This window comes from Nyctereutes procyonoides, unplaced genomic scaffold (genome assembly GCF_905146905.1).
Source record: "Nyctereutes procyonoides isolate TBG_1078 unplaced genomic scaffold, NYPRO_anot_genome, whole genome shotgun sequence".
Lineage (NCBI taxonomy): Eukaryota > Metazoa > Chordata > Mammalia > Carnivora > Canidae > Nyctereutes > Nyctereutes procyonoides.
Genome location: NW_026575043.1, coordinates 47,053,450 through 47,176,383, shown reverse-complemented (window position 1 = coordinate 47,176,383; position 122,934 = coordinate 47,053,450). Strand labels below are relative to the sequence as shown.

The 122,934-nt window shown below is 42.5% G+C and overlaps 3 protein-coding genes across 3 annotated transcripts; 1 reads left to right on the top strand and 2 right to left on the bottom strand.

The window, feature by feature from the left end:
* Positions 1-13,203: 13,203 nt before the first annotated feature.
* LOC129508318 (translation initiation factor IF-2-like) lies at positions 13,204-93,654 on the bottom strand. The gene is made up of 8 exons (XM_055323274.1): positions 93,648-93,654; positions 93,124-93,550; positions 92,976-93,019; positions 69,402-69,515; positions 61,897-61,972; positions 58,888-59,043; positions 57,214-57,366; positions 13,204-14,978 (listed from the first exon to the last, which is right to left on the bottom strand). Exons 1-8 carry the CDS (start codon positions 93,652-93,654, stop codon positions 14,951-14,953), a joined length of 1,005 nt encoding a protein of 334 aa, XP_055179249.1. The 3' UTR covers positions 13,204-14,950.
* On the bottom strand, positions 44,609-45,110 carry LOC129507893 (60S ribosomal protein L21-like). The gene has a single exon (XM_055322673.1). The coding sequence runs from the start codon at positions 45,105-45,107 to the stop codon at positions 44,625-44,627; it is 483 nt and encodes a 160-aa protein (XP_055178648.1). The 5' UTR covers positions 45,108-45,110; the 3' UTR covers positions 44,609-44,624.
* An 858-nt stretch (positions 93,655-94,512) lies between the features above and the next one.
* LOC129508317 (proteoglycan 4-like) lies at positions 94,513-118,676 on the top strand. The gene is made up of 11 exons (XM_055323272.1): positions 94,513-94,519; positions 96,719-97,300; positions 98,746-98,874; positions 101,215-101,343; positions 103,684-103,812; positions 106,151-106,279; positions 108,619-108,747; positions 111,086-111,214; positions 113,552-113,680; positions 116,019-116,147; positions 118,486-118,676. The coding sequence occupies exons 1-11, from the start codon at positions 94,513-94,515 to the stop codon at positions 118,659-118,661; spliced, it is 1,797 nt and encodes a 598-aa protein (XP_055179247.1). The 3' UTR covers positions 118,662-118,676.
* The last annotated feature ends 4,258 nt before the right edge of the window (positions 118,677-122,934 follow it).

Sequence of the window (122,934 nt, the reverse complement as noted above, 5' to 3'; positions counted from 1 at the left end):
TTTTTTTTTAATAAATTAATTTTTATTGGTGTTCAATTTACCAACATACAGAATAACACCCAGTGCTCATCCCGTCAAGTGTACCCCTCAGTGCCCGTCACCCATTCACCCCCACCCCCCGCCCTCCTCCCCCTCCACCACCCCTAGTTCATTTCCCAGAGTTAGAAGTCTTTATGTTCTGTCTCCCTTTCTGATATTTCTCACACATTTCTTCTCCCTTCCCTTATATTCCCTTTCACTATTATTCATATTCCCCAAATGAATGAGAACATACACTGTCCTTCTCCGGTTACTGTGGCCAAGTTAAAAAAGGGTGTTGCCTGAGTTCTCCTCTGGGATTTTGATGGAATCTTGTCTCACATTTAGATCTTTCATCTATTTTGAGTTTATCTTTGCGTATGGTGCAAGAGAGTGGTCCAGTTTCATTCTTCTGCATGTGGATGTCCAATTTTCCCAGCACCATTTATTGAAGAGACTGTCTTTCTTCTAGTGGATCATCTTTCCTCCTTTATCGAATATTAGTTGACCATAAAGTTCAGGGTCCACTTCTGGGTTCTCTGTTCTGTTCCATTGATCTATATGTCTGTTTTTGTGCCAGTACCACACTGTCTTGATGAACACAGCTTTGTAGTACAACCTGAAATCTGGCATTGTGATGCCCCCAGATATGGTTTTCTTTTTTAAAATTCCCCTGGCTGGCTGTTTGGGGTCTTTTCTGATTCCACACAAATATTAAAATCATTTGTTCTAAGTCTCTGAAGAAAGTCCATGGTATTTTGATAGGGATTGCATTATACGTGTAAATTGCCCTGGGTAACATTGACATTTTCACAATATTAATTCTGCCAATCCATGAGCATGGAATATTTTTCCATCTCTTTGTGTCTTCCTCAATTTCTTTCAGAAGTGTTCTATAGTTTTTAGGGTATATTTTGAGAACCATTTGAATGGTAAATGGTTCTCCAACCTTTTATTTTCAGGTTGTAGGTGTCCTTCTGTCTAAAATGAGTCTCTTGTAGACAGCAAATAGATGGGTCCTGCTTTTTTATCCAGTCTGAAACCGTGCGCCTTTTGATGGGGTCATTAAGCCCATTCACGTTCAGAGTTACTATTGACAGATATGAGTTTAGTGTCATCATGATATCTATTTAGTCCTTGTTTTTGTGGATTGTTCCACTGAACTTCTACTTAAAGGGGAGTTTTAAGAGTCCCCCTTAAAATTTCTTGCAGAGCTGGTTTGGAGGTCACATATTCTTTCAGTTCCTGCCTGTCTTGGAAGCTCTTTATCTCTCCTTCCATTTTGAATGAGAGCCTTGCTGGATAGAGTATTCTTGGTTGCATGTTCTTCTCATTTAGGACCCTGAATATATCCTGCCAGCCCTTTCTGGCCTGCCACGTCTCTGTGGAGAGGTCTGCTGTTACCCTAATATTCCTCCCCATGAAAGTCAGGGACTTCTTGTCTCTTGCTGCTTTAAGGATCTTCTCTTTATCTTTGGAATTTGCAAGCTTCACTATTAAATGTCGAGGTGTTGAACGGTTTTTATTAATTTTAGGGGGGGATCTCTCTATTTCCTGGATCTGAATGCCTGTTTCCCTTCCCAGATTCGGAAAGTTTTCAGCTAGGATTTGTTCAAATACATATTCTGGCCCTCTGGCCCTTTCCGCGCCCTCGGGAACCCCAATTAAACGTAGGTTTTTCTTCCTTAGACTGTCATTTATTTGCCTTAATCTGTCTTCATGGTCCCTTAATTGATTGTCTCTTTTTTCCTCAGTTTCCCTCTTTGCCATTAACTTGTCTTCTATGTCACTCACTCGTTCTTCCACCTCGTTAACCCTCGTCGTTAGGACTTCTAGTTTGGATTGCATCTCATTCAATTGATTTTTAATTTCTGCCTGATTGGATCTAAATTCTGCAGTCATGAAGTCTCGAGAGTCCTTAATGCTTTTTTCTAGAGCCACCAGTAGCTGTAGAATAGTGCTTCTGAATTGGCTTTCTGACATTGAAGTGTAATCCAGATTTTGTAACTCTGTGGGAGAGAGGACTGTTTCTGATTCTTTCTTTTGAGGTGAGGTTTTCCTTCTAGTCATTTTGCTCAGTGCAGAGTGGCCAAAAACAAGTTGTATTGGAACACGGGGGAGTATCACTGGTCCGTCCAGCTGGTCTTCTGGGGGAGGGGCCTGCTGTGCTGATTCTCAGGTGTTAGCACTTGGGGGAGCTGCTCTGCCCCTGCCTGCTGCAGGGCTCAGCGGGGGTTGTTTACCCCGTGGGGCCCCAGGAGGATCAGCCGCAGTTGCTATGGCAGCTCTGGAAGCCTGGATTCAGCCTCCGCAGGAACTACGGGCTCGGGGCTCTCGGTTCTCCGTCCGCAGGGCCTGGAGGCTCCGGGGCGGGGCCGCTGATCCGCTCAGCTCCGGGCAGGAGCGTCCTTGCTGTCCTGGGCCCTCCCGGCCTCTGCCTGTCCCGGGGGAGGCCGGATCCTGGGCTGTGTCCCGGCGCCCTGTGCTCCGGGGCCTGCGCTGTTGGATTCGCGCTCCCGCCCCGCAGCCCCCTCCGCGGAGCCGCCGCCCGAGCCCCTCCGAGCTGCTCCGGTCGGTCCCCGCCGTGCGCCGTGCGCTGCAGCCCTTAGGGAGCTCGTTGCACTCTCCGGGGGCGCAGGTGTCTGTTAGTGTCCCAGGGAGCCCGAGGGCATCCCCGCCCTCCTGGGTCTTGCTCTAACTCCCTGCGAGCCCCTTTCCGCCCGGGAAGGTTGGTGCAGCTCCTGCTCCTCCGGGACGTGGCTCTCCTGTCCTGGGGACACTCGCCCCGGCCTCAGCCCGGCTCCTCGCGGGGCCCCTCCCCCTCGGAGGCCTTTTGTTCCTTTATTTCTTTTTCCCCGTCTTCCTACCTTGATAGAAGCGCGGACTCTTCTCACTGTAGCATTCCAGCTGGTCTCTCTTTACATCTCAGGCCGAATTCGTAGATTTTCAGGATGGTTTGAAGGTTATCTAGGTATTTTGGTGGGGACAGGCGATTTGGGGACCCTGCTCTTCCGCCAATTGCCCCTCCTCTTCTGGTTTGTCATTTCAAACCACAAATTCAATTATTGGTGTATGAAAACACATGGGTATGTTGAGTATAGTTCCATAGGATAACTTTTAAAAATTATATCAGAATATTGTGTGTGTCTTCAGTTACATGATTATCTTCTGTAGGAAGATCACAGGGCTTCAAATGAATGAGTGAAACACACTTGGCTAGCAATATTTTAAAATCATTTTTGTTTCAGTTAAAGTCACTGATGCTGACTATGAAAAAAAGAAGTATTACCTTTTGACTGTCCAGTTTCCCCTTCTCAGAAACTATGTACAATCAAGGCCATTTTGTATGTGTTTCCTTTGCTATCTTCCCATTTCCACTGGCTTTTCCTGGGAGTTTAAGTGGCTGTCATCCCCCAGCACTGTGCAACACCTCTCTAGAGGCTATGAATATCCTGGCTTTTCTCATACAACAAAAGGAAATCCTTTGAGGTCTAAAACATTAAGTTTTCCCAAAGTAACTAGAAAAAAAAGATAAGAGAGCCCTAACCAGAAGCAATTGGGTTTATGGAATACAGAACCCTAATTATCAGCTACTACAGACTGGCTAGGCTGTCCCCCCATATGTCATATCATACTTTCTCCCATCTCTTTTAAGGTAGGAGAAGTTCCACATGTAACTAGCTATCTTTGAAGAAAACAGATGATGTTTTATCCATGTGCAGGATAAAAGAAATCTTTCTTCTTTCTGGAGAGTCAGTGATATATTGTCAAAAGTCTCAGAGTTACTTTTTCCATTTTTTTACTTTTTACATTTTTACTTTTTACATTTACTCAGAAGGCTCTTTTATTTTTATGTAAACAAAACATCATCCTAAAATTCCAGAACTCAAAAAAACTTAGAAATCAGATTATTCCACTATCACATATTATAAATGATAAAATGAAGACCAGAAGGCTATACTTCTAGAAAATCTTGTTAGATGGAAACATTCCCCTTATCTGCCTTCATTACTAGCAAACCTTGTATTCTCTCTTTAAGATCTAGCTCAAATTTTATATCTGTGAGGTAGGACACTTTCATTGACTTATAGGCACTTATTATTACCCTGGCCTCTCCTATAACATTTGTTTCATATCCTTCTAATACGATCTATCATCTCTGGTACACCTCTCTGGCTGTGAAACCTTGAGCAAGTTTCATATCTTAATCTCAATTTTACTGCAATAAGCAACAGTCCCTCTCTCGGGGATACTGTAAGGATTAAAAGAAATAATCATTGTAAAGGATTTAGCACATTTCCTGGTACATCATGCATGCTCAACAAATCTTAGTGTTGTCGGGCTAATTTACGTATCCACATGTCCTTCCCTTTCACTAATTGGGGAGTTCCAAAATGAGCTCTTATTTGGTCAGTAGCCCAGTGATTGGCACTGGGTGGTGCACACTTTACCTTCAAGAAGTCTGCATTGAACATGTTAAAGAATGAATTTTTTTTTGTTTTGTTTTGCTTTTTTGTTTGTTTGTTTGTTTTTTTTTAAGAATGAATATTCTTACATGCCTGGTCCCTCGTAAAATCCTTTCTCCGTCATATACCCTTCAGAATAGGCACAATGCCATTTAATCCCTTAATCAAAATTATTTCCAAAAGTTTAAAATAAAACATAGAACAAGCCAGTGCTTTGGTTATGTGTGTCCTTAGCAAAGTCAGGATTTTCTGTTTTACTTGAGAAATTTCATACCAAGTATAATTAATGTGTCCGTCTATGATTTCTCAAGAAGAAAATGTAGTCCCACCCAAATATATTGGATTGTATCCTTAATTTATATTCAACCTTTTCCTGATGCTGTGGTTTGACCTGAAAGTATTGAAGTTATATCTCTATTTCATGCGTGGGCAAATGCTCTAGCCATAGTATTCAAAACAATTTTGCATGGCAAGCTTTTTCTAGAACATTTTACCTGTCATGCTTGAAATTTACATTAGAAGAATAATTGACTTCCTTACTTAATGATATCTTTAAGGAACTATGAAAATTCATGAATAAAATTCTATTTTAGAATAATTTGAAGTAAAGAATCTTACTTTAATGATTCAGTTAATAGATAAACGCATGCTTAAATATAATAAAACATGCTGTTATAATTATCAATTTTGAAAATAATCTATGATGTGAAAAAAATCCATATTCACAAGGATAAACATGTTTACTCTGTTATTGGAAAAGACTTACTGTAAAATTATGATGCCATAGGAAACCCATCTCTATCACAGACTTCTATCTGGGTAGTCATACAGATCCTATGAACGCAGGAACCCAATAGTATCAATAAGAGACACATTAGGGGGATCCCTGGGTGGCACAGCGGTTTAGCGCCTGCCTTTGGCCCAGGGCGCGATCCTGGAGACCCGGGATCGAGTCCCACGTCGGGCTCCCGGTGCATGGAGCCTGCTTGTGTCTCTGCCTGTGTCTCTGCCCCCCCCCCTCTGTGTGACTATCATAAATAAATAAAAATTTAAAAAAATAAAAAAAAGAGACGTTAGAACCTCTTCAGGTTAGAAACAAACCTCACAAAGATTTTTGTTTGAATTAGATATTAATTGATTATAAATGTTATCACTTATAATAGAGGAAATTCAACTTCTTGGCTTCAGAGACTTATCAAAATAAAAAGCCCCTCTTAGCTAAAATTTTTCATAGAATACTTTCAGGGATAGTCTACCTTAGGTAAATGCATTTTACAGATTTTACAGCAGGGGCAAAAAAGCTCATTTTAAAGATCTACACTCAAAAAAGAAAATTAGCATTACCCCTAAATTATAGATGTTCATAGCTTGTGATTTCTTCATTGATTCAGCTATTATGAAATGGCGTTTTCAAGTTGGCAGAAAGGGTAACGGGAAGGTGGATCTCATTTATGCTGCTTCAAAATATTTAGAGCATTTGTAATTTCTCTCCCCCCCTTTCTCTCTCTCTCACAGACACACACACACACACACACACAATTATCTCCTATAAGTATAAATATCCAGCACAATAGAAGTATCAACAGAATAATAATTACCGTATCTTTTAAAGTTGCTATATATTTTGGAATAATAATAGGTTTTCCTCAGTCTTCTCAGACTTTCACCATCCTCCATCCTGTTCCATTCATTTTACAATAGTGCAGATTATTGTCCGTTCCAGAGTACTTAGCAAGAATGTTAGGAAACCAGAAGAATTTCTAAGTCAAATTCTTAATGATAATATTGTGGTTTCTTTTGACACTTTACTTATGAGCTAAATGCTCGTGGTCTTACTCTAAGCACACAATGGAGACTTCTTGATTTAACTTAAAAATAGATTGACCTCTTTGATACAGCAAAAGAAATAAAGCACCTCTTACTCTTAAGTTTATTTTGAGATAACAAGGTATTCATAATGACATTATCTTTCTTTGTAGCCCACCAGATTGGAATAAGATGACGTAGTTGAAATGAATTCATATTCTGGAATGCATTCTATTAAATATAGTATATTTGAATTTTGTAATAATTATACATTGAAATAAACTCACTAATCAGTGAATGATTATAACAAGTAACAATACATTTCAAATAAGCATGTTTAGCTTATTTATTTGACTCTGGAATCAAAATTTCGAGACAGACTTCCTTGATTTATGATGGGGTTATATCCTGATTAACCCATCATAAATTAAAAATGTCATAAGTTGAAACGCACTTGTACACCTAACCTACTGACCACTATAGCTTAGTTTTAGCCCAACTTAAATGTGCCCAGACCACTTACGTTAGTCTATAGTCGGATAAAATCCTTTAATAATGTTGATTGTCTCATGTAATTTATTGAATACTGTACTGAAAGTGAAATAGATTGGCCATGCGACTTAAGAATGGTTGTCAGTGTATCACTTGTTTACTCTTGTGATGGCATTACGGACCAGGAGCTGTGGCTCACTGCTACTCCCTGGCATTGGGGGAGAGGACTGTGCTACATATTATCAGCCTGGGGAAAGATTCAAATTCAAAATTTGAAGTACGGTTTTTATTCAATGTGTATAGCGTTCACACGATTGCAAGTAGGGTATCATATGCATATAATGAATTCTGAGATAATTAGGGTTTTAATATTACCATATTCTTCTGTTGCAGACATAAATTATGGTTATTATGGGTAAAAAAAAAAGGAGATCTTTGAATGAGAAGCCATTTGATTAAATTCCAAGTTCTTCTGTATTTATTAATCATGGCTAATCTCATATGCTATTCTCAAGATTATAATTAGGGATATACTGGACAAAAATGGAGTGGGATGGTCTGAAGTAAATGCAAACAATTCTTATGGGCAAAATTTCAGATAGAATGTGTGAGAATACACGTCAGTTTATGATAGTGCAGATAGATATAAATGATGATATAATTATGCTATTAAATAAATGAGGCATCAGGGACGACATGCTACAAACACAACTGCAAGGCAATCAGCTGTCCCACCTTCACAAACAGATTTGAGGAATGACAGGAAATTTTTGATTGCCGATGTTTTCAACCTTGCCAAAAAAGGAAGATACAAATGTATAGAAACTTCCTTGCAAGTTAATGAGGAAAAATGGTCCATTTTCATTTCTCTTCTATCAGATTCTCTCGTTTTGAGATGTGGTTTTCTAGAGACGATGATGGTAATGACAGAAGTTTATAGTGCTCTTTCAATTTTCACTTATTCTAGTAAATTCCTCCTTCTATATTGTTCTTACTTGTGCTTATGTTCAACTGTGAAAGGTCATGTCAAGGTTAGAAATTCTTTGCTCAATAAAATAAACTTTTCCTATTTTTCCCCAATTGTTTCTTTTTTTTTCCCCCAATTGTTTCTTTAAGAATACCAGCCATTGCTACTCCTTTCCATTTATCACTGCCCTGATCACACTGTAGACTCATTTTATAATCCCAAATACTGTTGAAGTCTGTTGTATTAAAAATAGATTTAGTTTCAACCCGTAGAATGCAGAGGTCTCGATGGTTACCATATGTCTTTGCAGTGTCAATTCATACATATATTTACACATATCAACCTAGAACAATTAGCTACAATTGGGTTGCTAGATCATTGGCTTGAATGAATCCCTGGAATGTCTAGTATTTAATCTTTCTTCCCCACTTCTAATTTGGTTTCTATCTAAAGTAATAACTCCAAATCCATACCCTGAGTAGAAGAAAGTAAAACAATACATTCTCAATCCCAAATGCAATTATTGATTCTTTTTTAAAAAATATTTTATTTAGGGGATCCCTGGGTGGATCAGCAGTTTGGCACCTGCCTTTGGCCCAGGGCGCGATCCTGGAGTCCCGGGATCGAGTCCCACGTCGGGCTCTCTGCATGGAGCCTGCTTCTCCCTCGGCCTGTGTCCCTGCCTCTCTCTCTCTCTGTCTCTCATAAATGAATGAATGAATGAATAAATAAATAAATCTAAAAAATCTAAAAAATTTTAATTCATTCATTCATTTATTCATGAGAGACAGAGAGAGAGAGAGGCAGGGACACAGGCCGAGGGAGAAGCAGGCTCCATGCAGAGAGCCCGACGTGGGACTCGATCCCGGGACTCCAGGATCGCGCCCTGGGCCAAAGGCAGGTGCCAAACTGCTGATCCACCAGCAGTTTGGGTTTATGCCAACTACGTAATCCCAGGCCTAGTCCTGGGATTATGCCTTGAGCTGAGCCAGCCAAGCGTCCTGAGTTATTGATTCTTTTACTAGCACCTGTCTCCCAATTTCATCTTGACCAACTCAGTTGTGAATGTTTTTGCTCTATAATCAATTGCTCTAATCTAGGACTCATGCTTGTTGTCTCTTTTTCTCTCACCCTCTACATTCAATCAATTATTAAGTCCTTTTGATTCTGCCTCCAATAGATTGCAAATCCATGTCAGTGGTCCCATCCTGGTCTAGGACATCATATCTTTCTCTCTTGGAAATCTTCAAGTGTCTCCTCCTAAATGCTCTTTCCACTTCTAGTCTTACTTCCCATTAATTCATTCTCCATAAAGTACTTATATTAAAACATAAATGCAATTACCACACACTTTTGCTTAAAAGCATCCAGTGGCTTCCAATGGCATTTACAATGAAATCCAATACACTTGTTATGGACTACAAAGCTTACTTCATTTCAAGCCCCTCTCCTTTTTACGTACTATGCTCCTGCTACACTAACATTCTTTTATTTCTTTGGACATTCCAAGCTCCTCCTTAATTCAGAATCTAGAAGTCCCATTATACTGTCTTTCTATCTCCATTTCTTCATGTAGTGAACTCATCTCTCATGTAAAGTTATTAGATTATCAATTTCTGTGTTCATTATTCTACATTTGAGAATATTTTCCTTCATGACATTTATCAAAGGTGAGATTTATTTTGCACGTTTAATTCTTTTTTCCCCATTAAACTGTGAAATAAGATAAAAACTTTGTCAGCTCTGCCATTGTGAGATAAGTTCGACATTTTCTTAGCACAGAGTGAATTCTTCCTAAATTTGTTAATGGAAAGAAGGAAAGAGAGAGAAAAGAAAGAGTGGAGAGAGAGATGGTTGGAAAAGGAATGTGTTTGAGAAACAAATGTTTGATTTAGCAAAAGAAACCCAGTAATCTGTCTAGCTCATATACAACTGTTTTTCTAGATAGCAAAAATTTACAGGGTATCTGCTACTGCCAGATGTTGTGCCAGGAACTAGAAAATATTTCTGTTTTTCATAGGGGAACTCTAACGTTACTTTAAGAGTTCAGTGAAATAAATATACCACTGAATAGGTAAGCAGAAATAAAAGAAAAAATAGACTATTTCGTGTGTCCAATCATTTTATCCTGACGTTCATTCTTCATTTATGTACCAAAGCTTTTTTGTTATATATTTTTTCAGACTTTATCTCTTTTTGGTCTTTTTAAAGGGTGTTCGTGCTCTCATATTATAATTTTATTGTATTATTCAATCTTTTAATTTTGAGTTCAGACTATGCATAATAAAACAATGTACATGTGTATAATTCTTTAGTTTATACCACTTTCCTTCATGTAGCATGTTAATTACACATCTTTGAACTCTTTTGCCCCTAAGCGCTGAAATCTCTGTGAAAATCAAGTCAAGTGCCAGTATTTAACTGGCATCAATTACTTGTATCTGTGATATGTCTCAACCACATTGTTCCCTTTAACTATCATTTACCTTCAGGGATACCTTCATAAATCAAATCCTGAAGTATTTGTGTAAACCATGCTGTATTTCACAGGTAAACATTAATAAACTTGTTATTTAACTATTTGAAATGGCTAGTGGAGGATCAAACCTATCAATGCTACATACAGTCTTTGTACCAATCATCAAGATACCTTTCTGGTTTCACCACTGCTCCCTCTGCTCTAATTACCCCACATAGATCAGTAACTTAGTAAAAGTGAAAATCACCTAATTAGCTTTTAATTAGCACACACTCCATATTTCATCATCTTTGGCTATCTAAAATAGACAAGCAGATCTAAAAGAAGAAAAAAAAAGCTCTTTTTTAAAAAAACAGATACAAACACCACACTCTCCAAATATATGAAAGTAAATAAAATACCATTTTTAGCCTTAAGGATTTTAATCAATAAGCCCTATATTTTTCTCATCAGATTTTTCACTATTTTTTTAAAGTTTTTTTCTTTTTTTAAAAATTTTTATTTATTTATAATAGTCACACAGAGAGAGAGAGAGGCAGAGACATAGGCAGAGGGAGAAGCAGGCCCCATGCACTGGGAGCCCGACGTGGGATTCGATCCTGGGTCTCCAGGATCGCGCCCTGGGCCAAAGGCAGGTGCTAAACCACTGTGCCACCCAGGGTTCCCAGATTTTTCACTATTATAAAGATTTTTAAATGATTGCTAATTATTAAAAACAACCTATTATATATATGGTTTCTTTCATACTTTCATTGCTTAGGAGTTACTCCGAAGTTAATGATGGCTTGTATTACGGAACCAGAGATTTTTTTTTTTAAATGGTCAAAATTGGGTACGTGAATATGAAATTATCGAACTCTGCATTTTAAGTGATTATCCAATTATGTTTCATTACGTTTCTTAAGTATTTCAACTATTCTGGAGACAGTTGAAGGTATTTAAATCAAGATGAATACTTCTTCACATGCAATTCAAACCATGCACAATAGAACAAAACAGTCCGTGGCAAGCATATACATATTTGCATAATTGACTCCGAATCTTAAGGAAGACTTAATACTGATTTTTACATTATTATTCCTATCAAGCACAAAACAGGTATGCGATGAACTTCTGTGTCATGGAAAACTTTATACATATACATGTCTATACATAAATCTCAAGGCAAATAAAATCTCAATGTAGTACATAATATTCTGTAGTTAATCCTTTAGACTATATTTATCATGGCTGTTATGTGTTTATGCAATTTATTAAACGTGATATTTTGGAGACAACTAAGTACATTTTATTAATTTTATTTGAATACTAAGACTAAATTCTGAGTTTTTTAAAATGATTCTGTAGATTATTTATTTTACAGGCTTCACTTAATATATGCTGGAAATAAATTATCATAATACATTAAGAGTTAAAGTCAAATTTTGATCTTGTTATGCTGCTGAATGTTCATTTCAAAATTGTAACTGATAAAAACAAAACAAAACAAAATTGTAACTGATGGCCACATAACTGATTGTGCTGTGTGACACAGAGTAGACAATACATAAATATGTATCTAAATTTTATAAAATCCTACAAATTGCTTATAAGTAACCACGTTAAACTATTAAACAAACATCAGTCTCTTCATATTTATTTATGAATTTTACGATAACAGTTAAAACATACACAGAGTAATTAAATTACTATTCTAATGAAAAGCTATCCAGCAAACTATCTTAAATACAAGGTAATAACAATATCCTTACAATTTAACAATAGAACGATATCCTTAAAACCTGAAGAAGAATAAGTATAAAAGGTTAAGCAACAAAGCTTTTAGAGAAACCATAGGAAAAGATCTTAGCAACCATGGCAAAGGCAAAGATTTCTGTCTTTTTAAAATATTTCTTAAATAGGAATAGGACACAAGAAGCCCTAATCAGACAAGAAATAAACCTAATTGAGAATCTGAATATCCATCCAAAGACACCTCTAGGAGAGTACTAAAGAAAAATCCAACAAATGTTTTAGTATCTAGCATAAATATCCAGTGGTATGCCAGAAAATGTTTAGCAACTAACTTTCCTGTTTTTTTATTTTTCTCTTTGTTTGTTTTAGTGTTTCCCAGTGTGTATGTGGTGTAAAACCTTCTACCAAGGCAGATTTTCAAACTACCAAGCAGCTCTCAAAATTCCTGACACTTTAACAGTTGGCTCTTGTGAATCAGCCAGCTCCATCACAGAGGATTTGATACTCATTGTATATATAAAATGAAAAAGGACACATAGTACAGTAGAAAAAGGGCAAGTCTTAACACTTCAAAAAGGAGAATATTCATATGACAAATAATCATCACAAATATGACAAATAATCATCAAAAAGTGTTTAATGCCATCAAACTTCAAGATATTCAAATTAAAATATTTTTATAAACACACCAGAATGGCTAAAATAGAAGGATAAAAAATTTTAAATGTTAGTGAGAATATGGACCAACTGAACTCTCACATCCTGCTTTCAAGAATCGATAGAACCACTTTGGCAAACTATCAGTATCTACTAAAGGAGAACATATGCATAGCCCAAATATCTAACAGAATACATGCATGGGTTTCCTAAAAGACATGTTCCAGATGTCCATATAACTACCATTCATACAAATCAAAGTCTAGAACTACTTAAATGCATATAAATGGGATAAAGGATCATAATTTGGTACATCCACACAGTTAAATACTACACAACAATGAAAATGAGTGATTTTTCATTGCATATAATCTTACAAATGTAATGCTGAGCAAAAGAGGCAAAGTAGTAATTCTATATAATTTCATTTATAGAATGTAAAACGGAAAGTAATTTATCCTTCTGGAAGTCAATATAGTGCTTATGTTCCATAGTGCTTATATTACCAGAAGAGCACTACGCAATGGGTTATTGGTACTGTAATGTCATATATATATATATATATATATATATATATATATATATATATAATTATTATTATTTTTTTAGTGTGAGAGCTGGTTATATGGGTGTGTTCATTTTGTTACAAATCATTGAGCCTATATACCTAAAAGGTATGGCAGGATATGAGTTGATAAATAATGATAAATGTAATTAAAAAAATATTTTGGCATACTTTAGAAGTTGAATCAACTTGTGAGAAAACTTCATTTACATATATTTGTAAAATATAAGTTACAACTTAACAATGCTTATTGGGAATAAAATTGTTGCTCTATGCATATTCAAATAATGTGTTTCATAAAAAATTTCTTCCATTATCAACAGAGTCTGGTTGGTAGAGCAGTGGAATTTCCCCTTGTTTCTATGTGACACTTGTCTTTAACGACCATATATTTGAAGAAACCTCCCCCCTTGTAAGTAGGGCCAGCCCTAATCCAGAGGCAGCCCATCCAGGCGTCTTCCTGAAATTGTAGCAACTAAAAGCATTCTGTTTACAATAAGAAAACCGTTTCCCCCCCCACACCCTGATTGGAATGTCCCTGAATAGGTTCATGTTGACCCTCCCCAAAATCAACCTGGATGCCATGTGACTCCCGCGGTTCTTTTGTCTTTAGGCAGTTTCTTTCCTTTTGCCTTTTAAAAGATCCCTGTAATTGCTAATCGGGGCTCTTTTCCTCCTCGGAGGCGGAGAGCCCGTTTCCGCAAACGTTCAATAAACCCTCTTGCTAATTGCATCTGCCTGTCTGGGGTCTGGGTCTCTGGGGCGTCCACCGGGCCACGTTGGCACCCGTGAGCCAGGGTCCAACATATTGAGTGTCTCAAAATATGTAATCAAGGCATACATCTTATAATGCCCAGAGGTGGTTCCTTCCTATAGTCACTTAAAATTTTTTTTTCAAGATACCTTTCAATAATGCTATATCACCAAACCAACAAGTTTACTTGATCATCTTTGTGTTTCTTAAGAAATCATTTACCCAAAAATAGAAATTGTATAACACAAATATCCATGTTATCTGCATTTTATATACCAGTTACAAGCTAAATCTTTATTATGCCTACTATTAAAGAAGAGATAAACTAAAAATTATCTTACTAAAATAACACAAATGAAATTGTTTATTTACATTCTGTACTAATCAATTATAAGTGGAATCCAGATTCACATTTTTAACAAATGTTATTGCATACATGAACCAAAGAAATTGACAAATTAATAGGGCCCATAAGATCACCTTAGAAGTCACTGATTACTTCTTATCATTTCTATTTCCATAGTTACATATTTTACCTTCACCTTTCTAAAAGATCCAATATCGAGCTTTCTTAGAGGAATCCAATTTTGATAAATCTTGACAGGTGATAAAGTAAGTTTTCCTTTCAATAACTCATCGGCTCTATTCATTGCCATCAAATGGACCTCACTACAAAAATTTTTAATATATAAAATTGTCATTCATGTCCAAAGAACTTTTTTCAGTGGTATAAATCTTACCGTTCTGAACGACGCCTCCAAATTCACTTAGAAACTATCAAAGACTTTCAAATAACTCTATTATTATAATCCACCCAAGAACATGAACATTTGATAGAAAACATCACACAGTTTCTTCAACATTTATGTAAAAGTATGGTAAAGTATCAAGGGAACTGTGCAAATTACCTTTATATTTATTGGATATAATCAAGCAAGGATAGTAAAGGGGAAAAAACTCTAAAATTGACCGTATTAATTATAATCTTACCATAAGCTCACAGGTTAGGAATTCAGAGAAAAAGTTCACCACGCTGACACCTAGAAAAGCATAAACAAAAATATTTTGTCACTACTGGCATCGCATTTTAATTCAAGAATCACAAAATGTCAAATAGTGATTCAATATTATGAAAAATCTTCATTGTACGAGTAATTATCATACACATAATTTTTTTTTTATGATAGTCACAGAGAGAGAGAGAGAGAGGCAGAGACACAGGCAGAGGGAGAAGCAGGCTCCATGCACCGGGAGCCCGATGTGGGACTCGATCCCGGGTCTCCAGGATCGGGCCCTGGGCCAAAGGTAGGCGCCAAACCGCTGCGCCACCCAGGGATCCCTCATACACATAATTTGACAAACAATTTTGACTACAACATCCCTCTGAAATAACGTTATCATTACTCAGCTCACATCAAACTATTGTGATTTAAGATTAATTACTCCAAGTTGAACTCTTTAAAGCAGCGATGACAAGTAGAGAATTTTTATTGTCTCCTTTGTTTCTTGTGGAGAAACATTTAACAGTTTCAAATATATGCACACCCATATGCACACGCACATGCTACACAAGTGGGTGTGCACGCACGCATATGCAAACGTGGTTATCATACTACAATCCTATATTTATCTTTGTCTTATCTGTTTAAATCAATGGAGCATATATAACTTTCCATCGATATAAATATTATCTATCATGATTTTAAAGGCTGTATAATACTCCATAGTTTGTTATACACCTTAAATTAAGATATTTGATCTAATAGTAATAATATATGATATTGGTTAATATTATCATCTTTAAATTGTGCCATTTAGTTAGCATCATGTGATCATATTTAATAGCTTTGCAAGTTTTAATATTTTGATGCAGTGGTAACTAATTAACACATATTTTTTAAGCCCTTGAATTTGTTTACTTCTAGGTAGATTCTTCTCTATATGAACAAAAGAATAAACTGAAGATTTAATCTTTCACATCAGTGAAGACATTAGTAACCTTTATAAACCCTTTTGAAAACTATGAATCACTGGTATATAGGCAGGTGTTCCACGTGTAATGTATTACAATTTAAGTTAATAGAAAAGACAAACCATAATAGATTGAAACTATTATGTCAATGCCTTAATGAGTGGTGTTGTTTTTAAGGATATGTTTTTCTCAAAGGTCTATGTATTAAATTATTCTGTTTTCTAATATAATTGAAAGAAAAGTTATGTTAACGTAGCCTATCTGCCAAAGAAATGATATTTAACTCTTAGGAGGAATTATCACATGTAAAAGTGATTCTGATACTAAAAGAACCACTTGAGGAGTGAAATAAAATGTTTCTAATATCCTTCTGGTGAAATGTTAGCGGAGGGCAAAATATCACAATCTCTGAGGGCTGAATGTTCACATTAAAATTTATTATTCTTATTCTGCCCATTGAAATCCGTGTGTGGAGTAAAATCTTCAACAATTAATGCTCAGATCTTCTTGATCAAAGTCCCTGAGCTAATCTGACTGCTTTCTGAGTCTTTGATTCTCAATCCATTGTATTTCACTCCAGTTATTGACCACTAGTCCAGGTCTCCTTGTTCCTGAGTTGGTAGATACTGTTCCTTAGACTTTCACAGATTTCTCTCCTGTGCATTGTTTTTACAAATTCCAGTGCACATGGATTAACCTTGTGGACCTGCTATTTATTCTCTATTGTGTTCTGCTTTTATTTTCCCTGCAGGAACCAGGATTGAGAAATTGACTTCAAAAGATCTACTTTATGCTAATGCTCGCTAAAGAAGAAGCCCTCCTCAATAATCTACTGTGATCTAAATACTTCTACTTCAACAAGTCAATCAAGAAATTATATATGAAAAAAAAAAGAAATTATATATGATCTGGTCCCTCCTTTCTTATCAAGAGATGCATCAAAATAAATTTGGGGTAGATGTTAAAGGGTTAAGTGTTAGAATCTACATTTGGCTGAAGCAAAGTATCATCATTGTAGAATGAACTCCTTAGATACATATATTAAATTTTTTCATTGTTATTATCATTTTATTATTAAAGATTTAAAGTCAAGCTTTAAGGTTTGACATTATAAAGCAGGAACAATAGTTTCTTGTAGCACTATCAGATGCTAGATTGCTCCAACAGACACTATGTTGCATATTTGCAATATTAAACTGACAATTTTACCTAAATAACAGAATTTTAACATAAAAAGTGCACAAAGAAATTTCTAGTTATATCTAAAATGCTTATCTATATCTGAATGTGAATATTTAAATAATAACAGTAAATCCAAAGACCATTCTTATTTGTATTTTGGGCATTGTTATAGTGAGTAGATAAGTTAGACCCTCAGACAGTAAGTCATGACCTGTGAATAAATTCAGGAATTCCAGAAGTGATATTCGACACACTTGGCTAGTTGGTCTTCAAAGGGAAAGCCAAGCCAGAGAGGGGATTGTAGGCCTATTAGAAAGCCAAAGCAGAAAAATGGCTTCCCCTAACTTTAACCTACTTTTAACAAATCATTTACATGGCCTGACTCAGGCAAGAATACTGAGTATTGGGACACAAAGGAGAGAAAATAAATTTTAACATGATGTAGATAAGATAACTATTTTTAGGGAAGAGATTTGTAGTGAAGCATCAGTCATTAAACTGTCCTTGACACTGGTACTATGTTAGAATTTTTTCATTGATGCATTTCAAGAAATTTTATTTCATAGATAAGATTCTAGTAAATAGATTTGATCAGATATACTCCTTTCATTTGTACTACTTGTCTATGCGGGGATAGCAATTCAGAAAGAATTTATGCTGAGCAAAGTAAGCATACCTCAGCAAAATTGCAATTTTGGTAATTCTGAAATTCTAATATCCTACACCTTTTATAAGTCTACAAGGCTGCCAAAGTACTGCAGAAGTCTTGAGAAGTTGTACTTGAATTAGTATTTCTATAAATTAACTAATGCTATTAATGAATGCATTTATCAGATATGTGACTCGGCATTTGGAGAAATTCATGGAATCAGCATTTCAGATGTTGATTTTTCTGTGATGCTAAAAGGAATTTGACTGTGTTATCTCTTCGCGGCTCACTTTTGCAAGGGAGTTCAATATTTTGGAGGAAGTGGAAGGAATCAGAATTTTGAAATGATTTGGTAACCTAAAGGTTGTGAAATCATTTTAAATAATTATAGAAAATGTTAAATAATAATAGATAAATTTAAACACAGTTTGGTGGCTTTAGGAAAATCATAGTTAGTCAGCAATGGATAATAAATAGCACAGTGCTAAGATTTCTAAACTCTACATTGTGTGTTCTACATTGATACTCACAAAAGTTCTTGTATTAGTGATTATTTTCCACATTTTCAGAAAAGGCACTGGAAGCTAACAGTTGATTGAATAAACCCCAAAATGTCTTACTGCTAGTGACTTGTAGAGTCAGAATTCAACCCAAGCTTAATTACATTCAGAATCCAATTAATTTATAGACCAGGGTAGGATAATATTAAGAGATAACATTTATTGAATACATACCATATGTCAGGTACTGGGCCAGGTATTTTTGTATTATTAACTCATTTGGTTCTTACAACTGTATCTTTAGAGATGAACTGAGCGGTTCTTTACAATACTTTATTTATTTTTTAAACACAGGTCCTGGCTTCAGAGGCTGTGCCATATGAAACATTACATTACAGTTTCTACATGATATTTAATCATTATGAGTATTCTTGCAATTGGCATTACAATGCACATATTTACATTTTGGGGGGCATCATGTACATGTAATTACACATTCATTATGTGTCTACTATCATCTTGGTTGGTTGGTCCTAGGTAAAAATAATGATAGCATTTATTGAATATATACTGTGTCAGGAAGTATGTTGTTTTTTTTTCAAGATTTTATTTATTTATTCATGAGGGAGAGAGGCAGAGACATAGGCAGAGTGAAAAACAGGCTCCTCTGGGAGATCCTGATGTGGGACTGGATCCCAGGACCCCAGGATCACTCCCTGAGCCCAAGGCAGACGCTCAACAGCTGAGCTACCCAGGCATCCCAGGAAGTATGCTAAATGCTGTAAATTCATCTCATTTAATCCCTAGAGCAGTCCTAACAGGTATTCTGGTCACCCTTATCGCGTACATAAGAAAACTAACTAGAAAGTTAATAAATGTGCCCAAGATCACAAAGTAAAAGGCACAGCTGAGTTTCAGACACAAACTCTCTCACCCTATTAGTTTGACACAGCATAAAGATGCTGATTTTTCTAATGGGAAGGAAGTCTGAAAGAAGTTAGAGGCTCCCATTGTAGTTTATTTAAAAAGAAACTTATAACTTCAACTTCTTAAAGCAGGGCTTTGACTACACCCTAATTTCTAAAAAAACAAATATAGAAGAACAGCAAATAAGTTAAAAATCCTTCCAGTCCTACAATGTCAATATATTAGGATTAATTTTAGATAGTGACAGCCCCTCAGTGTCTAGCTCATTAAATGTTAAACTGAAATTATACATTATTTATCAGACATGCCAATTTCTAGAATTTTCTGCCAATAAATTTGAGAATACATAAGATTTTTCAAAATATGTAGATTTCATGTAATATATGCACAATTTAGTATAGTTATCAGAAACACTTAGAAAATCAGCTAGCCTTCTATTCATTTAGAAAAATGCAAATAATGTTTAAAAAAAAACAACTTTGAACTATCTATTTTCAAGACTACCAAGCTTATCATCCCAGAAGCACATTCTTATAATTATAGGCAAAATGTTTGGGGAAAAAATAGATTGTTTCAGTGAAACCTGTCCTATATTAAACTCTCAATAAATAAATAAATAATGAAAACCCAAATACACCAATAAATAAATGATTGATGGATAGGACCAAAGGAAGAAAGCTGTCTTGCAGTTAGGTGCTACATTTTACTTTAGCTCAGTACCCATACTTTCTCAATGTCTTTTTCAATACCTGGGTCATTTTTTTTTTCCCAAAGCAGATTTTAAACCCTAGGAAAGTTGGAGTGACCCGTAGTGATGGATTTTAGGACAATCAATACATCTCATGATTAAGATCTATGCAAATCTGTTGTGTAACTATAACTATGTATAACATATATAACTGCAATATTGGTTTAGCAGTGCATGCATTTTTCCAACAGATATTTACTGAGAACAATGTGTCAGCCACTACTATAGCAGAACGTGAGGTTACAGTAAAGAACAATACAAATAAGGCCTATTCTCATAGATGTTACAGCCTGGTTACTGATACTGTATTTAACGATGTCATATTTTGTTGCCACTATCAAAACCCACTAGATATTCTGCCATAAGTCTAAATGTTTTTGTAAGGATTGCTCTCTAGATGCTTCATGTTCCAGCATAATAAGCTTTATTAGGTTCAAGAGGGTTTAACATTATGGCAGACCATTCTAGTTATTCCCCATCCATATGTTTTTAATAAGAGAACCTCTGATTTTAGCTAGGCTTGTGGGCATTTGGAACAAGACTATGATCCTTAGACTTGGTGTCCTAAGATGGGTTCTGGCAAACATGTATGTGGAAGTGGAGTGAGTGACTTCTAGAAAGTGTCACTGAATGTAGAAAGTATGTGGAGAGTATCCTCGTCCCTTTCTCCCATTCATTTCTCACAGAAATGCAGAATAAACGCCTAGGGCTCCAGCAGTCACTTTGTATCAGGACAGACTGCCCTCACTGCCTCGCTCTGTTAAACCCCCAAGCAGAGTACTAAAATAGGAGGAGACTAGATCTTGATCAACAGTGAGTGTTATCTCAGGCTTGGAAGGGTTAGCTTTTGAGTATGGGCAAGAAAGAAATTCTATAGAGACAGAAAATAGGTTAGAGGCTTTTAGGGACTGAGGAGTGAGGAGGATAGGAATGACTGCTAATTGGGTACAGAACTTCTTTTTGGATAATAAAAACATTCTAAAATCAGTTAGTGTTTGTACAATACAAAATATAATAAATCCACTAAAGTATACACTTTAAAAATAATACAAAAATGAATTTTATGGCATGTGAATTATATCTTAATAAGGCTTCTATTAAAAACACATGTGCCTCATATCACTCTATTAGTTTAATTTGATCTTAAATAACTTGGATACATTTTAATGTGTTAGAAAATTGGGTAGCATATTCTTTCAGAACTCAAATTTGTTTGAATTTATTAACTTCCTACTATGTATTAACATGTCTGTAGCAATTAAGGGAAATAAAAATAACAACAACAAAAAACAGTCTGTCTTCCATAATCTACAGTCTACTGAAGAAAGAGGCTATTTGTGAATTAACTAACATCAATACCAAATATTAATCATCCAGGGCTTTTGAGAGGATTTTATTATATATGGGAAGCCATTTGAAAACTACTAAATAAAAAAATTCATGAATAGAAAACCAAAAAGTTGCTAATAAACATTATAGGCTGTAATTTGTGTATTAGCCTGTTGGTAGTGATACCTTTAATAACTTGGTAACTAAATGAATATCTGTTTCGAAATTGTGCTTACAAAAAATCAAAATGTTAAAAACCACTAAATAAAGTTTTACCCTAGTGAAAAAAAGTAATTATTACAAATATTTTTGGTGTCAAATAAAGAAGCAACATTATACAATCCATTTTGGTGGTGTGGATTTAAATCTTTTAATCTAAAATGTGTATATGCTTATGTGTGATAGTCTGACTCAGAAAACACTATTCTGAAAAATGCCTCTCTATAGAATTCAAAAGACTGAAACTTTATTAAACATGTTTCCTTTTGGGGCACTTGGCTGACTCAGTCTGAAGAGCATGTGACTCTTGATCTCAGGAATGGGAGTTAGGGCCCCATGTGGGGCATAGAGATTACTTATTTAAATAAAACTCTAAAAAAAAAACAGTTTCCTATTTTGTGGAGATGATTGGCAACAATAACCTCAAACTATAAATGAGAACATAACAGATCTTCAAACTTTTCACAAATGGCACCATTATAATTTTCCTAAGTTAACATTCACCCACACTAATTTACGAAGCTTCAAAAAATAACAATGTCACCATAAAAGTTGTCATGCATTCACTGTATTGCACACCTGAAACTAATATAACAGTGTATATTAATTATACTGGAATTCAAAATAAAATTAAATTCAAAAAAAGGAAAAACTATTGCCATGCTATAGATACCTTTACATTTGAGGAGAAATGTAAATTAATTGTAACGCTGAGCAAAATATAATGATTCTTAAGTTACTGGAGATGATTATACTGGAAAATCTGTAAGAATGTGTAAAAGTTCACAGGACTGACTTAACCTTTATGTGAATTAATTGGTTACTATAGCAACATTAATTTTCATCTCACTTCAACTATTGCAGAAGCTCAAATAAGCTTTGGAGCTTCATTCAGTTTTATATTCATTGGATATATACTCAAGTTGGAATGATGAATCATATGGTTATTCCATTTTCATTTTTTAGAAAGTTTCATATTATTTTTCATAGTGACTGTATCAATTTTCATTCCCACCTACAGTACACAAGTATTCCCTTTCCTCCACATCTTTGCCAACTCATATTATCTCTAGTCTTACTAATATAGCCATTCTAACAGATATGAGGTGATATTTCGGCATAGCTTGGTTTTCATTAGTGATGTTGAGCATCTTTTCATGTACCTATTGGCCATTTATAGATCTTCTTTGGAAAAAAATGTCTATTCAGTTCCTCTGCTTATTTTTAAAATATATTTTAAAGTTATGGTTATTGAGTTATGTGAATTCTTTATATATATGGAGATCAAATAAATGGTTTGCAAATAGTTTTCCCATTATGTAGGTTGCCTTTTCATTTTGCTAATGACTTCCTTTGCTATGCAGAAGCTTTTTAGTTTGATATAGTCCCATTTGTTTATTTTTTGCCTTTGCGGCTTTTGCTTTCAGTGTCATTAACCAAAAAACACTTGCCAAGACCAAGGTCAAAGAGCTTTGTAGTGAGTAAAAGGGAAAGCTTCAGGTATGCTCTGAATGGAGGTTATTAGCGTAGAAAAACTGGAGTGGGCTAATTACAAGAAGAATATCCTATGTGATTGGTTTGGGAAGCATTTTGGCTTTCTTCAGTTTGTTAGGACTTGGAAGTGTGAAGTGAAGGGTGGGGATTCAAAATTAAAGGAAATTGGCTGTCATTCTCCTGAAAATGTCCCAAATTTCCTGGACTTTCCCGACCATGCTGACACGATTGCTGTAGAAGTTATGATTTGTCTTCTTAGGCTTGTTGGTCAGGATTCTATTATTATATGTGGTCTGGCTGTTGTCCATTTGTTTATTAGTTTCACATATCTTATTCTTCATTTTCCCCCTTTAATTACAGAAGCATCTCTCAACTCAGCCACTAGTTACATTTTATGCTGCATTTTATGGCGTTGAGGGCAAATTGTCTAACCCTCTCATTATCAAAGAAGAATATAATATTTGAGAAGTATATAGGTTCAATTAATATTTTATACAATAAAAATATAATATAATGGCATAGTGGGAATTATTCTGTGGTTATGAATATGCAGTAAAATTACAATTTTATGGGTTGAGTTTTGTGTACCATAGCATGTTATTTTAATGTTGAAAATATTTCATTAAACATTCTTATTCTTCTAGTTGTCAATAGCCTGTGTGAAACATATACAAACTATATTAAAGATAGTCCAACATTATTTCCTTCAATTCTATGAAGCAAAACACCCGTCTTTCAACTACTTAATACATGGTTTCTTTCTTTATTCTTTTTTTAAATAGAAAAACACACGGACCTTTGCATATTTAGCTATCACTTCTACTAGATAGGTTGAACATTGATAAATGAAAGGGATTAGTGAGATACCATGTAAGTTTATGACCTTGTTTACACATATAGGCTGTCCTGATATATGTGCAACAAAAATGGAAGGAAAATATTTACTTAAAATATTAAATTTTAGTTGTATGGCATCTGGCAAGTTATTTAACTTACCGAGGCTGTAATAATAATAATGATTATAATTGACAATAATAATGATCACAAATACATAAGAATTATAGATGTCTTAGAATTTTTCATACACTGGTCAATTTAAATAATCCTCTTAGAAACCCTAAGTAGTAGGGCACTTCTATTATATCTATTCTATATATAAATTAACTGAGGAACACAGCAGCTAAATAACTTGCCCAAGGGCATAGATCTAGTTAGGTGTGGACTCTGCTAATGATACATTCTTGTATGCTATCAGAATGCATATGAGGTAATTTAGTTGAAGTGTCACTGTGGTGACTGATTCTTGGTAGCTGCCCAATAAACATCAGTTTACTTCTTCCAATTTAGTAGGAGTTACTATAGTACCTCTCAAACTTGAGAGCTCATCAGAATGGTTTGATTATCCAGTTATCTGGGCCATGCCCCCAGAACTTCTGATTCATTAGGTGAGGAGTGGAGTCCCCAGATTTGTATTTCTAACAAGTTCTTAATGGCTGTTGATGATGCACCCTACTTTAAGAATCACTGAATCAGTGCTTATTAAATAAAGGGAATTGCACTAATGTAGTCTTGGCCTCTCAAGGCTCACAATCTCATTAAGACCTTGTTTTGAGACTTTAAGATTAACACAGAATAAAAATAGAATACACATAGATTGATTAGTAAAGCAAAAGCATAACCATGTTAGTTATTTACATTTTTAATAATAAAATCTGGTTAAGATTTATAAAATAAAACCCAAATGGAAATAAAGCTCAGTTGGCTAAATACATTATGCCAATCACCTACTGTGGGGTATTTGCAATGTTTTTATTTGCTAAAATGCATTTACAAATTAAAATCATACAGCAAATACTGTTCTATTAAGCATCTATATTATGTATATATAAGTATTATACACATAATATGCATTATATTATATATGTATAGGTTATTCAAGGTACAGTATATCATGATCATTTGAATATATTCTATTAGAATGTGATTTGCATAAGGAAGGGCAAGGATCTTTCTTCCCTCATTTAACATATCCCAAATTCTCAGAGCAGAACCTAACGTGTCAAAGCTGCTGCTAAATATCTGCACATCAATCACTAATTCTTTTGGTTAAGAAGAATTATAGAATCAAAAGATATGAATGGTTTTACAGCTCTGGATTGGTATTACCAAAATGACCTCCAGAAATAATGTACCACCTTCTACTCCCACCAGCTCTGTGTGCTTCTGCCTATTTCCATTGCTTATAAATACTACTTCATATATCTGCCAATAGTAACAATTACTGCTACATGTGTTTACCATATGTTGTTTTTCAAATTTTAACATCTCTAAAATCAAGATGCATGCCCAATGGGATAATTTAGCTTTTTTCCCCTTTGTAGAGCTCTATAAAAATAATAATTTCTCTTACAGCTCATGGCATTCTAGATTCAAAAAAGAAAACTCCAGTGACACATAAATCTTAGTACTGTATTTGTGAATACTAGTCATAATTACTTCAAAAGCTATCTAACACTGTTAAACATTTTGAAATATCACTGAAAACACTGTGTGCTGGATGTTGTCATAGAGCTCTGATTAACTACCTAAGAAATATTCTATTTTTCCGTGGGCTTCCTGATGAATCAGAAACAGATGACCTGTCTTAATTACTATAAATCAGTGTTGCTTGTCCTATATTTGAAAGAGATAATAGAAATGGAGAATATGTCACCAAGTTTAAATTAACAAAAAAAAATATGAAAGAAAACATATATTAGGAAATAAGTGAAAAAATGAATATATCTATAATCAAAAACTCCTCATTTTTCTATGGAATAACATGTCAAAGTTTATCTGCCATATGCTTTCATTGTGTGCTGTTTTTACTCTCAAATATTAAAAACAAATCACATAACAGATAAAACTATTGTATTTTTTCTCACTATTACATGATTTTCAATACTTTAAATCATTAGGAGTAAATATAACTCCAATGACCTAGAAGTAAGAAAGATGAAATAGTATGGATTGCTTCCAATGACCAATTAGCATCATAAGATAGTCAACTTTACTAATAATGTCTAAAAATTAAAATTGAATAAATTTTTGCCTCAAAAATGAATATATGTATCTTGCAAAATAATAAAATTATTTTAAGACTCAGTTTCTCTAAATAGAGATACAAAGAGTTTATACTTGATTACAAGGATTAACTGATAAAATGTATGCAAAGTGTGCAGAAAAGTTCTGGCTCATAGTAAGTATTCACCAAATATCAGCTGTGACAATGATGTTTATATGACTACGGAGAAATATTAGCTTCCTTTTCTCCACTGCAGAAGGGGCAAGGAATACAAATATGCATATATACACATGCATGTGTGTCTAGTGTTATATATGTATTCACTTCTGCAAAGGTTTGAATATTGAATAATCTTCTTTGTAAGGAAAGAGAAACATGATTTTGTTGTTCTTGCTTGGATTTTAATAGTCTATTAAAGACTCCTGTGAGAGAATATGATGAGTGGGTTTTGAGGCAAGAGGGAGTACCTCTGAGGGAAATGTTGAGAATGTGGGAGGGAGTCATTACAGATCACAAGAAAGTAGAGGACAAATACCAAGAGACTGAGCATAGGACATTCCCAGAGAGCATTCCCAAAAGCTGAGATAATTGTCCTAAGAAGTTAGAGGACCCTCTGTCTTGAAACTAAAACTAGGGGAGAGCCAAAGTTAAGGTCATTGAGGAAGTTTTTTAAATTTATTTTTTATTTTTTAATTTTTTTTTGAGGAAGTTTAGTCATTTTTCCACCTGATCATTAGCCTTTATTGAAGGCATGCAGTTATCACCAAAACAATTTATCTCTTCCTCAACACAGCACAGCAACCTCCCCACCCCACCTGACTGTGCAGGAGAAGTGACATCCGTCATGACTACAGTACCCTTTTTATTACCCAAGGAAAATATCTACTGCTTAAGACTCCTGCAGCCTTAGCAAAGGTGTTTGAAGTCTTGGCTATCTATTGGCATAGTAGTGCAGGATAGCACTGTAGTATCTGTATATGAGCAATGGATAGTAGTTACTGATGCAGTTATTACAATTCTATAGTATCCCTGTTGCATTAGAACTGTCAGTTTAGTACAGATTATTTTAGAACACAAAGGAGGAATTTAATAAAATAGAGCAAAATGATAAAAGACAAGCATTCAAAGATAAATGAAATTTCCCTAGATACCAGTGTTAAAGTGTTTTGTCAGTTCTCAGATGGGCTATATAATGGAATTAATGCAAAACACTATTCCTATTACCATTCAGGGCAAATAATTTTTCTCTTTGGAGTTTCATTATCCCATGAACTTTTTTTTTCCTTTGGAAAAGTTTGTGTTTTAGGAAAAAAAAATATATATATGTATAAAATTATTATATATATAATTAGTTAAGAATAACCATAGTACTTATGGTTATTTATTTATTTATTTATTTATTGTATTTGCCCATGTATTTATTCATGGGCAAAGGAAGATGTATGTGAACACTGTTTATCATTACACTTAAGTTAAATAGGTATTAAGTTAGATGGTGTTTATTCCAATGTTTGAGTCCAAATGATGAGTTAAAAATAGGAAATATTAAATACTTCTTTTGTGAATATTTTTTGAGAGAGAGGCTACATAAAATAAGCAGTATGCCAATAGAATAATTCTTATCTGAGTGTTCTACATGGTACAAATGTATTATATGTAAATACCTTTATATATTCAATACAGTATTCAGAGGTACCTTTTGTATTTCCTTAGTGGCCCTTGGAAGGATGATACTATATTTTTCCATTGTTCACTTTATAAAGAACCTCATTTTTTATTTTAGAAGGGTTAGCTGTTATTGTTAATACACAGAAATATTTTTAAAACATCACCTCATATATCATTTGTGATAGTAGCCTCATTTTTCTAAGACTAGCAAAATGTTGAAGAAATGATTGATTGCAAGTTTTCTTTCATATGATACATCAATAAAAAGCTGAAATAATGTGGTCTAGAATGTGGTTAAATACTAAAGACTATACTGTATGTACCAGTTCATATTCTTTAAACCAGTATCTAAATAGCCTAATAGGATTACATATATGAATTAGATAATACATTGAATTATTATTAGCTCAAATTCATTCTAAATATTTGAGTACAAAGAAATCTAAAAGACAACCTGGCCTTAATTTAAAATGTCTTTCAGAAGTACAAATTATACATATGATTTAATTTACAAATCACAGAAGTAAGTATATAAACTTTATCATTAATAAAATTGAGATCTATTGTTTTGGCAAGACTATTCCATTATGAAGAAACCAGATGGGTCAGAGAAAGAAGGCTTTGAGACTGAGAAAGAAGTAATGAGCAGAAATGAAGATACATTGACTTGTGTCAAAGAAACTAGGTGGGAAACTCCCAGTGTCTGAGAAACTAAGAGAAATAATGAGAGAGAGGGATTAGGCCCTTAAACATCTCTGGAACTCTAACATGGAGAGGGGAGGAGCACAAGGAGGAGAATCAAAATCATAGTAAAAAGCAAAGAAGTGGACAAAGGCAAACACATGTAACCACCCCCATTGCAGGCTTCCAGCCTTTATAGTAAGAAAGGAAAAAAAAAAACATAACCTTAAACAAAACTAAAAATGCTTATCACTAGTTGATAATGGCATATTAATTGTACTGTTTTAACAACATTTTATATTGTTCGCCCTGATAATTACAGAAATATGCATCCTTAAAGAATTATTGAAAAACAAAAATACTGTAGAGGTGCAAAAATTAGCGTGTGAAAGAATCTTATAAAACCAGAGAAATTCAACAGTACAGAAAGTCAAGAAATAGGAAAAATAAAAAGCGCAATGATTTGTGAAAAATAGAAAACAGAATGATGTGTCATAGATGAAAGTGGAGAAAGTAGTTTCAGTTCAGTAGTATAAGCGGACAGGAAGAGGCAAGTGGACAAGAAATAGATGGGAAGATATAAAGATATGTGGAAAGAATTGGCAGTAAAATAGGGAACTATCAGAATGTTAAATAGAATATAATATGCCAAATACTAAATTTGCAGTGTTGATAAAAGAACAACCTTGTTCTAATTTTCCTTGTTACCATAACTAATATTTTTTAAATATCTTCTATATTTTTCTTTAAAAAAAGATTTATTTGACAGAGAGAGTGCATATGAGCAGGAGGAGAGGCAGAGGGAAAGGGAGAAAGAGAGAGAGAGAATTTCCAGCAGATTCTCTGAGGAGAGAGGCAGGGCTTGGTCAAGATCTCTGAGACAGAGACCCTGACCCAAGCTGAAATCAAGAGCTGGTCGCTTAACCTATTGAGCCACTCAGGAACCCCTGTCAGCATCATATATATCATATATATCATATATATATATATATGATATATATGATGATAATATATATATTTTTTAATTAAAGATTTTATTTTTCCATTCATGAGAGACACACACAGAGAGAGAGAGAGAGAGGCAGAGACACAGGCAGAGGGAGAAGCAGGCTCCACACAGAGAGCCCGATGTGGGACTCGATTCTGGGACTCCAGGATCACGCCCTGGGCCAAAGGCAGGAGCTAAACCGCTGAGCCCCGCAGGGATCCCATCATCTTATATTTTTCATCATCCCTCCTATTCGTATAAAGTTTGTGCACAAAAACCATATATCAAGATTAAAGATGTTTTTCCTGAAAACGATTATATACTCAGAACTTCAGGATTTTAGTGATCTAAGAAAATCTCTTCTTGTGGATGTAGTGGTATCTTAGCACTGGACTAAAGCCCTCCTTCATCCTGTTAGACTGGATCCCTTGTGCATATGCACCCTGAACTACCATATCTGTAGGAAAAATCAAAGGGAAAATTAGTGAGGGGAGTATGAGAGGGAGGAGAAGAAGGAAAGGAGGTGGAAGCCTGTCCTTCACTACTTTTTTGTATTCTGAATTCGTTATAATTAGAAACTATTGCTTCCCTTCGAAATCCTAACTCCAAGTGTGGTTTCTTACCTTTCTTGAGACTATATTTTCAAATAAAATTATTAAAAGGAAATAAAATTTTCTTGGTAGAAAAGTATGGAAAGCAATAGGAGTTTTTTTAGAGGTAACTAATACAAATCTTTTGATTAACTCCTTCCTAGAACTTTTTAGACTTCTATTAAAAAAGGGCCTTATTTTTTTTGTTACAAGCTCTGTACAAATTCATATCCTATTTAAAATGTATTCATAGTATATCCTTCCTTCCTTCCTTCCTTCCTTCCTTCCTTCCTTCCTTCCTTCCTTCCTACATTATTGGTAAACATAATTTTAATGCTTCTCCTATCACTTATTCTGCATTTCAATGACTCAGTTCCTCTCATAGTGGCTTATTAGAAAGAAATTTGCACAGGGGTGCACATGAGTTTGAATCCTGGCTTTATCACTACTCAGGTGTGTCATTTTGACAAATGATCCAAGCTTTAGTATTTTTTTTATCTAAAGTGCCCCCTTGCCCGAAATTTAGTTCCCCACAATTCTTAATTCCTAAGCCCCCCAAACTGGAATCTTTTGAGCTGACAAATGAGAATAAGATTATACTACTATTGGGATAATAGCAGTGCTAGATATGCATGACAAGTGTTTTCATCTCCAAGGAACAATGTATTTAATCCCATGATAGTTAGGTCTTAAAGATATTACTTAGCACCTCTACACTTCCATATAATTAATATTAATATAATATAGCAATATATAACATATCAATCATTACATTATTATTGATATATTAATAATCAAATAATTCTATACAATATATTAACACATTAATTTATTATACATTAGTTTATTCTATTAATATAAGTAGCATTACACTTTTAGAATCCTTTAATAGGTAACATTCTCTGAGTGTTATGTGCCAGGTACAATACTGAACAGTGCCCTTGTATTATCTCACTGACAATATGATAAATCAGGAGCTCACATGATGCCCATTAGGATAATGAGGAAATTGAGCTTTAGAAAAAAAAAAAAACAGATGTTTTATACAAGGCCCCTCACACTTTTAGTAAATGTTGGAATTGTGACTTTAACTGATACTAATTTAAACCTAAAGTCCATGTCATTAACCATAATGCGTCATGCCCTAGTAGGCTTCTCTAAGGCCACCAGACCAGTCCTGGGCTTTCCTGGGCCAGGTTGTTTGTTGTTGTTGTTTTTTTTTAATAAATTAATTTTTTATTGGTGTTCAATTTACCAACATACAGAATAACACCCAGTGCTCATCCTGTCAAGTGCCCCCCTCAGGGCCCATCACCCTTTCACCTCCACCTCCCGCCCCCTCCCCTTCCACCACCCCTAGTTCCTTTCCCCGAGTTAGGTTTTGATATAGTTCTCTCCAATATCTACAGTATCCCCTTCTAGAACTTGTTACTATAGACTGGGTCTCCTCACTTTCTCCTTCAGTTATCTCAATCTCTTCTTCTTATATTCTCTCTCTCTCTTCTTTTTAAGATTTTATTTATTCATTTGAGAGAGAGATAGCAACAGAGAGCACAAATGGGGAGGAGAGGGAGAAGCAGGCTCTCCTCTGAGCATGGAGCTCAATGAAGGGCTCCATCCCAGGACCCTGGGGTCATGATCTGAGCTGAAGGCAGACACTTACTCTTATTTGACTGAGCCACCCAGGCACCTCTCTTCTTCTTATATTCTTATCTTTATTTCTTTCTCTGCACTTCATCTGAGTAATTTCATCAAATTAATTATCTAATTTACTATTTTTCTCTATGTTTTAATCCATATTTCTAAAGTTCCAATTGTTATTATCAGCATTTCTAGACCTTCTGTAAACTAAAAATCATCAGCACATTTCTCTACATAGCAATAACAAATTAGAAAATATAGCAGAATATATGCTACCATTCACAATAAAGAAAATGCTACAAAATATATAGTTGTTGAGTGCAGAATATTTACAGATTTTATGTAGCAAATTGTGAAACTCAATGAAGGGATACTAAAGAAGACCGGAAGAAATAGAGAGATATATTCTATTAATGAAATTATTTAACATTGTTAATATCTCAATTGCTGTGTTCTTATGTGTGTGGCATACACAGAATAATTGAACAAACAAAAAAAATGATATCACAGAAGAATGAGAAAACACAGGAACAAGGGGACTTGCTGGCTGTTTATAACACAAATTATTTAAGAAAATAATAATGAAATTTAGCTTAATAATGGTAAGAAGGAGTATAATTGACAAGTTTAGGTAAAACAACAATAACAACAAAACTCACACCCCAGTATGTTCCTTATCTAGACAAAAACAATAAACTCTCATTCTCTGTGGCATGTGACTCATAGATCTCATTCATTCATTCATTCATTCACTCATAGTTTGCCAGACAGCCTGGGTTTTAAGGAGTAGTCATATCATGGAGAATAAATATTACAATCTAGCACACTGGTGTGTGCATAGAGTCATTTATTTCAGTGTGAGAAGTGTCTAACAGGACCTGTGTCATTGTAGAGGAAGGAGCTATGAACATATTTTTGACATCTGCCTGATTCCTCCTATCCAACAACCAAGAGGCTCTCTCTACAAAGAATATCAACTGTTCGATGAGCTCCCTTTAACTATTATTTCTTCCCCACTTATCCTCAGGCTGAATCTCACAAGACTTGGCTAGTATTCTACAACAATTATAGAGAACTGTTCATCCTTCTGTTTTCATTCACTGGCTGATAACTCAGCTATATAAAAAATTTCCTTTGTACTAAAATTTAATGAATAGTCCCTAAGTGTAAGAACACTTCTTCCTTCCTCACAAAATCTGAATTATCTTCCCACATTTTATCAGTCTGTCTTCTCAATAGTAGCTGTGATAAAGATATATTGGCTAGCGATGCCATAGACTTTTTTTCTACTTGTACATTTCATGATACATTTGGTTATTAAGGTGACTTTTGAAGTTCATGGTTTCATCTTACCATTGGTAATGAAACCTGGATATTCTATTTGAAGAATGGCCCAAAAATATGAGAGTAAGGACACAATGCTGGAAAATAAAATAAAATAATGAAAACCAATCAACAAAACAAAGAAAAAGCATAGGTATTATCTAAGGTAAATACACTGGGGAAAAATATCTAATTGGGGGGGAGGGGTGTTGGTATGGGTGTAATTCCAAATTTAATAATTTACTTGCTATAATAATGTTTGAATTACACTATTTTTGATAAAATTTTTCTGGTCATTATGACATTGTAAACAATCAATTTACCCTTAAAGAAACTTTCAATCAAAACTGACACTTAATATGGACATTTGATAATCCTATAAGAAGTGGTGGCTTTGGCCTCCACACTCTATGGCTAATTCAGGGAACAATCTGTGAAGTCCTATAAGTAATATATGTTTATTATAAGATTATATATTTGTTATTTCATCTTAAAAACACTACAAAAACATCCATGATCTATTACTTTTAAAAGGATGAAGTTAGGAATATGCAGATCAACAATTCAATGAAAGGTTCTTGAATTTAAATTTGAGGCTTGTATTCTTAATGCAATATATCCAGTCACTATAAATCTATTTATTAGTTCAGGAAATAATGAGGGACTGGTTTGTGTCAGAAACTGTTCTAGGTGCACTGTGACTATAACAGACAAAAATCATTGCCCTAGTGGAAGCTGCATTATGGAAAGTGGAACAGGCAATGAACACTCAATGCACGAGTAAATTATATAATATGTTGGATGGTGAAAATGCTAGGGAAAACAAACAGTGGAGGGTAATAGGGGTTTGAAGTCCTTGGGGGTAAGCATGAAGATTTCAGGGAGTAAATAATTATAGGATCTTGGGTCATAAATCTGTGGGTTCTATATTTCATACTACTGCATATATAAAAGTGATTTTAATTGATTGAGGTTTGGAGGATTAGTGTGTATGCATATGTAGATCTTCTTCTGAGAAGATGATCTATCATTTTCATCACACTTAGAGATCATGTTCCTAAACAAAAAATTCTGACATTCTCAGTATTATGTGTTTTCACAAAACTAGATAACATAGATATCTATAAATAATTAGATATCTAGATAACTGGAACACTTTTTTCCTATTATCTTTGCTTTTATTAAAAATAGTTGTGGCAGATAGACTTTTTGCAAAAGACTGTTGTTATTACACAAGTTGATATTAACTTTTATTCTGAAAACTGAAAATAATAAAGTTAATGATACAAATAATTCTGGTTTCTTCTTTAATTGCAGTCCTTTTCAATTTAGAGAGAAAATGAATTTATAAATATTGAATGTGATCATAATTATTGATCCCAATATATTGAATTTTTACATTTACACTACTTTTCTTTAAAAACAGCATCATCTAGAAAATGTTAAATACACTGTGAAACAATAATCTTCAATTCATTCTAAACAATTGTAATTTTATTCTATAAAAGATAGTTTGCACTGGTACTTTACATCTAAAGTGAAGATTATAATTCCTCTTTCAAAAGACTGTTATAGGAATTAAAAAAATTAAACAAAACAAAACAAAAGACTTGTAGGAATTAAATGATGTAATATATAAATAAATTCAACCTACATAATATTCCTTCTTTTTCTTTATAGGTAATGTGTAACTATGATTTTTTTCATTATTACAAAAAAACATACACACAAGGAATCTGTTATGTTTCTTTAATTCATTAAGATATGATAAGAACAACCTTGAAAATCAAATTACATTTATCAAGTTCAATTAAGGTTCAAGCTAAGGAAGGGTATATTCAGATTTTGTGAAGGGAATGTTTGTTCTTTGTAATTTAAATGATTCGTATATAAGAGAGATCAGTGAAACTATATCAATGTATTTGTATGTCTTTCTTAGAATGAATGCTGTTAAACCAAGATGTTCTAACATTTAGTCAAAGAAATCTTTCTAACTCTAAAAAAACTATGACAATTCATTATGTTCCATAAAGTGTTCTTGAACTGGTAATTTTGCACTGGTCCTTCCCATAATTACCATTACTATACTCATTTCCTCAAATCATATCTCCTTTTACATGGTTTATTATATTTAGAAATTTAAATCATGTCTGTACATATGAATGGCAAATTTTCAAGAGCATATGTTTGAAAAAGTCAAATATCCATTTCCATGCCAAAAACATTGACATTCCTGGTCTTTAATTACTTTTATTCAGCTCTCCAGTGTACTACCAAATGAACGTAGGCTAAGAGAGGATTTGGTGACAGAGAAATACTCATCATTCACAGAAAAATGCAGATTCCAGAAGAAACAGGAAGAACGAAAATATAAGTCTATATCAAAAGGCAGATTTTATTACTTTCTTATAAACTTCACAATCTTGTTTTAACAAGATGTTGTCCCCGATGTGTAGGTAAAAATCTAATGGGCCAGAGTTTATTTTCAACTGTGAAATATACACTTGTAAACTCAGATTTTTAAAAGTCTCTCTGAATAGAACTTTTGCAACATTATATTATCATTTGGCAAAATATTTCCTTTCCTTTTGCCCAGTATTTTCACATAATTTGTACACTGGAACCTTACCATAACAACATCCTCAGTCTGTGGAAATTCCACAGTAGAGGATGTGCTATACTACAGTACTTGCCACATTGAAATAAAGTTTAGAAAAATATTGTTGAGTGGTTATTATGTATTAAGTACTATGCCATGATTGTATAAAATGTTTAATATATATGAGATATTTAAAAATTTGTCTGAGATCTATCTGGTCCCTGACCTGTATTATCTATGCCACTGGAAGCTGTGAACTCTTTACTATGGAAAATGTTAGGAAACAAGGCTAGCAAAGATCTGCAGCATCTACTCCTCCCTATATTGTCACTACCTTTTTAATACATTTTGGTATATTTGTGTGTGTGTGTGTGTGTGTTATGGTAAATCTGATTCCACACAAGCAATATTTACTACACCATATGATTTGCTAATGACCTAGAGGCAATAAGGAAACACTGCAAATGTATAATTAGGAAAATAATGTGATGAAATTTGTGTTTTGATCATAAATACAGAGAATGTACTGGAAGGAGTTGAAACTGGTGTCAGGAAGAACAGTTAGGAAGTATAGGCAATGATATAAGGGCAGGAACTATATGTGAAAATCCTTTGTAAACTTCAAAGTCCTTACAAATATTATTATTGGTGAGATTAATTCTTCTGGTAATTAACCCTCCCTGGACTAAGAGCAAGAATGAGCTACATTAGACAGATTTCCTGCCATAATGGGGCTTGTCATAATGAGACTCCTTTATGTTATAAGTAAAGGCCAAAGTGCAAAACTAAGCTGATGCCTGTTTTGCACTACAATGCCCAGCTGTCTATTTAAATAGCTCTTCTGCTAAAAAGGAATCTCTTGTTATATTAATGACTCTTGGTACTACAGAAAACCATTGAAAACTGTTCCACTAGACTTTTAAGAGCCGTCTTCCCATGATGATCCAGAATGAATTTTCCTAGATGTAACCTAATTTAAATGGCATATAAATCTCCAATTTGCCATTTGCTATGTAGATAACCATAAGCACTCTAATAAGAAAATGTAGGTGTCATTACACTTGGTCAAATTTACTATTAAATGACTAGCTAATAGACTTGGAAAATTTTACATCCTTTATCAATGGAGGTGTCATTAAAAACAGACCCTGGAGCTATGTCCTGAATTTCATTCTAAAATCAAAGCACATTATCATTATCTGGTCCTGTTTCATTATAATTAGTTTGGTCTCAATACAACAGCAATTTCTTTAAAGCTTATTGTATGATAGAATGAAATCTGGGAATTTTTTTAAACTACAAATAGCTTTCAATTATTTCCTCCCTCTATCCCTGCCTGCTTCTATATTCTCTATTACTAAATTGGTACATCATGTGGCTAGGATGAAGTTCCTCCACTATTTGGGAGGCTATGCTCCTGATAATATCCGCAATTTTAGAAAAAAAGCTATGAACTTAATATGTTAAGCTAAAGAGTTTCTGATCAGGGTGGCTCAGTAGGTTTAGCATCCAACTCTTGGTTTCAGCCTAGATTATAATCTCAGTCTTGAGATTAGCCCCAAATCAGGCTCTGCACTTAGCTCTGAGTCTGCTTAAGATTCCCTCTTTACCTCTCTACCCCTCCCCCACTCATGCACATACACACTCTCTCTCTCTCTCAAATAAGTAAATAAAATCTTTAAACGTAGTTTCTGATCATAAAACTTTTAGTAAATGAGTCCTAAAACTACTGAATTTTAGCCTGCAGAAAGGGGCTTGTGTTATGTATTTATAATATCTATTCTGTGGGGGTAACACATATCCCCAAAAAGAAAGTGCTCTGACATCAGAAAAATTACTGAAATCCTTATTAAAACAGTAGATTGAGGTAACAAAGAAATTTCTTAAAGCCCCAGACAATAACTGATAGTCAAGCACACACAGAGTATGTTGAAGTATTCTCTAAGCACATAGATTATGTCATGGCATCCTCTGCAGGCTATATTTTTGAATGCTGTTCTTCAATGTCTAAGGCACACAGAACTATCTGGAAAGCTCATTTTGGTGGGGAGATCTGATTCCTTGGCACTGCTCTAAAGGATGTGTTTCTGCCATATTATAGGGCAGCATACAGCAGCACTAGTGATGTTGTGATAAGCATGGTTGCCTTTCATAGGGCAGCATAATTCAGAGGAATTTACCCTCAGAGGAAAACTCCCCAATGCAAAGCGGATGAGTGATAACACCCTTTATACAGACTGAATGTAATGGTTTATTCACTTATGCATATTAAATACCTTTGAAATTAAAGGGAATCAGAATAGGCTGCCACAAAGTGTGTCACTTTGTACTGTGGACTGTTTTGAGCTGAAGGGAATCAAGATCCAACTGATTCAAAAAACTTTCCTCTCCCCCTTATTTGTCTCTGAGAATTCAGAGGATGTTTGGTCCTGGAAGAGAGGTACCACCAGAAATATCTACAGAGTACAAGCTAGGTGTGCCAAACTAAGAGGAACTCAGCAAGATATGTTTGTTTACTTTCCTCTGTGTCCCACTGGCTCTGCAGGTCATGACAAACATTTGTTTTCCAATTATTTGCTCTTACCATCTTTTTGTTAATTGTCTTCCTTCCTTTTGAAGCCCCAGATCCCTACCCCTAACTCCTTAACTCAGAATGGCATATAAGCCTCAATTGCCTGTCTTGAAGCTTTTCATGTCTTTGTGGAGCTCTCATAAGTACAAAATTAAATGCTAACCAATTTAATTAGTAGACCAGCCAAAAGAATCCAGTAAGTTAAGAAAAAAAAAATCTTTCCTACAAAAGCAAACAGAAGAGTAGCAATATGGGGCACCTGGGTGGTGCAGTTGGTTAAGCATCCAACTCTTGGTTTTGGCTCAGGTCATGATCTCAGGGTCATGGTCTCCAGGTCATGAGATCAAGCCTCTTGTCAGGCTCTCTCTCCCTTTCCTTCTTCCCCTCTTTTCTACTTTCTCTCTTTCTCTCGCTCTCTCCCTCTTTCAAACAAATAAATACTTTTTTAAAAAGAAGAATTAGCAATATGATTTTAGATTTACAGCACAAATTAAATCACAAGTAATCCAATCGTATTTGATGCTGGCCTCCATCTTATCAGTTCAGATGAAAGAATGAGCAATAGAGGTCATATCATCCCCGGGCATAGCTGAACTGGCCAAGAAACCTGTAAGAATGCAACCCCACTAGCTTACAAATAGATACGATCACCAGATGTACTTAGTGAAAATTTTAACATAAGGAATAAAGATGTTTTTCGGATTCCAAATCTCTTGAGACAGAAAAGACCGCTGTAGTACTTAATGAAAGGCACCAGAGCATCTGCTAGCATGACATCACGGGCCTCCAATCAACAGCGTCCACCTTCTCAGGAGTCCACTGCTCCAAATTTTGACCTTAAAAATCCTCACTTGCAAACCATGAGGGAGACAGGACTTTTGAGCAGTAGGTCCTGTTCTCATGGGTGAAACCACACCATTAACAGCTTATCTTTCAAAACCTCAGTGTCAGTTTTTATTGGCTTGCTGTGCCGTGAGGGTACAAACTCTTGGTTCAGTTACAATTTGATTAAATACAGGTAAATAAACCCTGCCAGGCTTGAAGTGAATGAGGGAGTTCTTGGGGTTTGTAGTGATCAGCTGCACCCTGCAGATTCCTCATTTGAATCAAAAGGCAGGTTGGCAAAATGAATAGACTTCCCATTTTGAAGACTTGGACTAAATATGGTTTAGAATCATATTTGACTGCCTACCAGGCAAATATCTCACCATAATGACACTCAAAGAGGTTAAGTTTACTACTTCCTGAATCAAACTGATCAGATTGAAATCCCAGCTCTGCCACTTACTCTATTTCCACATCTGAAAACAGATGTAACAATAGTAGCTACCTCACAGAATGACATAGGATAATTTAATCAAGTCATGTGAGATACACAATATTTTTCTTGGCATATTGCTTACCAACAATTAGTTACTACTATTGTTATATTAAAATAATAATTTAGATGAATTTTCAAAAATTGGTAACACATGCAATTTTATAGCATCTGGAGAATGGAATCTGAGCTTAGTAATACTTCCTCTTCATTAAAACTTTACCTAAAATATAGTACTAATGTTTTTGAATTAAAGTTGTCCAGTCATGGGCATTATCCTTTCTTAAAGCTGGGTGGATTCTCAAGACAAACATCTCTCTAAATATCTCCTTTCCCCATAAAGCAAACCGTGGTCTTTTGCAAGGGACATTCCTGTCAGAAGACTAATAATGGGGACACCACTTGAACCATATGGGTATTACACGAATATAATGTAGATATGCAGAAAAACAAATGCAATCATTGAGGGTGTTGAGCTGAGCAAACACTGCTTCACAGTGTTAATGACTTGAAATTTTCCTCTACTTTCTGTGTTTTTGCCTTTGTATCTACTCAGAATTTCACCCCTGTCCTCTGGTGACAGCTGTAGCACATGAGCTCATAACACTGGATTTACTCTATGATTTCCTGCCAAGCACTTTATTAAGAGTTTTAGATTTATTAGATTCAATACAGTTTGCTTATGCATTGGAAGATTATTCTATACTTTATTTTGCAAAAATTACCCTCTTCTATGGCTTGATGCCTTGAGTTTATAGCCACTAAGACTTGGTTTATTGTTTGTTCTTGATTTGGAAACAAATAGGTTCCCTTTGTTCTGATTCTTTATTTTCCCTGTCTACTTCTGAGATGCTAGAACATTGTGATTGTACATAGCATTCAAAACTCAAGATTTATTATACATTGCATTTTCTTTAAAAATTAGATTATAGATTTAAGAGTAAACAATGCTTAAGAAGCAAGAGACTGGATGTATGATTTGTACTCATACACTTAATTTCCCTATATTCTTGTCATGATTATCCATGGCATTTATGAACCTATGTTGATTTATTATCAAATGAAAGATTAAAAAGCCTAACATTTTAAAAAGCAAGATGCACTTAAAATAATAAACTTTAAGTAGAATCATCTGACTGAAGATCAATAAATATGACAACAATTCAGGGTGAGGGTGTTTCGATACACTTATAAGGAAATTGTAAGTCTTTCTTTAAAGTTTTTCCCTATGCTATATTTAAAAAACAAAAATCAGAAACAGAAACAAAGAAGTATATCTCCAGAAGGTTATAACAAGTAACAATGTACAAGTTTCATAAATTTGAACTCTTCTAATTTGGAAACCAAATCCAGTTGGCTAGCCTGTTGTGTTTGGTTGATTGGTGTTTTATGTAATTGGGAAACTTTACATTTAAAAGTAGCTTTCTAATTTATTTAAAAAATCAGAAAATTTAGGCTAATACTCTTGATTGGCAAAATTAGCTGAAGCTGAATACTGGCTGTCCCTTGTACTCAAGGCCCATGTCCTCCAAAGACCTTGTTCCCCTTGTTCCCAACCTTCTCCATTCATTCATGTTGGTGGGCTAGTCTTTGTATACATTTGTGGTTGGGACCACTGACATAGAGATGTCAAGGGAAGATGTACTAAAATCTGACAATCACAGTGTATAGCCTGGTAAAGGTAGGTTAGGAATCCATCAACAGGCTTTATAATGTAGCTTATTTCAATATAATAATAGTCATGGTGCAAATGAGAATAATTACCTACTTAGTACTTGAACAACTATAACATTATGCAGCCATTAACCGTGATATTTTCAAAAATATCAGATGCAAATGTAAAAGTGATTTGGTTAAATGACAAAATCACAGATCATATAGTCATGGGTAAATTAGTATTGAGTTATGTTACAAAGAGAATTCAAACTAGATGTGCACGATCAAGGCACTACTCTAAATGGATAGATAATCACTCAGAATTAGAGAGCTAAATTGGGCCAGGCAAACCAATTCCAGGACCAAAGATTCATATTTACATATTAATTGCAACTAATTACATTTTCATTGATTTTTTTTTTTCAGAACAAATTAGAGAGACCAGTATGCTTCTTTGGAATAGAGAAGAAAAAATTAAAATATATATATATATATATATATTTATATCCCACATATATGAGGGAGTGGTTGAATACTCGAAAAGGACTAAGGATTAGTTAGCACAAGTACTAACTAGTATTAAAGTACTAGTTAAGCAACATTTTAAGTAGTATAATAGTTTTTCTGATAGTTTTTTTTTTGCATTTTTAAATATTTGCATTTTTGTTACAGTAAAAGTAACTCATTATTCATGTAGGTGATTAGAAAAGGGGGAATGGATGAAATAAAATATATCTCACCTATAATCTTACTATCAATATTTTACTATGAAAAGTTTCAATCCTTTTGTTTCTTGTCTTTTTTGCTTCTAAACCATAAGATGTATATAGATCAGGAGCCTCTGTTCTGCTCACTAATATATCCAAATACCCACACAGTGCTTACTAAAACAAAAAAAAAGGTAGGCACTTGGTGGATATTGACCGAATATGTGTGTTTAAAATTAGAGTTCTACTGCTTTTTAAATTTATTTTTATTTTTTTAAAAGATTTTATTTATTTATTCATGAGAGACACACAGAGAGAGAGGCAGAGACACAGGCAGAGGGAGAAGCAGGCTCCATGCACCGGGAGCCCGACGTGGGATTCGATCCCGGGTCTCCAGGATCACGCCCTGGGCTGAAGGCGGCGCTAAACCGCTGAGCCACGTGAGCTGCCCTGTCTTTTTATTTTGTGTCTTTTCATTTGAGTTCATATTGTGAGCATTTTCCTGTCTTTAAGTGTTCTAACAAAGTACTTTTTTAAATAGCTAGATGTGCCATAATTTCTATTGTTGAATATTTAGGTTGTTTCCAAATTATCACTGACACCAAAATGCTTCTGCAAGCACTTTTCCACATAAAACTGGTTAGTATAAATATCTAGTATACCAGACTCATGAACTGAGTCTTTATATTGATCATTATAATTTTTGAAAATTTTATAGGAAAAATAAATTGTATCTAATTGCTTTGATTTGTAGTTACTTGACAACTGTTAACACTATATATTTTTGTGTATGTCAATAAAATACCTTTAAATTGAAATATTATTGTTTACAAATTTAACAAAAATCCAATGTATAAAATATTTGATCTCATCTAATCAGCATATATAGAAACATAAACACATATAGACTTTGCTATATAGTTACATTATTCATTGTACCTTAGGTAATCAACATTTCAAAATACATGCACATATGCACATACATGTGTATTAACTGTACATTCACTGACACATTCATATGTTTCTTATGTGATAACATGTGCATATTTATTGACGGATGTAGAATTTTAGAAAAATTTTTAAAGATTTTATTAATGGTAGACAGAGAGAGAGAGAGAGGCAGACACAGGCAGAGAGAGAAGTAGACTCCATGTAGGGAGCCTGACGTGGGACTGGATCCTGGGTCTCCAGTATCAGGTCCTGGGCTGAAGGCGGCGCTAAACCGCTGAGCCACCGGGGCTGCCCCCAGAATTTTTTAAGAATAAAAATACTAACATTGATATAATCATTTAAAGTATAGAATATTAAGTTCTAGTTTATCTTACACATCAAAATATATTCATGTTTCATTCAAATATAAAAATATTCCCATTCTTTCTTTCTCATGCATATACACACACATACACACACACACATATTTGGAGCCGGCGGAACAGTATCTGCCTTAGTAATTCCAAATATGTAAAACTTGCCAAACAACCTATTGCTTCACAACAACCTAAATATATTGTTTCTGAGAGCAAAATTGAAAAAAAAAAGAACTAAGACATTTATTGCAATATACTGTAAACTTTTGGTTTGGGGGGTGTAATTTATGCCATTTTGTTGAATTTTATATATATATATAATATTATTAAAATGGGAATAAATATATAACAGTATGTGATAAAACTGAATATATGTTTATTTAAGGTCCTTTTTTCCTTTTTTTTTTTTTTCAACTTGAAGAAAGGTGTTTAATTATACCTTCCTGCAGGAGGGGGAAAATCAGTTTTTAAGATTCTGAAATAAAGTTGGAAAAGCAGACTTGATTGAGTGCTCAGACAAAAATAGCACATCCTATAAGTATCCTTACTGTTCAAAGAAGCCCTCTGCCCTGCCACCCCAGGACACAAATCTGGTTACTGCTGGCCATCTTTCAAATTGAGAGTCATGTAACCAGTGGCAGATGTGTCTGTCTGCCACTGCGATGGGATCCATCTGCAGTTTGCACCTGTTGTTTTGCTGAGGCCAGAGTGGAGGTATGAATATAAAAATTCAAAGGGCAAGTTAACGGCAAAATCAAGAAAGTGGTTTTTCCTCTCATGATCTGTTTCTGTTCTTTCTTTTCTTCCACCTCAAAGTTCAAGACGCTGATGGGATAATAACCCATGGTCAACATCAGCCAATTATCCTAAGTTGTAATTATCATAATTTTTCACTACAACATCTTTAAAAAAATAGGAAGATGATAAAAACAAATTTGAAAGCCAAAAAAAAAAAAAAAGAAGATAATATGTTCTTCAAAGGCAGCCTCTGTTTGGACAATTTTGGTTCATGCTGATAGAGGAAACACCTTGCTGTCAACATAAACACTGCTACTGTGTGATTACATATTCACCATTTCTTTTCTTTTTTTTTTTTTTTTTACAAAATATATTTGGTTTATACATACTTTTAAAGAACACCACTGAAGGATATTTTTTGGTGGGTTTTTCAAATCAGAGCTTCTTGGAGAGCAGTACTTTTGAAGTCTTAGAGTGCATATGAAACCATGCATTGTATTGTTTAAATGCAGATTCTGATTCAGAAGGTTTGGGTTGGAGCCTGAGATGAGCCTAACAGGTTCTCAGATGGTGCTGATGCTGCTAGTTGATGCACAACACTCTGAATAGCAAAGCTACAGATTTTATGTGTATGATTTCTTAACATGTAAAATGATTTTAAAAACTATAACTAGAAATCTTTCAACAAATATAAACAAGTATTAAAATGTTTATAAGTAGGGGTGCCTGGGTGGCTCAGTTGATTGAGCATCAGATTCTTTTTCTTTTTTTTTTTTTTTAACAAACCTGAGGTCTTTTATTTTCTTTACAGTTATCATGCCATGAATTCATAGGGAATGGGTTCCAGCAGTTCAGGCTCCTTCCCATTGGTTCTCACAAAGTGTGTTTCTCTGGGTGGGGCAGGCTGGTGCTTCAGTTGGACCCAAGTACCTTTCTCTTTGGCTTCCTTCTTTTTCTGATCATTTTCCTTCACACGCTTCAGGAAGCTATCTTGGCTCTTTGAGTGTTTAATATGCTCAATGCGGACATTAATTCTCTTGGCAAGAATCTTGCCCTTAACTTGTTTGTTTACAACAATGCCAACAGCATGCTGAGTAACATTGTAGACCCTTCCAGTTTTGCCATGGTAACATTTGTGGGGCATTCCTTTTTGAACAGTGCCCATTCCCTTGATGTCCACAATATCACCTTTCTTATAGATTCGCAAGTATGTGGCCAAAGGAACAACTCCATGTTTTCTAAAAGACCTAGAGAACATATAGCAGGTACCTCTCCTCTTTCCCTTTGTGTTGGTCATTTTGGCAAATTACTGGAAGATGGCGGTTCCAGCCGAAAGGAAGGAGCATCAGATTCTTGATTTTGGCTCAGGTCACAATCTCAGGGGTTGTCAGATGGAGCCTTGAAACCAGCTCCACACTGTGCATGGAACATGCTTAAGATTCTCTCCTTCTGCCTCTCCCACCCCTTTCTCTCTAAAATAAATAAATAATAAATTAATTAAATAAAAGTTTATAAGTAGATTTAAATAGACAATAGATGTAACTAAATTAGTGATAACTCAAATGTAACAAGTTATTTTTTAGTTATTAAATTGTCATGTTAAAACTTTAAGCATTCTCCCACCTTGAGAAAAAAATCAGCTTGAGTTCTAATGATAATTGTCTTCATGATTGTTATTCCTAGGTATGGTAGATAGTGTCCTTTCCTTTGTCAACATTTTTTTAAAAGATTTTATTTATTCATTTATTTATGAGAGACACAAAGAGAGAGAGAGGCAGAGACACAGGCAGAGGGAGAAGCAAGCTCCTTGCAGGGAGCCCGACATAGGGCGGCGCTAAACCCCTGAGCCACCTGGGCTGCCCATGTCAATTTTTTTTTTATTTGACTTTTAGACTTTGTTTTAGAGTAGTCTTAGGCTCACAACAGAATTAAGAGGTAAGTATTGAGATTTCCATGTACATCATGCTCTACACAGGCAGAGTTTCTCTCTCATATCAAAGTAATTCGCCAAGAGTTTTTTTAAAATAATAATTGTTATTAAATTAATATGAATATAAAATATATTTTTATTGTATTTGTATATTTATACTATAAATATAAATATAAATTATTATTTTTATTAGTTTTTGCCAAGGATAAACCTACAGTAACACATCATAATCACCCAATGTCCATAGATTATATTATGGTCCACTCTTGATATTTACATTCTATGGGTTTGGACAAATTTACAATAACATCTATTCACTATTATAATATCATAGCATATTTTCAGTGCCCTAACACAAACAAAGGAAAATGATTCATCTTCTCCCTATATTCCCTTCAACTATTCATCTTTTTATTGTGTCCACAGTTTTTTTTTTCTTTTCTGGAACATCATATAGTCAAAGTTATATATAGTATGTGACCTTCTCACATTGGCATCTTTCACTTAGTAATTTGCATTGAAGTTTCCTCCATGTGCTCCTATGGCTTGATAGCTCATTTTTATTTTAGTGTTGAATAATATTTTTTTGTTTGTATTTATCACATACACGTATTGAAAAGCTTCTTGGTTTCTTCCAAGTCTTGGCAACTATAAATAAAAGCTGCTATAAACATCTATGTGCAGGTTTTTGTGTGAGCCTAAGTTTTCAAGTCCTTCAGATAAATGCCAAGGAGCTGAAATCTTCAAATTATCCAGATGTCACTAATATCTTGGTCTGTTCCAATCCCATTGCCACTTACGTTTTCTATGCCAAGTATGGTTTATGAACTAGTAATACCGGCACCAAATGAGAGCTTTTTTTGGAATCTCAAGTCTCACTCCAGACCTACTAAATTAGAGCTTGTATTTGATGAAAGTCTTCAGGCAATCGATGTGTACATGAAAGTTTGAGAAGCAGTGCCATCAATTCTAACACCTCTGATTATGAAATATAAATCTCCACTTTGACCTAGAGTTAGAAACATGCCTAAATCAGTAGGAGCTTTTGAGACAGACAAAAAAAAAAAAATCTTCAAATCCCAGCCCTTCTGCTTCTGAAGTGATTCTCTTAAACAGGTAATGCAACATTTCTCCATCGGAGCAGTGATGAAAATAAGACCTTGTTGCTGTATTAAGAAATGTTATATGCAACTGATGAATTATTGAAAACTACAGCTGAAACTAATAATGTACTATAAGTTAGCTAATTTAATTTAAATATAAAAAAGAAGTGTGATAAAAATCAAAAGTACTCATCACAGTCTGAGGTATAATAAATGGTCAATTGTTAGTAAAAATTATTATTAGAGATAAATAAATTAGAGAAATAAAAGAAACAGTTCTTGAGGTTACAAAGTGGTTAGTGGTAAATTGTGAATTAAAGATAACCTGATAACTGATGGGACTTATTCCAATGCCATGCCACTTTGCTATAATAGCAATTCTTAGCAGTTCAACTAAGCTTATATTTCAAGGATTTTTAGTTTTCTCCTGGAATTATGATCAACATAGTAATTTTTATATTATTTTTTCTGAGAAACATTTTTAGGTAATGGGGAAAAAAATGAGCCCTCTCTTAGAATATATAAAAGAAATATAAAAGACTGTTTAAAATATATTTCTTTGCAAAACATATTAAATGGATCATTATTTATATGAGATTTTTAAAGCTCACTGTGGCTTATTGTGCAAACTTTAAACTGACATTGGATAGGTAAATTATGTTTAGGCAGTTTTCAAGAACTGGATTTTTTATTCAATAGACCATAGCAACTCTTCGATGTGCTATATTGTAATTCATTAAATTATCTTCTAGCACATGCAAAGCTATCATGATGCTAATAGGTATTCATATTTAAATTATGAACTAAAGTTACCTTATACATATATACACGAATTTTTCATATCAAAAAGCTTGGAACTGAAAGAACTATAGAGCAAAACACAGTATTTGAACACATTTTTATGGTGTTGTGATTTCTAGATTATCTCTGTATTAGTTAAGCCTATCTGTTGTGTCAGTTATCAATTCATTGCCTTTCATTTCCAAATGCACCTTCAATATGGTAAACAACAGAATTGGTTTAAGCATTTCTCTTTTAAAACGTACAATGTTAAAAAAATAAAAAAATAAATCTACAATGTTAAGTTTCTCAGCAGAGGGCAGCAGGGGAGATTTTGCAGGAGGTAGAGACTTCCTCCAATTCACAGCATTATCCAGGAGGATAGGCAGTGTGGGTTTGAGGACATCTGGTAAGGAACTACTTAGCGGTCACAAGCCCAGGATGTGGTCCTTTGATCTTTCAGCCTCATCCTGGCAATGATATTTCTACAGACAGCCTGGACTCCTCTGACAAGCCTAGCACAGCCTGCATAAAGCTACTTGTGTCCAGAAGGTCATACACCAAGTCAGTCCTTCTTCAAAGAGTAAGTTCTAACAACCTTTCACCCCTACTGGCACCTGGGTTCCCACTACAGATCCAGCAACCATTTTCTTATCACCTGTTCTTTGTCTATACCTCAGAAGGTGGCCTGTTGTTTGCACAGCAGTTCTGGCCTGGCCATACCAGTGGTCAGCTCTGCTCTCCAGGAGGCAAACTACATTTTCTCCAGTATTTGAACACATTTTTACAGTGTTGTGATTTCTAGATTATCTCTGTATCTGTTAATACCCTTTTCAAGTTTATCCTTTCTTAGGTATTCTCTCTCAGCCTTACCATATAGAATTTCTCTATATATTATAGTTATGTTTGTCAGAGTCAGTAATTCTTTGTATTAAACTGTTCTGCTTTAGCCTACTACATGTTTTTTTGTTTGTTTTTTGTTTTGTTTTGTTTTGTTTTTGTCTCCTGATTGGGCTCAGAGTGCTACTTTGGCTTTCTACAATTAGAAGTGAAACTTGTTCAAGAGATCATTTTATTACAATAAGGGCTACTATTTATTGTGAACCATCTATGTGCCAGGAATTTCACAATTATGATCTCACTTCATCCTCATGGAAATCTTATGAAGTGGGTACTTCATTCTACAATTGAAGGATACAAGGCTTATAATTAAAGCAGTTTACTTAAGGTCAAATGACTGACTCAAGACTTAAAACGAGTCCTCTCTCAATACTATCATTGTGCTTATCACTACTATCTTAACTCCTAAACACCATAAAAGTCAAATAAAATGTCCACAAATATTTTACTTGTTTTTGAATAATCGATAACATAATATCTTATGGGTTTATTATCCAGATAGAACATAAAATACATATTTGGATATCATAGCTTTCCAGGTTATGCTTGAAGCCATGAATATAAATAGAATCACGTAAGGAGAATGGAGAAAAAAAAAAGAAAAAAAAGTTAACAGGCTTGGAGAAGACCTGGGAAAACACTGCCATTTAAAGAATAGAGGAAAATAAATCTTTACAGAGAACTTACAATTTATAAATACTTTTTCTACCAAAGAGTAGAAAAAAAGCAAGAAAGTATAGTGTACTGGAAGCTAAGAGATTTTCAGAAACGGAACATCACAAAGAAAACAAGAAGGACGATGAAAAAATGTGTGTTTTGGCTTTAGCAACATAGAGGTCAATGGTTAGAAGAGTGAAATTGGTGGGCCTAAATTCCATATTATACTGAGATGAATGCACAAAAGGTAAAGAAGTATAAACTTTGAGTAAAACAACTCTTTAAGATACTTGACAATGGAAAGAAGAGGACTTCTGTGAAGATATGTAGGGCCAAGGTGGTATTTTGGGTTATTTCCCATAAGATGAGAGAGACTTGAAAATGTTGAAGTTGCAACATTCTGAGAACTTAATGTTTAAGATACAGAAGGGAAATAAATGATAAAACAAAATCCTCAAGGGGGCAGGAAGTATAGAGAGCATATAAGGTGGGTGAATTAAAATAATTCTTAGTTTTAAAGATTTTTACATCAACTTTGACATTCACGGATTTTGACACTAATCTTACCTGAATCATACACATAGAGAAAAGGGGGATGGGGAGGGGAAGAGATAGCTTGTTTTCAACAAATAGAGTTAGCATCATCAGCCTTGCATGGTTTTCCTTAATTTTAAAGTTCTTCTAGTAGAAAGCTCCATTTGTCTGGGAGCTATAAAGTCATCTTTGGAATTTCAGATTCCTACTCTGTGTCATATTCTCCAGTCCTCTAGGGAGAAGAAGCTGCTGAATTCATAGACATGTTTAGACTAGCAAGGCCTACTGCAGAGAAAGAAGGATGTACATGTTTCAGAACACAAAAGGATTGAAGTAGACTATAAGTCCCTTAAAGGGAAGAACTATGTCAAATCACTGTTGTCCATGAACTAACCTAATCTTTCACTTTGGGCAGGTACATAATTAGGATACTTACATAACCATGCTCATCCTTACCTAGTATATTGGGAGGTTTGGCTTCCGTAACATCCTTTATAGAAAAGCTGTGTCTATCTAAACTGATTTCTTCCGATTTTAAACTAAGCAAAGTAAAATATTAAGCCCTCTCTTGCTGTGGTGTATTCCAAGTGTCCCTATATTTCGCATTGACAGTCTTTATTCTCATTCAATCAACTCCTTCGCACCCCCTGTAGTTTTCTAATTTGACCTTTCCACATAATTCAAATGCTATGACCTAGCCCACACTGAAGTAACTCTCCAACACAATTTTGGCAAAATTAAAGTACGCTCTGGCTTTTGGAAAAATAAGTAATACGGTAATACATGTTAGCTCTTTATTTTCTTCTAATTTTTGAGATTCAAGTGATGCCATAGTGCTTTATCATTAGCTACATCAGCAGTTAGCTTTGCCAAGTGAGGTTGCTAGCTCTTCTAAATGCAAATTAAAAGAGAAAAGAAAATAAAGGAGCAAAGCATTAGCAGGCAGCAAAGAGATACGGTACATGGCCAACAAGGTAAGAGCCTTATGGTGAGCCACTGCTCCAGAGAGGGAGGGTTATCTTTTTTTTTTTTTAATATACAATAATTTATTTTTTTTTCTCTGCCCTCAGTTCTTTTTTTTTTAATAAATTAATTTTTATTGGTGTTCAATTTACCAACATACAGAATAACACCCAGTGCTCATCCCGTCAAGTGTCCCCCTCCGTGCCCGTCACCCATTCACCCCCACCCCCCGCCCTCCTCCCCTTCCACCACCCCTAGTTCATTTCCCAGAGTTAGAAGTCTTTATGTTCTGTCTCCCTTTCTGATATCTCCCACACATTTCTTCTCCCTTCCCTTATATTCCCCTTCACTATTATTCATATGAGGGAGGGTTATCTTGTCAATGGTATTAAACTTAAGAGCCTGTTTCACTTGCACTGATGTCTGTCAAGGGAAGGGACTGGGATGCAGGAGGAGATTAAGAACTTCTCCCTAAATCAGTAATCAGTATCCTTCTAACAACCACAGAAAGGGTCTTAACATCTGTGAGAGTAGTCACTGTCCAGGCTGTGAGGAAACACGGGGAGAGGTGTGTAATGCTCATTGCTTCTAACTGTGAACACTTAACACTTGTGGCAACCAGAAAGAATCTGCAGTGCCCTCTTCATTCACAAAGGACGCTACGACTATCTATTATTGAACAGTGGGTATTAGAAGAGCAGCTCATCAATTTTACAGTTTTATTTCACGTTCATAAAAACATTTCCATTTTTCTCTTCCTGAAGAGAGCCTCTTGGACTGAAACTGCCAGCGACTTTCCACATCCCTCACCCTGTTTCATTACAGAAACACTCATAAAGACACAATTTTCTCCTATCAATAAATATGTTTGATGTTCCATAGAAGTTCTATGTAATACATGCAGAACAATGGAGTCAGACTCTAGGATAAATGATTGTCAAAGCAACTTGAAGCGACGAGCCTGCCTCTGGATGCTCGGCGGTGGATGTGATGCGGGTGTTCAGTGGGAAACCAGAATGAGCAATAAAGCACATGAGTAATAATCATAAATCCCAAAGAGGCATCACCCTTTCTTAAGACATGTTTAAACTCCTTGAGAACGAAGACTGTAAGGTGCAATCTGCTTTTAGAGGCATTATATTGTTCTAATACATTTAGTTTAAGTTGGAAGTGGAGCATGCCTGGACTGAGGAGCTTTTCCATGCAGTGGACTCAGCTGCAGCTCCACGTGGACTGCCAGGACGGGATGTGATGCTGATGGTGTTCTGAGCAGACTCCCAACATTTTCCTAACTTGAATTTGTTTTATTTTTACATCATATTCCTCTTAAAGGCTCCTAAAATTTCCTAGCCATCAAGTGTCTCAAAATACAGACTCTACATGGAAAGTATTTGGGGACACCGAATAATTTAGTGTGCCTTACGTATAGGATAAGGGACAAAAGGACTGATGTTTCTCAAAACAGACCATTAGGTTGGCTGTATTCAATTCTGATTCTATATATTTAGGACTCACTGAATTCATAGTTCACGGTACTTGCTGCCAAGATAAATAGGTTTTTTTCTGCTTTTTGTATTTTCTCACATGAAGACACACTCACCAAGAAATCAAGTAGCAATTGAAGAACTAGACACACTGTGTGGGAAATGTCATGTTGGATATATAGTCTAGATGACCCCTTGATTAATACATAGAGGATTCACCTTTTTTCTTTCTCTTCTCATTATTTTGAATCACATATCGCACAAACCAAACAATACTACATCTCAAAGGGAAAAATGTACGAAAGTATTTGTCAACCAAAACTCCTAGTAATTCATCAGAATTACAGAATTTTCAATGTGCTGCTTTCCATGAACCTCATGCAAGTTCATGAATATTACTGAAGTCCACTGTCATGTAAAGTTTGGATCTTGCAGGAATCTAGGAAAAAAGTTCATACCCTCTTTTCTGAATATTGGTAAAAATATATGTATAGTGCTCAAATAACAAGGATACAGTGAAGCAATTTTTAAGGATTATCCCACCACAGTATTATTTTACATACTTAGTAAAGAGATAAACTCTGTTCAGGCATCTCAAGAGAGGGGTTTTTATTACTTCCAGAAGTTCAAGTAATTATTTAATAGCTACTATAGTTTGTAAAACATTTTAAGGTTCAGGTTGCACGTCATTAGCATAGAGCCTCAGTCCTGCAGATTTCAAGCCTCAGAAACAGGCAACATATACTTCGTTTGATGGAAATTCATACAGAGATATCTAATTCGCTACCCTGTGGAGTAAGGAAGATAAGCTGAGGCATCTGGTTAACACACTCAATGGGGATGGGGAGACCTTGCCATCTCTATAAAGGGGGTAGAGATTTATAAATCTTATTATTTCCAGATATATGGCCTTTCACAACTTACCAGCTTATTTTCACATAGCTCATTTAATATAACAGTTATATAAAAGGTAAGACATTATTTTTTCTATTTTTATTGTTGTAACTTCTCTGCACACCCATCACCTTAATAACACCTAAATATTACCTTGAGATGACATTTTTTGTTTCTCACAACCTTCACTAGATCTCATGCTCTTTGGAAGCATAGAGTATGCATAAAGTACCTATTTTAGTTATAGTGTCCATACATGTATTGTATCTATGCACACACACAAACAATACTATAAAGTTCAGTACATGATAGCCACTCATTGAGGGCTGAAACAATGAATCACTGAGTGAATAAAGGAACACCTCACATTGTTTCATTTCTCCTTAGCCCTTTTGATTATCCATTCAATTAATTTATTACTAAGTACCTAGCACCGTGCCACCCTGAAGGATATTAACAATACAGTAATCAATTAAAGGTTATTCCACAGTGTGGTCCAATGATCTACCTGCTGCCATCTGGATGCTTGTTAAAAACTCAAATTCCTGGGCCCAATCTCAGACTTACTGAATTAGAATCTCATGGATACTGAAGTCAGAAAAGCATTGCACAATAAGTTGACAATCTTGCAAAAATAGGTCGATGGATTTTTAAAAAAATCATATTCAAAAAACATCCTTTCTTTTAATCATTCTACAATATTTTCTCTATGCAATTTCTCTTAGTTATAGATTGGGTAAAACTAAAATTCAGGACAAATGGAAAACTAAGAACAACATGTAAATGAAAATTCTAAACCAAGGTAAATGGTGAACTAGTTTATTGGGTCTAGGACTTCATAAAAAAAACAGTCTTTCTGGGAACCCATCCTTGTGAAAAGCATCAATCATTAGAGAAAATCAGATAGGAATCAACAAATGACCTGGAGTCATAAATCAAGGAACAATTTTTGTCCTCATTTAGCCATGGTTATGTAGAATATGAAAATATGTATTCCCAGTAGTGGAAAAACCAAGTGCCAGTCGATTAAATTATAGATTGCCACTGGCTTACATTCATGCTTAAAAATGATGTATTATTTTCCTTTCCCATTTCTATTACTTGATATTCTTGCAACTCTTGTTTAATTATTATAACTGTTTTGTGACACAGAGTTCAGTTTACAAAGGCCTAATCCAGAGGTAAAGAGCCCAGTTTGCTTGCTCTCTCACCGCTGTCTCAGTGAGACTGAGTCAGGGCTACACTTGGGGCCTTCTTGCAGTCTCAGATATCAGAACCTTGATCATGTTGTTTTAGGGTCAGTTGCTACAGATAAACTGGATGGATCGGGGTGGTGGTGGGGGAGTAGGGATTTTAAAGCTGGGAGGAGTGGATATTTATCCCAGCTCTGTTGGTAATTAGCAGAGTGGCCTTATTTTCTTATTCTTTGCTTTTCTCTAAAATTTAGTCATGCAGTATTGAATCATTGCAAGGAAGAAAAACAAACACTTGCCTATTTCCTGCTGATTAATGGAGCCAAGATATAACCGCTATTGTTAAATGACTATTAAATCCAGGGTGGTGATGTTTAGGCCTAGAAAAGTAAATCAAATTATTGGAAGTCACCCAGCTAATAGAGTGCAGTGTGTCTTGACTTGCATTTACTCAATTCTCGTCAGTATACTTTCCACTCTCAAACCTTTCGTAAGCTTGTAGATGAATTACAGTGGTTTCTAAACAGGACGGGGGTAACTGCCAAGAATATGGAAGTGGATAGGGAAGAAGGAGCACATGCTGTACTTAATAGATCTCAGGCAGAACAAGAACAAGTGGCACCTGCTGGCCAGTGTCCAGGTTCTGCTGAAATGTGAACGCACAGGACTATCTGAAGCCTGAAGGAGCCTGTCAGACTGGCCAGAAGTAGGTGGTGGCACTGCAGCAGGAGTGGCTGTCAGACCTTCAGCCAATTTTTTACCTTAGCAGCTCTGGCTCCCTGGTTAGTCTCCATTACAATATTAACCTCTGAGTTAGTAGAGAGATTTTCTGACCAAATACTCTTTTAAAAGAAAACCTGTTTTCAAATCAAGAGAAATGTTAAAACGGTTAGAGTTCAAAGTCTGAGGTAGTCACCATTCCACGTGACCACAAGAAACGTCTTAGTTTTGTATGCCTGGCATGGGCCACAATAACTAAGAGAGGCAAAGAACTCACAAGGCCATCTGGGGAAGTTTCTTCAAAGGCAATGGCAGGATAGGTTCTATTTGAAGAAAGATCAGAGCAAAGAACAGTTAATTGTAGTTAGAACAGAGTCAAGTATATCATGTTGCTGGCTTGATTAGAGAGCCAGGACTGTGATGGACAGTGATGAAGAGCTTTTTCTCTAATGCAGGGTTCAAGAACCTTTTTCTGTAAAGGGCTAGACAATAAATATTTTCAGTTTTAAAGAACGTAAGACTTTGTCACAAGTACTCAGTTTGTCACTGTAGCACAAAAGCAGCCATAAATGACTGGCAAATGAATCAGTAAGGCTAGGGTCCAATAGGATTTTGTTTGCCAAACGTGAAGAAAGCTAGATTAGGTCTACGAGCTATAGTTTATCCACCTCTGCTCTGGAATAAAAACGTTTAAATTGAAAAAGAAACATTTGTGTTGTTTCTAGTGTCCCTACCCCACAGCCAGTGGGGAGACCTGAATTTTTCTTGAACCAAAACCTCTTCCATATAACACAGAACATACCTTCCTAGGTTATGAAGGTACAGTGCAGGTTATGGAGGATGTTATCACTAAGGGTAGGGGAGACTCTGTACTAATGTTACAACTTCTGTGTGAATGTAAAAAAAATAAGAAGTTTAATAAATAAAGAGGTTGGCGTTATTGCTGAAATAAATCACTAATTCCTTTTGACTGATTTATTCAGCAGAAAACACAAGGTCATAGACCAAAGGCAGTAACTACAGAGGCCCTGAACCCACGTCAGGGCACAGAGCAGAGACTTGTCATAATTCACGAGAAGGTGTAATTGGACTCCAGAGCCTGGATTTCTTCCAGTTCCTCTCCTGCCTCCTGGCCTTTGCACCTGCTGTCCCTCTGCTAGAAACACTCTTTCCCCTACACCTTTATCCGGTTAATGCCTACAGGCACTTCAAACGGAAGCTTAACTGCCATGTGTTCCAGGACACTTTCCCTGACCACCCAGAGGAGATTAAACACCACCCACCTAGTTTGGAATATTCATCATATATTATCCCAATTACTAGTTACCTGTTTTCCCTGCTACCATGTGAGGTTCATGAAGAGAAGGATTTGTTCTATACTTTCAGATATGTTTTCCAGGCAAACAGGCAAAGAAGGAAAGATAATCATAATACCCATTTTATGTGAGGATGTAGTTAAATAGGCACTTTCGTATACCAAGAGATGAGGAGATTCTCATGTATTTCCTTGATATTCTCTCTCTCCCTCTCCCCCTCTGGCTGGAAAGGAGTACTGGTCATGAAGAGTCTCAGATTTTACATTCTTCCCCAGCTTCCCTATCCCTTAGCATAACATCCAAGCTTTGAACATGACAGTTAAGACCAATGTATCCCCAACGTCTAAGGTTAGTGCCTGGCACTTGCTAGGTGCTCATTAAATATATATTGGATGAATGAATGGATGGATAAATGCTTGCCAAGAGGGCTCATGCTACAAAACATTTACACCAAGCTGATCTGAGCTAGAAAAAAAAATGTAAGAAAGTATAATTATAAATTTCCAAAATGCTGTGGACTCACTATCTTCCCTTCTCACCTCTTCTCCAGAATGGCAGCGATCCCTGTCCCACTTACCAAATGAGAGGAGAGACACAGAGAAGCTAAATGACTCCTCCAAGGGCCATGGTTAGTAAGAAGACAGTAGGCTTAATTCATGGGAGAAGAAAGATGCCTAAGATTGCAAGATCCTACACCCCACTCCTAATCTGGAGATCCGGCGTTGCCAGTAAGCACCTGAATTGTCCCAAGGTCCTAAACTAGGCTAATTCGGAGACGAACATCCAGATGGCCTTCATGTAATTTCTTTCAAGTCAAGTGCATATCAAGGGGGAGAAAAGAAAGGTGCTTTGCGCAACAGGGTGCAATTTCCAAGAAGGCCAGCAGGTGGCGGCAGAGCACACCCAGGCGTCTGGTCTTTCGGGCTCACCTGCTGTTTTCCACCAGGTAATGCACAATTTTGTCCAGCACCTTCTCAAACAAGGCAGTGCGGATCCACAGGTGCTTGATGGCCAGTGGGGACAGGCTGGGCAGCTTCGGCAGCTTCCGCACATTGTCCTGGAGGCCCTGGATCTGATTTCGCCTTCAAGACCAGTAAAGAAGAAGGATGAATATTCACAAAAGAGGAAATGCAACAGGACCAATATGCAAACAGCAACCTCTCAAGGAAATGAAGGAATGGCAACTAAAACAACAAAAGAGCCCTTATTGCTCCTGGCAAGTGGGCAAAGAGTTGGAGGAATCATAATACCCAGCAAGCATGAAGACGCTGTGAAATACTTTCATACACTGTTGATGGGTAAGCCGGATTCTCATAGTGATTCAATTCTCTTCTCTTCTACCTCTCTGTCACGGATGAGTGGTTGCATGAATGAAGGAATGGCTCTCCCTTACCACCTGGCATGGGTATCTCTAATTCCTTCATTAGAAAGTCACTCCCAATATCATGGAAGGCTGATGGACATCCACCCCTTTAAGAAGTTCCCAGCAAACACCTGGGAATTTAGCAGATGGACCTGAAAACCAAGTGGCTGAGGAGTCAGATTCCTAATGGGAGTTGGCAATGTGAAATCCACAGCCCTGCCCATCACACAGTTCTGGCCAGCAGCTCTGGGCTGGTATGGCCTGAAAGGCAAGGCAAGGGCCATTGCCCATCCAGTGAAGTGGAAGGAGCACCCATGGCAGAGAAGGCAAACATGGCATGTGTGCTTCTCTCTCCTGTCTCTTGCCATCTAATCAATCTGAGCATTCTTTCCTGTGAAACCCAAGAGTAGCTCTAGAATCTTCCACAACAAGTCCTTTGGGCAGCCTCTAGCAACAACTGGAGCTGAAACCTATTTGCCATCCCTGACCAGGCTCCAGATCAAGGCTTTGGCTGAACAATTAGGACTCTGGTGAGGCTCTGGTGGAGGGGGCTCAGGTACACATACTCAGGCCATGAGCCTCCCCCCAGCAAACATAATCAGCTCTTAAGACATGTGAGTGAAGTCAAGGCTCCCCTTCAATGGTGGCCTCAATGTGACACCTGGTCCATGCAGACAGAGACCATACTGCTTTGATTAAACTTTGGTCTTCCTGCATTCAGAATGGGGTCTGGCTCCCAAAAGCCACTTTATGCATTCAACAATCGTGTCTCGAACATTTTCCAGGTGCTAGGCAGTGTCCAGGCACTGGGGATGGGGAGTAACAGATGTTAGTTGCCTGTTCTCAGGAGTTCAGAGTTAAGCGGGGAAGATAGACAAGAATCAAGGAAACAAATGAAAGAGTAATTAGAGGTGGTGATAACCACAGGAAAGTAAGTAAATAGAGTGATGATCTAAAAGAAAAATTGGGTGAGGGTTGGAATTTATCCTTAACTGGGGCAAGGCCTGAGATGACAAGAAACCAGCCACAGAAAATGAAGTACGGGAACGGGTGGTGGGTAGAACAAGTGCAAAGGCCCTGGGGTAGGAAACAATCTGGCAGGTTTGGGGAGCAGAAAGGAAACTGGAGAGAGGAACTGGCAGGAGGTATGGGTTCTTGCAGAGCTCAGGGAGGAACGTGGAGTCAGGGGGACTGTCCTCTGCAGGGCGTGCCCTGCCCATACCCCATGCTCCATACTCACGTGCTCTCAATCAGCCCCTCCAGGTCCTGCACCTCGTGGCTCAGCTCCTTGGCTGGCGGGCAGTTCTTGTCCACTTTCGTGAAGAGAGCTCCAATCTTGTTGTAGCGCAGAAAGCCAGCCGCCGCAGCCCGTGCAGGACGCAGGCCTCCACAGCCGCTGTAGGGACATGACAGTCAGTAGGTCCTGCCCTGCCCACACTCCCACTCACCCAGCCCAGGACTTCAGTCACACAGAGGTGCCCTGGAGAGCTGTGGGCCCAGCATCTCAGAATTCATGAGAGCATCACATGGGAAAACCGCATAGGCCTCTCTCCCTTCCACTCCCTCGAAAGGGAGCAAGACAGCTGAGGAGTTAACCTATGCTCGCTGCCCAAGGTCAGACTATCTGCCCACGTCCTTCTCCAGACACTAAGCAGTCGTGTGACCTCCAGCAACTACTTCCCCTCCTTGTGTCTCAGTTTCTTCATCTGTGAAGTGGGGAGAGCATGAATGTGCATCTTAAAAGGTTGCTGTTAGAATGAGGTGGAAAAAATGCATGGAAAGCACTTCACATAGAGCCCAGTACACAGTAAGTGCTTTAGGAACATTAGCTATTACTCCTGCCAGGGAGAGAGGAGGGACCAGACCACAGGACTGTTGAGCTTTGTCTGGGCTCAAGATAAAAGTGACATGAACGTCACTACTGTGATTCCAGTAACAGCTAGCGTTACAGATCTCGTTCTCCCTCTGCCACAGCCAAGGAAGAAAGGACAACCATCCCCATTTTTCAGATGTGAAAACTGAGGCTCTAAGAAGCAAACCGAATTGCCCAGGGCCACCTGGCAAATAAGTGACCAAGTTGGGATTCAAAACCAGGCCTGAGCCCACAGTGTGCTCACAACACCTGTGCCTCCATGAAGAATTTGAAGAGAGGCTTCACTCATCATCTTCCCGTGTCTGTGTTTGCCCTGGGTGGTAGTCTGGGCTCTACCTCTAACTTGCTGTGTGACCTCAAGCAAATCACTTTCCATCTCTGGGACTTAGTGTTCCCTGCTGGGAAATAGTCCCTGTGGAGGCCACTCTGAGGACCCCAATCTTATTTCTGGTACTTTCTGCAGGCCTCTATTAGTATTTTCCTACCTTCTATCTCACACAGTGAGACCAGTGTGGAGGTTTACCTTACTCAATCCTGGTGGAAAAAGCCCATGAAGTGAGTGTGCTAGTCGCTGTCACTCCAAAGAAGGAGAACGCCAACAGTCCAAGGGTTAAGAGCCCGGTCAAGGTCATGTTGTGTGCAAGGGCAAATACTGAGAAGTTCTGGTTCAATTACTTGTCTTGGGTTTTTTGTTGTTGTTGTTGTTGTTGTTAGCAATTACTTGGCTTTTATTTTTTTAATTAAATCTTTTAAAAATAGGCTCCATATCCACCATGGGGCTTGAGCTCATAACCCTGAGATCAAGAGTTGTGTGCTCTACCAACTGTGCCAGCCAGGTGCCCCAGTAATTGCTTGGCTTTGAATGAATGTCCACCTATTGCCTAATTTGCTTATGGGCTTAAAATAGTCTGGATAAGCATCTCTTAAACACCTTCATTTCTGCTTACACACACAACACTTTTCATCCATTTATACTTCAAGAAGTTAAGTAACTATCCAGGTATTGGCAGCTTGGTTGACTCTTTCTGACAATGAATCCTAAGGAACGGTGGATCAGAGACACCTCAGGGAGACCCTGTAGGCCTTACTCAGTGCCATCACATTTCTTCCCTCATCCCAAACTGTGGCTGGAGTTAGAGGATTATTGTGATTTTTATCACTTTCTATTCCTCTAAGTCTTTAATGGGTAGGTATCGTAGCACATTCTGAAATGGGCATGCCGATTATTTTCTTTGCAAATAAAGATGTCCGGGAGAAAAAAATATAGGTAAATACATTCCCATATTCACATTTGTGCGTCTATGTGTCTTTCATATACATACACGTTCATGTAATTTTGTGCATACAGACTCCTCTATATATATACATAAATATGCAAGTATATAAATATACATATATATGTAGGTTAAACAGATCTCACTTCAAAAAACATAAAATTTGCCAAGGTCACCCAACACACAGGTGGCAGAGAAGGGATGTGAACCCAGGTCTGCCTGGCTGCAAAGGGCCCAAACTGACGTCAGCAGGCTCCCAGGTCATGACGTGTGTTCCCACAGGTGGTACGCCCAGCCATCTGGATGAAGCCGAGGGCCCAGTCAGGTCTCCTCGCTCGGGCCTCTCTACGAGACCAAGGCCACGAGAGGGGGATTACCGCACGTCCTTCACCCCAACACATGCCAGTCACGAAATAATAAAGGTTTTCACGGAGAAAGAAACTCCCCCACTTATACGTACACACTGATACGTCGAAACGGAATCCTGACTCCGGGGACACGCAAAACCTGCGTCTGCAGCCTGTGGCCGAGGTGGAAGTATAGTAAGAACCTGGCAGCATGGTTATTTCTGAGGCCTTGCAAGCAAAGCTGATTCAAGGAGAGACGTCTGAGTCATGCTCTGAGCCCTGGGCCTGCCTCCTGTGCTGAGCCAGCTGGACATGATCCCTCAGGACGGTGTGATGGTTCCTCTCTCCCTGTATTTTTAAAGCCCATCCGTCCCCTCCCATTATTTAGCAACAGCCATAGGCAGGGCGGGGGAAGGGGCACGGAGCCGTTCCTCAGATGGAGCCGTTCCTCAGATGCGAGACCCACATCACTAGGGGTGTGGGTTGGCGGCTGTGAACTGAGAGGGGAAAGCAGGCCCTCCGGGATCAACAGTGATTAACCCTTCGTAGGTTGCAAGGGGGCCATTCTTAATGTCTTCTGGAGACATTGCTGTATTTCCAAATTCCCTAATGGGGCCCCTTGGAAATCTGAAAATAACTTTGGAGTTACAAAGCAAAAAGGCAGTTAAGAACGCTTGCTTGCACAAAGATGCCACTCCCCCAGGTCAGCCCATAGAGAAAGAAGCCACTTTCAAGGCCACAGGCCACGGACTCACCACAGAAGGAGATGATGTGGCTGCTGTCCTCGTGGACAAACTTCCGTGTGACGGCCTCCTCCATGATCTGCTTCACCTGGAAGGCAGAGGCAGCTGGACGGGAGACCCAAATGCGACCCGGGGTGTGGTCACCCCAAAGGGCTGTGTCGCCCCTCCTGGGCTTCTGAGGCCGTCCGCAGCGTTTTGATAACTGCTTTCCTTTCACACCCTCCTCACCCCGTCTTCTGTTAAGTCTGAGGCCTGTGGCCTATAAGAGCTCCACACTTCACATTCTCCTGAAGTATTTTTTCGGGGGCTTGCTCTGCACTTTTCAGATGTCACACGAAATGTCATCTCCCTCCTTGACCCCATTATCTGAGACAGCCGTCCCCCTACTCCATCCATTCCTCGTTACAGTTCCTTCAGGGTACTTACACTAGTCCTGTCCTGTTTCTTTGCTTACCGTCTCCCTCCTCTAGGATATAAACGCTCTGAGGGCAGGGCCTCATCTGCCTTGCTCACTGCTATATCCACGGAGACTACAACAGTGCTTGGTGCATAGCAAGTGCTCCGTAAATATTTTCTGAAGGAATGAAAGAAGGAAATAAGTATATAAAAGAATCAGGAAGGTACAGTGACAAATCGGCCCTGGAATCTGGCAGACCTGGGTTCAAATCCCTGTTCAGGCGCCTACCGGCTGGGTTCATTATCCCCTATCTGGAAACAGGCTCACTGAGGTGAAGCAGCTTGCCTAGAGAAGTAGAGCTGGCCCAGTGTGGAGACAATTCCAGGCTGAGTCTGAGGCACCACTGATGCACCAGGCACAGGGGACACACACTGAAAGGGTAGTCGTGCCTTTGCTCACAGAAGTGACCCTCTGGTGGCCTGAACACCCTTCTGCCTTGCCAGATTCTGAGTCCCACTCTGCACGGTGTCACTATGGGGAACAGTTTTGAATCCAAACCCCTCCATGGTCTTCCTGGCTGCTCGTGGCGCCCTCCACCTTGGCCTCAGCCGGGCCAGCTCAGCAACCCACCCAATCAGAGGGCAATCTCAGGCTCTCTGTGCCTCTCTCTCCCTGCCCTCTGGCTGTCTCCTGGAGAGGAAGACAGGCCTCAGAGCATCCCTGGTCACGCTCCATGGAAAACATGTGGCGGGGCCCACCCCACACAAGCAACTCGGCACTCTCTCCGTAAACAGCTGCTGACCTCTGAGCTCCGCAAGCTCCAAGCTGGGCTTTGCCAGCTGCATTTCTAAGTCTGAAAACTATCCTGCCCATCCCGTGGAACTGGTCCTACTTACGGGCATGGAGACTGAGGCTCAGGGAGGCAAACTGGCCTACTCAAGGCCACATAGCCAGGCAGAGGCAGCTGGACTTTCAACCTATATGGGTTTCTTCAGTCTCAGCTGGAGAGCTGCACAGCCTGGCCCCTTTAGCTGCTAGCTGTGTTTCCTCAGGCAAATCACATCACCTCTCTGAACCTTCGTTTTCTCATTGGTAAAGGGTGTACAGGAATAGCATCTGCCTCCAGGGGCTATGGGAAGACTGAACAAGGTCACACGCACCCTGGGCTGAGCTTGCAGCCCGGCACAGAGGGGGCCTGCAGGAAATGTTAGTGGTGCGCATGCATCACCCCGCCTAAAACCCCATCTGGCCTCTTTTACTGTACTCCCGTCATGGCTAAAATATTACCTGTTTGGGAGAATAAATTCCCCTGCTTTCAGGGCTCCCACACTGGCTGCTTTTATAACACCCATCAGACTCCTATGGATTTCATCTTCTCTGCCAGGCGGGAGACCTCACGAGGGGGAACGCTCTGCTTGATATCTATGGCTCTGGTATATCATAGGTGCTTAGTAAAATTCAGTTTGAGGAACAAATGACTTGAAAGATCATGACTGGCTTCTGCTTTGGGAGAATATCTCAGCTGAAAATACTTTCTTGTCACCATGTGTGTGGGCAAATAGAGCAGCAGCATTAACATCCCTGTTTATCAAGGGAGCAAATAGGCACAGAGAGGGTGTCATCTGCCTGGGGTCACACAGCTGTGAGAGGAGAGTCAAGGCTTACACCTCGGTTTGTCTGATTCCAGCGGCTGAGCTCCTCTGCAACATGCCATTAAGGCCACACGGTCTCAAAGCATCTACCCACCACTCTCTCTCTCCCCAGATCCCTGCCTCCTCCTTTCTTTTGCTCCCCTGAGGCAGGATACAGTGATGCTAGCCTTCAACCCAGTGTCTGAGAACCCGCCAGAAGGGGACTGCCAAGCACCCAGACCTGGACGTTCTTCGGGAATAGAATGGGATGACCAGGCAGCGGGGTCAGGAGTGCTTTTGGAAAAGCACAGTGCTTCATTAAGAGCTAAAAACTGGGGGCCAGACAGGACTGGGTTCAATCCTGGCCCGACCACTTACTAGCTGTAGGACCTTAGGCAAATTCCTTTACTAACTCCCAGAATCAATAAAATCTGTTGGCTCTGTCAACCCAGTGCCTGACCATTTCTCATCCTCTCCATCAGCATCTCTCTAGTCCAAGTGGCCCTGCTCCAAGTCATGTCTCTCCTGGATGGACTCTGCAACCTCTTGCTTGCCTCTCTGCCTCCACCTCCCTGGACATTTGTTTTAACACAGCCAGAAGGTTCTTGTTTAAAGGGAAGTCAAAAATAATAAATAAAATAAAATAAAATAAAATAAAATAAAATAAAATAAAATAAAATAAAATAAAATAAAATAAAATAAAATAAATAAAATAAAATAAAATAAAATAAAATAAAATAAAATAAAATAAAATAAATAAAGTAAAATAAAATAAATAAAATAAATATAAATAAAATAAATAAAATAAAATAAAATAAATAAAATAAAATAAAATAAAATAAATAAAATAAAATAAAATAAAATAAAATAAAATAAAATAAAATAAAATGGAAGTCAACAGAACAAAGAGAAGATCAATAAGGAAACAGAGATCCTGAACAACATTATGGACAAACTGGACCTAAGAGACAGACAGTAGTCACTCACCCCCTCAACAAGGGTAGAGCACACATTTTTTTGTCAAGTGTGCATAAAGCATTCTTCAGGATAGAGCATGTTATAGACAAGACACAGAAGTCTTAACAAATCTTCAAAGACTGAAATCATACAAGGTATCTTTTCTGATCACAGTGGCATGAAACTAGAAACCAATTGTGTGGGTGGAAGTTAAGCCAAATGCTCTTCAACAAGCAATGGGTCAAAGAAGGAATCGCAAGAGAAATTAACAAATATCTTGAGGCAAATGGGCAAATGCAAATGAACATGCAACACACCAAAATCCATGTGATGCCATGAAAGCAGTGATGGGGGGAAATTATAGCTGGAAGTGCTTATGTTAAAAGAAATGGGAAAGATCTGAAATCAACAATCTGCCTTTATAAAAGAACAAACTAAACCCAAAGCTACCAGAAGGAATAGAGGTAACAAAATGGAAAACAGAAATATGATGGGAAATTTTTAACAAACCAAGAGAGTTGATTCTTCAAAAAATATCAGCAGAATTGACAAGCCACACTGACTTAAAAAGGGAGAGAGAGAAGACCCAAATGTCTAAAATAAAAATTAACACCAATTCTCCTCAAATCTTCCACTAGAAAAAAAAAATTGAAGTAGAGGGAATACTTTCATTGCATGAGGCCAACATTACCTTGAAACCAAAGCCAGGCAAGACACTACACAAAAACTACAAACTAATGTCTCCAATGAATGTCAATGTCAAAATCTGCAACAAGATACTAGCAAAGAGAAATAAACAATATCTAGGGGCACCTGGGTGGCTCAGTAGCTGAGTGTCTGCCTTTGGCTCAGGTCGTGATCCCAGTGTCCCGGGATCGAGTTCCACATCAGGTTCCCCCGCAAGAAGGCCGCTTCTCCCTCTGCCCGTGTCTCTGCCTCTCAGTGACTCATGAATAAATAAATAAAATCTTAAAAAAAAAAAAAAGGATTCAGCAATATCTAGAAAGGACAGCACTGCATGACTAAATTAGGATTTATTGCTAAAATGCAGGGATGGGTCAGGACACAAAACCCGACTGATGTAATAAATCACGTTAATGTAATGAAGAGAGAAAAAAAAAACACAAGAGCATTTTGGTTGATGCAGAAAAAGAATGTGTCACAATGCAACACCCTTTTCTCATAAAACACTCACTAAACTAATAATAGCAAGAAACTACCTCAACATAATAAAAGCCATACATGAAAAACCCAGAGCTACCATCCCATACAATGATGGAAGGTTGAAAACTTTGCCTTCTTTTTTTTTTAATTTTTTTAAAAAATTTATTTATGATAGTCACAGAGAGAGAGAGAGAGAGGCAGAGACATAGGCAGAGGGAGAAGCAGGCTCCATGCACCGGGAGCCCGATGTGGGATTCGATCCCGGGTCTCCAGGATCGCGCCCTGGGCCAAAGGCAGGCGCCAAACCGCTGCGCCACCCAGGGATCCCGAAAACTTTGCCTTCAAAGTCAAGGAGATCACAAAGATGCCTGCTCTCACCTCTGTTATTGCACATAGCACTGGGTGTGCTAGCCAGATGAGTTAGGGCAAGAAAAAGAAATAGAAGGTATGCAAATCAGAAAGAAAGAAGTAAAATGGTCTCAGCTGGCAGACAGCATGATCTTACGTACAGAAAACCCCAAAGATGTCACAGGAAAACTGTGAGCGGTCATAAATAAATTCAGCAAGGTTGCAGAATACAAAATCAACATGTGAAAATCAGCCATATTTCTAAACACTGACAATGAACAATCCAAAGAATATAAATACTCCATTTACAAAAACGTCAAAAGGAATAAAATACTGAGAAATAAACTTAACCAAGGAGGTGAGAGGCCTGTATGTTGAAAGCTATTATACACCTGCTGAGATAATTTTGTAAAGACACAAATAAATGGAAAGGCATCCCATGTGTCCAGAGACTGAAAGACTCAATATCTTCGACAATAAAACCCAAAGCAACCTACAGATGTAATCCCCATCAAAATCCCAGTGGCATTTTGTTACTCTTATTGTTGTTTAGGGGTGGGCTTTAAAAAAAAAAAGATTTCATTTCTTTATTCATGAGAGACACACAGAGAGAGGCAGATACATAGGCAGAGAGAGAAGCAAGCTCCATGCAGGGAGCCTGATGTGGGACTCGATCCCGGGACTCCTGGATCACGCACTGAGTGTAAGGCAGGCACTCAACTGCTGAGCCATCCAAGCGTTCCCCCTTTAAAAAAAAAAAAAAAAAAAGATTTATCTATTGATTTGAGAGAGAGAGCCCACAAGTAGGTGGAGTAGCAGGCAAAGGGAGAGGGAGAAGCAGGCTCACCACTGAGCAGGGAGCCCGACATGGGGCTCCATCTCACAAACCTGGGATCATGACCTGAGCCTAAGACCAACAGTTAACCAACTGAGACACCCAGGTGTCACATGGGGTGGATTTTTTTTTCTGAAGAGGAATATCTATCCTAAAATTCATATGGAATCTCAAGGGACCATGAATAGGCAAAGTGATCTTGAAAAGGAAGAACAAAGTTAGAGGTCTCACACTTCCTGACTTCAAACCTTATTATAAAACTGTGGTAATCAAAATAGTGAGGTACTGGCATATAGACGAGTGGGTAAGAACAGAGAGCCCAGAGACAAATCCTCTCATCTATCACACAGGTGCCCAAGACCATTCAATGGGGGAAAGGACACTTTCCCACCAACGCTCTTAGGAACACTGGATCTCTACATGCGAAGGAATGAAGTGAGACTCTCACCTATTCCACACACAAAAATCAACTCGAAATGATTCAAACACCTATATATGCAAGCAAATGCCATAGAACTCCTCAAAGAAAACATAGCCGAGTAATGTCACGATGCTGGGTTTGGGAATGATTTCTTGGCTGTGACACCAAAAGCAGAGGCAGCAAGAGTTACATGAAATAAACTACCTCAAAGTAAAAAAACAAAAAAAAACAAACAACAACAACAACAAAAACTTCTGTATGTTGAAGGACATGATAAACAGTAAAAGAAAAAGGAAAAGAAAAGAAAGAAAAAAGACAAAAGGCAAGCCAGGCAATGGGAGAAAATATTTGCAAACTGTGCATCTAATATGAAGCTAATGTCTATTCTAGACATCCATTCTAGATGATGAATTCCTACAGCTCAATAACCAAAAACCTGGTTCTAAAATGGGCAAAGGACTGTAACAGACATGTCTCCAGAGAAGATCTACAGATGGCCCACAAGCACACGAGGAGATGCTCGACATCACTCTTCATCAGGGAAGTGCAAATCAAAGACGCCACCACACACCGCCTCACACCCTTGAGGATGGGCTACTATCAGAAAACAGAAAATAAGGGAGTGTGGGTGGGAATGTGGAGAAACTGGAACCCTTGTGCGTTGCCAGGGGAAGAGCAAAGATCGTGCAGTTCCTAAGGAAAATAGTATGGCAGTTGTTCAAAAAATGTAACAGAACATTACCATAGGATCCAGCAATTCTGCTTCTAGGTATACACCCCAAAGAACTGAAAGCAGAGAGAGTATTGAAGAGAGATTTGCACACCCGTGTTTGCGGCAGCATTATGCACAACGGCCAAATGTGGAGGAAACAGCCCAAGTGGACGCTGATGGATGAATGGATAAACAAAATGAAGCAGACACATTCAAAGGAATATAATTCAGCCTTACATAGGAAGGAAATTCAGGGACGCCTGGGTGGCCCAGCGGTTGGGCACCTGTCTTTGGCTCAGGGCATGATCCTGTGGTCCGGGGATCAAGTCCCATATCTGGTTCCCTGCATTGAGCCTGCTTCTCCCTCTGCCTATGTCTCTGCCTCTCTGTGTCTCTCATAAATAAATACAATCTTAAAAAAATAAAAACGAAGGAAATTCAGACACGTGCTACAACATGGATAAACTCTGAGCACACGATGCTAAGTGAAATAAGCCTGCCAAAATAAGACACATCCTTGTAAGAGGCACCTAGAGTAGTCAAGTGCATGGAGAAAGGAAAATGATGCTTGCCAGGGGCTGGGAAGAGGAATTATTGCTTAATGGGTATAGAGTTGTAGTTGTGTAGGATGGACAGAGAGTGCCTATACCACACGAACTACTTATTTAACACTTGCTTAACACTATGGAGCTTAAAAATGACGAAGAGGGTAAAAATTTTTTTTTTAATTTTTACTTATTTATTCATGAAAGACAGAGAGAGGGAGAGGCAGAGAGATAGAAGCAGGCTCCCTGCACAGCAGGGAACCCGATGCAGGGCTCAATCCCAGGACCCTGGAATCACCACCTGAGCCGAAGGCAGATGCTTAACTGACTGAGCCAGCCAGGTGCCCCAAAGAAGGTAAATTTGATGTTCTGTGCATTTTACCACAAATTTTAAAAGTGTGTATGTTATACGCTAATACAGTGTGAATAAATGGGTATGGTGCAGGTATTTTTTTTTTTTTAAGGTAACTCAGGGATCCCTGGGTGGCGCCGTGGTTTAGGACCTGCCTTTGGCCCGGGGTGCGATCCTGGAGACCCGGGATCGAATCCCACGTCGGGTTCCCGGTGCGTGGAGCCTGTTTCTCCCTCTGCCTGTGTCTCTGCCTCTCTCTCTCTTGCTCTCTGTGACAATCATAAATAAAAATTAAAAAAAAAAAAGTTTAAAAAAAAATAAAAAAGGTAACTCAGACCACGTCCCTCCTCCACTCAGAACCCTACAGGGCTCTCATCTCACCCAGAATGACAGCCCATGTCTTCACGATGGGCCACAAGGCTCTGCACGACCTGGACCTACCACTGACCTTCTGACCTCTTCCCCAGCTGTCCCCGTCACTCAGACCACACCACCACTTCTCTTTGTGGTCTGCCTAACTCGACCCTTTGCACATGCTGTTTCCTTCACAGGAACGCTCTCTCCCCAGAAATCAACACAGTTCAACTCTACTCAAATGCCACCTACCCTGATGGTGCTATTTACAACTACGGCCTTTACCCCACCCAACACTCGGCATTACCTGTTTTCTGCTTTTTTTTTTTTTTTTTTTCTCCAGAGTGCCTTTCACCTCTAACACGCTGTGCATTGCGCTTATTTTGTCCTTGGTGTCTCCAATTTCACGGGACTCTGCTCTACGAGGTCAGGGATTCCACGTATGTCAATCAATCACTGCCCTATTCTCAAGACCTGGAGAATGCCTGGCCCACGGTGGGCCCTCAGTATCCGCTGGATGAACGCATACGTCCTATGGGGACACTTACGTGAGGCAACAGAAAGCACTCAGCACCGTGCCTGATACATGGGACGTGCTCAAGAAAGTGCAACACTTTAATAGTGATGACGCAGGCACCCTGCGGCCCTGAGCACGTCACATCTGGTCCCTTGCACCCCACCCTTCTGCCCATCGAACACACCGATGCAGGTATTTAAAAAGAAATAAAATCAATCTTGCAGAGGAAACTGCCACCACCAGCAGCCTGCTGGGGGTGTGGAAAGAAGGGGCTTTGCCTTGAAGACGAGGAGGTGCCTTGCTGAGGAGGAGGTGGAGGAGGTTACAGGGAGGTAGAATGCAGAGAACTAAGGAGTCCCGAGAGTATCAGTTTGTAAAGTGTCCAGAATTCCTATGCTGAGATCCTAATCCCCAGTGTGATGGTATTGAGAGGTGGGGCCTGTGGGAGGCGGCGAGGTCAGGAATAGGAGGAGTGCCCCCAGGAAAGAAAGCCCAGGGAGGTGCCTTCCCTCTCCTGCCTTGTGGGGACACAGAAAACACAACCGTTGATGAACCGGGCACCAGGTTCTCTACCAGCACTCTGATCTTAGACTTCCCAGCTTCCAGAACCATGAGGAATGAATGTTCTCTGATAGTTTTGTTATAGCAGCCCACATGGACTGATTTTTCTCCACGTGAGCACAAGGGAGTTCCGGGGGCACACCTGGTACCCAGAACTACAGAGCCCACAGCACAAGAGCAGGGGTCTGCAAACTTCTTGGGACAATGCAAGCAGTTTGGGCTCTGCTGGCCATCTGGTCCCTGTCTCAACTATTCAACCTCACCCTTGTATCATGAGAGCAGTCGTATGGAAAGGAATGAGTACAGCTGGGGTCCAATAAAAATTTACAAAAACAAGTGGAGAGCCCTTTTTGTCCTTTAGGCAATAGTTTGCTGACAGTGGAATAATTAAAAAAAAAATGTGTATATGTTGGTCTCAGCAACCGGTTTCTGGCACAGCTCATAAAACCCCGGTAATGTCCTAAGTGATAATAGCACTAGGAGCATCTTCTTTTCTACTATCTGACCTTTGGCCTCAGTTCCTGACACAAAAGCCCTAAATCCCTTGGAATTTCCTGTGTGATCAGAATGTCTTTTGTTCTAATGAGGTTATGCCTGGTGCGATCCTGGACAGCTTCAAGTCAAGTTGGGGACTTGTCACCAAAAACACCAAGCTGTGATGAGAAGCTTGGAACTTTCAGCCCCATCCCTACTTCTCTGGGAAGGGGAGAAGGGATAGAGATTGGGTTAACTATCCATCATGTCTGTGTAATGAAGCCTCCATAAAACCCCCAAAGTGCGGGGTTTGGAGAGCTCCCAGGTCGCTGACCATGGAGGTGACGGCAGGGTGGTACAAGATGGCTTGGAAGCTCCGGCTTGCCCTATGCATCTCTTCCATCTGGAGGGTCATCTGAATCCTTTATCATATCCTTTTGTAATAAGCCCGTGAACCTAAGTGTTTCTCCGACTTCTATGGGCTATTCTAGCAAATTATTGAATCCAACAAGGGGATTGGTCAGAACCCCAGTATGTAGCTATCAAGAAGTACAGGTGACAATCTGAGACTTGCATCTGAAGTGGGGGGTGATCTTGCAGGACTGGGCCTTAACCTGTAGGATCTGACACCGATGCCAGGTAGCTAGTGTCAATATTCAGTTAAATGGCAGGCCACCGAGCTGGTGCCAAAGAACTGCTTGATGTGTAGCAAACCCCCATACCTCTGGTGTCTGCAGTATCATGCACTAAGAGTGTGAGATAAAGGAGGAATACACAGGAGTGTGTTTTCCCACCTCACCGATCCGACATGGGAAGGGCTGCCCAGCCTGGGGTCACAGTGGGGACAGCTCTGGGGTGGGTGCTAACGTGGCTGAGCATCCCACACACAGGGCCGGCCCCAGCTCTTCCCAGTGGCCAGCCCTCTCTTAGGCAGTTTGTAGCCCCCCTGCCAAGGCTGCTCCTCGGAGGTGGCCATCTGCCTGTCACCTGCCGGAGCGACTCTGACGCAGGAGCCCTGCCGCCTGTCCGTGTTCTCCCCCATGGCAAATGCAGAGAGTGCCAGGTCCCATCTGCTCCAACCACAAAAGGAAGCAGGGGTGGAAAAATCTCTCAGCTCTATGTCTGGCTGTGCTACCAACCAGTAAGTACCTTGAGGCTGGCACTGTCCCTTGGGGCCTCAGGTTACCCCTCTGGGCTCAAAGACCCACCCAATTCCCACTTTCCAGGATGCCTTCACCTCCAGGCATTCTCCTCCCTTGTGTCACTCCTCCTCTACCCACATTCCAGAGCCTGCAAACTGTGGCCGCCCTGATGTTAGGGGCTGAACTGTATCCCTGCCCCCCACTCATACGCTGAAACCTTAACCCCGAGTACCTTAGGATGTCATCTATTTGTCCACAAGGTCTTCAAGAGCTAATTATGTTAAAATGAGGTCATTAGGGTGGGCGCCCATCTGGTACGACAGGTGTCCTTATGAAAGGAAGTCTGAACACAGACCACTACAGAGGGAAGAGGCCCCCATCCTGGGAGAAGAGGGCCATGTACCAGAACACCCAGAACAGAGCTTTCACTCACAGACATCGGAAGGAGTCAATTCTGCCAACACCATGATACTGGACTTCCAGCCTCCAGAAGTGTGAGAACGGAAATATCTGGCATTCAGGTCCCCCCGGGTGTGGTAGCTTGTTATGGCAGCCGGGGCAGACTGACACATCCACCGTCTGCATCCTCACCATCACGCTCCACGTCCTCATCCCCCCAGCGGAGCACTTCTGTGCCAGAGGAGGAATGAGTGAACGAGTGAATGAGTTCTAGGCTTCCCTGTATTAACTCACTGTACCCTCTCCACAGCCCTGGGTGGGGTGGGTCTATTTTTATGAGAATGAAGATCAGAGAGCCTAAGCAGCCAGCCCAAGGTCACACTGTGTACAGGAGGCAGGAGCAGAAACCCAGGCTCTTGATGCTACTCTAGAAGCTTCAGCCAATGGCTTGTCTCTGAAAATAATAATGCTGCTCTAGCTTACTATGTGCACAGCACTGTGGTAAGCACACATGGTATTACGGAGTCACCTGCTGAACCCCTATTCTCCCCCTCCTGGTGTGATGGTATTTGGAGGCGGGGCCTCTGGGGGGTAATCAGGGTTACACGAGGTCCTGAAGGCAAGGGCCTCAGGATGGGCCTGGTGTCCTTAAAAGAAGAGGAAGAAATCAGAGCAAAGTGAGACGGTGGTTGCCTGCAAGCCAGGAAGAGAACCCTCGCCGGGAGCTGAATCTGCTAGCACCTTGACCTCGGACTTCTCAGCTGGCAAACCGCAAGAAGTAAAGGTCTGTTCAGGCCACTCTATCTGTGGTGTTCTGCTACGCCAGTCTGAGCAGAGGCACGTGGCAAGCCCCACATAATCCCCACAGCATGGTTCCCAGGTGGCCCCTACCACCCACTTCATTCACAAGAAAATTATGAAATGCAGAGGTATTGGTTACTACCTAGCCAAATTCATCAGAACATCCAAGGTCATCCTGTTGAGGTTTCTACGCTGGGCAATCTGACTCCAAGGGGAGCCTCTGCCCACTCCACTCCACTCCAGAAACAGGGGTCAGATGCACTTACTGGGGTCACTGCCCTCCGTGACACAACAGAGGAAACAACCCCTTCCTCTTACTCTCCCTCTCTCCAGAAGGCCGGGAGGACCCCCTAACCACTGTCTGTGGTTCATAGCAACACTGGTGCACTTATTTCCCAGCTCAGCACAAGCCGGGGTGGAGTCTGGGGGCTCCGGCCTCTCTCTGCTACATGATGGCCTGGCCCAGCAAAACTAAGATTCAGAAGTCCGCTGTTGGCAAAAACCATGGGCAGAGAGTTCTTGGGGGGGGGGGGGCGCGTTCCTGTGTGCTTGAGGGAGAGCAAAAGGGCTTTCCAGTTTGGGGCACGGAGTCCAGGGAAGGCTGCTGGCCCCTCCTTGGTGCCTTGGACAGGAGCTGATCACATGGTAGGCATCACAGTGTGCCCCACAGAACCCTTCAGGACTGAAGGCTGCTTAGGGGGGTGCTGGAGAACCCTCGGCTGCCAGTCCCTTAGTGGACAGGGGACTACTTCAGCCACAGGGAGAGCCTCCCCCAAGGTCTCACTGCTTCCCAGGGTGGCCCTCACCAGAGACTGGAGCAGGCGGGCCCTGAAATTCTGGCATCTTCACCCCAGCTTAGGACAGCTTTGAAGGGCCACAAAGCTCCCTGGGAACTCGCCGTGGTGCTTCCATGAAAGCCCCGTGGCCCATCTTCTCCTTTGGCCCTCTCCTGCTTGCTTCACTCTGCTCCCCGGGTGTCAATCCCAAAGGCATACCCAAATAAACCTGCATGCTGACCTCCATCTCCCCAATGGCCTCCACTCAGGGACCGCCAAGCCAAAGCATGCACACATGTGAGCAACAGTCAACAGGGAGACGTCGTCGTAAACAGTTCAAATGCTCTTGAATGCAGTTCAGTTGGGCAGGAGGCCCTCGCACTGAGGGCACAGAGCAGCAGGGATGGAGTCAAACAGTCCTGCCCAGGAAGACCTTTCACTCCAATAAACCAAAAGGTAGGACAAGCTAAGACAGGCACAGGGCAAGTGTGACATTGCCCAGCAGGGCCAGCAGCACCAGCACCAGGTGGGACCTGGTAGGGATACAAATGCTTGGCCTCCGACCCATGGAATCAGCAACTTCAGGATGTTTATCAAGCTCTCCAAGGAAATCTCACGCAAGCTCAGATGGCAGCAGGAGGTGTGAGAGGATAGAAAACAAGAAGCTGTCCCAAAATCCTTAGGAAGAGATTCAGCAGTCACGGCTCCTGTCTGGGACCTTCCCCACACAGCCAGCCCCTTCTGGCCACCTCTCCTGGCCCCCAGGTCAGACTAGGGGAGGTAACGGTTGCGGCTTCCTCACTATTACCACCACAGGGTGCTGCATCCTTGGCGCACCCCACCCTGCCTTGGTCAGTAGTGCCTTTATTAAATCCACCTTACTGTACTCCGTTTGGGGGAACCCTCTGTTTCCTATCGTTACCCAGACTGGACACACGCGCTGTCTCAAGTCCAAACTCTGCAGAGTGGAGAAGGTTGTCCGTTTATCGCTGTGGACTCTGAAACTCAGGAAGGGCAATCCCCAGGGAAGGCTGGCTCCAGGACTCTTGTCCTGGGGATGGATCTGGGGTGGGGTGGGTGGTGGAGGTGCAAATGCAGCACCCATGGGTAGTGGGTAGTGCTCAGCCTGGGGAGGGGCCCTGACCAGTGAGGTGCCCCCCACTTCTGCTGGCTCCCAGCTGTGGGCTAGACCCCGTCTCCAGAAGTTAGTAACAGGCTGCCAGCCTGAGGCCAGAAGAGGAAATTAAAAAGGCAGCGGGGCGGAAGTCTCCCTGGGAAGGACGCTGAGAGCCTCCCAGGAGAGAGCACGGGCTGCAGGAAGAGGCTGTGACCCACACCCTCGAGGGCGGGCCCCATCCCCAGGGAACTGGCCAGACCTGTGGGGGTGAGGGAGAGGGCCACAGAAGGCCTCTGAAATTCAGTTCAACCACCTTTCCCTTCTCAGGCGCCAGGCATGAGCTTGGACTCGGTCGGCTGTGAAAGCTGACAGATGTCAGGGACCTCGGGGTGGTCTGGGCATGGTGGCAGTGGCAGGTGGCCTCCCGGCCCCTCCCCAGCCTCTGTGATGTCTCTAATCTTCAGCCCTGGGATCATGTGTGATTCAGGCAGCACAGAGGCAGTGGCTGTGGTCGCTGGGACTCGAGGCCCACAGACCTCCATCTGCATCCTGGCTCGACCCCTCGTGTCCAGGGCTGAGGATTAAATGGGCTGCTGTTTGCAAAAGGGCAGGCCTGGCTAGGACACAGTAGAAGTTTCATGATGCTAACGCTTGCTGCCATTTTTTATTTTTTGAGCACTCACTGTGTTCCTGGAACTGTTTATAGCGTGACAACCCAAATGAAGCGGATCACTGAATTATTCCCTTTTCACAGATGGGGAAACTGAGGCAGGGAGCTGTTCAATAACCACCCCAGGTCATGCAGAGGAGGCAGGATCAGACCCAGGGCCTTTATTCTAACAAATACTTTGTCTCATAGCAGAAGTTGGAGGCCATTTTGAACAAAATGCTTAGAGTGAGAGAGTATGTTTACTGAGCACCTACTATGCGCCAGGGTCTCTGTACAGAATAGCTTATTTAATCCTCACAGGAACATCCTCATCCCCATTTTAAAGCTGCAGAAACTGAGGTTCACAAGAGTTTATGCAATTTGCCCTAAGGTTACAAAACCAGGAAAGGGCACAGTCAGGACCTCTTGAACTTAGGTCTCACAGTCAGCAATGCCTCCAGCCCTGCCCAGAAAGGGGTCAGGCCCTCTAAAATCCCAAAATGCTGAGAACCCTATGAGAAAGGGATTCCTCAGTCTCACCCAACGTGGAGACCAAAGAAGCACTAACTGCAAGTCAGGAGTCCTGAGTCACCCGGACCGGACTCTGCCACCCATGTCCTGTGGGGGCCTCTTCAGGGCAGGGAGACCTCAAAGGTCACAGTGGTCAGGAAGCTTTCATCCCTGTCTAGCACCCATTCTAAGGAGTCCTCCAACACCTGCTTGCATTCTCCCAACGATGGGGAGCTCACTTCCTTCAGAACCAGCTTATTAGCTCTAACGACAGCATGTTAGGAGGCAGTGGAGAGGCTAGGAGCCAGAATGTGGAGTCACTGACCTGACATCGAATCCTTGACCACTCATGATGCTGGACAAGCTTCCTCACTTGTCAAATAGGGTGGATGATCATAGTGTCCCTACCTCATTGGGTAATGGGAGCCTTGCAAGAGCCCTGTGGAGACAGTGCCTGGCACGTGATAGGGATTCTACAGACAGGAGCCAGTCTTAGAGGATAGGGACTGCCTAGTTCAGGGCCGGCCCACAGTAGATATTCATGAGTGTGAGCTATGGGGCCCTTCAGCTCGATGCACTTACCCCAGCTTCCCATCCAGGGGCTATTTAGGACCTCACTGGCCTCCGGGGCAGTGGCCTGGCCCCACCCCTGCACGTGGGATCTCAGACCATCAGCCCCTGTCAGCCCCACCCTGCAAATTCAGGAACCAGCCCCGCCCTCCCACCCTCCACCTGCAAATATTTCAAGAGCACACAGGAGAAGTAATCAATCTCAGGAGGGAGGAAGGCAGGGAAATCGAGGCCAATCCGAAAAGCAGGAAGACGGGACTCCTGGGGGCTCCCCGGCCTGCCGTGCCTTCTCCCCACCCCATTCCTGCCACCTGCCCACTGATACCCAGATAGCCTCACGTGGCCCACCTGGAACCCTGCTAGGTTCCAGATCAACTCACTACTCCCGGCTGCCTCTCCGCTGTGCCGTGCTCACCGCTTTTATGCCTGGATCGGAATAATACAGCCCAGCGTGCAAGGCTCCCATGAGGATTGTGGAAAGTATCAGCAGAGGGCCTCTAACAGGACCCAGCATAATAGAGCTGGCATCCTATAAAGGGAGGCACCTTAGTAAAGCCAGTAAGAACAGGAGATCAGGAGTCACCAGGCTCAGGTCAAATTCCAATTCTGCCATTGGCTGGATGACCTCAGGCCTCAGTTTCCTTATCTGTGAAATGGAGATGATATACCACCTGTCAGGGCTGCTATGTGCAGATTTCATGAAAAAAGCATGCACAGCGCTCAGAATGGGAGCAGGAGCTCAGAACCACACAGTGTAAAAGACAGCTTCATGCATGTCACTCTCTACCCCCTTCTGCTGCTGTATACTTTTGCTTAGAATTTATCACGGCCTGACTTTCGCTATACACCTGCACGCTTATGTGTGTACTGTCCATCTCTAGGACAGTGCCGGGCAAACAGGAGGTGCTCAATCTATGTTGGGTGATCGATCACTCTGATTATATTAGTAATGAGTAATTAGTAATGAGCCAGCAGCTCATGCTCATCAGGTTTGGTTCCAGTGTCTTTAAGTCCCTCTGGCACCTGATTGCATTTGCTCTGTGTTCAAGGCCAGGGTGGGCAAACGTTTTCTGTGAAGGGTCAGACAGCAAACACTTCAGGTTTTACAGCAGGACTGCCAGATAAAAATACAGGCTGCCCAGTGAAATCTAAACTTCAAATACATACGGAATTTCTTTTAGTGTAAGTATGTACCAGATACTGTGCAGGCTTATACTAAAAGATTCTCTGGTTTTTCTGAAATTCAGATTTCAGCAGGCGATCTGAATTTTTATTTGCTAAATCTGTCAAACCTATTTTCAGGCCACATACCGTCTATGTCCCATCCTCTCTCGTTTTCACACCCCTTCTTAGGATGTAAAAACCATTCTTGGCTTAAGGGCAGTGCACACACAGGCTGGATTTGGCCACAGGGACCCCTGGCATAAAGCACCCAGCACTGTGCCTGTGGCTCACATTAGGCCAAAATAAAAACCAGCCGAGCTGCCACCTGCTCCTCCAAGTCCTGCTACCTCGGTGCTGGCTCAGAGCACAGCTCACCCCAGCTGGGGTCCCGGGTGGTTGGCGCCCGGCAGTGAAGCTGGGTGAGTAACGCTGAGCCAGCAGGAGCTAATGAGATGGAGGCCCCCTGCCTCTCCCGGCCGCGAGAAACTCACAGTGGAAAGGCCGGTTCATTTAGGGTGTCTGGACGGCCTTCGGGGTGACTTTTAAAAATAGCTCGCAGCATCTGGGCAAAGTGAGGAGGAGAGGGGAATGAGCAGAGGGCAGCTCTGCCTCCCGGGTGGGCACTCTGGATGCTGAGGGCGAGATGCACATGCCCTAGCAGGCCAGCATGTCCAGCCCTGCCTCGGACCGCGGGCCCTCAGACCCAGCCGTGGGCTCTTCTGTGCCTTTGCTCACACATGCCTTCTGCCAAGGGTCCCTCCCTACATGCTCCAGCTAGCTAAGTGCAACTCAGGCTTCAGCCCAGGCGTCACCTCCTTCTGGGAGCCTTCCTGGACTCTCCATACCGAAGCAGGGATAAACGTACCTCTTCCACGTTCTGCCAACACCTGCCTTCCCAGCACTTCCCTTCACAAGAACCACAGCTGTCCCCCATTCACTTAACATTTATGGAGCACCTCCTGGGAGTTTGGTACAAGGTGACGAGCAGATAGAATCCTCCCTGTCCTTGTGGACACGGCAGTCTACAGAGACAGATATTAACCAAGTTCAACAAATGGGTACATGACAACAAAAAAGTAGACCAGTTCTCTGCAGCAAAAGAATTTAGTTCTTGGAGAATAACAAAGGAACTTGAGCTGATGAGGTAGGTCTAGCGGTCAGGGAGGGCTTCCTGGAGGAGGTGATGCTCAAGATCTAAAGTACAAACAGAACTGAACTCTCTGGTTTCTCCAACTCTAAACCAGAGGAGGAAAATGCTGCCCCTGCAATTGCCCGCCCCCCCCCCCCGCCCCAGAGCCACCCTAGAGCTCAACGGAAGGAACAGATGGAAGGACAATGTGGCAGGGAAAGGCATGACATGGAAATAGCTGGCGGCTTTTTATTTTTTAATTTCTTATGGGGGATGGGGCGCACAGGAGGTGAGTTGGGAAGGCCTGGAACATGGCTGCGAGCTGTGACTGCTTCTACCATGGGGCCCTACCTTCCTTTCCTGCCACATCCTGTCCCCTCCCCGCCCCTTCCCACGCCCAGCTCAGGTCACACGTGCCATTCCTTCTGTAGGACTCAGGATTCCTACCCCTGCCTTTGCTTTGTGCTCTGTGCAGTCCCCTGCACCTGATATCCCCACCCACTCCGACCTCCATCTCCAGCTCTGGCAAAACCACTGCATCTTCTGGGACTCACTAAGGTGTCCTCTGCCCTCCTTCCCGAGCCACCCCCACCCCCCACCCCCCGCCAAAGTTGATAGGACCTCCTCCACTTCCAAGCTCCAATGGTCAGCTATGAGCACTGGGCTCTAGAGTCAAACTTCCAGAATTCAAACCCCAGCTCTTGCACAGAATCTTGGGCAAATCATTCCCATCAGTAAAATGGGTATCCGTATTTGCCTCACAGGCATAAGATAATACATCAAAAGCATTTAACACAGTGGTAGCCGCACAGTAAGTGCTTTATACACTTATTTATGAGGTGTTCGCTGAGCCCGGCACCATGCTTGGGGCATTATTTTATCGAATCCTCAGGGTAATTGGGTGAGATGGGTGTGGGTGCACATTTTTACAGATGAGGAAACTGAGTCTTGGTGAGGTCAAATACTTGCCCAAGAGCACATGGCTTTTGAATGGCAGAGTGGGGACTCGAACCCACGACATCTGCCCTGCACTGAGCCTGGCACACAGTAGGTTCATTTATTCATTCAACACGTACTGGTGCATCCCACAAGCTACGTGGGTGCTTCACATCCATGAACCCCAAAGATTCATAATAAGCATGCCATGTGGGTGCCATTGCTACTGCTCTATTTTCCCAATGAGGCAGCTGAGCTAGGAGGGATGGAGACCATCTGGTCCGTGAAGAGGCTGGGATCTGAATCATCTCCGGCTTCGGAGTCCCAGGTGGCCAACTCCCTGCTCCTGAAGTCCTGGTCCTGCAGCACCAGCCAGCTCCACCTCTGCCCCGCCAAACCTTTTCACCACTGACCTCCCCCAGGTGTGCCCAGTACCTCCCAGCTCCCTCTCCCCTCTGCACGTAGGTCTCCAATGGAGAATCATGGCAGCAAGAGGGAAACCTTCAACCTGAAACACGTATTACTGAAACCAAAGAATCTGAAAAGGCTACATGCTGTCCAAATGCAGCTGCAGGACATTCTGGAAAGAGCAACACTGTGGAGACGGCAAAAAGATCAGTGGTTGCCAGGGGTTGGGGGGAGAAAGGGATGAACAGCAGAGTGCAGAGGATTTTTAGGGCAGATAAAGAGATGTATAGGAAATCTCAGTACTTTCTGTTCAGTTTCATTGTGAACCTAAACGTGCTATAAAAAAATAAAGTCTATTATTAAAAAAGAAGAAAGTAAAAAAGGAAATATCTTGTCTGTGCTCTGCTGCTACTGTAGGACGTCAGCAGGGATCCCAACACTCCGCTCCGGCACATAGGCGAAGGGCCTCCTTCCAGATGGGTTCCTCCCTGCCCTCAGCCCATCACAGCCTGCACGGGGCTGGGGCCTTCTCAGAGAAGGGGTCTGAAGGCGTCTGGCACAGAGCGGGAGCCCAGTAGCCACTGGTGACCGGATCAAAGCTTCCTCTCCTGGACTCTTGCTCTCTCTCATACGCCGTTCCAGAACAGCCCTGCCCCACCCTCCCACCCACACACTTCCACCCTGCCCTCCACATGCACACAGATGGATAATGAAAGCAGAGACACAGGACGGTCCTTCTGCAGCCCCATCTGTGCCTGTGGGAGAGAGCGGGGGGGGGGGGGGGGCGGGGACATAGGTGATGAAGCCATGGCACCTGGATCTTCAGAGTCCTGGTGCTAGCAAAGTCTTCCCTCTTAGCACCACCCTCTTAACCTGCCCTAAACATGGCTGTGGGCCTTACAAGGGAAGCAAAAGCCTGTCTCTCAGTGGGCTGCTGCTAGGCCGGCCCCAGTTAATCCTTTTCTGGGATGCTATAAATAGGCACCACGCATCGTTCCCTCAGAGTATAGGGACTGGCCAACCTGCCCTGACCTGGAAGCAGGGCGTTCTGGGTGCTGAGATGGGGTTTCCCTCACACAGGTGCCCTGCACGGGTGTTCAGACACCCCTGACGAGGAGGTCACGCAAGTGCCTAGTTCTGGGGCATTCACCTGGGGGCATTTTGGCAAAAAGGTCCCCCCAGCTACACCTCCCGCACACAGCCACTCAGGGAGATGATGGAACTGTGAAGACAGTCAATCCCCCGCCGCCCCTCCATTCCCGGAGAAAACAGCCTGCGTGTCTCACATTCCCAGCCCACGCCCTGGAGACCGGCCAGCCTTCTCCTGGGTGCTCTGCTGCTGTGTGAGGCGGCTCCCCTGGCAACACGCCCCACTTCCTCAGACCCATGGGCCTCGTGGATCAGGAAGGCACGCACAGACGCTGGAGCGGCCTCAATTCTCTCTGGGGGTCTGGGCAGCTACAGGAGATAAGAACACGAATTCCCAGATGGTTGCTTCAAACAGCACAGGGTGAGCCAGAAAACACATTAGCCACCTCTAGCCTACATCGGGAGGAAAAGCAGCCAAGCATCACATCCAAGGGCTGGGTGAGTACCCTGGCTCTGCTCCCTCACCAGCTGTGTGGCCTTGGGTAAGTCACTTCACTTCCTTCGTGCTTCAATTTACTCCCCTCTATAAAAAGGGATAATAAATAGGACCTACCCCTCTGAGCTGTTTTAAGATTGAAATATGTTCACGGATGTAGAGCACTTAGCACAATGTCTAGGACACAACAGGACTTTCTGGAAAATGCTCTGTGCCTAAAATGTCCAAAACGGGATCCCTAGCCACATGCGGCTATTGTCTACTTGAAACTTGGGACAACTGAGCAACAGGATTTTTTTATTTGAGTTTTACTTCCTTTAAATGTAAACATGTAACACTAGTGGCTCCAATTGGATGGTGCAGGTCTGGAACACAGTAGGTGCCCGATAAATGCTAATTATGATTGTTGTTAGGGGTGGTTGTTTTTGGAGGGCTCACTGGGTTACAAACTAGGGAGCATTTCATTTCTGAGCAAGCCGAGATCGGGGAAACTGTATTCATCTTCAAATTCCAGCATCTTGCTGAGCGGTTCTGAACCGCATTTGGGTTTTGGGGTTGTGGACCTCAGAGACGTACTGAGGATACTCTCTCCCTACAAAAAGTACAAAGTGTCTGCGTAACTTCTGGGTTGCCCAGGCCCCTAGATCCCACAGACACTTAGCACCCAGGAGGTCACTTCCGCACTGCGGGGCTGAGCTCCAGATGCTGGGGCCCTCACCCTGCCCAGGCGGGCATCTGTGTCTTGTCTGCCTAGCTCGTTCCCATGTCCCTGCCTGGTCACGTCACCTGGACTCTCCTCTGGGTCCCCTCCCTCCCTCTCACTGGGCTGACCCGCAGCGTCCCTCCAGGCTTGACAGATCTAAGCGATGAGTCCCAGAGTGATTGGCGCAAAAGCCATATGTGACCAGGGCGGAGGTCCAATGAAACCTAATCCTGAATCTTCCAGGAGAACCACGGGGGGGGGGGGGGTGGGGAGCTCTCTGTCTGCTGATGCCAAGAGGCAGGTTGTAACCTGAGAGCTGGGCAACATTCTCCCTCCCCACAGAGACCAGCAAAGCAGAAAGCTAGCACAGAGAAAATCAGTGCAGAGACCAGAAAACACAGAGGGTCCTGATGACATCATTGGAATCCCTGGATAGAGCTGTACCTGAAGCTGGCCTCACTCCAAACTTCCCAAACCCCTGAAACCACAACGTCGATTTCTTAAGGCTCTCTTTCCCTCTTGGCTTGATCTTCATATATTTATTCGTTGTTCGAGCTGGTTTTGTTAGCAAGTTATCATCCAAATTGAAATGGGTGGAGCTGGCTAAAATACCGCGCCGTGCTACTTCTCAGTTGTGTGACCTTGGTCCAGTTTCTTAACCTCTCTGAGCTTCAGTTTCTCTCATCAGTAAAGAAGAGTTGCTATTTGTACCTGCTGTATAGGAAGCTCGCTTTGTGCACTAAATGAGATCAAACAAAGCAAGTTAGGGCAGCATTTAATAAATGGTGGTTGTAAAGATGTCTAGTTCTCAAAAAGAAGGAAACAAATGCATGATAGTTGCTATAATTCTAACTAATTAGATGTAATTTACTAAATAATAAAAATTAAAGGAGAATCCAGTCAAGGTCCCAGGTATCTCAAGTCTCAAGTCTTGAGGCTTCCATCCTCTGATTTTTAAGTAGGAGACTCACTGCCAAAGGAACGGTTATTGTCCTTTACAAAACTGAGTTCTTTCAAGGTTGTCCAATGAAAAAGCACAAGAATCTATTTATTTCTTGTCTTCCTCTACTACTCAAGGAAAAGTACACTGCCTCCCCCTGGCCTTCAGCACTTAGCTGCTCATCCAGGGCCTCGCGGTGGCTAAGTGACAAGACCCGCAAGCTCACAAGGGCGTCAGAATTTCTTCAGCTGAGGGATTATTGCCACGAGGCCAATGAATAAGCAGACCCAGAGGGAAGATCCAACTGCCCACCTCAGGATGTTGAGGCAGCCAGGCAAGACTCAGCCTTCCCCACCCCGGCTCAAGGGCTTGTTCCTTTGGACCCCAAGAAATACCCTCTTCCCAGTCTGCGGCACCCCCAGCCTGGGGCTTACCCAAAGAGAGCAAGATCCTACACTGAGAACATCTACAAGTTCATGTGACTGACCAGACAGGGCAGCACAATGTCCTTCTGCCACTGATTTCCATCTTGCTCTTAAATGGGTAAGCCAAGCACTCTGCCTGGTCCCTTCATAAATACTGGTGAATACCTGGCAGTGATAGCATCGCAGCAGTGCTGCGCGGTACAGGATACCCTCGCCATCTGATGCACGAGGACACCAAAGCTGGAAAGGTCCAAGCATCCACTAAATGGCAGGACTCAAACTTGGAACACAAGGCTGTCCGGTTCCAAAGCTTGGACCTTTTGCCAACTCCACGTGCTCAGAGGAGCTCATCACCATATGTGATAGGTCATTGGTTTCAGCTCCGGAGTGATGCGGAGCCCAGTTCCAGAGCCAGAATCCAAGCTGTACCACTGACACTGTCGGTGACCTTTGGTGACTTATTTGCCATCTCCGTGTGTCACTATCCTTACCTTTAAGGGACAGTGTTTTATCCACTTTGTGTGGCTTCATGACAATTAAATGAGGCCATCACCATAAGATGCTCAGTAAATACTGTTTAAGAAATAAAAAAATCTTTACCCTGTTAGAATGCCTTTAGTTGAGCCTTTGCTTTTCCTGACCGGAATGAAGATTCCCAGATGGTCTTACCAGTGACCTAGTTGTAATAGGTCTTAAATACAGACTTGGCAAATTCCTTGTTGAGAAAATGCGAGAGACCTGGCTCTCGGGGAGGGATGCTGGCCAAACCTGATGGTTTGAGGTTCTTAGAATCCTGGAGCTGTCCAACTGCGTCCACTTGGAAAGCAGAATGGCCTAGGCAGAAGGAAACTGCTGGCGGCCACAGGTGATTAGGGGCAGCGCTGGGACAAGGACTTTGGTGTCCTCACTTCCCATCCTGGGGTCTGCAGCCAGCAAGTGGGGTGTCCCACTGGGGTGCACAAATGCCCTTTCCTACCTGCCGACCAGCAACAAATGCTACACTACCATTTCCCAGAGCCCTTCATGAGGTTACTGCAGGGAAGACCCAGCCAGACTGCACAGGAGACATAACCCAGACAGAAAGCTAGGCCCCACCTGCCACCCTCCTCACATCAAACCAGGGTGCTGAAGCCCAGGCCCTGCGCTAGCAAAAGCTCCCGGAAGCCGCATTGCCAGAGACCTGAAAAAAGCATCAAAACACACCGCACGGATGTGGCTGCATTATTCACGAGGAGAATTTCTGCCAGCTTAAGCCTGAAAACACGACACACGTGAACTGGTTTGAGTCAACCCTATAAGCATCAGAGAACCCCAAAATATCCACACCCAGTATTCCTGCATCTACTCGACCGGCAAGTATTTCTGGAACTCCTATTTGGCCAGTGGGGGAGTGGGGCAGAGTAAGGCGCTGTGGTTTCTAGCCTAAGAATTGAAAGCTCAGAAGAGAACAGCAAAGTTTCTTCTCTTGCCTAAAGACTCTGTGCCCCCGATTTGTGCCCTGCATTTATTGCTCGGCTGTGGCCAGAGCAGTCCACAACATGGATGAATTTATGCTTCTCCCCTTGTTCAAAATTCTCCCACGGGTCCCGTCTCACTTCCGGGGGGGGGGGGGCACAAGACCCTGCAGGAATGGCCTCCTCCTCCCTTCTGCTCACTCCACTCCAGGCTCCTTGACCTCTTTGCTATTCATCGTTCCTGACTCAGGGCCTTGCCTATGCTGTTCCCTCTGGCAGGAACACCTTTCCTGCAGAGGTCAGCAGGGTTCCCCCCTTCCCTTTAGGTCTCTGCTCAAATGTCATAGTATCAGAGGCCATGCCTGACCACCTCCTCTGGAAAGCACTGGCCATTCCTCTCCACTCACTTTCTTTTTCTTTTCGTTCTTTTCTTTAAGATTTCTATTTATTTATTCACGAGAGACACACAGAGAGAGGCAGAGACATAGGCAGGGGGAGAAGCAGGCTCCCTGCGGGAAGCCTGATACAGGACTTGATCCCAGAACCCCGCATTCACGATCTGAGCAAAGGCAGATGCTCAAACACTGAGCTACCCAGATACCTCTCCACCCACTTTCTAGCTTTATTTTCCTCACAGCATTTGTGACTTCTAATACAGGCATACTTTGCTTTATTGTACTTTGCAGACACTACTTTTGTTTTTCTTTTCTTTTTTTCTTTTTACAAATTGAAGTTTTGTGGCCATCTTGCATCAAGCAAGTCTGTATCAGCACCATTTTCCCAATAGCATTTGCTCACTTCCTGACTCTGTGTCACACTTTGGTAATTCTAACAATATTTCAAAACTTCTCATTATTATTATGTTTGTCATAGTGATCTGTGATCAGTGATTATGAAAACTCATGATGGTCAGCATTTTTTTAGCAGTAAAATGGTTTTTTTTGGAAGCCTTCACCTCCCACTCCCCTTAAAACATGTATACAATATGTACAATAAAATAAAGATAAAATTAATATAATTGTAATATGTAACATAACACAGTATTTCTAGATTAAGATGATTATATTATTAAAAATAATAATAATTATATTATTTTTTTAGACATAATTCTTTCGCACACTTAATAGACTACACTATAGTGTAAACACAACTTTTACATGCACTGGGAAACCAAAAAATTCCTTTGACTTGACTTATCACAATATTTGCTTTCTTCTGGTGGCTTGGAACTGAACCCACAATATCTCCAAGGGGGTGCCTGCATATATTTATTGTTTATCTATCTGTCCCCCAACTAGATCCTATGCTTCATGAGAGCATGTGAGCAGGGATGCCGCTTTGCACCTTTTCTACAGTTCCTAGAGCTGTACCTGGTACATAGTTGTTCAATAAATATTCCCGGAAGAAAGGAGGCAGCAAAAAACATCAGGAATGGAAGGAGGGAGAGGAGGTGGGAGAGAGGAAGGAAAGAAGAAAGGAAGGAAAGGAGGGAAGGAGGCAGGAAAGAAAGGAGGAAGCTTTCTTCTAAGAAGTGGCAAAAAGCTCCATCTTGGACCCTGTTACCAGCTGATACTTTCTGAAGTCCAAGTCCAAGCAAGACCCTCCTTGCTCATAAATTTTCTACAGCTCCCTGCTGTCTAATGGAGCAAAGCCCAGAACAGGGTGCATCTAGCGGGCCTTTGCTGCCCCATCTCCTCCCCTACATACACCTGACCTCAAGCCATGTCTCCAGGGACTCTGCTGGACCTCTGTGAGGCCACCCTTCAGAGCTGACAAAGCAGGATTTGAATCCTGGCTTCTCCACAGACTGGCTGTGTGACCTTAAAGTGAGCTGCTTAACCCCTCTGTGCCTCCAGCTCCTCCTTTATGGAGCAAAGGAGACAAGTATCCTCCCTCTTCGGGCCGTCATGAAGAAGTGAAGGAGTTTTCCAGCACAGAGGTTTCTCCGTCTCAACCACAGTGCCAGTCTGGGCTGACACTTCTTGGTGGGGGGGGGGGGGGACGACTGTCCTGTGCATCACAGGAGGTTGAGCAGCATCTCTGGACTCTACCCACTAGATGTCAGTCGCACCCTCGTTTTTGACGAGAAATGGCTCCAGACATTACCAAATGTCCCCTGGGCTAGGGCTGCCAGATTTAGCACTAGGCACTTTACTTCTGTTTATCTGGAATTCGAATTTAACTCGATGACCTATACTTGTCCGGCAACCTCACCTGGGGGGCAAAACTGTTGCCCCTCTTTTATTGAGAAGAAAGAAGTAGATCCAACTGGAAGCACCACAGGGGTCTCAGTAGAAACATCAGTTGATTCTCTCACTTCCTCCAATCTTCTTAGGATGTGAAACCTTCCTCCACCATCCCGTCACACCCCTACCCTGTCCCAAGGCTGGAAGGCACAGCTCCCCAAACACGCCCAGCTCAGCCGCTGTGGCAAGGGCTCCCATGGCAGCTCTCATACCAGCTCCAGTTTGCAGAGGTCCACAAGAGCCTCGTCTCCAGCACCGGCCTCATCCCCCTGCCTCCTTCCCCCGGGGGTCTGTCCTCCCGCCCTCAAGCACCCGCTTTTGTCTCTTCCAATTAAGAGGCCTCCCAGGCCTAGCCCAAGGCAAGAAAACAAGGCAGTTAGTCACTTGGCTTCCGTTATCAACCTGGCTCTAGTGGCTGGCTCCTTTATTGGCAGTCGTCATGGCAACAAGAAGCCAGTCCCCGCAGCTGCCACTCTGGGAACCAAAACAAAATTAAGGGCTGGAGGCGGGGAGGGGAAAGGAGGGGAGGGCAAAGCGAGCCAGGGAGGAGCCAGAATGGAGCTGGTTGGGTTTAACTGCAGGAAATCTCACACAGGCCACCCTATCTCTGGGCGACACCGGGGAGACAGAAAAAATAAGATGCCTGCCCAGAGGCAGCTCAGGCTAATGTGGTGGGTGTTTTCACATCGCTTATCCTGACAAGTGATCTTCATCCTCACTAGGAATAAACTGAAACTCAGACCCTTGTGAAGGTAAAGACAGAGGCCCCGCTAAGGCTGTGCAATAATTACAAGCCATCAAGTTTAGCTCCGCCCTCTTCCTCCACCTAGCTCCTGTCCCCCCCATCCTTTTTCCCTGTGCTTTTAGGATAGGACCTCCTGCTCTGCCCCTCTGCATTTGGCACCATACTCCTTCCTCTCTGTACTCCAGCCACTTCAGAGTCCTCTCATCACTCAAGTTCACGGTGCTCCCTCCAGCCACAAAGTCTTTGTAAATGCAGTTCCCTCTGCCAGGAATGGTTCTCCTCTGTCTTCCCACCTCCTGCCTTCATCTTAAAGGTGTGCTCATCCTTCACGTATCTTCTTAACACCACTTCCTCCAGGGCACCTTCCTGGGCCACGTTGACCTTGTTGTATGTTCTTGTGGTGCTGAGTACCTCTCCTTCACACCTTGGTGCAAAGGCTGTCATAATCCTCTGAATTACACTCAGAATGTCTATCAGGATCTGTGTACCAAAATGGGAATGTCAGCCCTAAGAGGGCAGGACTTCTTTTATTCACTGCTGCATCCGCAGAGCCCAGTCCTGTGTCTGGCACACAGACACCCTTCAGTAAATAAACATGTCGGAATTTGAACCCCGCTCTGGGTGAGCCCAATGCTCCTTCTTGACCTGCTTCATGGTTCTGAGTCATACTGGCTCCCAGAGTCAGCACAGGACAGAGCTTCCAGCCCCATAGCCGCTGCTGGCTTTCCTGGCTTCTGTGGCTCAGTCCAAGCTTGCAAACCTTGTCTAAAGAAACTGACTGTTAAGCCACCCTTTCCAGGAAGAATGACGGGAGGTACCTTTGGATGAGGCTGTGACAGGCAGGGATGTGACTTCTCTGAACCCAAAAGATGAGGAGAAGGAAGAGCAGACTTGACTCCCAGATTTCTAGGCAAAGAGTTTCCCTCCACCATTCCATTGAAGACTGGCTCTCTGATACTGGGACAAGATGCTCTCCCAAGAGGTGGGCAGAGGAAGGCAAGGAGAGAGGAGGTCTGCTTTGGTGGGGCAATGGACTCATCGCCATGCCCTTAGGGGCACCCATGCTGAACAAGGGGTTCATAGAAGACTTGAACTTGTCTTCCCTTGACTGCTTCTGTGCCCTTGAGAAATCACTTATCCCGTCTGGCCCATTTTTCACCTCTGTAAGATGGAAATCATTCCACCCACAGCTGAGACTGTGGTGCCGTGGAGACACGGATGAGCACGTTTAGGATATAGAGGTGAGAGCCTGGCTCTGATGTCAGACAGATCTGGGGGGTTAAGTCCCTGGCTTTGCACCTTCTTGGTGGTGTTCTCCTGAGCAATCCACACCTCGTCTCCAGGCTTGGTTTCCTTGTCCATGAAATGGGGGCAGCCTCAGTCACCTCATAAAGTCACCGTGTACACAGGATATGGTACAGAATAGTATCCACTCTATGGAAACTCTGATTACTGAAATGATGTGCCCTGAGAAATGCAGAATTTAGAATCAGCCACCAACTTGTGACTATAAACCTGCCTTCTGACTGCAGATCCAGGGTCAAGGACCTTTGCCCAAACTTGCGAGGTTCTGTCCCTGACCCCTTCAGGCACCAAGCAGGATGCCAAGGGGTCCCTCTGATCAAGTGATGGCCTCAGCCTTAGGCCAGGCAGAAAGCTCATTCTAAGCCCCAAACTCGGCTGCTCCCAGGACAGAGGATGCAAGCTGACAACTCTGGTCACTAGAGGCAACGTGTCCCCCACAGCTTGCCGATATTCCAAACTAGACTGACATGGGTAGGACCTCCAGGAGCATTGCACCAATGCCTCTTTCTCCAGCTGTGGAAACTGAGTCCTTGAGAGAGGAAAGGACTTGTCCAGGGCACCAAGGGAGCTCCTGGCAGAACCAGGCCAGAGGCCCAGCTGAAGCCCTGCCCAGAAGCAGATACCGAGAGGCACTGCCCTCCCAGACGCCTTGCTCACAGGCTCTTCTACCTGTAGATCCCTTCCATTGAACCAGCAAGCCATTTCCTGAGAAACGTAGCCATTCCGGGGATGCCTGGGTGGCTCAGTGGCTGAGTGTCTGCCTTTGGCTCAGGGCTTGATCCCGGGGTCCTGGGATCGAGTCCCGCGTCAGGCTCCGCACAGGGAGCCTGCTTCTCCCTCTGCCTGTGTCTCTGCTACTCTCTCTGTGTCTCTCATGAATAACTAAACGCTTCAAAGGAAAGAAAACACAGCCATTCCATGTGACAATCTCCGGGGAGTACAAATTACATCTAGGTTTAAACAACGAACAAAGAGACTACAGGCTTTTAACCTGAAGGCTTTTGAGAGAGTTTCTATAAGACACCCTCCACCAACTCAGTCATCAGACAATTGTAGGTGTGCAGGTTTTGTTGGAAAGATGGTCTATCTAGAAGAGCTTTCTTCAGGTCCCCACAATGCCTCTAAGAGGGCTAAACTGAAAAGTTCTGGGCCTTTCTGAGGAATTCCACATCTCCCATTATGTATCCTTATTCAGAAATGCCAGAATAGGGATCCCTGGGTGGCGCAGCGGTTTGGCGCCTGCCTTTGGCCCAGGGCCTGATCCTGGAGACCCGGGATCGAATCCCACGTCGGGCTCCCGGTGCATGGAGCCTGCTTCTCCCTCCGCCTGTGTCTCTGCCTCTCTCTCTCTCTCTCTGTGACTATCATAAATAAATAAAAAATTAAAAAAAAAAAGAAAACCACCATTTAAAAAAAAAAAAAAAGAAATGCCAGAATACACAACTAGCTCTAGAGCTGATTCTTTAAACAACACGAGACATGCCACACAGAGACCTACACACAACATGGGCCCATGCTTTCTGAGGAGGGAGGGGCAGCCACAGGTCCCCTCTTCCAGGCAGTCTTTGATGGCTGACTGCCACCATGCAGGGAGGGGCTTCTGGGCGCTCAGTGCTGACACCAGGCTGACACCCTCCTCGTGTGTGCACACGCATGCGTGTATACACACACACACACACACACACACACAATCAGGCCAGCCCCAAGGTCTACAGCCATTTGTGATCTCGAGCTGAGGACTCAAGATACGGAGGTGATGCCGCTCAACAGTGATCGGGTCCCAGGTGAGGGATGTGAGGCAGCATAAGGAGGGCAGCACACACGCATACAGTCACGCATACATGGTCGCAGCCTCACTCACGCACACAGAGACTTATGCATCACACGGTTACACACCATACTCACAAAAACAGATCAACACGCAGACGCATGTACACGCAATATGGAGATACACTTGGTTATCTCCAGGCAGATGCACAGACAGCCTCAGACACACACACTCACAGGCACATGTCGTCGCCCACACAGGAGTGAGCATGCCCCACACACAGTCCGGGCATCTAAATGCTTCCCAGGAACCCACCACTACAGGCTCGCCCCTCTTCGGGAAGTCAAGGGCTATTCACTAAAGGCTAGACTGGGCTCCCAGCTGGCCCCAAGGAGAGTGAAGGGGGCAGAGGGGCAGGTGAACCCTGCCTGACTCGCACCCTACTGCGTGTCGGGGGTGCGGAGGGGTGGGTGAGGGGAACTCGCCTGCCAAGGCGCCCTGGCACAGGCCCACAGATGCTGTAACCCAATGACCAGGGACTTTCGGGGAAGGAGTCCCCAAGCTCCTGGGGGCGGTTCTAAGGACTGAGAACCGTGGGCAAGGGGAGATGGGGGGTGTTATCCCAAAGTGAACCGTTCCCTTTTCCCGAAGTCTGGTCGTCCTTCTGCAGCCCTATCCAGCCCAGTAAGGCCAGTCACCTCCCAGTAAGGCCAGTCAGCCCCCAGGTGCTTGCCTCACCTTAATGAGACCCACGCCCCTGCTCCTCCACAAGAGGGGGTCCGACCCAGACACACCCGGGTGTGCCCCCATCTGGGGCGGCCCTCCCGCTGCGTCCGCCCCTACACACAGCAGCAAAACATCGAGCCCCCCAGCACCCGAGGCCCCCACCCCCAAACTCACCCGCCTCCAGTCCTACCCAGGTGAGCCCCACAGCTCGGGTGGCCGCCCCGCTGCCACGGGCCACCACCCCTTTGGAGACCCTTCCCCCGGGGGAGCTTCGGCGGCTCCCTCCCCAGGGTCGCGCCCCGGCCACCCCACCCCCGGCACCTACCTCCTTCTTGACAGTGCGCAGCAGCCTCTGCCGCGTGTCCGCCTCTGTGGGACGAGACGGGGGGACGGCGGGTCAGCCGCGCGCTGGGGGCGGGGGCACGGGCCGCCCTCCCGCCGCCCCCGCGCCCCGCGCCCGCTCACCCGCTTACCCGCGGGGCCCGAGGCCATGGCCGCGCGCGCTGCGTTCCCGTCCGGGCGGCGGCGGCGGCGGCGCTCGCTCGCTCGCTCGCTCGCTCGCTCGTTCGGCTGCAGCAGCCGCGGCGGGGCGGGGCCGAGGGCCCGGTGACGTCAGGGCCCCCCGCGCGGCCGCCCCGCCCCGCCCCGCCCCCCGCGGCCAGCCCCGCCCACCACGCGCGGCGCCGCAGGTCCCACCCTCTGCTGGGCGGGGCGGGGCGGGGCTGCATCCCTCCCTGCAGGTCCGCTCCGTGCCAGGCTGGAGGCGGCCGCGGGAGGGAGTCGGTGGGACTGTTCCTGACGCTCTCTGGGCCTCAGTGTTCCCATCTCTAAAATGGACAGAATATGCGACGCCCGGGTTGCTCAGCGGTTTGGCACCTGCCTCCCGCTGGGGGCGTGATCCTGCGATATTACGAGATAGCTGCTATATTATTATTAATCATTAGTATTATTGTTACTATTGAGAATCTTGTTCTTTGGGCTTTCTGTTGACGCTCACTCGACATTTATTCATTTGTTTGATAAGTATGATTTGAATAACTGCTTAGCAAGGCTTTATATTCATAATCTCTAAATCTTTTGTGGGGGGTGTGCCTTTCTAGAGAACTCTGGACACTGAATGTGAAGGTACGAAACCAGAAATCGGTTTTTTGCTTAGATTCTTTCTGTGGAATTTCTCTGTTCTTATCAATAGTTTAACTTCAACCCCCAGACCTATGGAAGAGATTTTCAGGTTAGGCTCTTCAATCTCTTGTCCTTGAAATACCGAGTCTTTTGGCAGAGATTCTTAAGTGTCCCACAGTACCCAAAAGATGAGTGACTCCATGTCAGTCATTTCCACTTTTTCCCCTCATTTTGGCCACTGAAGATTTGCTTAATGTATTTCTCCGATTTATGTTTATCTCATGTTTGTACTAATAATGTTGGACCTAAGGTTTATCCTTTCTTGTTTTACACATACACACACTCACAAGACTATTCTGGACTTTGGTTCAGGGGCCATTTATGGCTGAGGCTCAGTCATACCAATTCCCTTTCATTCTTGATTTCTCTCCATATTGCTATCACTCATCTCCTGCCACTTTAGCTCAAGTCCTAGACTTGCTCGTGACTGAAATGAAAGCTGGAGTTTTTGAATAAAGAAAAGGAAATGCCAAAAGAAAGAAATCTGATAAAATTAGAAAAGAGGAGAATCCCTCTGACCACTTATACATATATTTGTATATATGTATATATACGTGTGTGTGCTTGTCAAAGAAATGATACACGTGGCGTGTATGTATTATATATATATATATATATACGTGTATATATTTCAGTGGTATTATGGAAACTCAAGAATTTCATTGCTAAAATAATTTTCGATGCCGAGTGAATACCTATTTGCATTCGTTTTCATAATTATTTCTATAATTGGTTCTACAAGTAAATGCAGAAATAGCTGCATAGCCTTACTCCTACTACCTGCTTAGTACAGATATACAGAGAAGGCAATAATACATATTTAAATTATTCTTCTTGGGGATCCCTGGGTGGCTCAGGGGTTTAGCGCCTGCCTTTGGCCCAGGGCCCCATTCTGGAGTCCTGGGATCGAGTCCCACGTCGGGCTCCAGGCATGGAGCCTGCTTCTCCCTCCTCCTGTGTCTCTGCCTCTCTCTCTCTCTCTCTCTCTGTCTATCATAAATAAATAAATAAATAAATCTTTAACAAATAAATAAATAAATAATTATTTTCTAACAAATCGTATAATCACAATATTGGAATGATAGCTCACTTAGTCTTCTGTTCCTGCATTCCAACCCCCGGGTTCTTTCACAGAAAATAGATGCTCTAGGGCAGTCCCGGTGGCTCAGCGGTTTAGCGCCGCCTACAGCCCAGGGCGTGATCCCGGAGGACGTCAGGCTCCCTGCATGGAGGCTGCTTCTCCCTCTGCCTTTGTCTCTGCCTCTCTCTCTCTCTCTCTCTCTCTCTCTCTCTCTCTCTCTCTCTGTGTATTCTCATGAATAAATAAATAAAATCTTAAAAAAGAAAAGAAAATAGATGCTCTCTGAGAATTAAATGGTCAAATATAGAGAGGTAGATGGCTAAGTGTAAGTGCTATTGGAATAAATTTGCATATGAAAGGCCCTCAAAAAAACTTCTTTTAAGAAAACTCTATAAATCATTTTATCTGAGATGACTCCCTTTCTGTACTCATGCCAGCATCTCTGGAATCAAAACAAAAGTTCCAAAGTTTTCAATAAGATCTTTCTTCTTAAAAAAAAAAAAAAAAAGATCTTCCTTCTTAGTAGTTCTCAATCAATTGGTTATCCAGTTAGTAAGTTATCTGTTTTATATGGAAGGATTTCCATATTTTGTGGATGTAATTCTTAGGACCTGATCAAAATGCAGAGAAAAAGGGGAATGGAAAAGATATTTAGCTGGGAAGAAAGAAAAAGAAGAAGAAAGAAAGAAAAAAGAAAAATAGAAAATTTGGATCAGTAAAGATGCTGAATTAGATAAATATGTTAGAAATTCTAGGTCATTAAAATATACTGTGTTACTAGAGCTAGAGGCTTTGATTGGTCTTGTTCTTTGGAAGTTCCAGTCACATGAAAGAAAATCTCCACTTAAATGTCCCTAGAACAGATACTGATTAAAACATACACTGTTTCACATTTCTTTCTAAAGAGATTTTCTTTATTTAATTTTGGCTGCCTTTTGAGTGAAGCAGGAGACTACCATGGGATCATCGCTCTCAGAAAGCCAGGAGTCCCTGAAGTCCCTAGTCCAACTGTGATTGCATTACCTCTGACACAGAAATGCAAAGCAACAATAAATTCAAGGGTGCTTGCCACTGATGTTTTTTCAGTTCCTTACCTACTAGTGTCTTCTTCAACAAATCAGTATGTAGAGTCCACACTCTATTTTTTTAAAGAAATTCCAAGTAAATATAGATGATCTTCAGGTATTACTGATTTTACCTAAAACTCAATGATTCATTTGTATTAGTACTTATAAAGTAAAAAAAAAAAAAAAAACTTATGAAGTGCTATGTAATAACTGGTTACTCTTGTTAAAACATCTTGGGAGGGGAGGGATCCCTGGGTGGCGCAGCGGTTCGGCGCCTGCCTTTGGCCCAGGGCGTGATCCTGGAGACCCGGGATCGAATCCCACATTGGGCTCCTGGTGCATGGAGCCTGCTTCTCCCTCTGCCTGTGTCTCTGCCTCTCTCTATCATAAATAAATAAAAAAAATAAAACATTTTGGGAATTTCAACACTTGTTAAGGATCATGTCCACCAGTGACCAGGGTGTAGACTGATGCTATCAACATGTATTAAATGAGTAATATTACCTTACCTTAAGAACTCCCCAGAATTATTAACCCCCTCCACATACACACGAGTTTCATTTTTCTTCATTGTGTTCTAGACCCATGTTCTTTTTATGAGAATTATAGAAGATTGGAATGAAGAATAAACAAAGAAGCTACAGGTTGAAATATTATATTCTAGGTTCAGATACAAAGAATCTAATTTCTTTTACTTTTATTGGAGCTCAATTTGCCAACATACGGCATAACACGCAGAGCTCATCTCAGAAGCGGGCCCCGGGCGTAGAAGGGAGCGACTCCCGTGGTGGGGTCGCCAGCGCCTCGCTCTTCCTGCTCCTCGTCCGCACTGGCCCGATGGGCCGACCTGCTGCCTGGACTCAGCGCTTCTGGGGGGCTGCCTGGGCTGGGCCACCTGCTGCTCCGGGCTCCTCCCGCGGCCCCGCCCCTCCGGGCCCCGCCCCTCCGACGCCACGCCCCTCCGCGGCCCCGCCCCTCCGACGCCACGCCCCCTCCGCGGCCCCGCCCCTCCGACGCCACGCCGCGGGCTGCACGCTCTCTCCCAGCCCAACCGCCGCCTTCCCCATCGCCGCCGCCGCCTGGCCGCTGCTGGCGCCCCGGCAGCCCCCGGCCCGGCAGTCTCCGCCCGGCAGCCTCCGCCCGGCAGCCCCCGACCCAGCAGCCTCCGCCCGGCAGCCTCCGCCCGGCAGCCCCCGCAGTCTCCGGTGGGGCAGCCTCCACCGCCTGCCCTGCGCGCCGCCTGCTGGAAGGGGCTTGACCCCTGGACCCCGAGATCACCCCCCAGCCGAAGCAGAGGCTTAACCAGACGGAGTCTCCCAGGTACCCCAAGAACTTAAAACTCGTATTAATGACTTTAAGAGCTATGAGAAATGTTGTACTAACATGGATGGTTAATAATTTCTCAGCCTTCTAAGGAATCTGTAAGGATTAGTCATCTGAATGTTGGGTGAGAAGTACTTAAGCTATTTAGTGAGACCTCTCACCCAGTATTTTAAGAATCCCTTTTCTCTCTTAGGTACACATCCTCTTTTAATTAAGCAAACGTGTCACTGAAACTACAAAACAGTTACGCTTGCCGGTATCTTAGATACCTAGAGGACGTGATTTTCAGGTGTTACGCTTAGGATATTTGGATGTAAATTTTAGGGCATCTAGGGCCAAGTGTATTTTACTTATTTTTAATTAAAATCCAATAGACATGCAGCATATTATTTGCTTGAGAGGCAGAGTTTACTGATTCATCAGTTGTAAATAACAAGGACTCAGCAGTCCATCATGTGCCCTCCTTAGTGCCCATCACCCAGTCACCCCAGCCCCCAGCCCACTTCCCCTGCAGCAACCCTCAGTTTACTTCCTATGGTTGAGAGTCTCTTCTGGTTCGTCTCCCTCCCTGGTTTTGTCTTGTTTTGTTTTTCCCTCCCTTTAGGGCCAAGGAAATTTTAGAGACATTTTTGTAGTCATTACTTCTGCCAATTTAAATCACTTTATATCAGATATGAGTAAAAAGTAATTGCTCTGTAATGGCAGCAAATGTTTTTCTTAAGTAAGCTGCTGTTAATAAGTTGTTGGTTTTACATAATTGGTTTTCTGCCACTTGAGGACACTATCCCTAAAGTATTTGGGTGCACAGCTGAGTGCATTCAAAATAATCCTTTAAAAACTTTGGAAATGTACATCCGCTCTAGGTACCTGGGTTTTTGAAGGAATGAGGTTACATACAACAGGACAATTCTAGAAGTCATGATCTATATTTCCACTTATTTCCCAGGATCACATTTGTACCAGTACCACACTGTCTGGACGGCCACGGCTTTGTAGTACAACCTGAAATCTGGCATTGTGATGCCCCCAGCCGTGGTCTTCGTTTTTAATAGTCAGTCCCCTGTCTATTCGGGGTCTTTTCCGGTTCCACACTAAACTTAAGATGGTTTGTTCCGACTCTCTGAAGAAAGTCCATGTTATTCCGATAGGGATTGCATGAAATGTGTAAATTGCCCTGGGTACCATGACATTTTCACAATATTAATTCTTCCTGTCTATGAGAACGGCAAATTTTTCCATCTCTTGATGCCTTCCTCAATTTCTTTCAGGAACGTTCTGTGGTGTTTCGGGGTACAGATCCTTTACCTCTTTGGTTAGGTTTCTTCCCAGGGATCTTATGCTTTTGGGTGCAATTGTAAATGGGATTGACTCCTTAATTTTCGAGGCTCTTCTAACAACAACCTGTCAGTCAACAGCTCTTTCTATGTCCATTTATTTCCCAGGATCTGCTGTGGAAACAACACAAGAAAAAACGAGCAGACAACCCGGGGACACCTGCCCTGGAACGCGGGGGAAAATATTTACCATCTTCTGTAGCAGAGAACTTGACCCATCAGCGGAGATCCCAGAGGGTAACATGAAAATTGATTCATTAAATAACCTCAAGAAATCTTGTTAGGGGCACCTGGGTGTTTCTGTCAGCTAAGTTTGTGCCTCCTGGTTTCAGCTCTGCTCGTGACCTCAGGGTCATCAGATTCACCCATATTCAGCATGGAGCCTGCTTCGTACTCTCTCTTCCTTTCTCTCTGCCCGTCTCCTCCTTACACTTGCTCTTTTGCTCTCTGCACACGCACAAAACAGAATCATTATTCAGTTTTGCTCGTGGTGCCATTGTTAAGCAAACCTCCTAAGCCGTATTCTTTATGTTTCATGTGTCCAAATCTCAATTTAAAAGGTCCGTCATTAGTTTGTGGCCAAAATAGCGAAATCGCATTGAGAACTCTAATTTGGTCAGATTTAAGGGGAGGGGTTGTGAAGCTAACATTTGGACATACTAGTCCGTGTTAAATAGTAGCAAAATGTTTTCTGTTTTTACATTTTTGTATTGGAGTTCCAATTTGCCAGCATATAGCATAACACCCAGTGCTCATCCCGCCAAGTGCCCCCATCAGTGCCCATCACCCGGTCGCCCCAGCCGCCCGCCCACCTCCCCTTGCGCTACCTCTTGTTCAGTTCCCAGAGTTCGGTGTGTGTCCTGTTTTGTCGCCCTCACTGATATTTCCCCTCATTTTCTCCATCCCCTTTGTTCCCTTTCACTAGTTTTTATATTCCCCCAAAGGAATGAGACCATATCAAGTTTGTCCTTTTCCGGTGGACTTATTTCACTCAGCATAGTCCCTCCAGGTCCGTCCACGTCGGAGCAAATGGTGGGTATTTGTCGTTTCTCGTGGCTGAGTGATATTCCATTGTAGCCGTGGACCACATCGTCTTTATCCATTCATCTCTCGATGGACCCCGAGGCTCCCGCCACAGTTTGGCTATTGTGGACATTGCTGCCATAAACATCGGGGTGCAGGTGTCCCCGCATTTCACCGCATCTGCACCTTTGGGGTGAATCCCCAGCAGTGCAATTGCTGGGCCGCAGGGAAGATCTGTTTTTAACTCTTTGAGGAACCTCCATCCACACAGTTGGCCAGAGTGGCTGCACCAGGTCACATTCCCACCTACAGTGCAAGAGGGTTCCCCCTTGTCCGCATCCTCTCCAACATTTGTGGTTTCCTGTCTTGTGACTTTTCCCGCATTCCCACTGGTGTGAGGTGGTATGTCATCATGGGGGTTTGGATCGGTAGTTCCCTGATGGCCAGCGATGCGGGGCACGTTCTCATGTGCTTGTTGGCCGTGTCTCTGTCTTCCCCTGTGCGATTTCTGTTCGTGTCTTTTGCCCGTTTCACGATCGGATTGTTTGTTTCTCTGCTCTTGAGTGGAATGCGTCCTTTATGGATCTTGGACACTAGCCCTTTGTCTGAGAGGTCGTGTGCAAGTATCTGCTCCCGTTCTGTAGGTTGTCTTTTACTTTTGTGGACTGCTTCTTTTGCTGTGCAGGAGCGTTCGATCTGGGTGAAGTCCCAGCACTTCGTTGTTGCTTTTGTTTCTCTTGCCCTCGCGGATGTATCTTGCGAGACGTTGCTGTGGCCAAGTTGAAAAAGGGTGTTGCCTCTGTTCGCCTCTAGGATTTGGATGGATTCTTGTCTCACATTTAGATCTTTCATCCTTTTTCAGTTTATCTTTGTGTGTGGTGTCAGAGAATGGTCTAGGTTCCTTCTTCTGCATGTGGATGTCCAATGTTCCCAGCTCCGTTTATTGTAGAGACTGTCTTTACTCCAGTGCGTAGTCTTTCCTGCTTTGTCGCATATTAGTTGACCGTAAAGTTGAGGGTCCACTTCTGGATTCGTTGTTCAGTTCCATGGATCTCTGGGTCCGTTTTTGTGCCAGTACCACACTGTCTGGACGGCCACGGCTTTGTAGTACAACCTGAAATCTGGCATTGTGATGCCCCCAGCCGTGGTCTTCGTTTTTAATAGTCAGTCCCCTGTCTATTCGGGGTCTTTTCCGGTTCCACACTAAACTTAAGATGGTTTGTTCCGACTCTCTGAAGAAAGTCCATGTTATTCCGATAGGGATTGCATGAAATGTGTAAATTGCCCTGGGTACCATGACATTTTCACAATATTAATTCTTCCTGTCTATGAGAACGGCAAATTTTTCCATCTCTTGATGCCTTCCTCAATTTCTTTCAGGAACGTTCTGTGGTGTTTCGGGGTACAGATCCTTTACCTCTTTGGTTAGGTTTCTTCCCAGGGATCTTATGCTTTTGGGTGCAATTGTAAATGGGATTGACTCCTTAATTTTCGAGGCTCTTCTAACAACAACCTGTCAGTCAACAGCTCTTTCTATGTCCATTTATTTCCCAGGATCTGCTGTGGAAACAACACAAGAAAAAACGAGCAGACAACCCGGGGACACCTGCCCTGGAACGCGGGGGAAAATATTTACCATCTTCTGTAGCAGAGAACTTGACCCATCAGCGGAGATCCCAGAGGGTAACATGAAAATTGATTCATTAAATAACCTCAAGAAATCTTGTTAGGGGCACCTGGGTGTTTCTGTCAGCTAAGTTTGTGCCTCCTGGTTTCAGCTCTGCTCGTGACCTCAGGGTCATCAGATTCACCCATATTCAGCATGGAGCCTGCTTCGTACTCTCTCTTCCTTTCTCTCTGCCCGTCTCCTCCTTACACTTGCTCTTTTGCTCTCTGCACACGCACAAAACAGAATCATTATTCAGTTTTGCTCGTGGTGCCATTGTTAAGCAAACCTCCTAAGCCGTATTCTTTATGTTTCATGTGTCCAAATCTCAATTTAAAAGGTCCGTCATTAGTTTGTGGCCAAAATAGCGAAATCGCATTGAGAACTCTAATTTGGTCAGATTTAAGGGGAGGGGTTGTGAAGCTAACATTTGGACATACTAGTCCGTGTTAAATAGTAGCAAAATGTTTTCTGTTTTTACATTTTTGTATTGGAGTTCCAATTTGCCAGCATATAGCATAACACCCAGTGCTCATCCCGCCAAGTGCCCCCATCAGTGCCCATCACCCGGTCGCCCCAGCCGCCCGCCCACCTCCCCTTGCGCTACCTCTTGTTCAGTTCCCAGAGTTCGGTGTGTGTCCTGTTTTGTCGCCCTCACTGATATTTCCCCTCATTTTCTCCATCCCCTTTGTTCCCTTTCACTAGTTTTTATATTCCCCCAAAGGAATGAGACCATATCAAGTTTGTCCTTTTCCGGTGGACTTATTTCACTCAGCATAGTCCCTCCAGGTCCGTCCACGTCGGAGCAAATGGTGGGTATTTGTCGTTTCTCGTGGCTGAGTGATATTCCATTGTAGCCGTGGACCACATCGTCTTTATCCATTCATCTCTCGATGGACCCCGAGGCTCCCGCCACAGTTTGGCTATTGTGGACATTGCTGCCATAAACATCGGGGTGCAGGTGTCCCCGCATTTCACCGCATCTGCACCTTTGGGGTGAATCCCCAGCAGTGCAATTGCTGGGCCGCAGGGAAGATCTGTTTTTAACTCTTTGAGGAACCTCCATCCACACAGTTGGCCAGAGTGGCTGCACCAGGTCACATTCCCACCTACAGTGCAAGAGGGTTCCCCCTTGTCCGCATCCTCTCCAACATTTGTGGTTTCCTGTCTTGTGACTTTTCCCGCATTCCCACTGGTGTGAGGTGGTATGTCATCATGGGGGTTTGGATCGGTAGTTCCCTGATGGCCAGCGATGCGGGGCATGTTCTCATGTGCTTGTTGGCCGTGTCTCTGTCTTCCCCTGTGCGATTTCTGTTCGTGTCTTTTGCCCGTTTCACGATCGGATTGTTTGTTTCTCTGCTCTTGAGTGGAATGCGTCCTTTATGGATCTTGGACACTAGCCCTTTGTCTGAGAGGTCGTGTGCAAGTATCTGCTCCCGTTCTGTAGGTTGTCTTTTACTTTTGTGGACTGCTTCTTTTGCTGTGCAGGAGCGTTCGATCTGGGTGAAGTCCCAGCACTTCGTTGTTGCTTTTGTTTCTCTTGCCCTCGCGGATGTATCTTGCGAGACGTTGCTGTGGCCAAGTTGAAAAAGGGTGTTGCCTCTGTTCGCCTCTAGGATTTGGATGGATTCTTGTCTCACATTTAGATCTTTCATCCTTTTTCAGTTTATCTTTGTGTGTGGTGTCAGAGAATGGTCTAGGTTCCTTCTTCTGCATGTGGATGTCCAATGTTCCCAGCTCCGTTTATTGTAGAGACTGTCTTTACTCCAGTGCGTAGTCTTTCCTGCTTTGTCGCATATTAGTTGACCGTAAAGTTGAGGGTCCACTTCTGGATTCGTTGTTCAGTTCCATGGATCTCTGGGTCCGTTTTTGTGCCAGTACCACACTGTCTGGACGGCCACGGCTTTGTAGTACAACCTGAAATCTGGCATTGTGATGCCCCCAGCCGTGGTCTTCGTTTTTAATAGTCAGTCCCCTGTCTATTCGGGGTCTTTTCCGGTTCCACACTAAACTTAAGATGGTTTGTTCCGACTCTCTGAAGAAAGTCCATGTTATTCCGATAGGGATTGCATGAAATGTGTAAATTGCCCTGGGTACCATGACATTTTCACAATATTAATTCTTCCTGTCTATGAGAACGGCAAATTTTTCCATCTCTTGATGCCTTCCTCAATTTCTTTCAGGAACGTTCTGTGGTGTTTCGGGGTACAGATCCTTTACCTCTTTGGTTAGGTTTCTTCCCAGGGATCTTATGCTTTTGGGTGCAATTGTAAATGGGATTGACTCCTTAATTTTCGAGGCTCTTCTAACAACAACCTGTCAGTCAACAGCTCTTTCTATGTCCATTTATTTCCCAGGATCTGCTGTGGAAACAACACAAGAAAAAACGAGCAGACAACCCGGGGACACCTGCCCTGGAACGCGGGGGAAAATATTTACCATCTTCTGTAGCAGAGAACTTGACCCATCAGCGGAGATCCCAGAGGGTAACATGAAAATTGATTCATTAAATAACCTCAAGAAATCTTGTTAGGGGCACCTGGGTGTTTCTGTCAGCTAAGTTTGTGCCTCCTGGTTTCAGCTCTGCTCGTGACCTCAGGGTCATCAGATTCACCCATATTCAGCATGGAGCCTGCTTCGTACTCTCTCTTCCTTTCTCTCTGCCCGTCTCCTCCTTACACTTGCTCTTTTGCTCTCTGCACACGCACAAAACAGAATCATTATTCAGTTTTGCTCGTGGTGCCATTGTTAAGCAAACCTCCTAAGCCGTATTCTTTATGTTTCATGTGTCCAAATCTCAATTTAAAAGGTCCGTCATTAGTTTGTGGCCAAAATAGCGAAATCGCATTGAGAACTCTAATTTGGTCAGATTTAAGGGGAGGGGTTGTGAAGCTAACATTTGGACATACTAGTCCGTGTTAAATAGTAGCAAAATGTTTTCTGTTTTTACATTTTTGTATTGGAGTTCCAATTTGCCAGCATATAGCATAACACCCAGTGCTCATCCCGCCAAGTGCCCCCATCAGTGCCCATCACCCGGTCGCCCCAGCCGCCCGCCCACCTCCCCTTGCGCTACCTCTTGTTCAGTTCCCAGAGTTCGGTGTGTGTCCTGTTTTGTCGCCCTCACTGATATTTCCCCTCATTTTCTCCATCCCCTTTGTTCCCTTTCACTAGTTTTTATATTCCCCAAAGGAATGAGACCATATCAAGTTTGTCCTTTTCCGGTGGACTTATTTCACTCAGCATAGTCCCTCCAGGTCCGTCCACGTCGGAGCAAATGGTGGGTATTTGTCGTTTCTCGTGGCTGAGTGATATTCCATTGTAGCCGTGGACCACATCGTCTTTATCCATTCATCTCTCGATGGACCCCGAGGCTCCCGCCACAGTTTGGCTATTGTGGACATTGCTGCCATAAACATCGGGGTGCAGGTGTCCCCGCATTTCACCGCATCTGCACCTTTGGGGTGAATCCCCAGCAGTGCAATTGCTGGGCCGCAGGGAAGATCTGTTTTTAACTCTTTGAGGAACCTCCATCCACACAGTTGGCCAGAGTGGCTGCACCAGGTCACATTCCCACCTACAGTGCAAGAGGGTTCCCCTTGTCCGCATCCTCTCCAACATTTGTGGTTTCCTGTCTTGTGACTTTTCCCGCATTCCCACTGGTGTGAGGTGGTATGTCATCATGGGGGTTTGGATCGGTAGTTCCCTGATGGCCAGCGATGCGGGGCATGTTCTCATGTGCTTGTTGGCCGTGTCTCTGTCTTCCCCTGTGCGATTTCTGTTCGTGTCTTTTGCCCGTTTCACGATCGGATTGTTTGTTTCTCTGCTCTTGAGTGGAATGCGTCCTTTATGGATCTTGGACACTAGCCCTTTGTCTGAGAGGTCGTGTGCAAGTATCTGCTCCCGTTCTGTAGGTTGTCTTTTACTTTTGTGGACTGCTTCTTTTGCTGTGCAGGAGCGTTCGATCTGGGTGAAGTCCCAGCACTTCGTTGTTGCTTTTGTTTCTCTTGCCCTCGCGGATGTATCTTGCGAGACGTTGCTGTGGCCAAGTTGAAAAAGGGTGTTGCCTCTGTTCGCCTCTAGGATTTGGATGGATTCTTGTCTCACATTTAGATCTTTCATCCTTTTTCAGTTTATCTTTGTGTGTGGTGTCAGAGAATGGTCTAGGTTCCTTCTTCTGCATGTGGATGTCCAATGTTCCCAGCTCCGTTTATTGTAGAGACTGTCTTTACTCCAGTGCGTAGTCTTTCCTGCTTTGTCGCATATTAGTTGACCGTAAAGTTGAGGGTCCACTTCTGGATTCGTTGTTCAGTTCCATGGATCTCTGGGTCCGTTTTTGTGCCAGTACCACACTGTCTGGACGGCCACGGCTTTGTAGTACAACCTGAAATCTGGCATTGTGATGCCCCCAGCCGTGGTCTTCGTTTTTAATAGTCAGTCCCCTGTCTATTCGGGGTCTTTTCCGGTTCCACACTAAACTTAAGATGGTTTGTTCCGACTCTCTGAAGAAAGTCCATGTTATTCCGATAGGGATTGCATGAAATGTGTAAATTGCCCTGGGTACCATGACATTTTCACAATATTAATTCTTCCTGTCTATGAGAACGGCAAATTTTTCCATCTCTTGATGCCTTCCTCAATTTCTTTCAGGAACGTTCTGTGGTGTTTCGGGGTACAGATCCTTTACCTCTTTGGTTAGGTTTCTTCCCAGGGATCTTATGCTTTTGGGTGCAATTGTAAATGGGATTGACTCCTTAATTTTCGAGGCTCTTCTAACAACAACCTGTCAGTCAACAGCTCTTTCTATGTCCATTTATTTCCCAGGATCTGCTGTGGAAACAACACAAGAAAAAACGAGCAGACAACCCGGGGACACCTGCCCTGGAACGCGGGGGAAAATATTTACCATCTTCTGTAGCAGAGAACTTGACCCATCAGCGGAGATCCCAGAGGGTAACATGAAAATTGATTCATTAAATAACCTCAAGAAATCTTGTTAGGGGCACCTGGGTGTTTCTGTCAGCTAAGTTTGTGCCTCCTGGTTTCAGCTCTGCTCGTGACCTCAGGGTCATCAGATTCACCCATATTCAGCATGGAGCCTGCTTCGTACTCTCTCTTCCTTTCTCTCTGCCCGTCTCCTCCTTACACTTGCTCTTTTGCTCTCTGCACACGCACAAAACAGAATCATTATTCAGTTTTGCTCGTGGTGCCATTGTTAAGCAAACCTCCTAAGCCGTATTCTTTATGTTTCATGTGTCCAAATCTCAATTTAAAAGGTCCGTCATTAGTTTGTGGCCAAAATAGCGAAATCGCATTGAGAACTCTAATTTGGTCAGATTTAAGGGGAGGGGTTGTGAAGCTAACATTTGGACATACTAGTCCGTGTTAAATAGTAGCAAAATGTTTTCTGTTTTTACATTTTTGTATTGGAGTTCCAATTTGCCAGCATATAGCATAACACCCAGTGCTCATCCCGCCAAGTGCCCCCATCAGTGCCCATCACCCGGTCGCCCCAGCCGCCCGCCCACCTCCCCTTGCGCTACCTCTTGTTCAGTTCCCAGAGTTCGGTGTGTGTCCTGTTTTGTCGCCCTCACTGATATTTCCCCTCATTTTCTCCATCCCCTTTGTTCCCTTTCACTAGTTTTTATATTCCCCCAAAGGAATGAGACCATATCAAGTTTGTCCTTTTCCGGTGGACTTATTTCACTCAGCATAGTCCCTCCAGGTCCGTCCACGTCGGAGCAAATGGTGGGTATTTGTCGTTTCTCGTGGCTGAGTGATATTCCATTGTAGCCGTGGACCACATCGTCTTTATCCATTCATCTCTCGATGGACCCCGAGGCTCCCGCCACAGTTTGGCTATTGTGGACATTGCTGCCATAAACATCGGGGTGCAGGTGTCCCCGCATTTCACCGCATCTGCACCTTTGGGGTGAATCCCCAGCAGTGCAATTGCTGGGCCGCAGGGAAGATCTGTTTTTAACTCTTTGAGGAACCTCCATCCACACAGTTGGCCAGAGTGGCTGCACCAGGTCACATTCCCACCTACAGTGCAAGAGGGTTCCCCTTGTCCGCATCCTCTCCAACATTTGTGGTTTCCTGTCTTGTGACTTTTCCCGCATTCCCACTGGTGTGAGGTGGTATGTCATCATGGGGGTTTGGATCGGTAGTTCCCTGATGGCCAGCGATGCGGGGCATGTTCTCATGTGCTTGTTGGCCGTGTCTCTGTCTTCCCCTGTGCGATTTCTGTTCGTGTCTTTTGCCCGTTTCACGATCGGATTGTTTGTTTCTCTGCTCTTGAGTGGAATGCGTCCTTTATGGATCTTGGACACTAGCCCTTTGTCTGAGAGGTCGTGTGCAAGTATCTGCTCCCGTTCTGTCGGTTGTCTTTTACTTTTGTGGACTGCTTCTTTTGCTGTGCAGGAGCGTTCGATCTGGGTGAAGTCCCAGCACTTCGTTGTTGCTTTTGTTTCTCTTGCCCTCGCGGATGTATCTTGCGAGACGTTGCTGTGGCCAAGTTGAAAAAGGGTGTTGCCTCTGTTCGCCTCTAGGATTTGGATGGATTCTTGTCTCACATTTAGATCTTTCATCCTTTTTGAGTTTATCTTTGTGTGTGGTGTCAGAGAATGGTCTAGGTTCCTTCTTCTGCATGTGGATGTCCAATGTTCCCAGCTCCGTTTATTGTAGAGACTGTCTTTACTCCAGTGCGTAGTCTTTCCTGCTTTGTCGCATATTAGTTGACCGTAAAGTTGAGGGTCCACTTCTGGATTCGTTGTTCAGTTCCATGGATCTCTGGGTCCGTTTTTGTGCCAGTACCACACTGTCTGGACGGCCACGGCTTTGTAGTACAACCTGAAATCTGGCATTGTGATGCCCCCAGCCGTGGTCTTCGTTTTTAATAGTCAGTCCCCTGTCTATTCGGGGTCTTTTCCGGTTCCACACTAAACTTAAGATGGTTTGTTCCGACTCTCTGAAGAAAGTCCATGTTATTCCGATAGGGATTGCATGAAATGTGTAAATTGCCCTGGGTACCATGACATTTTCACAATATTAATTCTTCCTGTCTATGAGAACGGCAAATTTTTCCATCTCTTGATGCCTTCCTCAATTTCTTTCAGGAACGTTCTGTGGTGTTTCGGGGTACAGATCCTTTACCTCTTTGGTTAGGTTTCTTCCCAGGGATCTTATGCTTTTGGGTGCAATTGTAAATGGGATTGACTCCTTAATTTTCGAGGCTCTTCTAACAACAACCTGTCAGTCAACAGCTCTTTCTATGTCCATTTATTTCCCAGGATCTGCTGTGGAAACAACACAAGAAAAAACGAGCAGACAACCCGGGGACACCTGCCCTGGAACGCGGGGGAAAATATTTACCATCTTCTGTAGCAGAGAACTTGACCCATCAGCGGAGATCCCAGAGGGTAACATGAAAATTGATTCATTAAATAACCTCAAGAAATCTTGTTAGGGGCACCTGGGTGTTTCTGTCAGCTAAGTTTGTGCCTCCTGGTTTCAGCTCTGCTCGTGACCTCAGGGTCATCAGATTCACCCATATTCAGCATGGAGCCTGCTTCGTACTCTCTCTTCCTTTCTCTCTGCCCGTCTCCTCCTTACACTTGCTCTTTTGCTCTCTGCACACGCACAAAACAGAATCATTATTCAGTTTTGCTCGTGGTGCCATTGTTAAGCAAACCTCCTAAGCCGTATTCTTTATGTTTCATGTGTCCAAATCTCAATTTAAAAGGTCCGTCATTAGTTTGTGGCCAAAATAGCGAAATCGCATTGAGAACTCTAATTTGGTCAGATTTAAGGGGAGGGGTTGTGAAGCTAACATTTGGACATACTAGTCCGTGTTAAATAGTAGCAAAATGTTTTCTGTTTTTACATTTTTGTATTGGAGTTCCAATTTGCCAGCATATAGCATAACACCCAGTGCTCATCCCGCCAAGTGCCCCCATCAGTGCCCATCACCCGGTCGCCCCAGCCGCCCGCCCACCTCCCCTTGCGCTACCTCTTGTTCAGTTCCCAGAGTTCGGTGTGTGTCCTGTTTTGTCGCCCTCACTGATATTTCCCCTCATTTTCTCCATCCCCTTTGTTCCCTTTCACTAGTTTTTATATTCCCCAAAGGAATGAGACCATATCAAGTTTGTCCTTTTCCGGTGGACTTATTTCACTCAGCATAGTCCCTCCAGGTCCGTCCACGTCGGAGCAAATGGTGGGTATTTGTCGTTTCTCGTGGCTGAGTGATATTCCATTGTAGCCGTGGACCACATCGTCTTTATCCATTCATCTCTCGATGGACCCCGAGGCTCCCGCCACAGTTTGGCTATTGTGGACATTGCTGCCATAAACATCGGGGTGCAGGTGTCCCCGCATTTCACCGCATCTGCACCTTTGGGGTGAATCCCCAGCAGTGCAATTGCTGGGCCGCAGGGAAGATCTGTTTTTAACTCTTTGAGGAACCTCCATCCACACAGTTGGCCAGAGTGGCTGCACCAGGTCACATTCCCACCTACAGTGCAAGAGGGTTCCCCTTGTCCGCATCCTCTCCAACATTTGTGGTTTCCTGTCTTGTGACTTTTCCCGCATTCCCACTGGTGTGAGGTGGTATGTCATCATGGGGGTTTGGATCGGTAGTTCCCTGATGGCCAGCGATGCGGGGCATGTTCTCATGTGCTTGTTGGCCGTGTCTCTGTCTTCCCCTGTGCGATTTCTGTTCGTGTCTTTTGCCCGTTTCACGATCGGATTGTTTGTTTCTCTGCTCTTGAGTGGAATGCGTCCTTTATGGATCTTGGACACTAGCCCTTTGTCTGAGAGGTCGTGTGCAAGTATCTGCTCCCGTTCTGTCGGTTGTCTTTTACTTTTGTGGACTGCTTCTTTTGCTGTGCAGGAGCGTTCGATCTGGGTGAAGTCCCAGCACTTCGTTGTTGCTTTTGTTTCTCTTGCCCTCGCGGATGTATCTTGCGAGACGTTGCTGTGGCCAAGTTGAAAAAGGGTGTTGCCTCTGTTCGCCTCTAGGATTTGGATGGATTCTTGTCTCACATTTAGATCTTTCATCCTTTTTGAGTTTATCTTTGTGTGTGGTGTCAGAGAATGGTCTAGGTTCCTTCTTCTGCATGTGGATGTCCAATGTTCCCAGCTCCATTTATTGTAGAGACTGTCTTTACTCCAGTGCGTAGTCTTTCCTGCTTTGTCGCATATTAGTTGACCGTAAAGTTGAGGGTCCACTTCTGGATTCGTTGTTCAGTTCCATGGATCTCTGGGTCCGTTTTTGTGCCAGTACCACACTGTCTGGACGGCCACGGCTTTGTAGTACAACCTGAAATCTGGCATTGTGATGCCCCCAGCCGTGGTCTTCGTTTTTAATAGTCAGTCCCCTGTCTATTCGGGGTCTTTTCCGGTTCCACACTAAACTTAAGATGGTTTGTTCCGACTCTCTGAAGAAAGTCCATGTTATTCCGATAGGGATTGCATGAAATGTGTAAATTGCCCTGGGTACCATGACATTTTCACAATATTAATTCTTCCTGTCTATGAGAACGGCAAATTTTTCCATCTCTTGATGCCTTCCTCAATTTCTTTCAGGAACGTTCTGTGGTGTTTCGGGGTACAGATCCTTTACCTCTTTGGTTAGGTTTCTTCCCAGGGATCTTATGCTTTTGGGTGCAATTGTAAATGGGATTGACTCCTTAATTTTCGAGGCTCTTCTAACAACAACCTGTCAGTCAACAGCTCTTTCTATGTCCATTTATTTCCCAGGATCTGCTGTGGAAACAACACAAGAAAAAACGAGCAGACAACCCGGGGACACCTGCCCTGGAACGCGGGGGAAAATATTTACCATCTTCTGTAGCAGAGAACTTGACCCATCAGCGGAGATCCCAGAGGGTAACATGAAAATTGATTCATTAAATAACCTCAAGAAATCTTGTTAGGGGCACCTGGGTGTTTCTGTCAGCTAAGTTTGTGCCTCCTGGTTTCAGCTCTGCTCGTGACCTCAGGGTCATCAGATTCACCCATATTCAGCATGGAGCCTGCTTCGTACTCTCTCTTCCTTTCTCTCTGCCCGTCTCCTCCTTACACTTGCTCTTTTGCTCTCTGCACACGCACAAAACAGAATCATTATTCAGTTTTGCTCGTGGTGCCATTGTTAAGCAAACCTCCTAAGCCGTATTCTTTATGTTTCATGTGTCCAAATCTCAATTTAAAAGGTCCGTCATTAGTTTGTGGCCAAAATAGCGAAATCGCATTGAGAACTCTAATTTGGTCAGATTTAAGGGGAGGGGTTGTGAAGCTAACATTTGGACATACTAGTCCGTGTTAAATAGTAGCAAAATGTTTTCTGTTTTTACATTTTTGTATTGGAGTTCCAATTTGCCAGCATATAGCATAACACCCAGTGCTCATCCCGCCAAGTGCCCCCATCAGTGCCCATCACCCGGTCGCCCCAGCCGCCCGCCCACCTCCCTTGCGCTACCTCTTGTTCAGTTCCCAGAGTTCGGTGTGTGTCCTGTTTTGTCGCCCTCACTGATATTTCCCCTCATTTTCTCCATCCCCTTTGTTCCCTTTCACTAGTTTTTATATTCCCCAAAGGAATGAGACCATATCAAGTTTGTCCTTTTCCGGTGGACTTATTTCACTCAGCATAGTCCCTCCAGGTCCGTCCACGTCGGAGCAAATGGTGGGTATTTGTCGTTTCTCGTGGCTGAGTGATATTCCATTGTAGCCGTGGACCACATCGTCTTTATCCATTCATCTCTCGATGGACCCCGAGGCTCCCGCCACAGTTTGGCTATTGTGGACATTGCTGCCATAAACATCGGGGTGCAGGTGTCCCCGCATTTCACCGCATCTGCACCTTTGGGGTGAATCCCCGGCAGTGCAATTGCTGGGCCGCAGGGAAGATCTGTTTTTAACTCTTTGAGGAACCTCCATCCACACAGTTGGCCAGAGTGGCTGCACCAGGTCACATTCCCACCTACAGTGCAAGAGGGTTCCCCTTGTCCGCATCCTCTCCAACATTTGTGGTTTCCTGTCTTGTGACTTTTCCCGCATTCCCACTGGTGTGAGGTGGTATGTCATCATGGGGGTTTGGATCGGTAGTTCCCTGATGGCCAGCGATGCGGGGCATGTTCTCATGTGCTTGTTGGCCGTGTCTCTGTCTTCCCCTGTGCGATTTCTGTTCGTGTCTTTTGCCCGTTTCACGATCGGATTGTTTGTTTCTCTGCTCTTGAGTGGAATGCGTCCTTTATGGATCTTGGACACTAGCCCTTTGTCTGAGAGGTCGTGTGCAAGTATCTGCTCCCGTTCTGTCGGTTGTCTTTTACTTTTGTGGACTGCTTCTTTTGCTGTGCAGGAGCGTTCGATCTGGGTGAAGTCCCAGCACTTCGTTGTTGCTTTTGTTTCTCTTGCCCTCGCGGATGTATCTTGCGAGACGTTGCTGTGGCCAAGTTGAAAAAGGGTGTTGCCTCTGTTCGCCTCTAGGATTTGGATGGATTCTTGTCTCACATTTAGATCTTTCATCCTTTTTGAGTTTATCTTTGTGTGTGGTGTCAGAGAATGGTCTAGGTTCCTTCTTCTGCATGTGGATGTCCAATGTTCCCAGCTCCATTTATTGTAGAGACTGTCTTTACTCCAGTGCGTAGTCTTTCCTGCTTTGTCGCATATTAGTTGACCGTAAAGTTGAGGGTCCACTTCTGGATTCGTTGTTCAGTTCCATGGATCTCTGGGTCCGTTTTTGTGCCAGTACCACACTGTCTGGACGGCCACGGCTTTGTAGTACAACCTGAAATCTGGCATTGTGATGCCCCCAGCCGTGGTCTTCGTTTTTAATAGTCAGTCCCCTGTCTATTCGGGGTCTTTTCCGGTTCCACACTAAACTTAAGATGGTTTGTTCCGACTCTCTGAAGAAAGTCCATGTTATTCCGATAGGGATTGCATGAAATGTGTAAATTGCCCTGGGTACCATGACATTTTCACAATATTAATTCTTCCTGTCTATGAGAACGGCAAATTTTTCCATCTCTTGATGCCTTCCTCAATTTCTTTCAGGAACGTTCTGTGGTGTTTCGGGGTACAGATCCTTTACCTCTTTGGTTAGGTTTCTTCCCAGGGATCTTATGCTTTTGGGTGCAATTGTAAATGGGATTGACTCCTTAATTTTCGAGGCTCTTCTAACAACAACCTGTCAGTCAACAGCTCTTTCTATGTCCATTTATTTCCCAGGATCTGCTGTGGAAACAACACAAGAAAAAACGAGCAGACAACCCGGGGACACCTGCCCTGGAACGCGGGGGAAAATATTTACCATCTTCTGTAGCAGAGAACTTGACCCATCAGCGGAGATCCCAGAGGGTAACATGAAAATTGATTCATTAAATAACCTCAAGAAATCTTGTTAGGGGCACCTGGGTGTTTCTGTCAGCTAAGTTTGTGCCTCCTGGTTTCAGCTCTGCTCGTGACCTCAGGGTCATCAGATTCACCCATATTCAGCATGGAGCCTGCTTCGTACTCTCTCTTCCTTTCTCTCTGCCCGTCTCCTCCTTACACTTGCTCTTTTGCTCTCTGCACACGCACAAAACAGAATCATTATTCAGTTTTGCTCGTGGTGCCATTGTTAAGCAAACCTCCTAAGCCGTATTCTTTATGTTTCATGTGTCCAAATCTCAATTTAAAAGGTCCGTCATTAGTTTGTGGCCAAAATAGCGAAATCGCATTGAGAACTCTAATTTGGTCAGATTTAAGGGGAGGGGTTGTGAAGCTAACATTTGGACATACTAGTCCGTGTTAAATAGTAGCAAAATGTTTTCTGTTTTTACATTTTTGTATTGGAGTTCCAATTTGCCAGCATATAGCATAACACCCAGTGCTCATCCCGCCAAGTGCCCCCATCAGTGCCCATCACCCGGTCGCCCCAGCCGCCCGCCCACCTCCCTTGCGCTACCTCTTGTTCAGTTCCCAGAGTTCGGTGTGTGTCCTGTTTTGTCGCCCTCACTGATATTTCCCCTCATTTTCTCCATCCCCTTTGTTCCCTTTCACTAGTTTTTATATTCCCCCAAAGGAATGAGACCATATCAAGTTTGTCCTTTTCCGGTGGACTTATTTCACTCAGCATAGTCCCTCCAGGTCCGTCCACGTCGGAGCAAATGGTGGGTATTTGTCGTTTCTCGTGGCTGAGTGATATTCCATTGTAGCCGTGGACCACATCGTCTTTATCCATTCATCTCTCGATGGACCCCGAGGCTCCCGCCACAGTTTGGCTATTGTGGACATTGCTGCCATAAACATCGGGGTGCAGGTGTCCCCGCATTTCACCGCATCTGCACCTTTGGGGTGAATCCCCAGCAGTGCAATTGCTGGGCCGCAGGGAAGATCTGTTTTTAACTCTTTGAGGAACCTCCATCCACACAGTTGGCCAGAGTGGCTGCACCAGGTCACATTCCCACCTACAGTGCAAGAGGGTTCCCCTTGTCCGCATCCTCTCCAACATTTGTGGTTTCCTGTCTTGTGACTTTTCCCGCATTCCCACTGGTGTGAGGTGGTATGTCATCATGGGGGTTTGGATCGGTAGTTCCCTGATGGCCAGCGATGCGGGGCATGTTCTCATGTGCTTGTTGGCCGTGTCTCTGTCTTCCCCTGTGCGATTTCTGTTCGTGTCTTTTGCCCGTTTCACGATCGGATTGTTTGTTTCTCTGCTCTTGAGTGGAATGCGTCCTTTATGGATCTTGGACACTAGCCCTTTGTCTGAGAGGTCGTGTGCAAGTATCTGCTCCCGTTCTGTCGGTTGTCTTTTACTTTTGTGGACTGCTTCTTTTGCTGTGCAGGAGCGTTCGATCTGGGTGAAGTCCCAGCACTTCGTTGTTGCTTTTGTTTCTCTTGCCCTCGCGGATGTATCTTGCGAGACGTTGCTGTGGCCAAGTTGAAAAAGGGTGTTGCCTCTGTTCGCCTCTAGGATTTGGATGGATTCTTGTCTCACATTTAGATCTTTCATCCTTTTTGAGTTTATCTTTGTGTGTGGTGTCAGAGAATGGTCTAGGTTCCTTCTTCTGCATGTGGATGTCCAATGTTCCCAGCTCCGTTTATTGTAGAGACTGTCTTTACTCCAGTGCGTAGTCTTTCCTGCTTTGTCGCATATTAGTTGACCGTAAAGTTGAGGGTCCACTTCTGGATTCGTTGTTCAGTTCCATGGATCTCTGGGTCCGTTTTTGTGCCAGTACCACACTGTCTGGACGGCCACGGCTTTGTAGTACAACCTGAAATCTGGCATTGTGATGCCCCCAGCCGTGGTCTTCGTTTTTAATAGTCAGTCCCCTGTCTATTCGGGGTCTTTTCCGGTTCCACACTAAACTTAAGATGGTTTGTTCCGACTCTCTGAAGAAAGTCCATGTTATTCCGATAGGGATTGCATGAAATGTGTAAATTGCCCTGGGTACCATGACATTTTCACAATATTAATTCTTCCTGTCTATGAGAACGGCAAATTTTTCCATCTCTTGATGCCTTCCTCAATTTCTTTCAGGAACGTTCTGTGGTGTTTCGGGGTACAGATCCTTTACCTCTTTGGTTAGGTTTCTTCCCAGGGATCTTATGCTTTTGGGTGCAATTGTAAATGGGATTGACTCCTTAATTTTCGAGGCTCTTCTAACAACAACCTGTCAGTCAACAGCTCTTTCTATGTCCATTTATTTCCCAGGATCTGCTGTGGAAACAACACAAGAAAAAACGAGCAGACAACCCGGGGACACCTGCCCTGGAACGCGGGGGAAAATATTTACCATCTTCTGTAGCAGAGAACTTGACCCATCAGCGGAGATCCCAGAGGGTAACATGAAAATTGATTCATTAAATAACCTCAAGAAATCTTGTTAGGGGCACCTGGGTGTTTCTGTCAGCTAAGTTTGTGCCTCCTGGTTTCAGCTCTGCTCGTGACCTCAGGGTCATCAGATTCACCCATATTCAGCATGGAGCCTGCTTCGTACTCTCTCTTCCTTTCTCTCTGCCCGTCTCCTCCTTACACTTGCTCTTTTGCTCTCTGCACACGCACAAAACAGAATCATTATTCAGTTTTGCTCGTGGTGCCATTGTTAAGCAAACCTCCTAAGCCGTATTCTTTATGTTTCATGTGTCCAAATCTCAATTTAAAAGGTCCGTCATTAGTTTGTGGCCAAAATAGCGAAATCGCATTGAGAACTCTAATTTGGTCAGATTTAAGGGGAGGGGTTGTGAAGCTAACATTTGGACATACTAGTCCGTGTTAAATAGTAGCAAAATGTTTTCTGTTTTTACATTTTTGTATTGGAGTTCCAATTTGCCAGCATATAGCATAACACCCAGTGCTCATCCCGCCAAGTGCCCCCATCAGTGCCCATCACCCGGTCGCCCCAGCCGCCCGCCCACCTCCCCTTGCGCTACCTCTTGTTCAGTTCCCAGAGTTCGGTGTGTGTCCTGTTTTGTCGCCCTCACTGATATTTCCCCTCATTTTCTCCATCCCCTTTGTTCCCTTTCACTAGTTTTTATATTCCCCCAAAGGAATGAGACCATATCAAGTTTGTCCTTTTCCGGTGGACTTATTTCACTCAGCATAGTCCCTCCAGGTCCGTCCACGTCGGAGCAAATGGTGGGTATTTGTCGTTTCTCGTGGCTGAGTGATATTCCATTGTAGCCGTGGACCACATCGTCTTTATCCATTCATCTCTCGATGGACCCCGAGGCTCCCGCCACAGTTTGGCTATTGTGGACATTGCTGCCATAAACATCGGGGTGCAGGTGTCCCCGCATTTCACCGCATCTGCACCTTTGGGGTGAATCCCAGCAGTGCAATTGCTGGGCCGCAGGGAAGATCTGTTTTTAACTCTTTGAGGAACCTCCATCCACACAGTTGGCCAGAGTGGCTGCACCAGGTCACATTCCCACCTACAGTGCAAGAGGGTTCCCCTTGTCCGCATCCTCTCCAACATTTGTGGTTTCCTGTCTTGTGACTTTTCCCGCATTCCCACTGGTGTGAGGTGGTATGTCATCATGGGGGTTTGGATCGGTAGTTCCCTGATGGCCAGCGATGCGGGGCATGTTCTCATGTGCTTGTTGGCCGTGTCTCTGTCTTCCCCTGTGCGATTTCTGTTCGTGTCTTTTGCCCGTTTCACGATCGGATTGTTTGTTTCTCTGCTCTTGAGTGGAATGCGTCCTTTATGGATCTTGGACACTAGCCCTTTGTCTGAGAGGTCGTGTGCAAGTATCTGCTCCCGTTCTGTCGGTTGTCTTTTACTTTTGTGGACTGCTTCTTTTGCTGTGCAGGAGCGTTCGATCTGGGTGAAGTCCCAGCACTTCGTTGTTGCTTTTGTTTCTCTTGCCCTCGCGGATGTATCTTGCGAGACGTTGCTGTGGCCAAGTTGAAAAAGGGTGTTGCCTCTGTTCGCCTCTAGGATTTGGATGGATTCTTGTCTCACATTTAGATCTTTCATCCTTTTTGAGTTTATCTTTGTGTGTGGTGTCAGAGAATGGTCTAGGTTCCTTCTTCTGCATGTGGATGTCCAATGTTCCCAGCTCCATTTATTGTAGAGACTGTCTTTACTCCAGTGCGTAGTCTTTCCTGCTTTGTCGCATATTAGTTGACCGTAAAGTTGAGGGTCCACTTCTGGATTCGTTGTTCAGTTCCATGGATCTCTGGGTCCGTTTTTGTGCCAGTACCACACTGTCTGGACGGCCACGGCTTTGTAGTACAACCTGAAATCTGGCATTGTGATGCCCCCAGCCGTGGTCTTCGTTTTTAATAGTCAGTCCCCTGTCTATTCGGGGTCTTTTCCGGTTCCACACTAAACTTAAGATGGTTTGTTCCGACTCTCTGAAGAAAGTCCATGTTATTCCGATAGGGATTGCATGAAATGTGTAAATTGCCCTGGGTACCATGACATTTTCACAATATTAATTCTTCCTGTCTATGAGAACGGCAAATTTTTCCATCTCTTGATGCCTTCCTCAATTTCTTTCAGGAACGTTCTGTGGTGTTTCGGGGTACAGATCCTTTACCTCTTTGGTTAGGTTTCTTCCCAGGGATCTTATGCTTTTGGGTGCAATTGTAAATGGGATTGACTCCTTAATTTTCGAGGCTCTTCTAACAACAACCTGTCAGTCAACAGCTCTTTCTATGTCCATTTATTTCCCAGGATCTGCTGTGGAAACAACACAAGAAAAAACGAGCAGACAACCCGGGGACACCTGCCCTGGAACGCGGGGGAAAATATTTACCATCTTCTGTAGCAGAGAACTTGACCCATCAGCGGAGATCCCAGAGGGTAACATGAAAATTGATTCATTAAATAACCTCAAGAAATCTTGTTAGGGGCACCTGGGTGTTTCTGTCAGCTAAGTTTGTGCCTCCTGGTTTCAGCTCTGCTCGTGACCTCAGGGTCATCAGATTCACCCATATTCAGCATGGAGCCTGCTTCGTACTCTCTCTTCCTTTCTCTCTGCCCGTCTCCTCCTTACACTTGCTCTTTTGCTCTCTGCACACGCACAAAACAGAATCATTATTCAGTTTTGCTCGTGGTGCCATTGTTAAGCAAACCTCCTAAGCCGTATTCTTTATGTTTCATGTGTCCAAATCTCAATTTAAAAGGTCCGTCATTAGTTTGTGGCCAAAATAGCGAAATCGCATTGAGAACTCTAATTTGGTCAGATTTAAGGGGAGGGGTTGTGAAGCTAACATTTGGACATACTAGTCCGTGTTAAATAGTAGCAAAATGTTTTCTGTTTTTACATTTTTGTATTGGAGTTCCAATTTGCCAGCATATAGCATAACACCCAGTGCTCATCCCGCCAAGTGCCCCCATCAGTGCCCATCACCCGGTCGCCCCAGCCGCCCGCCCACCTCCCCTTGCGCTACCTCTTGTTCAGTTCCCAGAGTTCGGTGTGTGTCCTGTTTTGTCGCCCTCACTGATATTTCCCCTCATTTTCTCCATCCCCTTTGTTCCCTTTCACTAGTTTTTATATTCCCCCAAAGGAATGAGACCATATCAAGTTTGTCCTTTTCCGGTGGACTTATTTCACTCAGCATAGTCCCTCCAGGTCCGTCCACGTCGGAGCAAATGGTGGGTATTTGTCGTTTCTCGTGGCTGAGTGATATTCCATTGTAGCCGTGGACCACATCGTCTTTATCCATTCATCTCTCGATGGACCCCGAGGCTCCCGCCACAGTTTGGCTATTGTGGACATTGCTGCCATAAACATCGGGGTGCAGGTGTCCCCGCATTTCACCGCATCTGCACCTTTGGGGTGAATCCCCGGCAGTGCAATTGCTGGGCCGCAGGGAAGATCTGTTTTTAACTCTTTGAGGAACCTCCATCCACACAGTTGGCCAGAGTGGCTGCACCAGGTCACATTCCCACCTACAGTGCAAGAGGGTTCCCCCTTGTCCGCATCCTCTCCAACATTTGTGGTTTCCTGTCTTGTGACTTTTCCCGCATTCCCACTGGTGTGAGGTGGTATGTCATCATGGGGGTTTGGATCGGTAGTTCCCTGATGGCCAGCGATGCGGGGCATGTTCTCATGTGCTTGTTGGCCGTGTCTCTGTCTTCCCCTGTGCGATTTCTGTTCGTGTCTTTTGCCCGTTTCACGATCGGATTGTTTGTTTCTCTGCTCTTGAGTGGAATGCGTCCTTTATGGATCTTGGACACTAGCCCTTTGTCTGAGAGGTCGTGTGCAAGTATCTGCTCCCGTTCTGTCGGTTGTCTTTTACTTTTGTGGAAGTAGCAGTGTAAATCTGGAGATTTAGAAAGGAAACTGGAAAAAAAAAAAAAAAGAAAGGAAACTGGGATCTCATGGTGGGATTTCCATGGATGGATGTGGACAGGGTCCCTGGCCATTTGGGTGTTGCCTAGGGGAGTGGTGAGAAGGGATAGCGCCATCGGGTTGATGGAATGAACATTTGGTGACAGAGGGAAGGAGGGCCTTGGTGACTCTCAGAGTCCTGGGGGGTGGGTGTCATAGGCTATGGCAATGGAGGTGACCCTCTAAGAGAACATGAGACTCTCTCCGCTACCACTGTGGAGACTAAGAAGGATGAGGAGTCTGTAGAGACTCTGTCATATTGAGGAGTAGGAAAGATACCCACGCAGAGCCAGTGCAGTCCCTGCCTGCCCTCAGCCAGACCTTAGGCCAGGCTGCTCAGACGGGTGCTTAGATCAGTAGGCAAACAGCAGGGGACATGCCAGCTTCCTCCATTAAACCACCAAATACTAGGCCAGTAGATCACTGTCCTCATTAATCAGCACCAACTGTTCATCTAGAGTTGGTCGGTGAAGGCCAAGGTAACTCACTAGAGAGCTGTCATGTGGACAGTTGGCTTGGAAATGCCTGGACTCTGAGCCACGTGGGAGCCACACAGACCACTGGTCAGACCCCCAGGAGTTCATCTTGGGCAGCTATTGTGTGAAGATGCTGAGGGAGAAGGGACACAGATTGGAGCCCCTGACCTTTCAAGGAACTTCCTTTCAGGAAACCTCTGGGTGGAGGCTGAGTCAAGCATATGCCTTCTTTGGCACAAGCACCTCCCGTGTCTCTGCAGCAAGAGAGTTTGGGGAACGGAGAGAGGGAAGCGCTTGGTCTGGAGTCCAGGACATGATCCACAGGACTCAGTTGGGGGCCGGGTTCGGGGATCTCCGTCCCCAGGGAACCAACTCCTTTCTTGTCCCAGATGCGTCTGTCATCAACATCATGACTCTGGGCAAGTTACTAAAAATCTCTGAACTTCAGTGCCATGAACTACGAAATAGAGGGTGACTGCACCCCCCGTGTATGCCGTGGGGGGGCTGCTGGGGGATCACGGGAGAGGATGGCAGACATTCTCCCTGAGGTAAAGCATCGTGCCCATGTGAAAGGTCACCTCCCACCCTCTCCTGCCCTGTAGCCGTCCACGCTCCCCCTCTGCAGGCAGCCACTTCTGCATTTCTTGCTTATTCCTCCAGACGTGGCATATGGGATCACTTATGCAGCACTGCGAGGTACCATTTCCTTCGGCGTTACCTGGAGTTTAGCAAGCTTTATAACATAATACTAGTAAGTAGGCCCCATGTCACAGGACGGGGACTGAGGACAGGGGGTTTAGGTAACTTTCCCAGGTGGCTTCTAGTATGATCAGATACCAGTCATCAGACACGAGCTCCCATGCTCCTGGTCACTGTCCTATTATCTTTTCTGTACTGTCATCCAAATAAAATCGCGTCCCCACGCATCACTCTGCTGGGGGTGGTAAGCACACACCACATCGCAATGCCCCTCTTGGGCCCAGCCTGGACTCAGTTGGCTCCCAGGCACAGGTGAACAAGGAGAACGGGAGTGTGACCCAGCAATGAACGATCGCACTCCCAGGGTCTTCTCCCAGCTGCATAGCGACCGTTCTGTGGTTAGTGTACTTCCAGGATCATGGCTTAGGTTACAAACAGAGAAGATCATAGGGAATTCAAGCACAGGATTCACAAGAAAATCATCTGTAGTCAAGAAAATCTACTGGCTGTCCCCAGCAGTGTCTCGGCAGCATCCAAATGGACTTCTGGCCAAACAACAGGGTAGAGCCACAAATATCACCTCCATGGACTACTCCATTGAAGGTCCTGTGGGTACAAAATCAGTGAGTAGATGCAAGTCGAGTGACTGTAGTTTGTGCAGCAGAAACTGGATGCTGGGGAGGAAGGAAGGAGGAAGGAAAGTGCCCGCTCAGAGCCAGGGAGCCTCTGCCGATTCTGGGCCGTGCCTTAGCTCTGGCTGCTCAGAGGGCGGGTCAGACCCTTGGTCATCGAGACACTGGGGCTTTGTAGACTCCATCCATTAAGCCACCAGAGCACCAGCCTGGCAGGCCCCTTTCCTAGCTAATATTAGCTGCTCATCGCCCAGGTTTGGTCAGTTGAAGCTCATTCTTTGGGCAACTGTCATGTGGACAGTTGATTTAGAATGTCACGGGTTCTGCAACAGTTAGGAGTCAAGCAGACCAGTGGTCATTCAGGGAGACATCCTCTCTCCCACTGCCCACCCAGCCATAACTCAGGCTGCACCCCAGTTACCACGAATGCTTTCTTCAGATGGACACTCAGCCCCCTCCCAGAGAGCCTCCCAAGATCTCCCTGACTAGAGCTGTGCCCAGCTGATCTGGTTCAGGGGTCTCCTATTAGGAGACAATTCATTGTGAGGTCATTTTATGTGTATCTTCCCCAGAATAATTAGGATCCACGGAGGCAGAGGATGTGACGTCCTTACTCACCAGAGCATGCTGCACACTCCCCGTTGCACCTGTTGAACAGGACAGAGATTCTCTGGAGACAGGACAATGAGGACAACACTCCACGCTGGGGACGGCGTGAGATCTGAATCTGCACAGTCTGCTCGGTGCCCAGCTCTGCCCTTCGCGCCACGTGACCCAGGGCCGGATCAACAAACTTCTCTAGGGGCGCCCATGCCTCGTGTCTAAACTATGAGTGACATATTGAAAGCTACATTTGAAACTAAGGGTATACTATAAGTTGGCTAACTGAATTTAAATAAAAAATAAAATGAAAAAAAATTAATAAATAAAATAGGAGTGACAGGAATTGGAATTTCTCGTGAGGACAGAGAGAAGTATT

What these genes read in the sequence shown, in the direction of transcription:
- LOC129508318 (XM_055323274.1), bottom strand. An exon ending in GATCGCACCCCGGGCCAAAG is followed by an intron (nt 61,973 to 69,401) that starts GCAGGTCCTAAA and finishes TCTGCCTTCCAG; the next exon opens with GTGAAGCAGATCATGGAGGA. An exon ending in GAGGGGCTGATTGAGAGCAC is followed by an intron (nt 57,367 to 58,887) that starts GTGAGTATGGAG and finishes CTGGTCTTGAAG; the next exon opens with GCGAAATCAGATCCAGGGCC.
- LOC129508317 (XM_055323272.1), top strand. An exon ending in ATCAGCGGAGATCCCAGAGG is followed by an intron (nt 103,813 to 106,150) that starts GTAACATGAAAA and finishes TTTATTTCCCAG; the next exon opens with GATCTGCTGTGGAAACAACA. An exon ending in ATCAGCGGAGATCCCAGAGG is followed by an intron (nt 108,748 to 111,085) that starts GTAACATGAAAA and finishes TTTATTTCCCAG; the next exon opens with GATCTGCTGTGGAAACAACA.
- LOC129507893 (XM_055322673.1), bottom strand. Translation starts at nt 45,107, where the DNA reads ATGACCAACACAAAGGGAAAGAGGAGAGGTACCTGCTATATGTTCTCT.